This window comes from Aedes albopictus, chromosome 2 (assembly GCF_035046485.1).
Source record: "Aedes albopictus strain Foshan chromosome 2, AalbF5, whole genome shotgun sequence".
Classification (NCBI taxonomy): Eukaryota; Metazoa; Arthropoda; class Insecta; order Diptera; family Culicidae; genus Aedes; species Aedes albopictus.
In genome coordinates this window covers 10,044,966-10,189,144 of record NC_085137.1, presented here as the reverse complement: position 1 = coordinate 10,189,144, position 144,179 = coordinate 10,044,966, and the positions used below count along the sequence as shown (strand labels likewise).

Genomic DNA, 144,179 nt, shown 5'->3' with positions numbered 1-144,179 from the left:
TCAAACAGCATCAAATTAGCCAAGAAATCATATAACCCACGTTGTTTGCACCAATTCATTGCAAAAATGGAGAATTGAACATCTCACCATACAAAAATCCAGCTCACTACTTTCAATCTAGTACTTCACTGATTGCCTCCTATTGCTTCGACAGCGGCTTCCGGACTCACTGGCTTGGCACCTGGTAGTTTGGCAATGTCCCTCGGTCAAAAAATTGGATGGAACACGGTACACTCAAGCACTGGCAACTTATTTGACAACGATCGTCCCACGAGGTCGATTCCGCCGGGGTTTTCGCTTTACCACTTCGATTCCGAACCGATCGCGTTTCAGTATTTGTTTTGACTGACGAACGGGCAAGCAAATTAATTGCATTTGACAGATCTGATATTTGGACAGACAAGTGATGAACAGAATCGCTCCGACTTAGTAAAAATTGCATTCACTAATTACTGTGTAGCGTTATGACGATCGGTCCCAATGAAAAACAAAACGATCGAAATTTCAGCACTAAACATGAAAGTGCAGTTAGTACAGCGGTATGGGACCTGATTCTTGATCACGAGGTTTTAAGTCCGAGCCTGGCTGCACATTTTTTTTATTTTCATCTATAATGGTGGATCGTAGTATTGATCATAGAAAACCGAAAAAAATCGCCAGAAGTATCTATATGGCCTCCACTTTGGTGCGCATATAGCAGTTTCAAGCATCTTATACGAGTGAATTGGTTTTTATATTGCGATGTATATCGTAAATTATATGGCCCAAAATGTTTACTGGGTAGTTGTTTTTCAACCGGCCAACCTCCTCCTCCTCCTCAATCTCTTGGAGGTCAGGGGCCGGAAGTCTTTCGTCCAGCGCACATGCTCATAGATCCTAGGCGTTAACGCTGTTCTTGTGAATTTATGAATCGTATCCAATGCCAATACAAATCCAATTAAAATTCAATCTACAGAGTGGCAATGTGAACGTGACACACTAGTTTGGGAGCCACTCGTTGCAATTCATGCAATTGCATTGGAAACTACTGTACTTGTTTTGAAAGAATTGGTTGTTGTCAGTTTGTTGATGAACAGTAAACCGAGTTTATGTGCCTTATTTAACAAAAATTGAAATGGATTGATGGAGAGAACAAATCAGAATCATGCATCTTCAAGGCATTTGCGTTTGAGCAGATTATTTATGTATCGAACGATAAAAAAAATTGAAGGAGACCGGAACTGTTGTTCCATGAAAGAAATCCGGTAAAAAGCGCAGTATGTGGACTCATGAGGTGATTAAAGTCGTGAAGGAACGATTCCGAAGGAATCGTGTTCGGTCGGCAAGGAAAATGGCAGGCGAAAGGAATATGAGTCATACATCCATGCAAAACATGTACAGAAAAAACTTAAAAAAATGGCGTATTCAAGTGTTTGTTTAATGTTTGTTTGTTTGTTAATGTATTTATGACACTTTACACCTGAAGGGTGCATTCGTGTCGGGCCAAATTCCTTTTGCAACAGATTTTATCCTACTTCACATATTAGTTTACAAATTTTCGTATAGCCTGGCCATGTTTGTTTAATGAAGGCTCAAATGATAATCGCATATTATCCAAAACCGAAAAAGCACTTTTCTCCTGAATGACGAAAAATCGAACAAAACCAACGTGACTAAATAAACAATCGGACATTTTTATTTTCTACAACATTTACCACTCTCAATTGAGCCTTGAATATGTTGACATCACTTGCTTGAATGCCGAGGTATCAACAATTACGTCTTTCAAAGCCTACCAATATGTTCGAGAACTCATTCTGGCTGAAATAACATACATTTGAAGCCTTACAATGTATGAAATGGTACTCAAAGAATTACTCTAGAAGAGGTATTTTTAAATGAATCTTTGGAGAAACTACTACAGAAATTTCTAGGTAAAATTCCGAAGGAGATTTTTATAAATAGTTGAAGAAATAGGTACCTGGAGATATCCCTGGAGGTCTTCCCGAACATATCCAGGAAACAAATATTGATAAATCGCTGGACAAGAATTTCTGGTGGAATCACTGGAGGAATCCCGAAGAAATCCGAAGAAGAATTATAAATGAAATCTGCAGAGAAATTCTGGAAAATAAGCAACAGAATTATACGAACCGAGAAACCAACGGCAACGACCCCAGCGAACAAAAAAGACTTGCGATTGGAAACTCGATACGTGGAACTACCGATCTCTTAACTTCATTGGGAGCACCCGTATACGCCGATCTACTGAAGGACCGCGAGTTCGGCATCGTAGCGCTGCAGGAGGTGTGTTGCACAGGATCCATGGTGCGAATGTTGCGGCAACGCACGTGAGCTGGGAACAGCTTTTATCGTGATGGGCGACGTACAGAGGCGCGTGATCGGTTGGAATTGTTGGAATCAACAAAAGAATGTGCAATTTGAGGATCAATTCTCGATTCTTAACCTTCAGCATAATAAACGTGCACAGCCCTCACTCCGGAAGCACTGATGATGACAAAGACGCATTTTACGCGCAGCTCGAACGCGAATACGATCGCTGCCCAAGCCACGACGTTAAGATCATCATAGGAGACCGAAATTCTCAGTTAGGCCAGAAGGAGGAATTCAGACAGACAATTGGAAAGTTCAGCACCCACCAGCTGACGAACGAAAATGGCCTACGACTCATCGATTTCGCAGCCTCCAAAAACATGGCCATACGTAGCACCCCTTTCCAACACAGCAGACGGAATCGCAAATCGACCACGTTCTGATTGACGGACGGCAATTCTGTATCTATCGTGGCGCAAAAGTGTCAACCACGGTACAACCTTGAGCAATTGAAGCAACCGGATATCATAACCGGATCGTAGAATCTCGAGGTAGCGTTGCCAGACGAGGGCGTGGTCGATGTGGCTCCTCTACAGGACTGCTGAAGAACATTTAAAGCAGCCATCAACGACGCAGCCGAGAGCACCATCGGGTACAAGGAAAGGAGTCGACAAAACCAATGGTTCGACGAGGAGGGTAGGTTGAGCGATTTTGGAGGAAAAGAACGCAGCACGGGCGGTAATGCTGCAGAAAGTAACCCGGCAGAACGTGGAACGTTACAAAACATAGCCGGAAGTAGCAGACCCGCCTCTTTCGAAGGAAAAAGCGCCACCTGGCAGAAGCGGAGTGCGAGGAAATGGAACTGCTGTACCGTTCCTATGAAACACGGAAGCTCTACGAGAAGCTGAACGCATCCCGCAACGGCTTCGTACCGCGAGCTGAAATATGCAGGGATAAGGATGGAGGCCTCTTTACGGACGGACGTGAGGTGATCGAAAGGTGGAAGCAGCACTTTGACGAGCACCTGAATGGCGTGGAGGAAGTAGGCACGGAACTCCACGGCAACGGAGGGAACGACTACGCCAATGCTGCGGAGGACGGAAATGAGCCACCTGTCTACACTGATTGATAGTCAGCATCTGAGAAACCGAACAGTTACCGGAGGCATGGGAGGAAGGTGTAATCTGCCCCACCCTAAAGGCGACCATTTGGAATGTCAGAACTTCAGGGCGATCACTATTTTGAATGCTGCCAACAAAGTGCTATCCCAGATCATCTTCCGTCGTCTGTCACCTAAAACGAATGAGTTCGTGGAAAGTAACCAAGCCGACTTCATCGACGGCCGGTCGACAACGGACCAGATGTTCACCATACGGCAAATCCTGCCGTGAATACCAGGTCCCAACGCATCACCGGTTCATAGACTTCAAAGTGGCATACGACAGTATCGACTGCACAGAGCTATAAAAAATCATGGACGAAAACTGCTTTCCTGGAAAGCTGACTAGACTGATAAAAGCAACGATGAACAGTGTGCAAAATAGCGTAAGAGTTTTGGATGAACTATCCAGTCCATTCAAGAGCACCTTCAAGCACTCGGAGTTTTCGAGTGACGCGTGCTAAATAAGGGCGGTCTTCGGCGGTGTGCAGGAGAATGGTGTGGGCGAAGAAGGATGAACCACGAGCTGGCTGCACTTTACGGCGAACCCAGCATCCAGAAGGTGGCCAAATCCGGAAGGATACGATGGGCAAGACGTGTTGCTAGAATGCCAAGTAACAACCCTGAAAAGCTGGTGTTTGCGACTGATCCGGTTAGTACAAGAAGACGTGGGCACGATGGCCGGGCCAGGTGGAGCGTGACTTGGCGAACATTGGGCGTAACCAAGGATAGGAGAGGCAGCCACGAATCGTGTGTTATGGAGAAATATTGTTGATTCAGTTTTATCTTGAATTTGATGTACCTAATACCAAATAAATGAAATAAAATGTATAATATTATCGACTAGCTTAATTGGGAAACTACTTAGGTAAGCATATTAATCTATAAATGTATAAATCTAGTAACCCAGAAAGGTATTATATCGAATTATGACTTACTAGTGTACCAAATTGGCACAGTCTATATCAATCTTCGGAAAATCTAGTTTGCGTTGATTTTTATTGCTGCCATGACTTTTGCTATCGCACTAATATGCTTCGATAGCGCACCCCTTTAGCAATTTCCAGCAACATAGTAGGTAAACTGCCTCGAACAAATGAATGTGAATTCAACCAACGACTGCAACCTTTGCCGTCATAAATTCATGATCTCTTCGAGGAAACGGTGGAAATTTAAGAATAGGCAGGGATTTATCGTACCTTATCCGAGCCGGCGTCGTCGTAAAAGCCCCTTCTCGTCGATGGGTCGATGAAAAACTTCTTCCACCAAACAAAAAGGGTTGCGTCAGCGCCCCTTACCCGTCATGTCCCGTTTTCAACTTCTGCTCGGAACGTAAAAATGCGAGCGTATTTTTAATGATCAATAAATAACTTACTCTCTGTGTGTAGCCCCGCGTTTGAGCAGAATGTGCGTTAGGAAGGTTCCTGTCTCGCTTTTTTCCTCGCACGCTTCGAATCACCTCGCCCCATTACAAGAATCCCATAATACACACCCTCGTCTTCCTTCAATCTACCTAACTTTCGCACAAAAATGGTTCCGACTACGCGCCACCCGACACAATGATGGTGCGTTTTCCGATGGCATGGAAATCCTATAAAACACATTTCCTACGCATTGAACGTCTCAGCCTGCCATTACTGTAGCACGCACCAGCCAAGCAGGCGTTGGAATAAAGGGGGTGGTGTTCGCCGCATACGCACCATCATCAGTTTCGCGAAGGATCCTGCGTAGGCCTACTCCGTTTGAGGATAAGCAAGCAGTGTGTATTGGTTAGGGGGTTAGAGTAGATGTTCACCCAGCCTGCTGCCATGCCATCAGAAGTAATGGAAGCAAACATCGCTGTTTGAAGGTGGCAAGAGGATTGAAAGATTATTGACGTAGTTGCTCCTCATAATGCTGGTAACCTTGTCGTAATCGCTGGTAACTAACGCAAACACATTTCGTAGTGATTTGCTATAGCGAGAGATGTGGAGGTTCATAGCGAATTTTGCCTTCCCGCGCGTATACGATGGAATCGTTTCACATGAATCATTGCCTTAATGGTGCAAAATCAGAGCATTTTTGCTGCTGTAATTGAAATATTCCTCGCAGTGAGGCCAACCCGAAGGGCGCTCGTAAGAAATATTTCTCTGCACCGTACATTTTCCTATGAACCCCTTAGGAAAAAGATAACAGTAAAGGGTTTCCTTGTGGCGGAAAGGCGATCAGAGTCCGGTTTCGGAATCCCTTTTCACCCTTTTCCGTCTTATTAATGCACGGATTTTTTCCGCAACTGACCGATGGTCATTCGTTGTCCCATCAATAATACGAAAAATAACCTAAACGCGTTGGAACGTAGTCCTTCTTCGGGACGTCGAAAGAAGTGGTCAAACTAGTTCTTTCTTTGAATGGGACAGTTTAATTCCCCCGAGGGGCAGTTGCATGGGAATCCTATTTTTTATTTCGACAATGCCCGTTATTATTTATTTTTTTTTTTTCATCGAGCCAAATTCGTTGGTCAGTACGGTTGGAAATTGTGGGAAAAACTAGTTTTGTGAAACTAACTGCTTTTTGGGTATAGAACTAGCTACAGACTGCCATCTGCTCTAAGGTTACGAGGAAGTGACCTCTTGAACGAAATACGGAGTGGGAAAGTGTGGTCATGGAACATCTGTTCGGAGTGCTTGAATGGATTGCATTTTCTTCAAGGTTTACTAACGAAATATTGTCGATTGCGATAGAATACGAATATGATGTTGTTCTTATGTAAGCTGTTTGTAACTGCTCATTTTTCTTATGAAATCGTGTGAAAAGATTTCTTCTTCTCTTAACCCTTTGAAGTCGGAATTTTTTCAAGCGTTATTATAGAGTTATTTCTACGTATTTCTGTGTTTTTGATGCTCAACAACATAAAAAGGGTAGGATATGAAGCAAAATATGTTTCTATTCTTGAGTTTAGATCCTAAAGTCTACGAGTGTAATAGTAACTTCTTTCATTATGTAATGCGACGATTTGTATTCTATCATGTCCAGTACGTCTTCTGAAAGTTCAAAAGACAGTATTAGATCATTTGGTATATCCTAGGTCATCCAAACTGTTCTTGAGTTTAGATTCTACAGTCTACGGGTGTAAACAGTCACTTCTTTCATTATACAAAGCTACAATTTCTATTCTATTATGTCCAGTGAGTCTTTTGCAAGCTCAATTGGCAGTACATATCAGGTCAGTCAGGATATCTTAGGACGTCCAAACTGTTCTTGAGTTTCAATCCTAAAGTTCACGAGTGTAACAGTAACTTGTTTCATTATACAAAATTACGATTTGTAATCTATCATGTTCAGTAAGCCTTCTGAAAGTTCAATAGACAGAAACAGATTTATCGGTATATCATAGGTTATCCAATCTGTTCATGAAATTATATCCTAAAGTCTACGGGTGTAACAGTAACTTCTTCCATTATAGAAAGCCACGATTTGTATTCTATCAGGTCCAGTAAGTCTTCTGAAAGTTCAAAAGACAGGATCAGATCAGTCGGAATATCCTTGATCATTCAAACCAGTAAATCTACTGAATGTTCAATAGACTACATCAGATCCATAGGAGTCATCCAAACTATTATGATGTTCAAAATCTAGCATCTACAGCAATTGAAGTTTCTGTTTTGGCTATATAGAGTTATATTGTATAATCTATTATACTTACTGGAACTCACAGAATATAATCAGAGATTATGACATAGCTTCGGCAATTTCAGAATCGTACACTGCAGGGCAGTGTGGAGTCTGCAGCCGTAATAACATCTTTTTTGCTGTTTTGAGTTACACAACATTACCAACCGTAATGATTGTATCTATTTCATTTATTTAGCGTTTTTTACAATTATAATAAAACTGAATCAACAATTCTTTACCACAACACTTGGTTTATGACGATAACGAATATGGCTGTTGTTACGAGTGTAGACCTGAAGTTCTGAACTCTAAGGTAATTTGGCTGACTTGGAATGCACCTCTAGTATCTATAAATGGCATTGTAGATGTCAAAAGCTTCACGGATCCCGGTAGAATATGCAATGCTATTATATATGGCGAAAACACATAAAACTATTCTTGAACTAATTTGAAGGTCTTCACTCTAGGACAGTTTAGAACACCTAGAACATCCCAGAATATAAAACACCTTTTGCTATTCTTGACGAAGGTTAAATGAATACATTTGAACGAAACTCATATCCAAATTCAGCTTTTAGAACATCTGGTATGTCAATTAAGTCGTTTTTACAAATTTCATGATGTTCAGAATGTTCTAGGTTGGCAATAAAGTCAATAAAGACTCAATTTGCAACAACTTTGCCGAAGACAGTACTCTGTTTTATTGAATGGGTGAATTTATACAGCCGTTTCTAAGTTGGGGTCATATATGAGGGTCATATATGACCCCTCCGACTCCAAAGACATTCTAGACATTCTTACAGCGATTTGTTTCCAGAAAATCAAGCGTTCAAAATTCTTTTAGAAAGTTCTCTGAGGATTTTTTTTTTGAGTTGTCAGTTTCACGCAAAAATTGCCAACCCACTCCCTCCAATGGTGCACTTTTAGTACGGAATAATGCTGAAATTTGCTTATGGGTTGTCACACTTTGCATATTCTCCCTCTCTCCTCAAAGCGTAACGTAATTCATGGACGTTCCCTCTTCAGGAAAGACTCCAGGAATGAAAGAATTACATATTTTTGTCAAGAATTCTTCAAAAAAAAATCTTCAAGGCCCCATTCGAAACTCCAAGAATTTCTTCTGATTTTTTTTCTCAAGAATTTTTTTTTCATGAAATCTTGAAGGAACTCTGTTAGAGATTATTTCAGGAAATCTTATAGGATCTTTTAGAACACCCTCAAGGGGTTCCTTCAAAGATGTCTCCGGGGTTGTCTTCAGATATATCTTTAGGGGTTCCTCGAGTATTTCTCTCAGAAATATCTCCAGCGGTTTCTTCAAAAAAAAATTAAAGACATTCCTAGAGTGGTACGTACTCTCCTCCAGTGATTTCTTCAGGATTTTTTCCAGAACTTCCAGGTCATTGATATTTTTTCAATGATTCCAGCAGATATTTATTCAGAGATTTTCTGGAGAAGTTTCTCCAGGTATTCCTTCATGTATACCCTCAGAACTTCCTCCAGAATTTCTTCCAAGAGTACCTTATGGAGTTTCTACTCGGATTCGTTAGAGAAAGCAGAAATTTCTTCAAAAATATTTCTAGAGACTTCTAAGTGAAGAAATTTCTTTGGAAATTTTTCATGACATTTTTCTAGGAATCTTTACAGAATTTCAAGTGTTTCTTCAGATATTCTTCCAGGGATTCCTCTGAGAATACGATCACGACTCCTCCGGAAATTGCTTCAGAATATCGTCCATGAACTTTGGCAAGAGATTTATTCAGGAATTTTTCTAAATATCTATTAATCAATTTTTGTAGGAATTCCACTATGGGGTTCAGGTATTCTTGGAATTACTTCAGCAACTTCTCCTAGAACTCCTTTAGGAATTTTTCTGAGATTCTCTCAGACATTCATCCATGGATGTTTTTAAAGAGTGCCTCCAGGGATTTCAACAGGTATTAGAGAGAACTTCAGACTCTAGTTTAATTTAAAAAACACTTCACTAATACTTTACTTTTGCAAAAGAAAATAAAAAATGAATAACTCTTTTAAAGGAAAAAAAAACTAGAAAGGACGAGCAAATTCCTTTTAATTCTACTACTGTGCTTATCTTCGGACAGATAGGCCTATTTCGTCTGTGACTTACAGACTTCTTCAGTGTCAAGTGCTCGACTGAAGAAAACCTCGCATTCGTTGTGGTATTTATACTAGGAGTGTATGTGTAGGTACGTGTGTGGGTAAAAGTGTAGGTATAAAAATGTAGGTACAAAATTGTAGGTACATATTTGTAAAAAAAGGGGGGTGTATCTGCCTGTTAGAAAGAAATTAATTTATTTAGAAATATCCCGAAAACAGTTGTTAAACTTTGTGCACTTCTACCTGAAGGAATCCTTTAATCCTAAACCTAAAGTAAAATTCACATGAGGGTAGTTTTTATTGAAACCCCTAATTCCTTTACGTTCAAACCTTTCGCACAAGGTAGGTTAACATTGTACTTTGGGTATAAGAGAACAAAGTATTCTGTGTTAACGTTTTTAAGGCCTAGCAGTAGTAATTGGGTTCTTTAAGGTGAAACGGGACGCCGTGTTATTTTTCCTATCTTGCCTCTCTTTCTAACAATTTGCCTCGCGATTTTGAAGATGGTGATCTCGAGTTCTATCGCACTGAAGATGCTGAAAAACAATCAGCATATGCACTGCAAGTGAGCATACACAATGATAGGTTTTTGTTGCAAAATATGAAGTAGAATCTGAGATTACCATCTTAGTAGCAACAGAGCAATGGCGGATATTTCCCCGACCGTCCCGTCCGCCCTTAAGGGTATCCAAATCTTTTCATAATCGGAATCTGCGTCCAATAATAAGTCAAAATCCAAAATTTCATAATTTTTGGTGCCCGGGAGCTATTTTTGAAATACATTTAAAGTTTGTATGGAGAAATTTTTTTAGGGGCAAACTGTCATTTTATCGATTAACCTGTCATTTTATCTATGGAAATTAAAGATGTTTAGCGAAAATTGATTGATGATTGGCGAAACTAACCAAAACGCGTTAAGCAGCGGCTTTTGTTGCTCTGTTCTGTGAGCACTGAGACGAAATTTTGTCGCGATGAGCCTCATTAACGGAATATAACCTAGATATAGTTGGAACAAATGTTAAATTTATTAGAAACAAACAAATAATAATGTTAACGCTATTAGAAATAGATAATTTAAAATATATTTTTTGATAAGTGATGTTTTATGGTGATCATTTGCTAAACTACTGGATGCGGTTGTATGGTTTCGTATTGTAATATTATATAACAGGACTTTCATTGGCGTAACTAGAGGGGGGGCCAGGGGGGCCAGGCCCCCCCCCCCCCAGAATCCGCCAGGCCCCCCCAGAAATTTTTCATGAATTTATACATATATGGAAATTAGAAAAAATCTGAAAACCACTGTCGTGGTGACAAACATAGATCTATATTCTCAATTTAGTTGAAAATCGGAGTTTTCGACTAGCGAAGTTGGATTTTTCTCCAAATACGTGCGTCGGACCTAACTTCGGAAGTGGTGCGCTGTATAGCAAACAGCTATACAGCGCACCACTTCCGAAGTTAGGTCCGACGCACGGATTTGGAGAAAAACCCAACTTCGCTAATCGAAAATTCCGGGTTTCAACTGCACGTACAGTAATAGAAATTTATTTGGCATAATATGTGTTTAAATTGACAGTTATTGGAGACAAGCAATACTTTGTACATCTTCTTTTTTAAATCGCTGAGAAATTAAATCCCAACACTGCCTGTCAGCAATACATGGAATATTTCTTCTCTCAAAAATTCCTCCATTAAACTATGAACGAACGTGAGACTCACGAACCAACCAATCAAACAACTAGAGTTTTGGATTGTTCCACTCTCAATTTGCGCATGTAAAAATTATATTCAGTTTTCTCAAAATTTTATTATTACACAACAAACCGCAGAACGGCCACAGATTCCATTTAATCTTGTCTTGATGAAAACTCTACTCAAATATTTAGAATTATGTAGAATAATACCTGTTCTATGCTGAACCTTTTCTTTCTCATTTTCACGCCATAGCTTATGCATAAACATAATTACACTTCAGCAGTTCGCATGTGCTGGTGTGATTCACAGATTTTTTTTTCATTTACACTCAATTGTAATTCTACAACATACAGTTGCTTCCTATTTACACAGTTGCCATTGGCGTAACTAGAGGGGGGGCCAGGGGGGCCAGGCCCCCCCAGAATCCGCCAGGCCCCCCCCAGAAATTTGTCATGACTTTATACATGGAAATTAGAAAAAATCTAAAAACCACTGTCATGGTGACATAGATCTATAATAGACATTTATTTGGCATAATATGTGTTTAAATTGACAGTTATTGGAGACAATTCTCAACTGAGAAATTAAATCTAAATAATAATTTCCAGGAATTCCTGGATGGGTATCTTTAAGAATCTTTGAATTTTCTAGCAGCATTACTGCAAAATATGGTTAAGTGCTTCTTTATGGAAATCAAGTATCATGTGGGAAAAAACTCTGGTTGAATTTGCAATGGAATTCCAGCAAAAGTTTGTGAATTCCTAGTGAGAATAGATGTACGTAGCTGAAGCGGAAACGCGAGTGTATTCATTAAAACCATGCTGGGGGTGATTTCTAGTCGGACACTATTAATTTCTTTTATTTCGTGGGCCAGGGGTATTTTTGCGTCTATCAAACAACGCACAAATTCAAATGGTCATTGAAGAAGTTTTAATATATGTAAAAGCTGGTGCTGCAAGTTGTAATCGTAAGTTTGAAGGTATTCGTGATTGGACTTGTAGAAGACTTGGTTTTCATGAGATAATTGTGAAAGAATTCCTGGATGACTTCTTGAAGATTTTTTTGGCTTCTATGCCCTCTAAAATTATCTAAAAGAATTTCAATACAAATCGCTGGAGGAATTCCTCTAGAAATCCTCCAAATTATTCAAAAAATCTACAAGTAATCCTGAAAAAGCTCTGGGGTGAATCCCTAAAAAACATTATGAACGGAATACTGAATTTTTTAACTAACCGCTGAATATTTTTTTTTAAATCCCGTGAGAAATTTCGGAAGAAATCATTACAAGAATTCTCGAAGCAATACCTGCAAGAATCCCTGGAGTAATTTGTGAAAGTATACCTGGAGGAATCCCTGGATGAATTCCTGGGGGAATCCGAAAAGCAATTATGCTAGGAATTTCAGCAAAAAAAATCTGAAGAATCCGCATCAGAAATCCCTGTAGAAATTACTAGAAAATTTTTTAGATGAATCCTTGGAGGAATTTCTAGATGCATTCCTGGAGGAATCCTTAGAGGAATTCTTCAAGAAATCACAGGAGAAGTTCCTAGATTTATTTCTGGAGGATATCCGGGAGAACCTTCTGGAAAAATTCCATGTGGAATCTCTGGAAAAGTTCCTGGACTAATGCCTGGAGCATTAGGGGATTTTTTTTTATTACCGTACAAATTGGTATGAAGTTTCTGAAGGTTAATGAAATAAGGTAGGGATCATATATATTTGAAAAAATAAATTGAAAAAAAAAACAGGGTTGCCTAATTTTCCGGAAAACTCCAGTGAAAATCAAACATTTTCCACAGACACCACCTACTTTGAAAAATCATAGAACGAAGCATCATAGGCACATTTTTTTGTGAAATCATAAGCAAATTTTCTCAGCAATTCCAAGATGGATTTCTGGAGGAAATCCTAGAAAATTTTTTGGACAAATTCCTGGCGGATTCCCTGGAAAAGTTAATGGATTGATTGATTGATTTGTCTTTTTAAAAGAGACTTTCAGTCATTGACTCCAAAGTTAATGGATACATTTCTGAAGGAGGCATCCTTGGAGAAGCTCCTGGAGTAATGCCTGGACCATTAGAGAAATTTCTGATGAAATTCCAAGATAAACTTCTAGAAGAATTCCCAGAGGAATTTCTTAAGGAATTCCAGGAGGAATTCTTGGAGGAATCTCACGGAAGAATCGTTAGAGGAATTCCTGGTATATTCTTGGAGGAATTCCTGGTGGAATTTCTAGAAGAACCCGTGAAATAACTCCTGGACGGATTTCTAGAGGAATCCCTGGAGTTGAAATTCGTGGATTTATTCCTAGAGGAAACCTGAAAGAATTTCCGGAGGAATCCCTTGGAAAAAATCCTATAGAATTTCCTGAAGAATCTACTGAAAGGATATCGGAAGCAATCTCTAAAGGATTTCCTGCAGAAATTCCTGGATTCCTGGATCAATTTCTGAAGAAATTCCTGTAGGAATTTCTGAAGAAATACCTACGGTAAATCTTGGTGGAATTTCTTGAGGAGCCCCTGGAGACACTGCGGTAGTAATTTCTGAGGAATTCCCAGAGGAATTCCTGAAAGAATTCCTATATGAATTCCTGAAGGACTTTCTGAAGGAATTCCTGGAATATTTCTGAAGAAACCTCATAAGGAATTCCCGCAAAATTTCTTAGAGAAATTTCTACAACAATTCTTGAAAGAATCCCTGGAGATATTCTTAGAAAGAACCCTGGAGAAATCTCTGAAACTCTGAAGGAACCTTAGGAGGGATTCCTGGAGGAACTTCCGGACAAGTTTCAGGTGGAATTTCAGAAGGAGTTTCTGGACAAATCTTTATAGGAAATCTTGGGGAAATTCCATGGAACTATTCATGGATTAATTCCAGGAGGAATCCTTCAATCAATTCTTTGAGGAATCGTTCAATGAATTCCTGGAAGAATCTCTAGAGGAATTCTGGAAGGAATCTATGGAGAAATTTCTGAATATATTCATAGAGAAATTCCCAAAGAAATTCCTAGAGAAATTCCTAGAGGAATTCTGAGAGGAATTTCTAATGGAGTTCCAGGAGAAATTTCCAGAGGAATTTCTGGAGGACTTACAGGAGCAATTTCAGAAGGAAATTTTGGAAGAATTACTGAAGAAATTATCGGAGGAATTTCTGGAGGAATCCATGAAATAATTCCTGGAGGAATGTGTAGAGGAAACCTCGGAGACTAAATTCCTGGATTAATTCTTGGGGGAAACCCTGGAAGGTTTTCTGGAGGAATTCCCGGAACATTTCCTGAAGGAATTGCTGTACGAATTTCCGAAGAAATTCCTGGAGGAATTCCTGGATCCATTCCTGAATAAATTACCGAAAGTATTCCTGAAGAAATACCTGGGGTAATTTTTGGTGAAATTCGTGGTAGCACTCCTAGAGGAGTCCCTGGAAAAATGCCTGGATGAAATCCTGGAAGAATCCCAGGAGGAATACCTGGAATAATTCTTGAATAAATTCCAGAAAGAATTTGTGGGGAAATTTTTAAAAGAATCCCTTGAGGATTTCCTGGAGGATTCCTGAAAAAATATTTGAAGGAATTCCTAGAGATATCTCAGGAGGAAATCATTCAGGAATCCCAGGAAGAACTATTGAAATATTTCTTGGATAAACTCCGAGAGGAATTCTTGGGGTAATTTCTAAATGAATCCCTGGAGGATTTTCTAGATAAATTCTTGGCGAAATTGCGGTAATAATTTCTGAAGGAATCCTGGATTAATGCCTGAAGGAATCCCTATAGAAACCTCTGGAGGAACTTCTGGAGAAATGCCTGGAGTAACCCCTGGATAAATTCCTGGAGACATGCCTGTATCAATTCCTGGAGGAATCTCTCGAGAAATTCCTTAAGAAATCCCTAAAGGATACCCTGGGGAGTTGCCTTGAAAATTCCCTGAAGAAATTCCTGGACTAATGCCTGGAGTAATCTCTGGATAGAGTTTTTAGAAGAACTCCCGAAGCAATCTCTAGATGAATTGCTGGAGAAATCCTGAGATGAGTCCATGGAGAAACTCCCAGGAGAAATTTTTAAAGAAACCTCTCGAAAAATTCCTAGAGGAATCCTTAGAGAAATTTCTAGAGAAATTCTTGGAAGAATCCCTGGGAAAATTCTTTGAAAATCCCTGGAGGAATCCCTGAAGCAATTTCTGGAGAAACCTCAGGAGGAATGCCTGAAAAGTTCTGGACAAATTCCTGCAGGAAGTTCTGGATAAACTACTTGCGGAATCCCAGGAAGAATTCCTGGATTATTCTGTAAAGGAATTTTTTGTGGAAATTCCTTGGAACTATCCCTGGAAGAATTCTTGAATGAATTCCTGGAGGAATCTCGAGAGAAGTTCTGGACAGGGCTGGCATTTCCTCACTCACTGCGCGCAATGCGCAGTTTCTAAACGCAATGCGCAAAGAGCAGGTGGCTACGCAATGAGAAATAAAAAGAACACAGTGAGCAAACTCACACGCAGAGAGCAGTTTGCCATTACACACTGCGTTATTTGTTCTGCTCGCTGTGAAAGAGTGTGAAAGTAAATTGACAATGAGTGAGGCGAAACGAAGTGAAATCAGAGACAAACAGACGTAACACTGTCGAAATTTGCTTCCCATATTTGTCAAGATCCTGATTACTTTGAGATTTGATATTTTCAGTAAAGTTGTTAGGCTGATCAAGGGTCTAAAGGCTATGGATCGTTTGATTCAGTATTCCACCACTAGGTGGTGCTAGAGGTCAAACAAATTTTATATTTCATATATCTCAGGACTCTGATCACTTAGAAAGTTGGTGTCTTCGGCAATGTTGTTTGGTAAGTCAAGGGCTCAAAGTAAATGGACAATTTGTTTCGAAATTTTGACACTAGGCGGCGCTAGTTACACATTTGCAAGATCATGCAAATGATTGATTTTTTTCATTAAGTATTCAACATGCTGTAATTTTGTTTTATTTGAACATATTCAAGTCAAGTCAAATGTTTTACAAAGACCAATATGTTAGCCGTAAATGTGCAAAATTTTATTTCATTCGGTTCAATAAATTCTGAGATATAGCAGTTTAATGAAAAATACTCAAATATGAATCATTTAACCAAAATCGCTCTAACTTCATGTAAAATTATCCAATCAAGCCCAAATTTGTACCATTTATAGCTAACTAGTAGTGGAATAACCGATAAAAAAATTGAGAATTTTTGGTGCACTTAATAGAAAGTTACAGCTTGTTCAATATTTTTGAGCTAATTAATGAAAGTTGCATGCTTCTTCTAATTGATAACTAGCGCCACCTAGTGGCAGAATATTGAAACAATTTACCAATCAACTGAAAGGCCTTAACCAACCAAACAACATTGCCGAAGACTCCATCTTTCTAAGTGATCAGAATCCTGAAATATATATAATATAAATTTTGTTTGCTCTGTAGCGCCGCCTAGTGGAGGAATTTTTAATCAAACGAATCATGTTTGGTAAGTTCTTAACCAGCCAAATATTTTTTCCGAAGACATCAACTCTCGAAGTTATCACGATGATGAGATATTTGGTATAAAAAACTCGACAGTATTACGTCTGTTTGTCTCTGACATAACAGAAATCACAGACAACAAGATGTGACACTTGTGAAAATTTCATACCGTATATCTCAGCACCACGATTACTTAGATAGTTAGTGTGTTTGACAAAGTTGTTAGAATAGTCAAGGTCTTGCTAGTGATAGGCCGTTTGACTATAAATACCTCCACTAGGTGGCGATAGCGATCAAGCAAATTTTATATTCCATATATCTCAGGACTCTGATCACTTAGAAATATGGTGTCTTCGGCAATGTTGTTTGGAGGGTTAAGGCCTTTCCGTTGATTGGTAAATTGTTTCAATATTCTACCACTAGGTGGCGCTAGTTAAAAATGAGTAGAAGCATGCAACTTTAATTATTTATCGCAAAAATATTCAGCAAGCTGTAACTTTTTATTAAGAGCACCAAAAATTCTGAAATTTTTATCGGTTATTGCACAACTAGTTAGCTATAAATGGTACAAATTTGGACTTGATTGGATAATTTTACTTGAAGTTAGAGCGATTCTAGTTAAATTATTCATATTTGAGTATTTTTCATTAAACTGCTATATCTCAGAATTTATTGAACCGAATGAAATGAAATTTTGCACATTTACGGCTAACATATTGGTCTTTGTAAAACATTTGACTTGACTTGAATATGTTCAAAGAAAACAAAATTACAGCATGTTGAATACTTAATGAAAAAAATCATACATTTGCATGATCTTGCAAATGTGTAACTAGCGCCGCCTAGTGGCAAAATTTCGAAACAAATTGTCCATGAACTGTAAGCCCTTAACCTACCGAACAAGAATGCCGAAGACACCATCTTTCTAAGTGATCAGAGTCCTGAGATGTATGAAATATAAAATTTGTTCGATCACTAGCGCCGCCTAATGGAAGAATTCCGAATCAAACTACCCATTACCAATAGGTCCTTGACCAGCCTAATAATTATGTCGAAAACACCAACTCTGTAAGTTACCAGGATCCTGAGATATATAGGAAGAAATGTTCGTCTGTGTTACGTTCGTTTATCTGTGATTTCTGTCATACCAACTGCGCAATGAGCAGCGCAATGAGTATGCGTGCATCATGTGTCCTTTACTCTTTGCGTGAAACAGATACATTACGCACTGCGCCAAAACGCAGTGCGCCTCAAAGAGCAAAAGATCCGTGAGAATGAGCATCCGTACGCAGCACATTCGTTTGTATTGAATGCGCGCAGCCAGTGGCTCACTGCGTTTTTACACATTGATGAGAATTCCAGCCCTGGTTCTGGAAGCAGTTAATGGAGGAATTTCTAAAGAAATTCCAAGAGAAATTTCTGAAGAAACTCCAAGAGAAATTTCTGAAGAAAATCCAAGAGAAATTTCTAGAGGAATTCCCAGAGGAATTTTTGGAGGAATTCCAGGAGGAATTCCTGAAGGAATTGCGGTAGTAATTTCTAAAGGAATTCCTATGGGAGTTCCTGCATCAATTCCTGGAGGACTTTCTGAAGGGATTCTTGGGGTAATACTTAAGTAACCTCTTGAGGAATTCCTGGAGGCATCCTTAGAGGAATTTCTAGAGAATTACTTGGAAGAATTCCTGGGGGAATTCTTGCAAAAGAAAAACTGGAGGAATCCCTGAAACAATTTCTGGGAGAACCTCAGGAGGAATTCCTGGACAAATCTCTATAGGAAATCTAGAGGAAAATCCGTGGAACTATTCATGGAAGATCTGCAGGAGGAATCCCTAAATGAATATCTTGAGAATCCCTGAATGAATTCCTGGAAGAATCTCTAGAGGAATTCTGGAAGGAATCCATGGAGAAATTTCTGAAGCAATTCAAGGAGAAATTTTTAGAGGAATTCAGAAAGGAATTTCTGGTGGAGTTCCAGGAGGATTTTCTGGAGGAATTACTGCAGGAATCATCGGTGGAATTCCTGGAGGGATCCATGAAATAAATCCTGGAGGAATGTGCAGAGGAAACCTTAGAGAATAAATTCCTGGAAGAATTTTCGGAGGAATTCATGAAAGAATTCCTGGATCCAAACTTGAATAAATTCCTGGAGTAATTCCTGAGGAAATACCTGGGGTAATACCTGGAGAAATTCTTGGTAGAACTCTTGCAGAAGTCTCTGGAGAAATGCCTGAATGAAATGCTAGAGGCATGCCAGGAGGTATACCTGGAATAATTCTTGAAAAAAATCCGGGAGGAATTTCCGAAGGAGTTCCTGGAGGAATCTCAAGATTCATTCCTGATGAAATACAAAGTTCGATTTCTGAGGGAATTCCAGGAGGATTTTCTGAAGAATTCTCAGGGGAAATACTGAAGAAACCGCTGAAATTCCTGAGAAAATCCTGAAATCCTGGATTAATTCCTGCGGGAGTTTCTGATGGAATCCCAATAAGAGTTCTTCTAGAAATGTTTAAAATAATCTCGGAATTCGTTTTTGTAAGAATAACAGAAGAAATTTCCGGTGAATCCCTGGAGGAACTCTTGAAGTAATTTCTGAGGAATCCCGGAAGCAAGCCCCAATAGGAACTCTTTATGGAATCTCAGGAGAGCTTTCTTAGCGAATACCTGGAAGATTTTTTGTAGGAATATTCCTGGATAAAAAAATGAAGAAATCAATGTCTGCAGAAATTGTTGAAGGAATACTAGGATCCCTAGTGGAGCGGACCTGGTGGGATGGTTAGAACACTTGACTATCACGCCGAGGGATCGAATCTCACTCTCGACAAACTCGCAAAATGTGACTTCTTCATTCAGAAGGGAAATAAAGCGTGGGCCCCGAGATGAACTAGCCTAGGGCTAAAAATCTCGTTAATACACATAAAAAAAACTAGGATCCCTAAAGGTTTTTTGTATACATTTTTCAAGCAATTCTTGGAGTGTTTTTTTTTAAGAATCTCTAAGTAAAATTTTCTAAAAGAATTTCTGGAATACATTCCTGCAGAAATACTTCGAATCATTCCAGATATAATTATTGGAGCAATCTCTAGTGGAATTTTGGAAGGCATATATGGAGATATCCCTGTAGAAATCTTTGAATACCTGCAGAAATACCTTAAAAGATCTCTGGAGAAATTCCTGAAGGAAACTTCGAAAAAAGCACTGGAACAATTACTGGAGGAACCTCTATAGATATCCCAGGACAAATCCCCGAAAAAAAGTCTAGTGGAATCCCTAGATGAATTCTTGATTGAATTTCTGGAAGAAGCCAAGATGGAATCACTGAATTAAGCTATGAAAAAAAATCTTGGAGGAATTGTTCGTACTCATATAGTTTACAAAACTATGAACAAATCTGAAACAGTCATTTTGATTACTCAAAACTACAATACTGATTTGCATATTCACTTATCGGGCGCCCATCCCGCTTAAAATTCATCTCAAGTCAGGCCCCCCCTGGGTCCCCTCCAGGAAAAAATCCTAGTTACGCCAATGAGGACTTTGTAATAATGGTAATACACTAGAATGATAAAAAAAACTTCTTCAGAATTTTAGAATACATTAAAATAGTGTTGCCTTGCGTCATCCAACTTAGCCAGCGAACAGGGAGCCACATGGCGCTACTTTGCGAAACTTCATCAAACTTTCCACCCATCCACGGAATGTAATCGAAATTGGAAAAGAAAAACCGCGTGCAACCGCTTCTTGTGAGCTAATCAAAAATACAGCAGCTGCTGCCATCAGCAAATGATATAACAGCGTCCTACCGCGGCCGTATCCCCCCCCCCCTTCCCTTTTTCCATTATTCTGCTGTGCGGGGAAAGCTGATCATCTAGAGTCGCTAGAGTCTCTAGTCTAGATCCTGGTAGGTATAGCCGAAGCCACGATGCTGACGTGGCAATTTGGTTGGTTGGAACCGGCAGTACTACTTTCCCCGGGCAAGAAACTTTCATTTCGCGCTCGAGTGGGTGGAAAAACTGCCTGCCAACTGGGTCTCAGCCTCCTTGGGTTCCGACTCCGGCGGCAGTGGTTCCCAATCTTTACGAAGCACTGAATCAAATTTGCATTTGCTGTGGCAACCCAGCTAATTTAACATAAGCTTGTCTCAACTGGAACAGAATATGATGGAGAACGAACCTACATCGCGGATTTGGTGGTTTCTGAGTCTTGCATTGTGAGGATTAACTTCTAGATGGTACACATTGCATCACTGTTGAAGAATCACCGAAGTTATGATTTTGGGTTTTGATACTTTACCAGTTGAAAAGTTTGCAACAAATTCAGATTCTGTTTTGTCACAGGTTCGTGGAGTGGAGTTATCTCCATTACTTGAACCACTTTATATTTATTAGTGAGCTCGTTCCATACTGTTAAATAAGAATGCTTATTTTAGAGGGAAGACCGGGAACCCCTGCTCCGCCCCGTGGGGAAAGCGCCATAATGTAATGTAAAGAATAATGAATATAAGAGCAAACAGCCGGCTTTCTCTCGGTTCGGTTGGCTACGGAGACCATGATGATGACGGTGCCCGCCTTCGATACCACCCAACCCACCACTACTGCTGCCAGCTCCCCGTGGTTCTTATCAGCACGAAAATCTACCAAGAAAAACTTAAGAAACGATCCCGTGGAGGAGGATTCTGGGTGACGAAGACGCAGGAATGGAGCGACGGTGCGGGGAACACCAACCACAAACGGAGATAAACTTTTGCGCTGAGCGTAAAAATTAGAAAAGTTTTTTCCTCCGTTGCCGGGTTGGGTGAAAAGTTTTGTGTGAACTTAGCGCGTTTGAAACGGTGCCGCCCCGTGGTTGTGGGCGTGAGGATGGATGGCTGGTGATGATGATGATGGCGATATCCTTTTGGTGCCAGGAGAACGAAAACTATCCAGATGCCAAATGGCTGAAGCGGAGAAACGGAAGTTTGCTTGCTAGCTATACCAAATTGCGCAAGAAGTAGCAGCCGAGCCACAATTTTTCTTTCGCTGATATCATCAGCTTGATAGCTGAAAAGGCGTTTCATAGCTTTTGGAGATGGGAGTGCTGGAAATCTATAAGGCAGCATCCATTTATTACGTAACGCTAAAATCGACATTTTATTAAGATATTTTTCCAAGAATTCCTCCAGAGATTCCCTCAGAATATCTTCTGGGGAGTCACTTGGGTAATTTTTCCGGGAATCTTCCAGGAAAAACTCCAGGAATTATTTGAAAAGTTCCTCCAGGGATTCCTCCAGGAACTCTTCTTGGGATTCCTACTGAACTTCCTTGTGGAATTCATCCTCTTGAGATTGCTTCCGGGATTCATCCTGTGGTTTCTTCAGGATTTTTTTCAGGGATTCCTCCAGAAACTGCTGGGAGTGCCCACGAACTCTTCTTAGAACTCCTTCAGAATTTTTCCAAGATTTCCATCTGCGTTTTCTTCAGTACTTCCTCCTGGGTTTTCTTCAGAAAATCCTCCTGAGATACCTCCTAGAATTTCTTCAGGATTTCCTACGGGTATGTTTTCAGGAATTTCTCCAGATATTTTTTCCAGGAATTGCTCCAGGGCCTCCTCCAGGAATTCCTCCAGGCATTCTTCCAGGCATTCCATCAGAAATTCCTCCAGGAATTACTTTAGGGAATCCTCTTGGGATTTCTCTAGGGATTCCTCCAATGATTTCTGCTGGGATTTCTCCAGGGATTCCGCCAGGAATTCTTCCAGCAATTCCACCAGATATTCGTCCAGGAATTCCTCCAGGCATTGTTCCGGGAGTCCCTTTAGGATTTTAAGAATTCCTTCAGTGATTTCTTGAGTACTTGCTTCGGGAGTTTCGTAAGAAAACCCTCCTTGGATTCCTTCAGTAATCCGTACAGCAAATCCTCCATGGGTGCCTTTAAAAATTGTTCCAGGAATTCCTCTAAAGATACCATCAGGTTTCCTACATATTCCTACTGGAACTCCTCCAGCGATTCTTCCAGAAATTCATCCAAGAATGTCACCTCCAGGGATTCCTCTAGCGATTCCACCAAGGATTACTCGCATTTAATCAGGGATTATTCCAAGAATTCTTTCACGGATTGCTTCAGGAATTCATCCAGGTAGTTATCCAGAGATTCCTCCAGGAATTCCTTCAACAAAATTCAGGAAATCCTTTAGATATGTCTTCAGATATTCCTTCATGGATCCCTTCAGGAATTCCACTAGGCATTCCTTTAGGAATTTCTCCAGGTGTTCCTTCGAAGGATTCTCCAGCCGCTCCAGGGATTCCTGCAGTGGTTCCTCCAGGAATTCTTGCATGGATTCCATCAGGAATTGCTCCAAGGGTTTATCCATATGTTTATCCAGGGATTCCTCCAGGCATTCCGAGTGTAGAATTAGCAACTAGTTAAAACACACATAAATAAAAACAAAAAAAAAATCCAGGCGTTCCTTCAGGAATTCTTCGAGGAAGCCTTCCCGGAATTCATTCAGGGTTTTCTACAGAGATTTCTCCAGAAATTCCTTCAGCAATTGCTACAGAAAATCCTCCAGGAACTCCTCCAGGAATTCTCCCAGAAATTCATATAAGAACTTCTCTTCCAGGAATTCCTTCAGGGTTTCCTTTAAGAATTTCTCCAGGTATTCTTCTAGTTATCTCTCCAAGGATTCCTCTATGAGTTCCTCCAGGCAATCCTCATGGCATTTCTTCAGGCATTCCTCCAGGAATTCCTCCAGGCATTCCGTCTGAAATTCCACCAGTGATTCTTCCAGGAATTGTTTCAGGCATTCCAGGAAATTTATACAGTAATTCCTCCAGCAAGTCCCCCAAGAATTTCTCCAGGGAATCCTCCAGGATTTTTCTCAGGAATTGACCCAGGAATTCATCCAGGTATTTCTTCAGAGATTTCTCCAGGAAAATTCAATAAATCGTCCAGATATCGCTCCAGAACATCCTCCCGAGATTCCTTCAGGAATTAATCCAGGAAATCCTCCAGGAGTTCTTCCACAGATTCCTCCAAGGATTCTTCATGTGGTTCTTCCAGGAATTTCTCCAGGAGTTCATCCAGAGATTCCTCTTGTGGTTCCTTCAGTAAGTTCTGCAGAGATTCCGCCAGGAATTGTTCCAGAGATTTGTCAAGATATTTCTCAAGGGATTCCTCCAGGCATTGCTTCAGGCATTCCTCCAATGGTTCCTCCCGGAATTCTTCCAGGATTTCCTCCAAGAATTTCTCCAGGAATTCATCCAGAAATGCCTCAATTCCTGGAGGAATTTCTCTCAGGGATGTGTGTGACAGTAGATTCATGTCGACTTAGGGAACGTCCATTAATTACGTCACGCTTTTAGGGGGGAGGGGGGGTTCAGAAAAGTGTGACGACCCTTACAAAAATTTTAGAGGTCTCATACAAAAAGTGTGACATAGGGGGGAGGGGGGGTTGAAAATGGGCAATTTTTGCGTGACGTAATTTATGGACGTTCCCTTATTGAACAGTGGACAATGATAAACGGCACATCAGGTGATCCTAGTAGGCATGGTAAATCCCAGCCACCCTCGTCGTCGTCACTCGTCCAGGAACGTCACGGTGTAAAGTCAGATTGCATTCTGATAGCTCCCGCTTGCCAGCAATAAATTTAAAGCGCACATTTGGCGAACCTGCCGGATTAATTACAAGTGAACAAACTGGAAATTGTCGGCAAGCGGGGGCGTTTACAGAAAGAGTGACTGTGGCAGTGTGTGATTAGTTTTTAAGAAGTGCTTCTGCCGCTGGTGCGAGAATACTGTGTGAGTGCAATTTTTTTTCTCCGGAAGGAAGGAAAACCCTACGGTGGAGACTGCAGGCTTCTTGGGTAAGTTGCTGCTTGGATTTTTTTTTATTGCATATCGGTCGATCATTTTTTTCCCATAAGTGAATAACATGCATCGCCTGGCGATGGTTCGGAAGGAGTTTTGCATTGTTCGCAAGTTTTGGTTATTATAACAGAAAATTGAATGCAAAAAGCTGTATTATTTTTCCTGGTTCGCAAGCGTCGTGGTTAGAGGGTATTCTATTTTATTGCAACTATATAAAAATAACGCACAATTTTCGATATTTTTGAGCAGGTGCGTAGCAAGTTAATAATTGGTGTTGTTATGTGAAAGTTGTTTTGAATTGAGTACTAGCTATCAATTCAAAACATCGAACCAGTTGTGCCTCAAAAGCGTGGCCAACTAGATGACGATTTTTCAAAATAATGTAACAGAGGCGATGTGAGAGGAGTTGATATTTGACGTTACTCATTGATTTCCTCTTCACCAACCAATATGTGCCGATGCAAGTACAAACATATTTCCACGGTAATATACATCAGTCAAAGGACATGTCCGGTTGACTAGTGCGTTTATCGATGCAAGACAGAAGTATCAAAACTCTAAGAGACGTTTGAGATCTTAAAAAACGAATGGCGCTATTATAAATCAACCATCGTGAGATAGTTTTTTTTTCTCTGCTTCAAATGTGCAAATGGAGTAGATCATCGCCGTGTTTTAGTTGGACTATTGTGACAAAGTATGTAGAGTGAATATTTTGTTTTCATAACAAAAAGGTTTACGTTTCCTTTTTCGCTACTCTCGCTGATAGAATTACAGATTCTGTGGGAAAGGCTTCGTTGGTCGGGTGTCTTTAGTTGACCCACAAAGCTATTTTCCTGCGTTATCTTTCGGCTATCATAGGTGAAACTACAGGTACCGTCAGATGCACGCTTGTGCATAAAAGCGTTAACCAACTGGTTCACTAGTGATAAGAAATCAAACGAGTAGCAGTTTTCGTAACAAATATGACTCACAGTACTCGTAATCTAGAAAGGATCTAAATTGATCAAGTAAAACAGAAAACAATTGAAGCCGTGTGAATTTTGCGTGGGCGCAGATTTTGAAGTCAGATAAACGTTATAAAGAATCGTAAAATTGAAAAGAGTTCATGGAAAATCCGTCTGCTTTAATGCTATTGTTGTTTTCTGGGATGAACCTGCCTATGGCAGAAAATCCCTGAATAAAGAAAAAAAATGTTTTGTGCACATATAATAGATGAGAGCTGCTTACACAAAATATTCTTTTGTTGGGGTTATAATCCCCTGCGTTAAATTATTAAAAAGTAATGTTTTCATTTATAAGATGATTTATGATAAGTTTCGTGGATTTACTAAAATATCGAGGTACTCAGATATAGAACTTTTACTTTTATGAGTCATTTTTTCATAAGCTTTCATATTTTGCACCTTATTTCTTATCTAGATTATTTCAATGGGCTGAACAAACTGTCTTGTGTGAAATAAGCATAATGGATGGTTGAAATACTATGTAAATGTTGTAATCTGTAATCAGTTTCAAAGTAAAATTGAAATACTCACCAACCGAATCGTGGTCGTGAGTCTCGTTCTACCATGAAGTATAAAATGAATTTTCACTAGCGTGACTGAAGTTTCATTGCATCATAAAAAAAATAGTCCACAGCGTGTCCGGGTGACCGCACCCTTATAATTGTCTCTTGGCGGAAAAAAAAATAGTCCAAAGCGTGTCCGGATGACCGCACCCCAGTCCACAGCGTGTCCGGATGACCGCACCCTAATAATTGTCTCTTGGTGACAAAAAAAATAGTTCACAGCGCATCCGGATGACCGCATCTGTGTAATTGTCTCTTGGCGACAATAAAAAAAATAGTCCACAGCGCGTCCGGATGACCGCACCCTTGAAATTGTCTCTTGGTGACAAAAAAAAAGTCTACAGCGTGTCCGGATGACCGCATCTTTGTAATTGTCTCTTGGCGACAATCAAAAAAAATAGTCCACAGCGCGTCCGGATGACCGCACCCTTCAAATTGTCTCTTTGTGACAAAAAAAAGTCTACAGCGTGTCCGGATGACCGCACCCCAGTCCACAGCGTGTCCGGATGACCGCACCCTAATAATTGTCTCTTGGCGACAAAAAAAAAATAATGGTCCACAGCGCGTCCGGATGACCGCATCTTTGTAATTGTCTCTTGGCGACAATAAAAAAAAGTCTACAGCGTGTCCGGATGACCGCATCTTTGCAATTGTCTCTTGGCGACAATAAAACAAATAGTCCACAGCGCGTCCGGATGACCGCACCCTTGAAATTATCTTTTGGTGACAAAAAAAAAGTCTACAGCGTGTCCGGATGACCGCATCTTTGCAATTGTCTCTTGGCGACAATAAAACATATAGTTCACAGCGTGTCCGGATGACCGCACCCTAGTCCACAGCGCGTCCGGATGACCGCACCCTCATAACTTTCTCATGGCAACAAAAAGAATAGTCCACAGCGCGTCCGGATGACCGCAACCTTGAAATTGTCTTTTGACGACAAGAACAAAAATGTTTTAGCGACTTTACAGTCGCTACGTGCGTTCAGACCTCCGTGCGTTAGCACTTAATAGTGACAATAATAACAGTTTTCACTACATCTGGGAGTGCACAACTTTGATTCAACGAGAGTTTTGGAAACAGAGCAATTGTTGTGTTTTTTTTTTTTTTTTGTTTTGTGATCAGTTGCGGCGTGTAAGATACTGTCGCGTGTACTGTTCAACAGACTGAGAACCCTTGAGAAGTCCTTCGTCGGTTAATTCCAGGCTGGTTTGGTCGATCAACGACAAATCAAATGATTAACCAGCGTGTGATCTTAGATAAATTTCGGGAGTATAACTTGCATACTTACTACATGTTCATTGATTTGCACTACATCGGCTTTGCGGACGATATTAATCTTATCGGTATCGATCGCAGGACAGAATAGGAAGCCTATGCTCCCCTGAAGAGGTAGACAGTAAGGATAGCCTTGACGACTAATTCTACCAAGAGGACGTGCATGATTTCGGGTAGAGACAGAGGCAGGCCAAGTAGTGTTAGTACTGAGCTAGTGATTGATGGGAATATGTTTGAAGATATTGAAGAATTTGTTTATCTTGGAACACTTGTGACACGTGCGTGTTTTCCCGTGAAGTTAAAAGGCGTATGCAGTTGCGAATATGGCCTTTTACGGATTGCGTTACCAGGTTAGGTCCCATAACTTGCAAATGCAAACGAAATTCGCTGAAGTTCTACGTACTGCGGACACTTTTCGAAAAAAAAAAACAAGAAAATGTTGTGATGCACAGACTCAATAATCAAGTCTTTATGCAGCGAATATAATAAATCTTACAAAAAAAAAGCAGATTTCAGTGAGCGGACACGTAGTGCGACCAGCGGCGTCATGGTCGCGATTTTTTCCGCAGTCAAGTTCGCAGATTGTAAATAATCCTCAGTACCCACTTACGTAATTTATGTTTAGTCCCTTACTGTCCGAGCTGTCAGATCGGTGTCACACGCTAAATATAATTTACACAAAAGGCATTTTACACGAAAAAAATACACGGAAATGAATATTCATTGGGTACCGGACTGGACACAGGAAATTTAATGGTTTTCTTCAGGAATTTCAAAAATCCTCCCACCACCATGCAGGAATTTCTCCAGGGATGCCTCCAGGAATACCTGAAGACTTTTTTGAATTACTTCTAAGATTTCCAGAGGAATTTCTCCAGCGGTTTGTATGGGAGTTCCTTAAGCACACAGGAGCCTGGAATTCTTTCACAATTTTCTCAAAGAAATCCTTTAGAAGTTACATACAATGTTCAGAACCAATATACGTCATTACTTGGTCTTCAAATTCTCCGAAGCTCACATCTTCGAAAAATATCAAATAAAACAGTTATTGTGAAACAACCGTTTTTGAAGGGATCACCCTAAGCCAAAGCTTAAAATCGACCTACTACGTTCAAATTAAGAGCTAGATAAAAGGTGGCTTCGGCAAAATGTTCAAAATAGCATTGCCTACTGTAACAAGAAAAATACATTCAGAACACTACAAACACTACGTGCTAGGGGACGATTTGTCTTTTATTTAATCGTCGCCCGAAACGGTCTGAGCACTACAAATGCTAATTAAATACTAAGGACGGATTCACAAACCAGAGTATAATTTATAGCACAAACTAATAAAAGGTTCACAAATAAATACGAACGTAACACTACAACTTGGCTGAGGAACTCGATCGCATATGACTTAAAATTAAAAAGTTCTATTTCAGATTTGATTTGAGACGAGGACCACCGTAATCAAAAATGTTTGGAAAAGATGTAGCAAACATCTTCTCTGAAGCAGGGATGGAAAATATCACGGAATGTCATGAAAAAATATCATGACATTTTTCTATTTACACCACTTTCGCTGTAAATTTTTGCTCGTAAGCATCACTAATCCATAATGCTGATTAGGCATGAATAATCAATGATGTCGTCGATTTCAACCAAACCAAACGTCTAAAATTAACGATAACAAAAATAGATTTTTTTTTCCTGCTAAAATGTGAATTTGGACCATTGTGCATTGGAAGTGCCACGAGCGAAGTAGGTTTTCCCTAGGATAGGATGTGACAACAAAACCGCCTGGCTTGTTATTTTTTCGTTCGATTTCGTCGACAATGGAAATCCACTTTTCTTTATTCTCAATCTTTCAAACGATTTAAATTTAACGATTGATATTTGGATGCATATTTCGCACCGTAAATCATTAATTGCAATTGGAATAGCATAACTGGCTAGCAAAATTGATTTTAAACGAAAGGTTATTACATTTGTAGTGAAATATATCAAAAAATCAATAGATTTTGTACCACATCAATGGTATTTATCAATATTCAGACATAGGAGCCACTTTAGGTTGATTTACATTTGAACGGTGACATTTTTAAGATAGAACTTGAATAGAAAAATACATTTTTTTTTAAATATTGGTATCATATGCTAAACCTAAACCTACAAACTAGCAACATGGCCAAACCAATAACAAAGCAATCTGATCGCAGGAAACTGATATCTATTTCGACCAATCAGCGACTGGTCTCCGTTTGATAGCAAAATGGTCTCAAATCGGCTGATTACGTGACGCATCCTATTCTAGGGTTTTCCCAGCGAAGGGAAGAAATTTGTAAATTAAATGGGAAAACGAACATTTCCGTAGGGTCGACCTGACACAAATAATAAAAATGTTTACATTCATTCCTAACACAACCTGTCAAAAATGAATAAAAGATACAAGTTTATTTCGAACATGGATTGAATTTGCTTCAAGTCTGACGTTTGATTTGATTCAAACAGTTTTATTTTTGTGGCCTGAGCAAATGAACAATTTGTTTGAGTTTATCGCAATTATTTTTGATTTTACCATATTTTTATTCTGCGTACACCGAACTCTAGAGCTGTAAGTAAGTAAGACTAGGACTGAGAGTAAGTAGTATTTTTTGTTTTATGATGGCAATTTTATATGGAAGCCCTCGTAAAAAAAGTCCAATACATTTGGTTACTCAAATTGATGGACCCCTCGTTAGTTAGAGCCAGTGCTGAAAATGTCATTTCGACATATCGCAATTCAACCACGTCCTACTCATTATAGAAGCTTAACCTGAGAATATGGTGTATGATAAACTTGTGCGGCTAGTGGGCTTCGTGGCCGTGCGGTTAGCGGCGTCAGTCGTCCAGGCGTTTCGTAAGCCTCGGAGTGCGGGTTCGATTCCCGCTCCTGTCGGGGAAAACTTTTCTCCGGAAAATTCTCCATTGGGCCACTGGGTGTTAAGTGTGTTGTCCGTTGTCTCGTGTATGTAATGTTCAGTCTGTGCAGCCTCTGGCTGAAGACGGTGTAATGTCTTTAAAAAAAAAAGTGCCAATAGATATTCTGCCCCCACTCGTATAACAGTCCCATCTTTGCTGGGTTTCCTATTCATATGGGACTGTTATGTGGGGGCAGTATTCACCGTGAAAATAAAAAAAAATAACTATTTCAGCACTGGTTAGAGCAACAAAGTTTTTTGCGGACCCCTCGATTTTGGAGGACTGTGTTGGCTCATTTAAACTGTTATAACAAGAAAGTGTCTTCCAAAACTCCCTCAAAATGAAACGTTGTAGAAAAAAAGGAAAGATAGAGCTACTATTCACAGTTACAAAAAAATGGATAGGTCATCTGCCCATATTCGCATAGTTGACGTAAGCGCCATTGTTTGTGTTTGCCGGCTGTTCGGGCTCTAAAGAAGTTGATCATCAATATTAATTTCTATTCCCGATCAGCCTAGATAGCCGTGTAGTGGCGGTAGCAGTTTCCTCAACTGACTAAGAATATCACTACGGATTGCCTAATCCGGTGGTAAAAGTCCACCAAACAAGCGACCCCTAATTCATGGTGTTAAGCGTACCGTGCCTAGGAATGAATGGTTAGGGGGGTCTAATAAAAACTTAACCGTGAACGGAGCCTGTGGAGTACCAGGGCACCCTCCACAGTATGTTGCCCTTACTGTGTTAAACGGAGCAATGACGCAGTAGACCTTATTTGTCTCCGGGATAATCGGCCACTTTTCTTACGTCTCAATACCGAGGCTTAATAAAAGTGGGTAAATGAATTTTTTTTTATGGCAGGAATTAAGTTCGTACAGGTAAACCTTCATCACGCAAAAGGTGCTTCTGCTGTGTTGAGTCGAAGGTTTAAAAAAGAAGGACTGGAAGTGGCGCTTATTCAAGAGCCGTGGTCCAATAAACGAAAGATTCTTGGTGCTCTGACACAAAATAGTAAACTATTTTATGATGAACAACAAGATTCTCCCAGAACCGCTGTCTTAGTACGCAAATCGTTAAAATGCTATCCTATTACAGAGTTTATCAGAAAGGACATTGTTGCGGTCATGGTAGAGGTACCAACCACTAGAGGTAAAACTGAGATCGCTGTGGCTTCAGCTTACTTTCCTGGTGATGTTCCTGAGGTACCTCCTCCTGAGATCGCATCATTTGTTCAATTCTGTAAAGAAAACAACAAATCGTTTATCATTGGCTGTGACGCCAATGCGCATCACACGGTTTGGGGTAGTACGGATATTAACAGTCGAGGTGAGTCACTATTAGAGTATCTGTCTTCCAACAATATAGACATTTGCAATAATGGTGATAAACCTACTTTCTCAAATGTAATCAGACAAGAGGTCTTGGATCTAACACTGTGCAATGCTGCAATCTTTGACAAGATCACAAACTGGCACGTGTCAGATGAGATTTCTCTATCTGATCATAAACACATAATCTTAAATTGGAGTGGTGGAGATTACTCTAGAACCGCATTTAGAAATCCCAGGAGGACAAACTGGGATCAATATGTAGAATTGTTGAATACGCATTCATTTACAATGGGAGAAACTATTGATTCAACCCAAAAGTTGGAATCATTTTCTCAAAGGGTAAATGAAAGTATCATCAATTCCTTTAACGAAAGTTGTCCCACCATACAATCGTCTTCTACTAGAGACGTGCCATGGTGGAACTTTAAACTGGATCGCCTAAGAAAATTTTCTCGTAAAATGTTCAATAGAGCGAAACAAACGGGAGATTGGACTCAGTACAGGAAAGCCCTGACTGAGTACAACAACGAAATACGAAAATCTAAAAGAAAGTCTTGGATGCTGACATGTGAAAACATAAACAGCACTCCTGTAGTTGCAAGACTACAGAAAACGCTCGCAAAAGATCATTCAAATGAATTGGGAAACCTGAAGCGCGACGATGGAGCTTTTACCAAAACTCCTCGTGAAACTTTGGATTTAATGATGGAAACCCATTTTCCGGGTTCGGTTCTAAGTGTGGATTCCAATGATACTATATCTCTGGAAGGTGAAGGATGTCCTAGTATAAACTCTTCGGAGTCAACTAGTACAATAAACACCACCTCAGATTTAGCTGATGAAATCTTCACGAAGGCCAGAGTGGAAAATGCAATTAGATCTTTTCAGCCATTTAAATCTGCAGGAGTTGATGGAATATTTCCAGCACTGATTCAAAATGGAGAAGCGGTGTTGTTACCATCACTAATTGAGATGTTCAAGGCTAGTTTAAGATTGAATTACGTTCCATCAAAATGGAGACTTCTAAAAGTTGTCTTTATACCAAAAAAGGGGAAGCGAGACAAGACGCATCCCAAAACATACAGGCCAATTAGTCTTTTTTCAGTTTTTTTGAAGACTATGGAAAAGGTTTTGAAGGATTTTATCAATTCTTCTTACATAAAAGAGCATCCCCTATCTGACTTCCAGTTTGCTTATCAATCTGGTAAGTCAACGGTTACGGCACTTCATTCGCTAGTAACAAAAGTGGAAAAAACGTTTTCAGCAAAAGAAATAGCTCTATGCGCCTTTTTAGACATAGAAGGAGCATTTGATAATGCCTCCTATTCATCTATGAAGCGTGCCATGGAGAACAAAAACTTCGACCAATGTATCATACATTGGATTTATACTGTGCTTGCAAAAAGAGAAATCACCTCTGAGCTGGGAAGTTCTTCTATAACAGTAAGGGCAACGAAAGGTTGCCCTCAAGGAGGAGTCCTCTCACCACTATTGTGGTCCTTAGTTGTAGACGATCTTCTAAGAAGCTTGAAGGAAAAAGGTTTCGAAGTTGTGGGCTTTGCAGACGATATAGTCATAATAGTGAGAGGAAAGTATGACGAAACTGTTTCGGAGAGAATGCAAAGGGCCCTAAACTATACACATTCATGGTGCATTAAGGAGGGCCTTAGCATCAACCCGTCAAAAGTCGTAATTGTCCCTTTCACTAGGAGAAGGAAGATCAACCTAAAAGCTTTTCGGCTTGGAGGGATACAAATTCATCCTAGTGATCGAGTCAAATACTTAGGTTTGATACTGGATGCTAAACTGAACTGGAATGCTCAAATTGAATCCGTGATCGGTAAGGCAACAAGTGCGTTTTGGTTATGCTCGAAAACTATTGGCAGAAAGTGGGGCTTGAAACCAAAAATTATAATGTGGATTTATACTGCCATAATCCGCCCAAAAGTGACGTATGCTTCGTTTGTCTGGTGGCCAAAAACAAAAGAGGCTACCACGCAATCAAAGCTTGCAAAAATTCAACGTCTTGCGTCCATTGCTGTTACAGGAGCGATGCGAAGCACTCCATCAAAAGCTTTAGATGCGATTCTCAATCTGCTACCTTTGCACGAGTACGTGCAATTAGAAGCAGAAAAGGAATTGCTGAGACTTGAACGAGTTGAAAAGTTTCTGCCAGGTGATCTTGTAGGTCACCTGAGCATTTCACAATACTTCCAAAATAGGCCAGTAATGAAAATGATTAAAGACTGGATGAAACCTGTGGAGAACCATGATGTTCCTTACAAGTTGCACGAAACAACTCGTGCAGATTGGGAAGTCGGAGGTCCCACTGTTCGTCAAGGGTCAATCAAATTCTTCACAGATGGCTCAAAAGTTGGAATAAAAACGGGAGCGGGAATCTACGGCCCTGGAATACAAATTTCAGTGGCGATGGGGCACTATCCTACGGTGCACGGTGTGCTGAAACAGGATTATTATCGCACTTTCATGAACCTAAAACCTTTTTTCGTTATAAGTTAGCCTTAACCGTATAGAAAAAGATTTTGGAGGGTAGAAAATCTTTCATCGGGGAAAATTAAAATAAATTTGATTTTAGTATTCTACCATTTTTCTCATATAAACTACACACTTAGAATAAATTACAGTATTCGGTGAAAAAAATCACCGAAACTGGTCTGTAAACAATCAAACTACAGTATTACGGCAAAATCGATGAAATTACAGGAGAAAATCGGTGAATTCTAAGAAATCACCGAAGAACCGGTGAAATCAGACAAATTCACAGGAGATCTGTGAATATTTTACCGAACAAATCGGTGATGGGAGTATTTTACCGTACTACTGTAAAATGCGTTTGACAGCCACGCCGGCAGCTTTGAGCTTCAGTTCTATTAGAATATGCGCATCATCTCCAAGCAAGACTCTCTTGTACAGTGGCAGCAAGTGTGGTTTCTGATCAGAAGGCCGTGTATTCAATCCCATGATCGTCATTTTTTATGAAAATAGAGCTTTTTTATGCTCCCATAAAATCGCCGTAAATTTGTGAAAAACTACCGTTCGGTCGGTAATATTTACGGACCATTTGTAAAATTTACCGTACGTTCAGTGATATTCGTAAACAAACATACCGAACGTTCTGCGATTTTTACGGTAAATTTGTAAAAAGTACCGAACGTTCCGGTAATTTTGACAGATGCATTTTCCAGAGATTCACAGTACGTTCGGTGATTTGAAAAATCACCGAACTTTTTACCGCACGTTCAGCTGTTGAGATTACGATAAAATTTTACCGTTATCCGTCATTTTTTCTAAGTGTGTAGTGTTACGCAAAAACAGTAAAACTGAACTCGTCTTAAAAAGGACACTTTTCTAATCATAAATTTTTAAATCTTTGGAGTGAAAAAAAAAACGTGGAAGTTTTTATAACGAATAACAAGATGTTTTCGACGTTCGTTTCATGTGACCAGCCCACTATAGTCTGCCACAATTCATATATCAGCAATAGAGCGCTATAATGAAACTGCCTGACCTTTATGTGAAGGTTTTGCCTCTTATCTCTTGCGGATTTCACCCAAACTAATTTGATCTTAACTGTAAGGCCATCTTCAGTGTCAACAAACTTCAGGAGCCTTGTTCGGTTTATGTTGCTGCGCTTGCAGCAATCAACTTCGCTTTGGAGATGATTTTCAACATGACCGCAGACCATTTTTCAACTTCTCGGATAGTCTTAGTTCTATTGAGGCACTCCGGTCGATGAAACGCTTACAGGTTGTTGTAAAGGCATGCATCATACTTTTTTACAACAATAAGAGAGCAGATGGGTGCACTGATCGAAAGATCAGACAAGATTACCTGTGTACGGGACCCCTTACATCGCTCAATTTATGGCAATGAAAAGGTGGGCTCTCTCGCAAAGATGGGCGCACAGGAAGGCGAGATCTATAATAAAATAATTTGACACGATGAATTTTTCCATTTTGTTCCATTCTCTTCAAAGTTGGCAAAATGTGCACCCATTACAAGCTAAACGCGCATTTACACAGGATTGACTTCGCGTTGAGCAATGTTTGTACTAAGTGCAGTTCCGGTTATAATGACATCGACCACGTTTGGCAGTGCCCGGATAAAGAGCTCCAGAGCTCTACTTTTGGATATTCTTGAGTCCCTTTTTTGTGTTGTTCCTGACCTTCCGACAGAAGAATAATCCACTGCAATTTGGTATCCAATCGCTACAAAGACAACGAACATGCCATCAGATATGCCTCCCGGATGAGTTTCAGAGAATCCACAACCCCCAAACCTTTCCATGTCTATGATTAAACACTATTGTGACATACACGCATCGAATCAATCCAGAAAAAGTTCGTGCGTTTCGCGATAAGGAATCTTCCTTGGCAAAATGATCAACGCATGACTCCCTACCATGATCGCTGTCAACTACTGGGAATCGACACTGTGAAGAATAGACGCCGAACCGTAGCTCACCTTTTCGACTTTAACGCATATGTTTCCACACTCCAGCAACGATTTACGTCATAATTCCGTACTATGAGTTAGTTGTTTATGTTCATGACCAATGTTTTTAATCAATTGTACAATATGAGGCATTTTTTTTTTAATTTTTAAGCTTCATTAAGATATTTTGTCAGATGGTGGTAATTACAATAAATAAATAAATCCTAGGGAAATCATAGGGAATACTAACTTCGAGCTGCCACGAGTACCCAGGCTATGAGTCTTATATACCATAGCTAACTATGGTATATAAGAATGTTTTTGTACATAACATACATAAATTGAATTTAATTTCAATTTCAATTTTTGAATTCAACTCAAATAAATGAACTGGTTAAAAAAGAGAATAACATCAACGGTTTTATCTTCTTGTTACTACTGAAATAATATTCTTCGTGTGGTAGTTTCGTCACTTATATGAACAATTGAACAGCACATGGAACAGCATCAATGATATATCACCAAAATCGATGCTGTTCATGCAAATTAGGCATATTCACGTGGAAACTAGTGCAATTAGTCACAATTAGGATATTATTTCAGCAGTAACAAGAAGATGAACTCGTCAATGTTTATTCTCTTGTAATCATGTTCTGGCTAAAACTCGCATCCTATAAATAAACTTTTTAGGGTTTTGTCTGAATGAAATCTGCAAGCACAGAATCAAATTTAATCCATCGCGCAACAATAATGACAATGTCGCTACCTGCATTTGTTGCGACAAACCACCCAACGCGACATTGGTTTGTCCCAATCTGAACAGAACACCCTTAAACGAAAGTACACAGCGAATGAGTAACTTGCGAAAAAACAAAGGATTTTTCACTCATATTTGCGTACGACTGCATCAGCACAAAAAATGTGCTGATCCGGTGTTACACAAATTTGCGTAAAATTTCACACAAGCTTGCATAAAATCTTTTGTCTTTTCGATCGCTGCGTGAAAGTTATTCCTTGCTCTGTTTACATCGATCTTTCCGTGAATAAGGTGAAGATGCTCTCCATGAGTTTTGAGAGATTTTTGAGCCTTGAACTGCGATTCTCCAGAGGTAACTTCGAGTCGGTAAACACTGTAACGCTGTTGAAGGTCTATCAATAAACATTTTGGGTTAGCAATAATCGATTATTCATGAGTTGAAACGTACGCAACAAATTTAGCTTCTGTTTTATCACCAACAAAAAAATTCGAGATTATGTTAGTATCAGTTGCCGGTTGGGATAAAGAGAAATCGCTGCGCCTGTTTTGTAGTTTGTTTGTGCGTCTTTTGTTTGAAAATTCTTTTAGCTGTCCGCAAGAGAAAAAAAGTAAAACACATATTGCTGATATATGAATTTTGGCAGACTATAGTGGGCTGGTCACATAAAACGAACGTCGAAAACATTTTGTTATTCGTTGTAAAAATTTCTACGCTTATTTCACTCTAAAGGTTTAAAAACTTATGATTAGAAAAGTGTCCTTTTTAAGACGAGTTCAGTTTTACTATTTTTGCGTAACACTACCCAAGTAACAATCAGCATGCCTTGAAGGTTCATTCATGTTTTATCCTGGTTTTATACGAGCATGTCAAAAAGCTAGTTGTTCTAAATTAGTTTTATGTGGTAGTTGTTTACTTTGAACATTTGGCGTTCCATAAAACTATCATATAAGTTCTGCTATAAACATCTTCAATTAAAGACTTGCAAGTAGACATGAATTGGTTTTATCACTTATCATATACCATTTCAATAAAACTTGCCTTTGCGGTTGTTGTCGGAGAGATTTTTTTTGTAAACAAATACACAAAACTGTGAGGCAATGCATAAAACCAACAAAAGATTTCGTGGCCGTAACATAAACCAAAAACATGCTGTGATAAAACCGCTAGTTCTATCATGAGCTCAGTTATGACTACCTCAGGAGGGTTAGCCCTATTGGAGGAATCATCAGGAACACAGAGTTTTATCAGAAAAATATCCCAAGTAACAATCAGCATGCCTTGAAGGTTTATTCATGTTTTATCCTGGTTTTATACGAGCATGTCAAAAAGCTAGTTTTTCTAAATTAGTTTTATGTGGTAGTTGTTTACTTTGAACATTTGGCGTTCCATAAAACTATCATATAAGTTCTGCTATAAACATCTTCAATTAAAGACTTGCAAGTAGACATGAATTGGTTTTATCACTTATCATATACCATTTCAATAAAACTTGCCTTTGCGGTTGTTGTCGGAGAGATTTTTTTTGTAAACAAATACACAAAACTGTGAGGCAATGCATAAAACCAACAAAAGATTTCGTGGCCGTAACATAAACCAAAAACATGCTGTGATAAAACCGCTAGTTCTATCATGAGCTCAGTTATGACTACCTCAGGAGGGTTAGCCCTATTGGAGGAATCATCAGGAACACAGAGTTTTATCAGAAAAATATGTCGCCTAGCCGGGATAATTCATGTAAATACAGAAAAAATATTACTCAGTTTTATGATTTCACGTACAGCTTAAGATCAAATTAAACCATACAACACGTTTCCATCATTTTGCTTTGTCAGAAAAATTACATAATGTCTTTTAAACTCCGCTGTGTTGAAAAAACCTTTTTTGCACCCAATTCCGCCGAGTAAATTAAATACATTTAACTTCCAAATTATGCATAGTTTGCGTGGCACACTTAGTTTTTGTCATTGTTACAGTCACATTCACCACAAATTTTCCGTGGCATGTCTCCTGACACGTATTAAAAAGGAAAACAAATCTGAATTCCATATCTGCATCTTTTCAATTGATGGCTGGATAAACAACCAAGCTTAATTTATTCTGACGATCGAACATTGAGAGTGAAAAATAATCAAAACAAATATTTGACAAGTCAAGATGGTTTTATTTAGAAGATTGATAAAACTATGATACAACCCGAAATCCTAAGCCGGTTTGCATACGAAGTCCTGTAGACCCTAATAAGACTGGGCCAACTAGCCAGAACGTGGGCTTATTGAGGCATACAAGAACTCGAGAGCATTTTCAAGTCGGCATCAATGGTTTTATGTTTAGGATTTATGAATCGCTAAAAAACTTTGATAAAATTAAAATTGTTACTTGGGTAGTTTATATGAGAAAAATGGTAAAATACTAAAATCAAATTTATTTTAATTTTCCCCGATGAAAGATTTTCTACCCTCCAAAATCTTTTTCTATACGGTTAAGGCTAACTTATAACGAAAAAAGATTTTAGGTTCATGAAAGTGCGATAATAAACCTGTTTCAGCACACCGTGCGGTGTTTCAAGCAGAGATTCTTGCTATTTTGAAATGCGCAAATATCTGCCTTGAGAGAAAATACAGATACGCAAATATTTGTATATTCTCAGATAGTCAAGCTGCACTAAAAGCATTGTGCGCTTACAAATGTACTTCAAAGCTTGTCTGGGAATGCATTCTTTCACTGCGCAGGCTGTGCCAAGGGAATTCAGTAAACTTATACTGGGTTCCAGGTCACTGTGGCATTGAAGGAAATGAAATGGCAGACGAGCTTGCTAAAAGTGGTTCCAATTTACAGTTTGCTGGCCCAGAACCATTCTGTACAATTAAAATGGACCTGAAACGCTGGGCTGAGCAGAGGGTGATATCCAATTGGATGGATGTCAAAAATTGCAATCAGTCAAAACGATTTATAACACCAAATGCTTATAAAACCAAAAAGCTCTTAGAGCTCAACAAGAGAGCTTGTTTCGTCTAGGGTTGTGTTGGATGGAGGGGGGGGGGGGGGACTCCAGGCGGCGACGAAGAACAACTTTTACCGAATTCAACTATTTATTTGCCATCGAGACAGACGGCGTGTCTGCTCGATGGGGAAACGATGAAACTTATACCTAGTACAGAAATGCTGTCGCCTTTTATAGGCGACACAGTACGGTGAAACAAAACAACTTCCATAAAATCTATTATCGCACGCACCGCAGTGCGCTGTACGCTGTATGTACGGAGCCTACCGTGTCGTCGGGCTGACGATGGATTCAAGCACACAATGCGCAGTGTGAATGAATAGAACGCACGCTTGCTTGGATGAGGCAGAGCCTACGTTTGCGCCGCTGCTGCCGGTGCGAGATACAACAGAGCTCTATGTACATACACTGGCCTAGTAACTGGACACTGCCCGAGCAGGTATCACTTGAAAAATATTGGCCATATTCAGAGTGATATCTGTCGTTTCTGTAATACGGAACGTGAAACCTCGGAACATCTGCTTTGCAGTTGTGGTGCTTTATACACGCGCAGGCAAAGATTTCTAAATAGTGGTTGCTTGCAACCCAATGAGATCTGGTCTGCAGAACCTGGGAAGGTCTTGGGGTTTATTAATTCCATTGCACCTGACTGGGAGACGACGCGTCGTGGCAGTAGCTGATTACTTGACACATGGTAATTAGCTGGCTAGATGCGAATATCAAAACGGGACATGCCACAAAAGTTCAGCCTATTGGACGCAGTGGCTTAATTTCCCCAACAGGGGAGGAAAAAAAAAAGCGCCATTGTAGTTTTCAACTGTTACGTCGACTATGCGATTATGGGCAGTCATATTGATTTCGATCGTCCTGTTGAATTTTTTTAGCAATGTTTTTTTCACCGTGTTGGCAACCACCGATTTTTTTTTTTAAATTTCGCACCAATTGAAAGCTGGGACATTTATACATAGCATATCAAAAAATTAGAGATGTACTTGTTTTTCCTATCAAAAGTTATCTGCAGTTTTGTAAATCAACGAACCAACACTGCTCAACTCTTAAGTTTTTATGATTACCATCCTGTTTTTGTAACTTGATTTCTTAAGCAATTATAAATCCTCCAGCAGAAAAACCTCTTAGTTTACCCAAAAGATTCAACCATTCTGCACGGTCTGCTTTTTCTCGCCATCGCAGCTGGTTCGGATTTCAAAAGGAGTTTCGTCGGTTTTGGGGGTGGAATATTAAACGAGTTTTTTTTTTTCGCTCAGCATCCCTGCCACCCCGATCCATGGGGATAAGAAGGATAAGAGGGCCTTCGGCTTCAAGTGGGGTTATGTGTGTGGCAGGAGGGGCAGAGCGGGTTGAGAAAACGACTGACGAACGGAATAAAATTCACTCTAGGTGGGATTTAGAAATTAAATAAATTTTTACTACGTGCGGAATGGGAAATGGCAACTGCGAACGACAACGACGACGACATACGGAAACGTTATTCTTCATTACCATGGAAATTAATGAAATTCAGCCGAGGGTTTTACGGATCTGGCAAGAAAAATAATTTCTCATTTGACTGGCTTTCAAGGTTTTATTGAAATGGGGCCTGATTTGGAATTGTTGCGAGCATTTATTTTATCAAATAAAAATATGGATGTACCCATAACTTTGGATGGAAAATAAAAACTTATGAACGTATTTAAAGTTTTAATCTCCTCAACATAAAACTCTGTGGATCGTAAATTTTATCATTAGAAAACGCCATCCCACCAGCGCCCTCTGCAAAGACATCACTCATCGTTATCTCGGGTCATAAATCAACCCTTAAAATGACCTCCCCGCCGCCTGGTCCCTCGTTCCTCTCCCCGACCATGTTTTTTCACTTCTCAGAAATCTTTTTGTCTGCCTCCCAGTCAGTGCCATAAAGAGCAAGAAAAATCATCATCATTACCGTCATCTCTTGGAGGGTCCTTCGTCGTCGTCGTCGTCGTCGGGTGCCACCGAGTGAACCCAGAAGGAAGCAGCAGCAGAAGAGAATATCGATTTTTCTTAACCCTTTCCTTCCATTCGGTGCCGTTGGTTGGGATGGTTGGGATGCTGACTCTGCTTCTGCTGCTGACGACGACGACGACGCCGGGCTCGGAAAAAGAAAGGATCCGTCGACTTTTTCATGCTGAAAAATTTCTTGTAAGCGTCGGATCCCCACTCAAGCAGTGAAGCGTATTTTGAGAACGATGTGGCGCGCGGGTCGGTGGGTGAGAGTTGGAGAGGTGGAGTGGGTGGAATGCTAAATCCCACCTTCATCCCTCATCATGTGGTGCTCGACTCGAAGCTTGAACACATCTTGCTACATGAGCTGCTGGGTGAGCGTTTTCTTTTGAAAATGTAAATTACTCCCATTCCAGCACGCTGCCTTTCTCGTGCCACTCGGTGCTTGTGGCCTTTTTTCGCTGTGCAGGTCGTCGTTTTGTCTTGAACAGGAACCCCATACACATTTCATGGCTGTGTTATATACTAAAAATGGAACACTGTGAAGCTTAATAGTTATATTAAACAAAATAAGGAAACATTAAATAATTTAAAAAATAGAAAAAAAAATTCAAAATGGGCAAAAGGCAATTTATATAGGTGGGAAATTGGCTAGGAAATTTGAAGGGGGGTCAAACGGAGTTTCAGAGGGCTTTCAAGGGAGGTTCAGGGGAAGGGATGGCGGTTTCTGTTGAGCAGATACGTGATAACACAGGAAATCAAACTGTGTCGTACGGAGATTCGAAGCGGAATAAATATATCTTTCTCTCTACCTGTTGTCTACCTCTACCTCTCTACCACAGTTGGACGATACATTATGTTGTGCAAGATCAAGTTAGCCTTGGATTATATTGTTTGCAATATAATCCAAGGCTAACTTGATCTTGCACAACATAATGTATTGTCCAACTGTACTCCAACACTCCTCCTCAAGATAAAGTTAATGGCCTCTAATCTTTCTTCTGCCAGATCTAATTGTTCCCATATCACTGAACACTACATATTTAAACGGCACAAACTTCTGTGCTACAACTACAACCTCACCATCCTCTAATATCTTACAATTATCTGAGTATTAGAATAATATTGCATACCCTTGACTAGTTATTACTTCTACTGAAACTAAATTTGTGGAGAGTCTGGGCACAACCACGACGATATTCAGCTTGACATCAACTGATCCTTCACTAGGACCAACAGCGGGTAGAATTACTCCTCTTACAGTAGTAGAATGCAGCACATCCCCATTTGCCAGAATCACTCGTTGCTTCTTCGTCTTGCGATGCCAATCCAAACTATTTGTGTTTCCTGTCATGTGGGTTGACGCATCAGAATCAAGATACCAATGCTCATCAGTCTTCTCCTGAAGCGCAGCAAAGCAGATGTGACGATCCGAATAAACATCACTTTGAGCTGATCGTGCTGTTTGCGTTCTGTTACCTGCAGTAGTGCTCCTTGAAATCTTCTCGCGCATACTTTCCAGCTTGTCACAGTCGTGAATCAAATGCTCTGGGCTTCCACATGCGTAGCACAATCGCTTGTTCTCTTTCTTCCGGACTGCCTTCACCACCATCGCTTTGGAATCTTCGAATTTGCCCCTTTGAGTACGCCGATCATATTCTTCCAGTAACTTCGTCTTGACAAAATTCATCGTGAAAACTTCCATTCTTTCCTGTATCGCAGCAACCATGTTTTCGTATGATTCCGGAAGACTAGCAAGTATTACAGCCGCCTTCATATCCTCATCCATGCGACACCCCGCGTTCTCTATCTTCTCGAAAAGCTGTTCCAAATCCATCAGATGTTGACGCAAATCACCTACCTCGGAAAGTTCTGTTTTCGATCATTTCTTGATCAGAGCAACTTTGCCCACCGATGAGTCCTTGATGTAATAACACCGCAGCCTACTCCAAGCATCCTTGGCAGTTACCGCGTCCTGAATCAACCGCAACTGAGCGTCTTCAACTAGAAAACCAATGGTCTGCAGAGCCAATTCATTCTTCGTTTTCCATTCCGAAGACCTAACCTCCATGCCAGGCAAGTCGTCCTCCACGTACTTCCAAAGCCCTTCACGCGTCAAAACTTGCCGTGCACGCAACTTCCACGTTTCGTAGTTGTCGTAGCCGAGCCTGTGGAAACCCATTTTCGTGAACTCCATGCTTCTGGGGATGGTATACCAAATCGCAGATACTACACTGAACGAAAACGCCCGCCGTACAAAGAATGATTTTTCATTCATTCCGATACAAAACCGCAAAATCTCAATTTTGAATGATTTCACAGCAGAATGATTTTACTGCCATCGATTGAAACAAAATCATCCTGTTGTGAAACTAAAAATGACACAATTCATGGATGTTTTTTCGCTCGGGGTTTGTTGTGAATGATTATCATCACAAAACCATCGGAAAGCATTTTCCTCTATGCCTCATACCGAAAATCATTCAATCACTGAACGAAAATCCCCACCGCTCAAAAAATGAATCCTCACTCAATCGTGTGCTCAATCGGTGATTCCTAAAACTGAATGACAATCACGATCGAATGATTTTCTGAACAATAATAAAGGGATTCTTGCTTACTTGTTGTATCCTAATTGTCTGCATGCTGTCTACTTCTTCAAATTTGGAAAGATGAAATTTGCATGCATTGTTTTTCATTTTGCTGTTGGCCAGTTTAAGCCAGTACCAGTTTAAAATGGCAAAATCAACGTTGAAGTCTTTAAAAGTGATAGATTTTAGTGAAAATGAATGTGTATGTAAAATGTGATTTCCTCGGTGATTTCTTATAAAAAAATATTCTAATAAAGGTTAATTCATATAAACCAAACTTTGTTCTATTATTATTTTCCAAATATCTAATATTACAACCATTTAAACGAGTTCGCACGGAATTGACTTCAGTTGAAATCAGTTTCCTTCTAACTTGTTGTGATGGTTGTAGTATTAGTTGTTTAATTAAGAATTTTAATAAATTTTAAATGAAGATTGCAATGAACAATGTCTATATAATTTCGTAAAGATTTTCATTCACATTTCAACCGGTAAACTGATTGGGTTTTGAATGAAAATCATCCATACACAGATTTGTTTTGATTCTGAATTGTATGATTATAGTGGCCGCTTTGGATGATTTTCATACCGTCTGTTTTGATTCTGTCAGATCTGCTTTTGAATGACAAAAATTCAAAAATCATCTGATTCTAGGCATGGGGCTCGGATAAGGCAATTTTCATTCAATTTATGGCGGGGATTTTCGTTCAGTGTACTACTCAAAACTTTCACTAACAAGATTCAACACTCCAGCACTATTTTCGATTTCCTGCTACTTTGGGCACCATAACCTGTTGAGCAGATACGTGATAACACAGGAAATCAAACTGTCTTGTACGGAGATTCGAAAACAGAATAAATATATTTTTCTCTCTACCTGTCAAACTGTATAATCCAAGGCTAACTTGATCTTGCATAACATAATGTATCGTCCGACTGTGGTCCAACAATTTCAAAGCGTGCCAGGGTGTATCAGAAGGTTTCAGAGGGGCTTTAGGGGCTTCACCCGGTCTCAGAGGGTTTTCAGGGATGCTTGGTAGACGTTTCAAGGTGTTTCAATGCGTTTCATGAGTTTTCCTAGGGGTCTTAGCGTCTTAGAGGGCTTCATATGCTGTCAAGTGAGCTTCACGGTGATTGCAGAGGATTTCATAGGCGTATCAATGCAAGAAGGTTTCAGTGGGGTTTTCGGGGGCTTCACAGGCTCTCATGTGTGTTTCGAAGGGGATTTCAAGTGGATTGCACAGGCGTTTCACGTCTTTTCAAAGCATTTCATAGCGTTTATGAATGAAGATGACCACTGTAGTGGGTAGGATTAGAATATTAATTCATTTTGTTGAATTTAGTTCTGTGTGTATCGAAAAAGATAAATACGCACTATTTGTGACATCCCTGAGCGAATCAGCGTGGAAACGGCATAAAACAGCAAAACTTAACGAAGGTTTGCTGCAACTGTCTGAAGCGAGACCATGAGCGGGACAGCACATTGAGCCGATGTGCTTTGAATCCTCGTGCTCGGTGCTCGCATTGAACCCAATGCGAGAACGGCGACGGTAGTTCGGTGGCTTGGACAAGAAAGCTCCGATTTTAACCGAGTCGATGGAAGAAAAATAGCAGCGGAGCTCGGATGAAAACGATCAGGTGATTCTGGTTACCATTGCAGTAGCGACAAGATGTGATTTCTAATATCATCTTTCGTTACGACAATGGCGCAGCCGGTAGTATTTTTTGTGAAACTTTTGAGAGCATAATTCTATTTTCGTAAATGTTATCGCGTTTAGAAATGTAATTTTGTTGTTGGTGCATGGAGTTGTGAAGGGGTTGAGAATTTTGAAAGGGAATTCGTTGTGGGCGTGTGATGGGAATGCATTGACGGAGGCGTGGATTAGTAACCGCAAGGGAAGGGCGCTTTAGAAGAGGGCGCAATTGTGTCGCGAAGGAGAGCATGAAAGATGGGTGGAAGTGTAGCGGAAATAAATTAGATAACTTAGTAACAAGAAGTGCGACGTCGTGAAATGGGAGCAAATGTGTCGCGAGGTAATAAATAGATGAAGTGAGAGAAAGAGCGAGAAAGATGGGAGATTTTGGAAAATTAATTGTGACGCAGCGAAAATGGCAAATGAAAAAAATGATGAAGCGAGGGAAAAAGCAACGAATTGAGATAAATGAAGCAAGATAAAAACTAAAAAAAGAGATGTCAGTTAAAAAAAATCGAGAGAAAAACGGAGATGTCTTTGAAAAAAAAAATAAAGCGAGAGAGAAAAAAGCAAAAAAAAAGGATGGCTTGGAAAAAAAATGAAGTGAGAGAAAAAGCAAAAAAAAAAGATGGCTTGGAGAAAAAAAAATGAAAGGAGAGTAAAAGCAAAAAAAAAGATGGCTTGGAGAAAAAAAAATATAGGGAGATAAAAAGCAAAAAAAAGATGGCTTGGAAAAAAATGAAGCGAGAGAAAAAGCAAAAAAAAAAAGATGGCTTGGAGAAAAAAAAATAAAGCGAGAGAGAAAAAGCAAAAAAAAAGATGGCGTGGAAAAAAAAATAAGGCGATAGAAAAAGCAAAAAAAAGGTGGCTTGGGGAAAAAAATGAAGAGAGAGAAAAAGCAAAAAAAAAGATGGCTTGGAGAAAAAAAATGAAGCGTGTGAAAAAGCAAAAAAAAAAATGAGGTGGAAAAAGAGAAAGGAAAAGCAATGCTTTGACTTGGAAAAAAATGCGACATCTTAAAAAAAATGAGTTGAACAAGGAAATGAAAATAAGAGAGATTAGTATACCTTGAGAAAAAGGTTGAGAAAAGAGCGAACAAAGGAATAGCGAAACACACGGGGAAGTTGATTCGGATAGCAACTGGACTAAATTTGGATTGAATTTGGATTGGAATAATATTGAAATTGGATTGGATTTTAATTGGGTATTTTTGTCGGATTTGCGTTGGTTTAGGATTGGACATAAATTTGATTTGGATTAAAACTGAATTGGATTTGAATTGGATTAGTCTCAGTTTAGATTATTGGATTGTATTGGATTTGGATTTCAATTGGAATCGGATTTAATTTGCTTTGGCATTCCATTGAAATTAGATTGGATTCGAATATGAATCGGATTTGAATTGGATTGAATTTGGATTTGAACTAGATGTTGATTGGATTTGGATTGAATTATTGGATCTGGATTGAATTGGAATTCCAATAGAATACAGGTTGAAATTTTATAGGAATAGTATTGAAATTGGATTCGACTTGGGTTGGATATGAATTGGATTTGGATTGGATTTGGATTAGGATTGGATTTGGATTGGAATGGATTTGGATATGATTTCGATTGAATTTGGATTGGATTTTAATCGGATTTGGATTAGATTTGGATTGGATTCAGATAGAATTGTATTTGGATTGGGTTTGAATTGGATTTGGGTTGGATTTGGATTGGGTTTGGATTGGATTTGAATTGGATTTGGATTTGGATTGGATCTGGATTAGATTTGGAATTCAATGGGATACATGTTGAATTTTTATTGGAATAGAATTTAAATTGAATTAGATTTGGGTTGGATATGGATTGGATTTAGATTAGATTTTGATTGAATTTGGATTGGATTTGAATTGGATTTGAATCAGATTTGATTGGATTTGAATTTTGTTTGGATTGAATTTAGATTGGGATTGAATTTGAACTAGATGTGGATTGGATTTGGATTGTATTTGAGTTGGATATGGATTGGATTTGGATTGGATTTGGATTGGATTTAAATTGGGTTTGGATTGGGTTTGGATTGGGTTTGGATTGAATTTGTATTGGATTTGGATTGTTTTTGAATTGGATATGAATTGGATTTGAATTGGATTTGGATTTGAAATGGATTTGGATTAGATTTGGATTGGAATTGACTTGGATAGGATTTGGATTGGATTCGGGTTGGATATCTATTGAATTTGGATTGGATTTGAATTGTATTTGTATTAGATTGGATTTGGATTGGATTTGAATTGGATCTGGATTAAATTTGGATTGGATTTGGATTGGATTTGACTTGGATTGGATTTGGATTGGATTCGGATTGGATATCTATTGAATTTGGATTGGATTTGAATTGTATTTGGATTGGATATGGATTAGATTTGAATTGGGTTTGTATTGGATTAAAATTGGATTTGAATTAGATTTGGATTGGATTTGGATTGGATTTAAATTGGATTTGGATTAGGTTTCGATTGGAATTGGATTGGATTTGAATTGGATTTGGATTAGATTTCGATTGGATTTCGATAGAACTTGGTTTGGGTTTGGATTGCATTGGATTAGAATTGGATTTGAACTAGATGTGGATTGGATTTGGATTGGATTGGTCTTAAATTGGATTTGATTTGGGTTTGGATTAGAGTTGGAATTTGGATTGTATTCGGATTGGATATGGATTGAATTTAAATGGGATTTGGATTGGATTTGAATTGGATTTGTATTGGATTAAAATTGGATTTGAATTGGATTTGAATTAGATTTGGATTGGATTTGGATTGGATTTAAATTGAATTTGGATTAGGTTTGGATTGGATTTGAATTGGATTTGGATTAGATTTCGATTGGATTTCGATAGAACTTGGTTTGGATTTGAATTGGATTGGATTAGAATTAGGTTTGGATAAGATTTGGATTGAATTTGGATTTGATTGGATTTGAATTTGGTTTGGATTGAATTTGGATTGGATTTGGATTAGAATTGGATTTGAACTAGATGTGGATTGGATTTGGATTGGATTGGTTTTAAATTGGATTTGATTTGGGTTTGGATTAGAGTTGGGATTTGGATTGGATTCGGATTGGATATGGATTGAATTTAAATTGGATTTGGATTGGATTTAAATTGGATTTGGATTTGAATTGTATTCGGGTTGGATTTGGATTGGACTTCGATTGAATTTGGAATGGATATGGATTGTATTTGGGTTCGATATGGATTGGATTTGGGTTGGATTTGAATTGGATTTGGATTAGGTTTGGATTGGATTAGGATTGGATTTGGATTTGAATTGAACTTGGATTGGATTTCGATTGAATTTTGATTGAATTTGGAATGGATTTGGATTGGATTTGAATTGGATTTGGATTGGGTTCAGATTGGATTGCATATGGATTGGATTTGAATTTGAATCGAACTTATATTAGGTTTTATCAGGATTTAGATTTGCATTGGAATAAGATGTGCATAGGATTGGACTTGCATGGGATTTGGATTGAATTTAATTAAATGGTAGTTCAAGAGTAGAGGAGAGGAATATTGTAGTGGGTAGGATTAGAATATTAATTCATTTTGTTGAATTTAGTTCTGTGTGTATCGAAAATGATAAATACGCACTATTTGTGACATCCCTGAGCGAATCAGCGTGGAAACGGCATAAAACAGCAAAACTTAACGAAGGTTTGCTGCAACTGTCTGAAGCGAGACCATGAGCGGGACAGCACATTGAGCCGAACCCAATGCGAGAACGGCGACGGTAGTTCGGTGGCTTGGACAAGAAAGCTCCGATTTTAACCGAGTCGATGGAAGAAAAATAGCAGCGGAGCTCGGATGAAAACGATCAGGTGATTCTGGTTACCATTACAGTAGCGACAAGGGGCTGTCCATAAACCACGTGGTCATGAGGGGGGGTTGGCCAATGACCATTTTGTATGGGGGGGGACCACGTGGTTTATGGACAGCCCCCAAGATGTGATTTCTAATATCATCTTTCGTTACGACAACCACCACCCTATAACACCAGGTCTCTTTGGCCTGGTGAACACGAAGACGATTGACTGTATTCTCTTCATCTCGGACGAGTACAAACAGGTACTAACAACCTACGATATTTCGACGTAGCCAGTTGGACATCGTCTCGGGGATGCGTAACATCACACCCAAAACCGGTCGACAACAAAGGGGGCTTCATAGGCTCTAAGATAGGCCTCATGGGGGATGGGCCTTTTCATTTGACGTCTTAAATCAGCTGATTGTTCGGGCGTTTGACAGTTCTTCTATGAAGATGACACGTTCGTGTTAGCAGCTGTTGTTCAAGCTTTGTAAACAAATGCATGCACGGATCTGTCACATGAAAAGGCCTATTCAGAGACGTTATAATAAGAGGTTCTAGAGGCGTTTAAAAGCGTTTCAGGGTGTTTCAGGGGCTTTCAGAGGAGTTTTAGGGGTCTTCATAGAGAGTCTCAGGTAAGCTTCACGGGGATTTCAGGGGGTTTCTAGGCGTTACAAGGCGTTTCAATGCGGACCTTTGGGGGGCTTCACAGGCTCTTAGGTGAGTCGTAAGCCGCGCAATTGAAGTCTGTCTTGTCAGGATTTTGAATTTAGGGATTTGGTCGGAACATAAGGATTCTGCGGAGATTTTAAACTTGAGTATGCTTACTAACCTTGTATCGACTTTTCGAACCCTCTAAGGGGCTGTCCATAAACCACGTGGTCATGAGGGGGGGTTGGCCAATGACCATTTTGTATGGACGAAAAAAAAATTTTGTATGGACTAATGACCACGCGGGGGGGGGGGGGGTTTGAAAAGTCCCAAAAAAATGACCACGTGGTTTATGGACAGCCCCTAAGCAGAATATTCTCTTTACATGAATGTAATCAGTTTGTACCTTTCAATTCCGCCCTATTTTGCTTATCCTTTGACAGATACGCGTATTTCGACGATCACTTGTAATCTTCCTCAGTGTCAGTTATCCACTGGATCTAAAACTAACAGAACAATGCTGAGAAGCATTCCTTGTCCCAGTGAGGACGTTATGCCAAGAAGAAAAAGAAGTCCACTATCATTCTCGATTCAATACTAATTCTAAAAAAAAAGTCATATAAATACATGTACTTGATTCCTCTCTCCCTCCCATTTCTCAAATTTTTAAATTATATACGTTCTTTACTTTCCACCACGATCCCACAAAGCAGTTCTCCGTCGAGGAAAAAAAGTTTTCGCGCTCGTGGATTGGAGAAAAAGTTTTTCCCACTTCCGTCTCGCTCTTCTTCTGCATCCGTTGCTAAATATACGAACGGAACCAGCCAGTACATACCACCAACACAGGATCACCAACGATTCGTCGTCATCGCCATCGTTATCGCCCAGTTCAAACCAAGATATATCCCGTTTCTGTGTTGCTTATTGCATACATATAGTTAGCTACATACCTTATACTTTCTCCGCTATCATTGTGAGTGAGCTACGTTGAGGTGTGAGAAGCGGGTGATATTTCAGAGACGAAAAAAGGTGATTCGCTGAATGAGAACCGTTCTTCCCTCCACTTTTACCAGATTTTTTTATTTTCCATCATCTTATCAGAGTAGCACTCACCGTAGAGAAAAAGCACGTTTTTACATATGTGTTTTGATGATTAACCTGGGCTTGTTAGGGGAATATCTGTAAATAAAAAGAAAATCGCGTTAAGTACTGTTCCTTTGAATTCCACTAAGAATTTGCATCTTTTGACAGATACGTATTTCGACCTCAACTGTAAGGTCGTCTTCAGTGTCTTGTACTTGACTCGACAAGTACAAGACACTGAAGACGACCTTACACTAAGGTCTTTTTTTACACGGGTAGTTTTTCTGCTTTAACTCGGTCAATTTTGAACCAACCTATCTGATTTTCCGTACACAGGTAGTACTAACCGTGTCTACCTGTGTACAAATTTTCATGTGAATTGGCTAAAAATTGACCGAGTTAAAGCAGAAAAACTACCCGTGTAAAAAAAGACCTTAGTGTACAGTTGAGGTCGAAATACGTACAGTAGACGTTCGATAACTGCAACATGTTTACGTTTCACTTAGCGAACGAAAATTCGATAACTGCAACGCCTGACAGTGTCAACAAGCCATCAATTGACGTAAAATGAACGAAAAATTCACTCGACTGTTCATTAGGGCTAACATGGCGCACCATTTTGACGTTTGGCGGTGCGATAACTGCAAATTTGTTGCACTTACCGGACTTGCAGTTAAAAAGCATTGCAGTTAAATCGTTTGCACCGACCGAACGTCTACTGTATCTGTCAAAAGATGCAAATTCTTAGTGGAATTCAAAGGAACAGTACTTAACGCGATTTTCTTTTTATTTATATGTGTTTTGTTCTTGGTCTTGGCTGGAGGTAATTCACCTTTTCCCTTTCGTTACACTTGGAGATCACGACAGTAGACGAAATCGCAAATGGACCACTTTGGACCAATGGATCAAACCCAAGTAACCAAAAGTTCAGATTAAAGGGTACTTTATAAGCTAAACAGCTTGCTCGAGGTTGCTCATTATTAGAAGGCTAATGAGCAAGCTTCATTTTTAAGTAATTTTGGAACTTGAAAGTTTACATAAGCACGATGGATAGCTTCTGACAGAACTTTGACAAAATTCATGCAAAAATAATAATGTATTTTTCAGAATCACAACCCCATCCAGTTCATGGGTTTGTGCTTCATTCTGAAAATTGCTTCTGATAATTATATTTTAACACATGTTGCTGCTATGTAGATTTCAACTGGATCCTCCTGCGTGATAGCCTGCCGACTTACCGCTGTGCTGCTGAAGACACATGACAAAGTCAAGCTAACTTCACTACTGTAGAAATGTGCAAAACTAGCTGCCGACAGAAAATTGATTCAAATTAGACTTTTCCTGCTGTTCACTCATTCGCAACTGTAGTACTATGGTAGAGCGTAGGGTTCTCACGCAGCGACTATCGGTTCGAATCCGTTGGGTGGCATTTTTTTATGGTGAAGCCTAGTACAGTGGACGTTCGATAAGTGCAACATGTTTACGTTTCAGTTACCGAATGAAATTCGCTAACTTCAACAACTGACAGCCGTCAAACAGCTGTCAAGTGATGTTGGACGCAGCCAGAATCACTCAAAAACATCGCAATGCAGCTGTAGTGCATCTGGAAAACATCACAAACCTGTTGACGTTTCGTTTTTGACAAATAGCGGTGCGATTACTGCAAAATTGTTGCACTTAGCGGACTTGCAGTTAAAAAGCATTGCAGTTAAACCGTTTGAACCGAGCGAACGTTTACTGTATTCATTAATTTGATAAATTCATATTTGTCTTTTATTCGTGTATGCTTAAACAGTTGTTTTCTGTAAACGAAATAAATTTTATCTTCATCGAAACACAATACTACTGAACTGAACTTCTATGAACTTGAAAGTTCTGTCAAAGTTCCGAGTAGCATCTTAAGCAGCTTTAAAGTTCCGCGAAGTTCAGATAAAGTTCCGAATGGAACTTTCTGGCTGCTTAAGAGGCTAACAATGAGCCTTACCGGAACTTGTGATCGAAGTTCCAGCAAGGCTCATCGTTAGCCTCTTATTCCTTGTTGGGTATCTAAGTCACTACGACCAGTTGTTAGATCTATTGTGACATATGCCCCAGTTTGTTTTAGCTATTTCAAGTTGACGTATTACTACTGCTAGCAATAATCAAACCTTGACTGTGCGTTTGATCCCAACATGGTGACACAGCTCGGATAAACTGTACAACTGTGTTAGCCTCTTAACCCTCTAATACCCAAATTTTTGATTTTGATCTAAATATCTTTTTTCGTCATCTAAAATCGATTTAAACATGTTTTGGAAGATGATTCTTTTGAATTCTCGATTTCATGAATTTCAGTTTTCGATTTTTCTAATTTTTATTTTTGAACATCCCCACAGTTTTATATTTTTCCTGGAGGCCTATTTGGGGTACGAATTTTTTGAGATGAAAACATTTTGAAATTTCATGATTATTGTTCAAATATTTTTATTTTTATTTTTTTTCATAGAAAATTGTATTTTCCGTGTAATTTTAAGGAAAATAATATTAGAGTGTATTCGATTCCCTTAAACTATAAAACTAAGATAGAATGATTTGGGAAAAATTAAAAATATGTTATTTGTAGCGATTCAATACGAAATAAACAATGACTTCTAGAAAGTGACTAAAACATCAATTTTTCAATGATTTTTAAAAATTGTAAATACGCTTTAAAATACACCAAAAACTATTTTGAGATATACAAAATATCAGCCAAAAATATAAAAAATTGGGTTTCCACGAAACAAAAATTACAAAAATGCTCAAACTATACCCCGTCTAAAGGCAGGGTTGGGTATTAGAGGGTTAAGCAGCCAGAAAGTTCCATTTGGAACTTTATCTGAACTTCGCGAAACTTGAAAGTGCATTTTGTCATGGGAAGCGGAACTTTTGGCTACTTGGGAATATACGACACTTCTCCGACATTATCGACGTCAGGACTTATTGTGTCGCTAACATCGATTCTGACCACTACCTGGTCATGATTAAACTGCAGCCAAATCTTTCCGTCATCAACCAAGTATGATATCCGCGGCCGCCACGAAGCAACCGAATTCGCCTCAGCATACACGCAGAATCTCGAGGCAGCGTTGTCAGACAAGAGCGATATGCATGTGGCCACACGCAGAGGACTGCTGGAATACAGTAAAAGCAGCCATCAACGATACAGCCGAGAGCACCATGAGATACGTGGAAAGAAGTAGTACAAAAGGTTCAACGAGGGCAGCAGAGCGATTTAGGAAGAGAAAAACGCAGCGCGGGCAGTAATGCTGCAGCAAGAAACCCGGCAGAACGTGAAACGTTACAACCAGAAGCGGAAACAATAGACCCACCTCTTTCGGGGGAAAAAACGCCATTGGTTCTACCTTCATTTCAACACATCCCGCAGTGGCATCGTGCCGCGAGCCGAACACTGCAGGGATGAAGATGGGAGTCCTTTGAAGGACGGATGTGAGGTGATTGAAAGGTGGAAGTAGCACTTCGAAGACAACCTGAATGGCATGGAAAATGTAGCCACGGGAGAACAAGGCAACGGAAAAACAAACCATGGGTTGTCGAAAAATCGCATAATTATCTTTTGCAATAAATGGGTAGTCTCTACCAGACCACTCTAAAAGAGAAGTCATCCCAATCAACCCAAAAATTAAAGACCTATCAAGTCCAGCAGATCATGTCTTCATTACCATGCAAACACGTACCCAAAGAGTGTTGATTTGCTCTTTTGACGTGCTGTGCTGCTTTAGTACAACCGGCCTCTGGGTCAACAAACCCAATCGACGACGACTTTTCCGCAACTAAAAAAAACCTCCGTTCCCACACCAGGCGACGACACGACGACCGACGACGAGAAGAAGCAACCCTCCGAGCATCCCATTTATCTTCATTTACTTCTATTTAAAATCAAATAAAACCATAAATCTGATACTTTTGGTTTTGCTCGGTAACGAACATACGGTCGGTCGGTTGGTTGGTTGGTCGCATCTTCCCGCCGCCGCCGACAACGACCGTGTAATCAGCCTTGTTGGGGTACCCCCACGGGTTGCGGTCAAGCGACACCATCCCCCTGTGTTGTGGTCGGTCACTCCGGCGCAAAAGTCTCCCCCTGAGAGTTTTTCTCTACTGACTGCCAAGAAGCACGTTTGTATCTACCACCATCGTCGTCCTTTCGCGCGCACTTGCAGCAGATGTGGGGACCTGTGGTGTTTTTCGTCGATGTTTCTATTTTTCCGCTTATTTTCCCATTTGGCTTTCCCCGCTTGGGCAAAGGGTTTCAACCACCAACCACCACTACCATTCACGATTTGTGCGCATTGTGAGCAACACGCTCGGAGAAGGATAAAAGAATATAACAAGGAATTCAATCTAACACAGCATGTTACAAAAAAAAATCAACACCGTATAATCAATTCATTAGCGTAGTTAGTTACTGAAGGTGCTTCTGTAAGTGTCCCCAAAACATATTTAGAACCGAGTAGAATTATCCAATGACTGAGGGCTCAAAATTTTAAAAACAATAGAAATACAAACGAAAACGAGAAAACATAAGTATCAGCATTTTTTTCTTCGCCAAGCAATGGGGGAAGTCTGCTTATCAGACACCTGAGCGGGACATCCTTGACTCATCAAACCGTACCCATTGCCGTCAAGCCCTACGTCTCTTCGGGACCACTCAAGAGAGGGACTAATGCCCATCGCACGCTCAAGGTTAGCTGTGTAGCCCTGCAGCAAGCAACATAATGACACGACCAGAATTACACCAAGGTATGGTACTGGCGCACTGACGACTTCCCGGATGACCTTATTACTCCCTTTGTCCTCTGGGACAGGGTCAACACTACGGCAGCTGCCCACTGCACAGCAAGTATCAGTTCAGGGCTGATACCGCGTACACCGCAAGTTGATCTCCAAAAGGGCCGATCGGCTGACATACAGCAGGACTTACCGACATGGGGACTCCACCAGCCCCGAAACATGCCGGGGACTTCAGGCGTGCTCAGATCAAGACCAGACCGACGCCACAACAGCGTCCACTTGTGCGGTAGAAGGGCCGAGTTTGATCGCAGGGCAACAAACTGCGTAACCTGTTCTGAACCCTTGGACCACCACTTGATGTGCGCGAACTAAACACTCCTCAAGTCCACGCGCCATGTCCTCTGTATCTTCGAGACTTAGTCGATGGATTGGTATTCCATCCAGGCTCGTATTGACACATCTTCTGACACAAGATTGACCGGGGTCGTGCCTCCACCACACCAAGGACCTCTTCCGTCAGACACTCGTAGACGGCTCCCTTACACGTTTTGTCTCGCTTGACTTACCTTACCGATCAGGCTAAGGCCGGGGTGGCCTCTGCTGTACATAGTAGCCTCCTCCATTCCACTCGGTCCATGGATGTTTGTCTCCAGTTCCGCACTCTGCGTAGGGTCCGCAGATCGTCCTCCACTTGGTCGACCCACCTAGCTCGCTGCACTCCACGTCTTCTTGTACCGGTCAGATGGCTCTCGAGAACCATTTTAGTCGGGTTGCTATCCGACATCCTGATGAAGTGACCCGCCCACCGTAGCCTTCCGATTTTCACGGTATGGGCGATGGTTGGTTTTCTCAGCAGCTGATGCAGCTCGTGGTTCATTCGCCTTCTCCAAGTCCCGTCTTCCATCTGCACTCCGCCGTAGATGGTACGCAACACCTTCCGTTCGAAAACTCCAAGGGCGCGTTGGTCCTATGCACGTAGGGTCCATGTTTCGTGCCCATAGAGAACGACCGGTCTAATCAGCGTTTTGTAGATAGTCAACTTCGTGTTACGGCGAACTTTATTCGATCGTAGAGTTCTGCGCAGTCCAAAGTAAGCACGATTTGCTGCCACAATGCGCCTCTGAATTTCTCTGCTGGTGTCGTTGTCGGCGGTCACCAGTGAGCCCAAGTACACGAATTCTTCAACCGCCTCGATTTCATCACCGTCGATATAAATTCGGGGCGGCGGGCGCGGTGATCCCTCCTTGGAGCCCTTTGCCATCATGTACTTTGTCTTCGACACATTAATGACTTAATCCGATTCTTCTGGCTTCACTCTTTAGTCGGATGTACGTTTCCGCCATCGTCTCAAATTTACGAGCAATATCAATATCATCGGCGAAACCAAGCAGCTGAACGGACTTCGTGAAAATCGTCCCACTCGTGTTTATCCCCGCTCTCCTTATTACACCCTCTAACGCAATGTTAAACAGCAAGCACGAAAGACCATCACCTTGCCGTAACCCTCTGCGAGATTCGAAGGGACTCGAGAGTGTCCCTGATACTCGAACTACGCACATCACTTGATCCATCGTCGCCTTGATCAATCGTATCAGTTTATCCGGGAATCCGTATTCGTGCATAATCTGCCATAGCTGTTCTCGATCGATTGCATCATACGCCGATTTGAAATCGATGAACAAGTGATGTGTGGGCACGTTGTATTCGCGGCATTTCTGCAACACCTGGCGGAGGCGAACATCTGGTCCGTTGTAGCGCGTTCACCCATAAATCCAGCCTGATATTGCCCCACGAACTCTCTTGCAATCGGTGATAGACGGCGGCATAAAATTTGAGAGAGTATCTTGTAGGCAGCGCTCAGTAGTGTGATCGCGCGATAGTTCCCGCAATCCAACTTGTTGTCCTTTTTGTAGATGGGACACACGATACCTTCCATCCATTCCTCCGGTAATACTTCCTCCTCCCAAATCTTGGTAATGACCCAGTGTAGTGCTCTCACCAGTGCTTCTCCACCGCATTTTAGAAGCTCGCTAGGTAGTTGATCTGCTCCAGCGGCTTTGTTGTTTTTCAACCGGCCAACCTCCTCCTCAATCTCTTGGAGGTCAGGGGCCGGAAGTCTTTCGTCCTGTGCACATACTCCAAGATCTGTAACCACGCCCTCTCGGTACTTGAAACGTCGCCATTGAGGTGCTCATCGTAATGCTGCCGCCACCTCTCGACCACCTCACGCTCGCTCGTGAGAATATTCCCGTGATTATCTCGGCACATGTCGGCTTGTGGCACGAAGCCTCTGCGCGAGCGGTTCAGCTTCTCGTAGAACTTTCGTGTGTCCTTAGCGCGGTACAGCTCTTCCATCGCTTCGCGATCTCGTTCTTCCTGCTGGCGCTTCTTCATCCGGAAGACTGAGTTCTGCCTGTTCCGCGCCTGTTTGTAACGTGCCTCATTCGCTCTCGTACGGTGTTGCAGCATTCTCGCCCATGCTGCATTCTTCTCGTTTTTCAACTGTTCACATTCGCCGTCGTACTGTGATTCGTTTCTGTGATTCGGAATCGCGAAGCCTAGTGCTGTAGCCGAGGTACTACCTATGGCGGATCGGATGTCCCTCCAGCCATCTTCAAGTGTAGCCGCGCCAAGCTGCTCTTCCGTTGGTAGGGCCACTGCTAACTGCTGCGCGTAGTCTTGAGCCACTTCTACGTTACGCAGCTGCTCGATGTTGAGCCGCGGCGTTCGACTTCGACGCGTGGTGATAACTGTCGAAAGTTTTAAGCGCATGCATACAGCGACTAAGTAGTGATCCGAATCTATATTCGCACTGCGGTATGTGCGGACATTGGTTATATCCGAGAAGAATTTACCGTCGATTAGAACGTGGTCGATTTGATTTTCTGTTTGTTGGTCGGGTGATCTCCAGGTGGCTTTGTGGATATCTTTGCGGGGGAAGAAGGTGCTTCGGACTACCATACCACGGGAGGCTGCAAAGTTTACGCATCGCTGGCCGTTATCATTCGATACGGCGTGCAGGCTGTTTCACCCGATTACCGGTCTGTACATTTCCTCCTTTCCTACCTGCGCGTTCATGTCGCCGACAACGATTTTCACGTCACGCGGCGAGCAACCATCGTATGTTTGCTCTAACTGCGCGTAGAACGCTTCTTTCTCGTCATCGGGTCTCCCTTCGTGTGGGCAGTGGACGTTGATGATGCTGTAGTTGAAGAAACGGCGTTTAACTCTCAACATGCACATCCTTGCGTTGATCGGCTGCCACCCGATAACACGTTGTCGCATCTTGCCCAACACTATAAATCCTGTTCCCAGTTCATTGGTGGTGTCACAGCTTTGGTAGAAGGTAGTCGCTCGATGCCCGCTTTTCCACACTTTCTGTCCAGTCCAACAAAGTTCCTGCAACGCCACGATGTCGAAGTTGCGGGGATGTAGTTCGTCGTAGATTATCCTGTCACATCCTGCGAAACCTAGTGACTTGCAATTCCATGTTCCAAGTTTCCAATCGTAGTCCTTATTTCGTCGCGTGGGTCTTTGCCGATTGTATCGAGTCGTATTTTCTCCTATGTTATTCGCAATGGGGATTTTTACGGGTGGCTTATTGGGCCTACGCCAACACTCCTGTCTCGCCGGAGGGCCATCGTGCCAGTTCTGTTTAACGTCCCAACCAACACTAGGACGACCACGCTGATGGGGCTACCACCTTGGATCTAGCTGGGCGTGGTGCAGCGTTTCTTACTCAGCCGCTGGATGCCAGAACAGACGCTGTTTGAGCCGCACCTCCTTGGTGAACAAACGCTCGAATCGTACCTCCTCAATCTAGCTGAAGTCAGAAAGACAACAGTGCCCAGGCTGCACTACCGCTAAGCACACAACTCTTAGCTGGCGGTCTTTGTCATCGTTTGACCCGTGGAAGCATGAGGTAGGAACTTGTGAGGAACAGAACTATGTTGGACGCTCTCCTTATCGACTCACCGTTTTGCAGCCCAAAACGTGTCTCGCTTGATTTTGATGATTATTTCGCCGGTATGAGTGCGTGGAATACTGCATACATAGCCTCCAAGAAAACCTCTGAGTGCTTAAACTCGTCTGTCTGGATGATGAGGGCATTGCCCTTTTCACGCAACACCAGCTATGCAGGGTTGATATCTGGCATTTTCACAACATGCTCTTCCCATCGTATCCTTCCAACTTTTGCGACCTTCCGGATGCTGGGTTCGCCGTAGGGTGCAGTAAGTTCGTGGCTCATTTTTCGCCGCCACTTTATAACTTCCCACAAACTTTAGGTGAAAGACGACGGAAGATGATCTGGGATAGCACTTTGTAGGCGGCATCTAAAATTGTGATCGCTCGGAAGTTCTCACCCTCCAACTGGTCACCTTACTTGTAAATGGGGCATATGACCCCTTCCTTCCACTCCTCCGGTAGCAGTTCGATTTCGCAGATCCAAACTATTAGCCAGTGCAGGCAGGTGGCCTACTTTTCAGGGCTCAACTTGATGAGTTCAGCTCCAATACTATCCTGCTGAATTATTGTTCTTGAGCTCCTTAACTTCCATCAACATGGGAGTTGGTTCGTTGTTACTCCTTGCCTTAAAGACGTATTCATTTCTCCCGCTGCGATGGTCCTCTGTGTCTGCGCTCCCCGCCAGGGTGTCTACTCATAAGAATAAAATAAAATTCCCTGAGTTTTTCAGGCTTTTTCAGGCCAGGGGGAAATTTTAAATGTAGATGAATCAAAAATAAACCCAATTTTTTCTAAAATATCTATATAACTTCTCAAAAATGGTGTCCGGCCATTAGTCCGAATGTCGTTTGGCCGAACGCCATTTGGCCGAATGCCATCTGGCCGAATGCCATCTGGCTGAATGGGTTGTTTGGTATAATGCCGTTTGGCCGAATTATGATCTAAAGAATTCAGAGGAAGTATTCGACATTCTAACTATCAAATGATTATCAGAAATTGTTCTTTCTTTTAATCATAGGCTATTCTTTCTAGTTTTCACATTCAGGCAACTAATCCCGTTGAAACTGTCAATATTTTATCAAGGATTATTCCTTCTTTGAATCATAGGATGTTCTTTAGAGTTATTCTGATGCGGGGAGCGTTGGCATATTCACTTAAGTCTATCATTCATTTTCGGCCAAATAGCATTCGGCCAAATGACCCTTTCGGCCAAATGACCCGGAACTCTCAAAAACTATACAGAAATATCCTCAAAACTTAAGTTAAGTATTTTAAGGAGAAATGCGCAAGATTTATTATCCAAGAGATTTACCAAATCACTGAATTCTTTCAAGAACTCTTTAACAACTCTTTTGAATATACAGGGGATGGCCATAATGTTTGGAATAGGAAACTTTTTTTCTCTCACAAAAAAAGTTCACCAAGCTATAACTTTTCATAGATGTTATCGAAAAATCTCAAATTTTGACTGTTTGTCAACCTGTTATGTGTGCATCATTGGAACAAATTTGGGCTCGATTGATTAATATTTCGCAAAGTTAGAACCGTTCGGGTAAAACACTATTTTTCAGACAACTCATTTTTGAGGTGTCATATCTCGGAAACCAGTGAACCGAATTGAATGAAATTTTGAACGTACACTAACAATATGTAAATGCTTCACAAATTATTAAAACATAGGTACTTTTTAAACGTTGAAAAAAGTAATCATGGATTGACACTTTTTGGATTTTTCTCGAAAAAATGTATTTTTTTTTACATCAATGTCAATAAGTTTTAGTGTTGATATCCAAAGATTTTCCACTTCTGTTCTCAAGTTATCTGTAATTAGATATATTAGAGCCTATTTAGATTGAAGTAAGAACACATTTTGTAATTTTTGTGTGGTATTGTAAATTTGACTTATTTTCCTCTATATGGGTAAAAATTTCAATCTGGTATAACTTAATTCGCCGTGAGAAAATATTACATTTTATAACGTCGTATTAAGTATCAACATATTGTTGATAAACGTTAAAAAATTCATTCAATTCGGTTCACTGGTTTCCGACATATGACAGTTCAAAAATTAGTTGTCTAAATAATAGTGTTTTACCCGAACGGTTCTCACTTTGCGAAAAATTATTCAATCGTACCCAAATTTGTACCAATGATGCACATATAATAGGTTGACGAACAGTCAAAATTTGAGGTTTTTTTGATGCACTCTATGAAAAGTTACAGCATGTGTAGTAATATTGAGATTTCGACATTCTACCCATGATTCTACCTTTTTTTTTCCTCCCCTGTTGGGGAAATTAAGCCACTGCGTCCAATAGGCTGAACTTTTGTGGCATGATTCTACCTTCAAATCCTTCCAGAATTCCTCCTTTAAATTCATTTCCCGTTTCTCGCAGAGGTTTTCCTTGAGTTTATCGAAGATTTTTGTTTTCAGGCTTTCTCTAACTTTCTCAAGAATATCCAGTGGTTTCAACGTATTTGCTTGCATAAAAGACTCTTTCCGAGATTTTCCAGGATTTCAGTTTTTTTAGGTTTTTTTGAGGTTTTTTTCACAGGGTCTCTGCCAGAATATGTACCATCCGAACATTCTTCCTGAGTTTCTCGCTGGATTCCTCCCGGAGATCTTTCAATAATTTTTCCTTTAGTGGTTTCGAGATAATATTCCAAAAGTTTCTCTAGGGGTTTTTGCAGAAGTTCTTCCAGGGAATTTTTCCAGAGACAGTTTTCAGATCTTTCTCGTGGATTTTCATGAGTGATTTCGAACGTAGTTTTTCCTGGGATCACTTTTAGATGTTTTCAGAGTTCCTACTTAAATTTCCTTAATATTTCCTCCCGGGATTAGTTCCAGTACTTTTTTTGCTGAGATGTCTCAGTTTCTATCAGGATTTCTTTCGTAGTTTAAAAGACATGGACACGTTCAATGCTTCCAGTGAGCTATCCGCTCTTTGAAGGAAGCACGGCACTGTCTATAGACAACGGACTAGCATGCAACGCCCAGTGGCACAGCCGAAAACTTTTCCTGACAGAATCAACATCTTTCTCTCAGAAGCTCCGAGAGAAATCTCAAAAGAAATCCCGTGAGAACATTTGGGAAATATACCAGCTGAAACTTCTGTAGAAATCCAAGGAGAAACTCTAGAAGAAAGCTAGATTGTGTGAAGAAATCACAGGAGAGACTTCGGAAGAAATTCCGGAAGGAATTCATGAAGAAAGTTAAAGAAAAACTCCTGAAAACCGTTGCAGGAGCATCAGTAGAAATCCCAGGAACAACTCCTTCAAAAAGAATCCCGAGAGAAACACTAACAGATATTCCGCGACAACATCTGCGGTATATCCTGGAGAGAAGCTCTTGTGGAGATCTCGGGATAAATCCTGGTAGAAACCCACGGGAACTGGGAAAATCTCTAGAGAAATTCTGTATGATCTGTATGACATGAACCCCTCGAGATTCTGCACGTATGCAATGGCGAAATCCGGTTGTTTCAGTCACTCCAGATTATATCGAGATGGTCGTCGGTATCGTACGTTGTTGATCACAGGCGAATTTTTACCATCATCAGGAGGTAGTGATTAGGGTCGATGTTAGCACCACGATAAGTTCTGACGTCGATAATGTCAGAGAAGTGCCGTCCGTCAATCAAGACAAGACGTGGTTGATTTGGGATGCCGTCTGTTGTGGTGATCTCCATGCGTAACGATAAGGAAGGCTGTGCTGGAAGTAGGTGCTACGTATGGCCAGCGTCCTTAATCTCCTGATCTTCTTTCTTCTTCCACCACTAGGTTCTTCTTCTATCCACTAGGGTCCAGGGGCGTTCTCCCCCTGATCCGACCTAATCTATGATGGCAGAGGACCAACTCCAGGTCGCAACCCCATGCTTCCTTTAAGGCTTATTGGTTGATGCATCGATCATTGGCTCTGAAGAGAGTTAGTGTTAGCCGCTTTCGGGGGAAAGAGACACTGACGAAAAATTACAAGTGCCAGGGCTGAGTTTCAAACCCATGACCATTCCCTTAAGCAGCGAACGTATCACCAACTGCACCTTACATCTAATTGGGTGTAAAAAGAAACGGATACCGTCTACAACCAGCAGCGGTTGCACACAGACTGAACAAAACCTTGCTCTAGACAACTGATACGCATGTCGCTCATAAACCACATAGACTTTTAAGGGGGAGAAGGGAGTCTGCCCAGGCAACCAATTTACACGTATAATGAAGTTTATGTTCATGTTATACGTACTTTTATGCGGTAAAGTTACATCGCATAAGATGCAGTAAAAGTGCCTTATGCGTACAAAAGTGGAGGCGCTATACGTGCATTAACGGAAAAATAATAACGCTATATGACTTCAGGCGATATCTTATGCGATGCACGGTGTGCACTATTGCGACGTAATATATCATCTTATGCGACTTAATTATATTCGAAAAATAAACAATTCTTGTCACCTCAGTATCGAACTAAGAACCTTTGGATTTTCGAGCCACACTTCACACTAAACACCAAACACTACTTATGAATCACACTGATTGAATGTCATGACCTTCTAACTCACCTCAGTGTTGGAATGCACTTGGTTTCCGTGCGCTATCTAGAGCTCAAAACGACGAAACGTGATTTCCCGCACAGTTATCACTGCCCCTCTCTTGCTAGCACCACCCATTATAAATTATCAGGTCATTAAAACAAAAATGATGACTTTATAACTTATTTTGTAACCATAATTATGACTGTTAATTTTCTTGTAGCTTTTTGGCACTCCAACAGCACCTCTTTCATTGTTAGCACATATCACATCCCAATATACCCACGTTAACGATTCTAGCTTATAAGAGTTTGTATGCACATTTTAACGAGTTTATTTTTACTTTTATGCGATTTAGTTTGTACACCACTGCGAGTTTCACTGACATAATAAGAAAAGTACCAAGCGAAGTCGTATAATCATCGCAGTGCGCAATTATGCGAATTCAATTGACACTATGCGAGTCCGCTTGAACTTTTTTGCGAATAAGTAAAGTTCGTCGCAATAAAACATCAGAATATCGTCTACGATGTAGCTATACATTACTAAAGTTAATTTGCACTCTTATATGATTTTATTAGATACATCGCAATAAGTTCAAAAAATAACATCATATGCGATGAAAATTGTCATTCAGCCGTATATATATGCGATAGTGAGTTAAATAATACTTTATATTATGTACAGCGTACATCCTTATGCGATTTCTGGTTGTCTGGGTCTACGCTCCATACAAATGTTCAAATTTGTGAATAAAAAAGTCTACGAGGGGGATGGAGTGGGGGGGGGGGATTTTTTTTCGAAAAGTTTCATCGCCCAGCGCGGGAATCAAACCGTTATCGCATATCATGATGCGAAGCTCGTATAGCGTGTGACGGCTCAAAGATACTCTATGCCCAAGGAAATCAGAGAAATTTTTATTACGACAAGTTCCAGGACCGACCCTCAACGTGGTTATGCTGAATAAACGTGCAGAACTCACATTTACCTTCAATCTACCAGACGCCACTGAAATCGCAGTTACCTTTTGGAAAAAAACAATCGTCCTACGATTCAGCCTGCTTTATTTCCCGCAGTAGCCATACGGAAGCTTGCATCTGTTGCCTACTAGGACCGAACGCCGGTAACCCTTTCCCATGGTAATCCCACGTGAGTACCCACCTACAGAACGATTTGTTGCGCTCGTCGCTACAGTTTTTTTTTTTCGTCCAGACCACATCATGGTAGCAAAAAAACGCGAAACCACGGAAAAAACCTCTAATTCAGTTAATGTAAACCACTTTTCCAAGACTGACGACCAGCCAGCCAGGATGGGCGTAGATCTTTCTGATGGAAGTTTGCGTGTCCTAAAAGAGTGGGTGTCGAAAGATTTTTTGTTGCGTTGTTTCGTTATTTTTTTACGGTTTGTGGTTGAAGCCCGAACCGCGACCCAGATGAAACGTTATTAGACGGCTGCCCCATTAACGGTCCATCACATGGACATGGGAAAATGATTTTTAGATCGTTTTTTGTCAACCTTAATAATCAGCTGTTGACTGTCTTTTTTGGATTATGTATAATAATCTTTTGGTGAAAACGAGTTGATAACGAGGATGATAGGATGCCAACCTTTACGTTCTTTTCATATACCGTCTATCCCCGTTGGTTTGAACGACACCTCATGCAAACCAACGGGGTTCTTTTTAATTTGAACTTCTAGTTACCCTGTGGGCATCGAAAAACACACTGCGTTCCGTTTCACCCCGTTCCATGAGCAGAATGACGTTTGAACCATTTTTAGTTTGAACGATGTGCAGATTAGAGGGGGTCAAATTAAAAAGTGTTCAGATTAGATGCGGTCAAACCAACGGGGATAGACGGTAGTCTGCATTCTTCAGGTTTGGAAGGTTCAATAACGGCATCGGTAATGTTCTTATTGTTATCTGAATAGTATACCTCTGTGTCTCCACAGTATTCTTGGGAAAAAGTTTTTGTTGGAAGGGTAGAGAAAGTCGTGATGCATTGAATATTCAATGATAAGCATTTGGATTCGGCATTAGGGTAAGAAATCAAACTTTGAACTAGTCAAATTGTAATCTTAATTTGAACCATTTAAAAATTCATTAAAACGACGTACTTTTCAGTCTCGAAAAAGATGTTAAACAGCTTTCCGTAATATAACCTGATAACATGGACTTTAAAAGCATTGAAAAAAGCGTTTTTGTCATGGAAAACAGGCAATTGAAAAATCAATGTGATTTCACCCATTTCCCCCAAGAGAAAGCACATTTTCGGTGCACTCGTACAGCTCATGCATTGTATCACACGCAATATGTGAACACGTCAAATGAAAGCTTATTTATCGTAAAATCGACCAACCGAATAATATTCCGCATTATTTGTCATAAAATTATCAAATTTAAGTGATTCTTACATGGAGAATGTTATCTTAAGGTGAAACGGGACGCCGTGTTATTTTTCCTATCTTGCCTCTCTTTCTAACAATTTGCCTCGCGATTTTGAAGATGGTAATCTCGAGTTCTATCGCACTGAAGATGCTGAAAAACAATCAGCATATGCACTGCAAGTGAGCATACACAGTGATAGGTTTTTGTTGCAAAATATGAAGTAGAATCTGAGATTACCATCTTAGTAGCAACAGAGCAATGGCGGATATTTCCCCGACCGTCCCGTCCGCCCTTAAGTTGAACCATTTGTAATCTAAATTTGAACTAGTAAACGGTGGTGAGCTTCTAGTGTTGGCCTGTAGATTGCGCTAGTGGTTGCTTTGTTTACTCTTGGGGGATGAAAAAATCCAAATTTAGTTTCCAAATTCCTAAAGAATTCCGAACATTCTGAGTTGAAATTCCACTGCCTTATGAAAAATAGGTATGAGAATTAGCAGATTCATGTGATTTTTCATTGTTTAGCATGGAATTGGCTGTTTTGGGAGTTGCTCGAGCTGCTTCCGCCAGTAGTTCAAATTAAGATTAAAATTGGTTCAAATTATGATTACGATGGTTCAAATTAAGATTAAAATCATTGTTGATGAAAAATCAAATATTTCAATGAAATTCGGTGCAAATACAAAGTTTTTACTATTTAACAGAAAGCTTATACCCGTGGCTTTCATGTGCATACAATTTTGCCGTAGTAAATTATTCCCATGTGGGAGAAAAAATCACTTAAAATTTGCACTGCTTCAGAAAGCCGCAATTTGGTTCAAATTTTGATTACCTACCCTATAAGATACTGCGTTTCACAATTTGTAAATATGTGACAAGTAGGAAAAGCATATCCTGTATTTGTACTGTCGCATACAATTTGACAAAGTATCAATTCGTCAAAAAATAATCTTATTCCACAGCCCAAAATCCTTCCAAAAAGCCATTGCGATTCATCCTGCCACTCCAGTTCAATTTTTCACTACTAAGAATATGCTAATTAATCTGCCTAATTCTTAAACAGGGACTTTTATGGATACACCTCCTTCCTCCAAACTTGTATCGTTCGCAAGCTCCCACTTCCACCACTTTCCAAACATCTCATCCTTTGCATGAGCGTCTTCTGAGAAGAAAAGGCGCAATACACTACACACCACACACCCACACCGACCGACTCGTTGAAAGAAAAATTTCTCCGCAAAACAAAGACTCCATCCCCCAAAAAGTACTGGGGGTGGGGGTGTGCTGATTTACATAATTTGATAAAAGACGAAATTCCATCGCTATTCTTTAGTCATCTCGTCGTCGGCCTGAACCCGCTAACCACTCTTGCTGCTCGGTTGAGCAAGCATTGAGGAGGAGCAAACTGTAAAAGAGCCAAAATGAAGGATCCTATTTCTTCGCCGATAGGCTCCACTTGAGCAAAAGGCGCCGGAAAGAATTGGTGGTTTCTAACCGCGTTCGAGATGTTTAGAATAGGAAGGGTGGGGAAGAGGGGAAATGGATTTTTACTTTACAGAAGAAATAATGTATTTAAATTTCAATATAAATTTCGGGCACAAACTGAAGAGGTGACACGTGCTGAATTTTAATTTTAACATTGTTGTTTTGTGAACATGTTTTCCCTGGCTGAGCTTATCAGGTTGATGCGTCCATTTGTTCCCGAGCAGAAGGGCATACCTTACAACAACATGTGCTCTAATACCTAAAATTGTTATTGATGCGTTATTCCACGAAATGTTATGAGAACATCACAATAACAGTCTGAAGTATTTGAGCAGAGTTTGGTATTGGTGTAGTATTTGTTGGTTTAGCAGTCAAATTAACCGAAGAACAAGATTTGCTGTTACATCATGAAGTCACCGAACAAATGAAACATTTAATAACAAGAAATGTTATTAGTTTGTTATTCAATAACTTTGGAATAACAAATACAGCACTTGAAATCTCAGGTATGCATTCATTATTGAAATAACAAGATTTGTTATTTTCTAGGTGTTATTTATACAAAATATTGGTATTCGTTTTTGTTATTTTGCCTCTTATTACAGCCTAATGAAGGGCATATCAAGGTGTGGTAGTATTTAAGATTAATACCTTGATATGTTATTCATTTGTTATTTTCTTCTGCTCGGGTTATGCACCCAAACCTCCATACCATGTAATAGGTTGAATGCTTTGATAGCTTATCGTGTTTCGTGGGTTCCGATGTTGTATTGATATTGTATGTAATGAAATATGATCTGATGATATATTGTTGATTTTGTTATGTATGTATTAGGATTAGATATTCATTAAGACTGTAAAGTCAGATGAATGAAACAATAATAAATAAAGCAATAATAAATCCATAGTCCTCGGTCACGCCCAATGCTCGCTAGATCACGTTCCACTTGGTCCGCCCATCGTGCATCAGTCCCTTCTTGTGCCAACCGGATAAATAGCGAAAACCAACTTTGCAGGGTTGTTCTCCGGCATTCTTGCAACACGCCCTACCCACCGTATTCTTCCGGCTTTGGCCACCTTTTGGAGGATGCTGGGTTCGCCGTAGAGTGCAGCGACCTCGTGGTTCATCCTTCTCCGCCACACACCATTATCCTGCACACCGCCGAAAATCGTCCTTACTTAACACGCGTCGCTCGAAAACTCTACCCAGACGGTCCCGGTCGTGTACGGCTCCATATAAGGTACACCGGGTGCAACGGGTGGGACAAGATGAAACGCGAAGTTTTGTAATAGATTTCAATATAAATTTAAAATTGTTCTTTCGCTAAAAGATTGTTTGAATCAAAAACTATGGTATTCAAGCTGTTTCCCATCATTGGATAACATCATGTTAACCCGCTGTTTCATCTTGCCCCACCCGTTTCAAAATTGCACCGGTGTACCTTACTTTGTTTTTGACGCATTCAGCAGCTTCGCGTTTCAAGCAGGTGTACAAAACTATTCTGGAATCGAGACTTTTAAGTTCCACAAGCTCTACTCTTATAAGATATCGGTGTGATGCCTCCATAAAATCCTCCAGGAATTTCTACAAAACTTTCGCCAAGAATTCCTCAAAGAATCTTTCCAGATATTCCTCCAATAATTTAGGCAAACAATTCCTGAAAGAATTTCTCCAGGGATTTTTCGAGAAATTCCTCGAAAATTCTTCCAGGAGTTCCTCCGAGATTGCTACCAGAAATTCGTACAAGAATCGCTCCAGGAATTTCTTTAGGAACTTATCCAGATATTCTAAAAAATCTGCCAAGAATTCCTTAAAGAAATCTCTAGGTATTTCTCCAAGAATTTCTTCAGTAATCCCTCATAGCCTTCTGCCAAGAAATTCTTCAAGCACTCCTCCAGGAATTCCTTCAAGAGTTTCTCCAGGAATTCCTCAGAGAATTTCTCCAGAAACCCGCAGGAAATCGTCCAGACATTCTTCCAACAATTACTCCAGAGATTCATCCGAGATTACCTTCAGGCATTTCTCTAGAAATTCCTCCAGGAATTCGTCCAGAAATTTTTCAAGGAACTCCAACAGAAATTAGTTCAGAAAATCCTCTAGGAACTATTCAGGAATTCGTCGAAGAATTCTTCCAGGAATTCCTTCAGGGATTTTTTATGATTCTTTTTTTCAAGAATTCCTCCAGAAATTCCTTTATGTCTACCTCCATGATCTTTCAGGAAACCTTTAGTAATTTCTCAAGAAAATACTTCCAGGATTACTCTAAGGATTCGTTCGAGAATTCCTTCAGGGATTTTCTCAGAAATTCCTCCAAAAAATCTTAAGGAATTACGCAAAAAAATCCCCCCAAAATTGCTCCAGGAACTCCTTCCGGAATTATTCCAGGAATTCCTCCAGGAACTCTTTCAGGAGTTCCTTAATAAATTCTTCTTGGAATTCCACCAGGAAGTCCTTAAGAAATTCCACCAAGAATTCTCCCCCCAAGGAATTTCCCCAAGAATTCATCCAGGAATTCCTCCAAGACATATGCCTAGAATTCTTCCAAGAATCTTTCCAGGAATTCCTCCAAAAAAATCCTACAGGAAAATCCTTAAGAAATTTCCTCTATAACTTCTGCCAACAATCCCTTCAGGAATTTCTCCAGAAATTCGTTTATGAATACCTCCAATTCTTCAGGAAACTTCTGGAAATTCCTCAAGAAAATACTCCTGGGACAACTTCAGGAATTCCTCCGAGAATTCCTTCAGGTAATTCTCCAGGAACTGCTCCGAGACTTCTTCCCAGTATTTATCCAAGAATTCCATCAGGAATTACTCCAAGAATTCTGTTAAAAATTCCTCGAAGAGTCCCATCAGGATTGTTTCCAAGAATTTCTCCAGTTATTCCTCCAAAACTTCTGCTAAGAATTTCTCCAAGAATCCGTTCAGGAACTTTTACAGGAATACTTTCAAGAATTACCTTCAGGAATTCTTCAGAAATCCCTCCAAAAATGCCTACAGGAATCCCCCAGAAATTCCTTCAAGAATTCCTTCAGGAAATAATCCAAGAATTCCACCATGAATTCCTCCTAGACTTCGCACAAGAATTTCTCCAACAATTCAGAATTCCTCCCGGAGTTTCTTCTAGAATTTCCTTCTATGAATTACTTCAGGAATACCTTCAAAACATTTATGTATAAAGATTTCCACCAAGAATCCAGAAATTTCTCCAAGAATTCGTTGAAAATTTCTTTCAGGAATTTCTCCAAGAATTCCTATAAGAATTCTTCCAGTAATTTCTTCAAGAATTTCTTGAAGAAATTTCTGGAAAAAAAATCCTGGAGGAACTCCTAGAGTACTTTCTGGAAGAATTCATGTAAATATGTAGCAATTTGTGAAGGAATTTTTAAAGAATATCCTTGGGAATTCGTTAAGGAATTCCTGAAGGATTTCCTTGAGGGAATCCTGGAGGAATTTTCGAAGTTATTATCTTAATTTTCAGTTTCTGGACTAATTCCTGGAGTAGTTAACTGAGAAATTCTTTAAAAAAAATTGCTGGAGGATTTTTTGGAGAAATTCTTGGAGAAATTCCTGACGGGTTTCTTAGAGGAATTTCTTAACAGAATTATTTGAGTATTTTCTGGAGGAATTCATGGAGGAATTCTGGGAAGAAGTCTCGGAGAATTACCTGAAGGAATTCTTGGAGGAATCCCTGAGGTTGTCCAAGGATTATTTTCTTGCGGAATTACCAGAAGTTTCCTGAAGAATCTTGAAGGTATTCATGAAGGATTTTTTGAAAGATTTTTTGGATGAATTCTTGAAGGAATTTCATGAAAAAAATAACTTTGGAGATATTCCTGGCGAAATTCCTGAAGAGATTCTTGTCAGCACTATTTGAGGGCCCCCTGCATGGAGAAATTCTTGGGGAAGGTAGTGTAGGATTTTTTGGTGGAATTCCTGGAGGGATTCTTGGAAAAATTCTAGGCATATGTCTTGGAGGAATTCCTGGATGAATTCTTGGAAAAAATCCTTGAGGAATTTGTCAAGGGCTTCCTGGTGGAATTCCAAGAAGAATTTATCAAGGAACTCCTGAAAGAGTTCCTGGAAGAATTCCTGAAGGAGTTCCTGGAGGAATTTCGTGAGGAATTTTTGGTGTAATTCCGTAATAATTTTCGGAGAAATTTCTGAGGAAATCCCTGAAGGACCTTTCGGACGAATTCTTAGAGTAATCCCAGGAGTATTTTCTTGAGGAATTACTAAAGGTTTCCTGAGAGACCCTGGGGGTTATCGTGGAAGAATTTCTGGAGGGATTCTTGAAAAAAAAAAATCTGAAAAATCCCCGGAGGAATTTCTGGAAGAAATCTGCGATGAAATCCTGAAGAATTTCTGGAGAAATGCCTGAAAGTAATCTTGGATGAACCTCTGTAATAATTTTTGGAAAAAATTCTGGACGATTTCCTGCAGGAATTCTTGGAGGAATTTCTGGAGCAACGCTTGGAGGAATTCCTGGAGGAATGCTTGGAGAATTTCTTGCCAGAAGTCTCTATGAGGAATTCCTGAAGAAATACCTAGAGGGATTATTTGAGGAATTTTTGGCAGAATTTTTAGAGTTATATCTGGAGCGATTCTTGATGAAATTTCTGGTGAAATTCTTGAAAAAAAATTCTGGAGAGACTCTTATACAAATTTCTGATAGAATTCTTGGAGGAACTCTTGGATGAATTTTCGAGGAATTTCTTGAAAAATTCCAGGATTAATTCTTCCAGGAATTATTGCCAGAAATTCTTGGAGAAATACCTAGAAAGATTCTTCGAGGAGTTGTTGGCGAAAGTCTTGGAGGAATTCCTGAAGGATTTTTTGGAGGAGCTACACCGATGAAGTAAAGAGATTCAAGAGTAGAGCCTTTGGGACTTCAAGGTCTGAATTCCAGAATAGTTTGGATGACCTAGATCACCAAGTGAATGTTGCAAAGTTATCAGAATTGCACTCTGAGGCTCTAAGAGTGGCGTAGATTATATTCCGCGAGGATTTGCTACAATAAAATATCCTTAGATTTACAGATATTGCGACATTGCGACCCATACTTCAAAATACAAATTGGGTCTATTCCCGAGCAGAGGAGAATATCAAATTCATAACAACAGAATCATATAGCCTGTTTTTATATCATAAGGCTAACACAAATTTCGATTTTCTCTTATGTCACCGCCCTCTCGGAAAATTTTGGTCGAAATTCAAAATTTTGAGGGGGGACACCAATAAATTATTCACGAAATTTTGAAATTTTAAGGTGAAATTAGAGTTGCACAGAAAATTTCTTAACAAATCAGATGAGTTTATAGATTTTGCCGAATTTTTTGGGTTTTTTTTTTCATCAAATACATTTATTATTTATTGTCCTCCCCCTTAGCGAGCCAACGAGTATTGTGACAAAAGAAGAAAATGAGATTTGTTCCGGCCTAATTTGTTATTATTAACTTATCAAAGTATTACTTTTATTTCAATAAAATACTTTGTTGTAGATCAAGTCTTGTTATTATTCTACATACTATTGAAAATGTACAAATATATGTTGAACTATAACACAACAATAACAAGTTTGCAAATTCACTGCAAGAATCATTGTTATTAAGTTGTTATTGAACCTAACAAAACATGTTATTAAATTGGTCTTCCAGGAACATTTTTTTGTTATGATTTTTGTCATTTTGCCGCTTATGACAGACAAGTTTATAACAAAATAAGATGTGTTAATAACATAAAAATTACTGATTCCATTATACAGTTATTATGCCAAAATAACACTTTTTATTATGCTGTTGATAATCTCCTCTGCTCGGGTTTGCATAGTGGACACCCAAATAGCAACACATAGAGATACGCGTAAGAATTATGCCGATAGAGTGAAAAGAAACAAGAGTATTGCTTGTAAACCTTGAAGGTCTTAATTCCAGAATAGCATGTCCTGTATTAGATATTTCAGGCCAAACATGTCTAAAGGTCCTATCTGCAGAAGAGAGGCTCTCTTTGGTTTCCCTCTCTTTATTGTCTCCTTGCATTGAACGATGGTCAAAACAATCGTCTTTTGATTTGTACTGCAAAAAATAGTTGAAAAGTGTACCATTACAATGCAATAATTGAAAGAGAAAGTAAACAAAAAGAGCCTCTCAAATGCAGATAGGATCTATTGAAATGTTTGGCCTGATTTTAACCCAAATTTCAAAAGGGGGATTCACTTAGGGGTGATACACAAATTATGCCACGCAAAAATCGAACTTTTCCAACCCCCCTTCCCCCTATGTCACACTTTTTGTATGGAACTTCAATACTTTTTGTAAAGGTCGTCACGGTCAGAAATTTGGAAAATGTTTAGTATTTTTGAAAATATGGTTCTATGAGTATACACCGCACAAAATAACAACCTGTACAAAATGCATTTTTTTAAATTATTTTTAAAGTTTGTACATAGTTTGTAGCAAAAAATGTATGGGGAAAAATCTGGAAAATAATGATTATTACTAGCAGTTATGTACACATAACATATCACTCAATACCGACTTTTAAAATTCTTATTTTTTATAGAAAAACCTCCAAAATTTGTAAATGGTCTATCGATAGAGCTATCGCAAAAAACACCTACTTTTTGGTCAAACTTTGACGCTCTGTTATAAATATCTTCAGAGTTTTTAAAATCCCGTTTTCTGGTAAAACTACCACTTCAATAAATTTAAAAACGCCCAATTGAAAAAAATGCGAATTTTCAACTTCATGTATTTTTATTTTCGTAATCGTTCTTTGAAGTCGCATTAAAAAGAGTTCCTCAAAATTGGCAATTTTTTCATTTTTAAGAAACCACGGAGGAAATTTTTCTTGATAAAAATAATTTTCCTATATCATGAGTATTCTGCAAAAGAATATGTTTGCGCAAAAATAAGAAAAAAAAAATTGAATATTTTCCCACAGTTTTCGCCATTACAAATTTTTAGGAGGTGTCCAAAATTTTAAAAACATATGTCCAATCTTTGAGATAAAAGTCCAAGTTAAATGAATATTTTTTTGAAAATCAGAACTGCCATTCTTTATTTAAAAGATTTATACAGTATCTCCAAAAATAAAGTTATGTTTATTTCGAATAGATCATTTTTTATGTAGTTGTGAACGTTTATAGTTACTTTCCTTAGTGCTCTGAATGTCAACGTGAACAAGTTCAAGCAATCATCTTATAATAATGGATGGACTAATGAGATTCCATCTACTTCAGAAATACCTGTTTAATTATTTTTTTGAGAACAGCCGTTACAGGCAACCAAACTGTTATTAGGGCACCAACGACGCCGCTACAGAACACTTCAAGATTTACAACAATCTGAACCAGCCTACCCCAATACACAGCTGATTGTTCAGTTTTATTTTGATCTGTCCTTTCGCTTTCGGAAACGAAAGCATGCAGCCACAAACGTAAACTTTATTTGGCATGTTTGCTTCGTTTGTTTTGTAAACTCCAAGTGAAAACAGTAAGCAGTTTGTAGTTTTGCAAATTTTGTCAGAAAAACTCAGTTTTTACATTATTTGCGATGTGAAAAGGTGTCTAGGACGCTACAGTGCTTTGATTAGAAATGTCTGATTCTGAAAAAGAACTGGCTATCGATGTTGGCTTAAAGGCAAAGTCAAAGGTAAAATTACAGTAAAATTACGAAGGAGTTGGAAATCACAGGTAACGAACTGAAGTCCCAGCTTTCGATAACATCTTGAATATAGAACTTCATGCTCACAAATCAGCACGTCTATGAGAACCCGATGCAAACGTTCTCAATCAACATCACCGGTATTTTCCCTTGTCGTTAAAATCAATTCAATCAAAATACCTGGGATCATACAACAACCATGCAACATCTTCAGTTTATCGCTCACTGGGCGCTTACTTTATCTTTCTTCAACCCAACAAACCAATTTCGTTTTATTTTTCGATGCGGAGAGTCCACATTTGGCTAAAAAGTTCAAATAAAGCAAAGCAGAGAATAACACTATAAAAGTGTACCGTGATTTCGGGTGAAATTAATCGACGTGAGATCTATTCGTATTTTTAAAAATAACGCTTTCAACTTTAAACAAGTTGTGAAAAATGACCATCATCTGACTGAAAGGATATTGAATGATGGGTTAACAAGTTCAACAGTTCATTCATTACATATTTCGACACTGATTCTTAATTAGGGCCTAACTGACATTTTCGAATTCTCTTCATCGATCCTCTCTTTGTGTTATTACCAAGGTTGCGACCATTCATTTGCAAAGATTTACATTCATTTGCTATTATCTCGGTTCAGAAGCATGCTATCGAAAAACAATGTACGGATGAATTTAAGTTTTATCTGAAAGTTTGCCGAATAACATTGGGGTCGCAAACGTATACCAAAGTCGTGAGCGAGCTGTGAAGGCAACTCTCCACGCGGTGAATATAAATTTCATTCATGCTGTGGAAAGTTGCCTTCACAGCTCGCTCACGACTTTGGAATGCGTGTGCGACCCCAATGTTATTCGGCAAACTTTCAGATAAAACTACAAGGTTAAATTCATCCATACATTGTTTTTCGATAGCATGCTTCTGAACTGAGATACTAGCAAATGAATGTAAATCTTTGCAAATGAATGGTTGCAACCTTGGTTATTACATAATGTATACTGAGTTTTCTATAAATTTTGTGGTTGAAATGCGAAGAAGACGACTACATCTTGCTATAGAAACAAAAAGAATAATGATTTTGTTTGTTTTGATCAAGTTATTAGCGAAAGAGAGAGTCGATGAAGAATAATCGATCAATTCAGTTAGGCCCTTATGAAAAATCATTGTCGATTTCTTCTCGAACAGTGCGTTCAACGATGAAAGACACCTTCAAACTGTTGTTGCCATAGCAATACTGCACATGTAATGTACCTTCATGCATAAAAGTTACGTTTTTTGGAAGTAGTCGCACATTGCATATCTTAAGGCGTGTTTGTAGAGTTAAATGAACCTCAAATTTAATAAAATATTTAGTAAACTTGTAAAAGTTTTGCAAATATGTATTTCACAATGATCAATTTCACTTCGAAAGCAGAATAATTCTGCTGAATAATTATTATTCATTTATTTATTTTATTTTATTCCAGAGTTGGAAAAGACCTCGTTTATAAACATAAATTATAAAGAAATATAAACTAAAATAAATTCATGCACCTATCCATTCTATTCTAGTTAAAATTTGGAAAACGAAACCATCAATGCAAATTATGCAACGTTTCCTTCACGCGTATGCATCTCCTTCGGAATCATTTGAACAACGAACATCAACAGGGTCAGAACCCCGACACCTCCCAGCCCATTGACCAAGATCAACAAGACTCCAACCATGAGTGCAAGATCTGTTCGGCTGTGTTCAAATTGGAAAGTGCTCTTAAGAAGCACCTTAACAAGCATGCCAACCCCGGCAAGAAGTCACATCCCTGCACCATGTGCGAGACCACTTTTACCAGTCGCGAAGGTCGGAGGGTACACATGATCCTGAAGCACAACGCCGGCAAGACCTACAAGTGCGAGCAGTGCCCTATGATTTTTGCCCGGATGGGGAATCTTCGGCTTCACATGACTACTCACGGTGTTCGTCCGCACGTCTGTAGCATCTGTGGGCAATCGTTCGCACGAATCGACAGTTTGAAGAACCACGAAGAAGCGTGCGCCGAAGGAAAGCGAGGTCTGTTCTGCGAAGTGTGCGGGCAACGCTTCCGGAAGCAAGACCTGCTGGACAAACATTTGGAACAGGGTCATCCGGATAAGGAGTTCCAGTGCAGCCATTGTGGGCAGGGATTCGAAACCAAACGGGCACTGAGTCACCACGTGCGGGTTCACGAGGGAACGTTTCGATGCGAGCACTGTCCGAGGCAGTTTGTGACGGAGAGAGCGCTGAACAATCACAAGAAGAGCCGGCATTGGGATATTTTAGGCATTGAACGTGTGGTTGGGAAGCAAGGTCGGCGCAAGGATGCCCAGCCTAGGCAACCGAAGGAACGAGTGAGGAGGAACAAGTACTGTCCGTTTCTGGGACTGGAACATTTGGCTGAGATGGCGGCGAAAAAAGCGGACGGCGAGAAACGGGGTGAAGGAGCTGGGAGTGAAGATGCTGCAGGAGCGGATAGCGAAGATTCGCTTGATGTAAAAAGTAAGAGGGGAGATTCTACCAGTGGTGCTGAAATTGAGAATGGCAGCGTGTTAGGCGCTGTAGAAGAAACTGAACACGTCGTTGAAGAGGTAGCCTTTCACTACTATGCATGGTTGCTTATGGTTTTCAAATAATCTGTTTTAAATTTTAGGTATTTCCAAACATTGAAGAAGATGCTATGAGCAGGGCACAAAATTTAGAGTCTGAAGTATTTTTTAAAAAGGTGAGAACAATAATTGAAAGGCCAATAAGAAACTGTGGTGGAATTACATCTTCTGTAATAATATTTCTTGGTGTTACATTCGTTGATTGGAATGTACAAAAACTGGCTTGTCATTCGAAAACGAAGGACTCCTTCAACGCTCAATCTGTTCGTTTCACGATTTTCCCACCAATGCGTGAGTAAACCCCTATTTTAATGTAAAATCGTTGTAAACCCCATCAATCGTTGCTAAATTGGTTTGGAAATGACAACCTACCTTCCTGATGAACAGTGGATTCATATATTTGGCAACCAAATGCTATCACCTTCATTTTGTTTTGGATTTTATAAGGGATTCATCCTGAAATTTCTTCAAGTTTTTCTCCAAGATTTCTTCAGGAAATGATCTCAGATTTTTTTTCAGAAATCCCTCCACAATTTTTTTCAGAGATTTATCTAGGAGTTCCTTCAGGGTTTCCTCCAGTAATTTTTGTAACGATTCCTCTAGGAATTTTATCAGGAACTGCTCCGTCAGTTCCTTCAAGGATTCGTCTAGCATTTTTCTAGAAATTTTACAAGAGATTTCTCTCACTTGAAGTTCCTTTGGCAATTTCTCCTGGAATTCTTTGAGGGATTTCTCCAAAAAATCTTTCAGTGAATGCTCCAGGAACTCCTTCTGGGGTACCTCCAAGAATTTCTTGATGGATTTCTCAGGAATCTTTCTTGGGATTCCTCCAGGAGCTCTTTTAGAGATTTCTCCAGAGACTCCTCCAGGATTTTCTCCAGGAGCTCTAGAGATTCATGAAAAAAAATCTCCTACAAGTAGTTGTGGGATTGTTTGATCTCGCACTGTCGCCGGCGTCGTCGTTGGCTGCTTCTAGCATGCAGAGCGTGTGCAGAAGCAGCCCATTGAAGAGCCACCGCTTTGACACCGCAGCAGCCCGATTTCATGTAGAATTAGTTGTAAGCAAAGTATCACCACAGAGCAGGAGCACTGCCTCTCTGTGGTGCGCAATAAAACGTAGTAGAAGTAGTTCGTCGTCTTTCTATCCCCGGGGGAAAAGTACACAACGTAGGAGCCTAACAAACCGCTGGACGAAACAGGGATCTTTTCCGGAATTTCTTAGGGAATTAATTCATAAACTCCTTCAGTGATTTCTCCAGAAATTCTTCAAGGATTTCCTTAAGAATTGCTTCTTGAATTGCTTCAGAAATTGCTGCAGGGGTTTTCCTGGAAACCTTTAAGGAATTTCTCTTTGAATTTCTGGAGAGATTTTTCCAGGATTTTCTTCTTAATCTCCAGGAATTACACCAGGGAATTCTCCAGGAACGCCTTTATGGATTTCTCTAGGACTCCTGCTGGAATTTCTTTTATAATTCTTTGTGGGATTTTTCCTGGAAGTCCTTGAGTGATTTCTTCTTAAACTTCTTCAGGGACTCCTTCAGGAACTATTTCAGTGTTTTCCACAGGGATTACTTCAGGATTTTTTCAGATTTTCCTGGAAATCTTTGAGGGACTTCTCCTGGAATTGTTGGAGATATTTCTCCAAGAACACCATCAGGAAATTCTTCCTAAATTCCTCCAGTGATTTGTACAGAAACTTCTTCAGGGAATTCTCCAGGAACTCCTTCATGGATTTCGCCAGGAACTCCTCCAGCAATTTCTTCCGAAATTCCTTCTGGGATTTCTCCTTGAATCTTATGTGGGACTTTTCCTGGAATTCCTTAAGAAATTCCTTCATAAACGCCTTCAGTGATACCTCCAAGAACTCCTTCAGTCATTTATCCAGGAATTGTTTCAGGGATTCTTCTAGAAATTTATTATTGAGTTTCTCTAGAAGTTTCTTCAGGGATTTTACTTCACTTGGAAGGATTTCTCCATCAAGAATTGCTCCAGTAACTTATTCAGGGATTTATTCTCAAATTCTTTTAGAGATTTCTCCAAGAATTCCAATTCTTAGAGGCCTCGAGTTCCTTGAAGGATTTTTTTCTGGAATTTCTTGATGGATTATTCCAAGAACTCCTTTATGGCCATTCCTCCTGGAAATCTTAGAGGGATATCTGAAATTTCTTGATGAACTCTTCCTGGAGATTCTTTAAGGATTGGTCAGGAAGTGCTTCAGGAATTTCTCCAAGGTTTTCTTCTGGGGGTTTCTTCCTGGAATGCTTCAGAGATGTTTCCTGGGCTTCTTTGAAAGATTACTCCTGAAGTTGCTGGAGAACTTTTTCCTGTAATTGCTGAAGAGATTTTTTCAGGACCTCCATCAGCTCCGGGGATGAACCAGCCTCGGGACTGAATTTCCCCACAATAATAAAACTCCTTCAAAGATTTCTTTCGGGATTTTCCTTTCAGAATTTCTACGCGAATTCTTTCTTCTACTTCGTCAGGGATTTCTCCTGAAATTGCTGGAGAGATTTCTGATTTTCCCAGGAATTCCTTCTACAGAAACTAATCCAAGAATATCTCCTGGAAAGCCTTTAGGGCTTTCTCCAGCAATTCCTTCAAGACTTCTACAAGACTTCTTCAGGGACTCCTCCAGAAATGCGTTAAGGGATTCCTCCAGAAATACCTTCAAGGATCCCTACTGGAATTCTTTGAGGGATTTCTCCTGATGTTCCTTGAGCAATTTCTCCAATAATTCGCTGACGGATTCCTCCTTGAACTTCTTCAAGAATATCTCCAGTAGTTTCTTCATCGATTGTTCCGGGAAATTTTTCATGGACTTTTCAGGAATTACTTCAGTGAATTTTCCATTAATTTGTCCTTGAAATTTTTCAGAAATTTCTTCAGGATTCCCTTTAGAAAATCCGTCGAGGGTTTCTCTAGCAATTTATTTAAGGATTTCTGTAGATGTTTTTTCAGGGATTCCTCTTTGAATACCTTCAGTAATTTTTCTTTTTTTAAACTCGGACACGTTTAATGCTATTCTCTTTTTGAAGGAAGCACGACACTAGACAACGGACTAGCATGCAACGCCCAGTGGCACAGCCGAGAACTTTTTCTGGCAGATGCGGTCGGAATCGACCCCTCCCGCAGTCCTCAGCACGATGCGACTAAGTGCTTGGTGACACTATCCGCACGAACACGAAGCCTTGGTTTTTTTTTTAAGAAATTTCTACTGGAATTGATGAGGGAACTTTTCCAAAAACTCCTTCAGCAGCTCTTCAGAGATTCTTCCAAAAACGCCTTCTGAAATTCACATAGAAATTCTTTCAGCACTTTTCTTTTCAACAGTAATTTCCTCAAGAATTCATTTCGGTCTTCCTTCAGGGATTGCTTTAGAAAATCCGCCAGAGGTTTCTCCGGGAGTTCCTTCAAAGATTTCTCTAGAAGGGATTCCTACGGGATTACCTTCAGAGAAATATATTTTTCGAATTGCTGAAAAGATTTCTCCTGTAGAAACTCCTTCAGGGATTCCTCAAGGAACTCATTCCAGGAATTCCTTCAGGAATTCTTCAGGGTTCCTCGTGAAGTTCAATCAGCGATTCCACCTGAAATTTCTTTTGTGATTTATCTAGGAGTTCTATCTGGGATTCCTCCAGGAATTCCTTCATGAGTTCCCTATGTGGTTTCTCCTGATGTTCCTTCAGTGATTCTTCCAGGAGTTTTTCCAGGGATTCCATCAGGAACTTCTTCTGGGATTCTCCCAGGAGCATTCTACGATTTACTACGATATTATTTTCGGGATTTCTCTAGGTTGACTCAGTTTGTTTGTAGCTCAAGAACTCTTTCAGTCATTTATCCAGAAATTATTTCATGGATTATTCTAGAAATTTCTTCTAGAATTACTCTAAGAATTTCTTCAGGCGTTTTTCTTGGAATTATTTGAAGGGTAGTGCTCTAGTAACGCTCTAGTAAAGGATAGTAGTGCTCTAGTAAAGGATAGTGCTCTAGTAACGCATTCAGGAAATTGTTCTCAAATTCTTTTAGGAATTTCTCCAAGAATTCCTTCAGGAATTTCTCTTGAAATTCTTAGTATCAATCAATGTAAAACATTGTAGTATCAATCAATGTAAAACATGAGTTCCTTTGTCAGAGGTTTCTCCGAAAGTTCATTCAAAGATTTTTCTAGAAGGGATTCCTACGGAAATATATTTTTCAAATTGCTGAAAAGATTTCTCCTGTTATTGCTTTAGAGATTTTTGCAGGAACTCCTTCAGGGATTCCTCAAGGAACTCATTCCAGGAACTTCTTCAGGAATTCTTCAGGGGTTCCTCGTGAAGTTCTTCCAGCGATTCCGCCTAAAATTTCTTCTGTGATTTATCTAGGAGTTCCATCTGGGATTCCTCCAGGAACTCCTTCAGGAGTTCTTTATGTGGTTTCTCCTGATGTTCCTACAGTGATTCTTCCAGGAGTTTTTCCAGGGATTCCATCAGGAACTTCTTCTGGGATTCTCCCAGAAGCATTCTACGATGTACTACGATATTATTTTCGGGATTTCTCTAGGTTGACTCAGTTTGTCTGTAGCATTCGGCCTTTGAACGATTAGTATTTTTTTAATGCGCAGGAACAAACTCCGACGCATACGGAGGATTTCAGATTCTTCCAAAAACTCCTTCCGGAATTCTCATAGAAATTCTTCCAGAATTTTTCTCTTCTTCATCAGTAATTTCCTTAAGAATTCATTTTGGTCTTCCACAGGATTGCTTTCCTAAATTCCTCCAAGGAACTTCTCCAGCAATTTCTCCCAAAATTCCTTCTGGGATTTCTCTTTTGAATCTTTTGTAGGATTTTCCCTGGAATTCCTTAAGAAATTCCTTCATAAACTCCTTCAGGGATACCCCCAAGAACTCCTTCAGTCATTTATCCAGACATTATTTCATGGATTATTCTAGAAATTTCTTCTAGAATTACTCTAGGAATTTCTTCAGGCGTTTTTCTTGGAATTATTTGAAGGGTTTCTCCTTCAAGGGTTGCTCTAGTAACGCATTCAGGAATTTGTTCTCAAATTCTTTTAGGGATTTCTCCAAGAATTCCTTCAGGAATTTCTCTTGAAATTCTTAGAGGTGTTTTACCTTGAGTTCCTCTGTCAGAGGTTTCTCCGGAAGTTCATTGAAAGATTTCTCTAGAAGGGATTCCTACGGAATTACCTTCAGAGAAATATATATTTCGAATTGCTGAAAAGACTTCTCTTGTTATTGCTTTAGAGATTTTTGCAGGAACTCCTTCAGGGATTCCTGAAGGAACTCATTCCAGGAACTCCTTCAGGAATTCTTCAGGGGTTCCACGTGAAGTTCATCCAGCGGTTCAACCTGGAATTTCTTCTGTGACTTATCTAGAAGATCCATCTGGGATTCCTCCAGGAATTCCTTCATGAGTTCCCTAAGTGGTTTCTCCTGATGTACCTTCAGTGATTTTTCCATGAGTTTTTTTCCAGGGATTCCATCAGGAACTACTTCAGGGATTCTCCCAGGAACATTCTACCATTTACTACAATATTAACTTCGGGATTTCTCTTGGCTAGCTCAGTTTGTCTGTAGCACTCGGCCTTTGAACGATTCATATTCTTTTCAATGCGCAGGACCAAATTCCGACGCATACGGAAACACCTTTCGAACTGCATTTTCTGCAAAATGCCATCGTACAACTTCCTCTTCAAGTGTTCCTCGTGAAGGCAATGTTAAGCAATTCCACCCGAAGTACCCTCCTGAAACTCCTTCAGTGATCACTCCAGAAGTTTTTTTCAGGGATTTCTCCAGGAACTTCTAATAGGATTCTTCCAGAAGTTCTTTGGGGATTCTTACAGGAGATCTTTCAGAGATATCTCCTGGAGTACACTCAGGGATTTCTCCAGCAGTTTATTCGGGGATTTCTCTAGGCAGGCCCAGCTTGCCTGTAGCATTCGGCTTTTGAACGATAAATTCGTCCCGCTCCATCCTTTTTGCAATACGCAGAAACAAACTCCAACGCATACGTAAACCCTTTTCTACCTAAATATCCGTGTATACAGAGCATTTTCTGTACAATGTCTTCGTACAGCTTCATCTTCCGTAAATTGCATTGGTTCCAAATTTTCCGGAGCATGTGCCAGTACTTACTTGATACTTGATCGGCTACAACTCGTAGCGGTGAGTCTACGCCGAATGAAATATCCGCCTCCACTAGTCTCAGTCCTGGTCAAAACGCTTCCAGTCGCCCTGAACGTTTAGAGTCCTCAGGCCCTCCTCAACTGCAAAAAGCCAACGTGTGCGCGTCCTTCCACGAAGCCGACGACCCCTTCCTGGTTATCTGCTGAATATGATTTTAGCTTGTCGTTCCTCCGGCATACGAGCATGTCCCAGAACCTGTTCGCAAATTGCATTTCGTCGCCACTAGAATCAAAAAAACAAACGAACAGGACACTTGAGAAACCTCGCACGTGGTCTACGACGGGAGCGGGACATTTGGCATAAAGTCATTTGGCATAAGGTCGTTTGGCATAAGGTCACTTGGCATAAAGACATTTGGCATAACGGTCATTTGGCATAATGGACGTTTGGCATAATCGAAATGCACCCTTCTTTATTATGCCAAGTGTCCATTATGCCAAATGACCGTTATGCCAAATGTCTTTATGCCACGTGACCTTATGCCAAATGACCTTATGCCAAATGACTATGCCAAATGACACAGACCCGTCTACGACCATATTCTGTAAACAAAAAGTGATTGGAATCAGGTGATGTCATGGTAGTTCTACATATTTGAATAAGAAGAATTTATAGGTATTGCTGACTGCACCCCAAATTGGACTGACACAACAGTGTGCACACACCTTCAAAGTGTGATTACAGCGCAGGGATACGTCGGATCGAATTCAGGTCTTCGGTGCACTTATTCCTTGTAAATGGAGGAATAAGTGCCCCGAAGACGTCGAGACGATCCGAGGCAAATGTGCACTTTTATCACACTTTTTAGGCGTACCATAAAAAGTGTGATATTCCAATTTGGAATGTAGTCTGCAATATCTTAAAATTCTAGTCATAATGCGTCACTTGAATTGATCTATTGTTCACAGACTGAACTAGCTAAGTCGACTTGCAACTCTTATACAAAGGAGCGTGTGACACCACAAGAAGCCGAACTCTCCGATGTCGACGATGCTGGCCCTCTCAACGAAGAAAATGACACTAGCGAAAATCACTCTAATGCAAGCGATGAGCAAATCCATTCCTACCATGACCGAAACCAAACTAGCTCTTCTGAATCGGACGAATTGGAAACCCCAAAACATCGAACAAAGCGTAAGTCTCGTCGGAAACGGGACTCAGTCGAAGATAAATCAACCGCCAAGACGCCCTATCCGAAGAAGTACAAATGTGACGACTGCGGGAAAAGCTTCGCCCATCGAACCTGGTGGGGTGCTCATCGGGCCAAGGCGCACGGAGCGCACGAAGACTTCAAACCGTCCAAGTCCAATCGGATACACTTCTGCGACGAGTGTCCGAAAAGTTTCTGCGATTGGCGCAACTTGATCTACCACCTGGAGCACATCCATCGCAAGAAGATCGATGCGATACAAACCGTCCGTTGCCAGTCGTGCAAGAAGAATCTACTGAGTGAGAAAGACTTGAAGCTGCACACGTGTTTCGTTCGTCGGGGTTTCCTGAATCGACCTCCGGAGTTCAAATGCGATCGGTGTAATAAGGCATATGTCAGTAAGAATGCCTTGGAGAGTCATCGGACCGTCCATGAGGAATATCACAACATAAGCTGCGAGCTATGTCAGAAACCTTTCGCCGACGAAAAGGATTTGAGCTATCATAAGAAGCGGGTGCACGTGGACGCTAGCTTTGTGTGCGAGGTTTGTGGCAAGGCGTTCAAGGTGCAAAATCAGTTGAAGACCCACATCAACATTCACCGCGAGACCAAGGCGTACCAGTGTGAGTATTGTGGCCGGGCGTTCGCTCAACGGAACGGAATGACCGCTCATCTGAGGATAGCACATGCCGAGCAGCTGGGCGAGCAAGCCATGGCCGAACGGGAAATTACCTGTCCCATCTGCGAGAAGAAATTGAAAGGTAAGATGATCAAAACGATTCTCGTTACATGTTACATTTACCAAGCCTTTTCATTGCCAACTTCACAGGAAAAATATGCTACCGACTTCACATGAAGACGCACACCAACGAACGGATGTACGGTTGCTCCCACTGCGATAAGCGATTCGTCACCAATCAGGACAAACTTCGTCACGAGCAGACCCACACCAAGGAGTACAAATTCAAGTGCCGTTTCTGCGACAAAGGCTCGACCAGGCGCAAGCTAATTCTCCTGCACGAAGCCAAGGAGCACAACGAGGTCAGCGGAGAACCAATTGGGCCGCAGCACAAGTGTTCCTTTTGCGGACGGTGTTTCAGTTCGCCCTCGGCGGTGGCCATTCACGAGTCGTTGCACAGCGATGCGCTTCCGGTGGGGTGTGAGCTCTGTGACCGCCGATTCAAGAATGTGAAATACATGAAGTATCACCTGAAAGCTCACCATAAGCAGGCAACAACGAAACAAAAAGAAACGACAGGATCAGAGTCTGCAGTTGACGCTGTGAAGGTGTCTGAAGGACAAGGGGCTCCCCAAGTAGTTGCAACGGAAGTAGATGCAAATAGTAATGCGTGCAATTATACTCTGGTTTATGCTGTGGAACAGACGGTAAGCTGAAAATTGATGCTCTATTGCTTGCATTTTATTATAAGAATAAATTTTGATAAATCCCTGGCCAAGTTCGCAGGGTTTGACGGTATTAAAGTGAAGGTTATTGTAATGTAGTATTCTTTAGTGAATCATATCACCTTTTTAACACTTTAATGCGCCTCCAACGGTTCATCACGAACCGGCTGCTGCAGATGGAGTATGGCTGATCATATGTTTTTGCATATTCATCAGACATGCTCGATAAACACGGAGGGACCGCCGGGGCTCAATAGATTCTATACCCAAGCAATAGTTCCAAGTTGGTTGGATTTGAGAAGGTTTTGAGGATCGTTACAAATCCTACTAGAAATATTATAGGTTTTGTAACAGGTTTTGAAAACTTTTTATTGCCAGTAGACTTGAAAATGCTGTTTGGGCTTTCTTTCCCACGTTTTTTGGTTGATTTTGATTTACTACTAAATTTACAATAATTTGAGTAATTTACAATAATCAAATATATTTAAATTAGTAATTTTATCCACGGCGTATGGGAAAAGTTTATAACAAAAAAATGGGCATCGCCAAATTTTTCGCTATACAAAATTAGAGGCTTCCAGCTTTCATTTGCACGGTCCTTCAAAAAAATCCACCGAGGGATCTCGAACAACTTTTTCAGAATACTGTTTTTCTCCATACAAAATGAACGGTTCCAAATTAATCCCTATTTCCACTTAACAAACATACCCAATTTTTGTATGAAAAAGTTCCCCCGATGGAATATTTCGATGTTGGGCTTGAATGAAAGCTAGTAGCGTCAACTTTCTCGTGACGTAAAATTAGCGATGCTTATTTTTTTGTAATAAATTTCTTCTACCAGACACACCGTGTATCAAGACAAATTTGTTTTTTTTTTAATATTACAATAATATCCAGTAATATTCTCTTTATATAAATCTGGTAAAATCAACCGAATAGTAGGAAGGAAAGTTGCAGCATATAATAGTGCTGATAGATTCGAAGCTAACGTGCGAACAATGGATTACTGCACGATACTACTGGCCTGCTTGCTCTCACACATGGTTTGAAGTTTGAGCGGTGACGACACCGCTCAAACGCCAAATTATCTTTGGGAGTGAGCGGGCCGGCCCAAGTTCGTGCAGTGGACCATACTTTAACACTTTATTGACGTCAATGCGTTCGACGTGACATTTTGGACAAACACTGATTGTTTCTAAGCTGAAGGACGTTACTTGTGTATGACTAGGCTGACATTTCTAGGTTACGGGGAGAAAATGACTTGGTTTGTCTAGGTAGGACCGATAGGACAAATGAACGGATTGGCTCTGTTTTAATAGATAGGTTGTTTTCGTTTCTCGTATCATTGGAAGCCCATGCATGACATGTTCAAAACTAGTGTCTATCATTGGGGATGGCGCCAGTGCTGTAGGTGGCTACCAACATAGGTGTTATCGCAGTAAAGGTTGTTGTCTTCAATTGGTATTTGACTATAATTAATTCAACTATACATTTTACATAATATTTCTTGGAGATAGCATAGGCACAGTTGTCAACATAGACAGCATTTTGTGTTATGTTATTTCCAAGAAGTAATAGCAAGGATATAAACATTCCTATATCCTTATATTATTCTGATATATTCTGATAGCTTCATATACTTTACATGACTGAGGGTAGACAGACATGACTAATACATCTACGGGAGGGAAAATGCAAAATTTTGATTAAAACTACTTAGGCACAATGTAAAAACTAGTGTTAAATTGGGCAACATAGCCTATTCCGTCTAAACATTGGTCTTGGTAGAGGTGAAATTTGAATAACGGGTTCAGCCTTGACAATCAAGCTGTCACGCAGCTCCAACTGAAAACCCATAAAAAAAAAAAAAAAAAAAAAAAAAAAAAAAAAGAATAAATTTTGATAAATAGATTGTAGTACTTGTATGTTTGCTATAGAATGTAAAGAACATTTTCTGTACCTAAACTGTTAATCTTCAAACAAGATAAGGCCAAGAGTTCTATGGAAGATGTTGGCTTTGGATTACAAAATTTGCAATTCTTGTATGTCTATCAAAAATCTATCGCTCCTCATAAAAGTGAAAAAGCAGACTCTGCTTATATTGGCAACGGATCTGGCACTGGGAATTAAGATTTCAGGGTGTCCGAGGCGATCTCCAAGAGCAGATCCCATTAGCAAAACTTTCATTTAACCCTCGAGCAATCGCGCTGTTGTATTTTATACAACACGTTGAAAAAAGCTCGCTTTTTGTACTTTGCTTTATGCTACGTTCAGACTACGCTCTATATCACGTAATATAGCGAGATGATATCCTATATCAAGAAAGGCGTTCACACTACGCCGACATGATATAGGTTGACGTTTATGTTGGCGAGCTAAAAAACAATAACATTGCGCGTAAACTTACAGAAAATATTTATTTTTTATCAATGTGGCGAAGGTTGCGGTGAAATTTCGGGGCAAATTAATGATTTTAAGGATTCTGATTGCTCTCCAAAGGATTGCGGAGATAATCTGGTTCGCAGATACGGAACTTAAAGTGAAGTACGGGCAGAATGTTGAAGATAATTTCGAAGAAACTAGCGGTATTCCAAATTGTGAACAATCCGGCGGCATTGTGAACATTACATAATCTGATTGCATTCGTGTGATTATCTCTGTTGGGAATATCTCAAGATGCTTCCCCAGATTTCTTTACCAGTTCACCGGGAAGCCCCCCTGGGGCTCCCTGGGAATTAGTCTAGGAGCCCTCCAGGGGTTCCCCGAGAATTAATTCAATAGTTCTCGAGCAATTTCTCCAAAAGTGGCCGAGAATTTCTCCTGGAGTTCCCAGAGAGTTTCTCCAGGATTTCCCACGGGAATTCCTCCAGAAATTTTCCAGAAATTCATCCGTTACTTCCCCGTGAATAAAACGGGATATTTTTTAGAATCTCGCCAAGAATTCCAGTATCATTTGTGGCAGAATTACTCCGAGATTTCCTTAGAAATTACTACATAATTTATCCGGAGATTCGCTCCAGGATTTGCATGAAATTAATTGCAAGAGTTCACCAAGGAGCCCGTCAGCAATAATGTATAATTCTTTCCAGGATTTCCCAGGAAAGTTCCAGTATTTTCCTAGAAATTCCGAAAGAATTTCATCGGGAATATTTTCACGAGTTCCACAGGAAATCACCGGAAATTTCTCCAGAGACCAGATGCACCTCAAGAATTCCACCAGGAATTCTTCGGAAATTACTACAGGAGTTCCCCAACAGTTCCTGCAGGTGTTTCACGTGAATTTACCGGAAGTCCCTCCAGCGAAGCTTCACGGGAGTTTTCTCATGAGTTCCTCGACAATTTCTTAAGAATTTCTTCAAGAATTCCCGGTAATTAATCAAGCATTTTAATAGGAATTCTTTAATTATAATTTCCCGAAAATTCCTTCAGAAGAGCTTTGGGAATTTCTCCAGAAGTACTACGGAAATCTCTCCAGGAGTCCCCAGAAAATTCCTACAAGAGTTCCTCGGGAATCCCTCTAGGAGTTCTTTGGAAAATCCTCTAGGAGTTCCACAGAAATTGCTCTACAATTCCTCCAGGAGTTAATTCAAGAGCTTCTTCCATTAGTTCCTCTAGTTCCTGGAATTCAGTCTAGGAGATACCCGGAAATTCCTATAGAAGTTCCTAGGAATTCCTCCAGGAGTTTTTCGTAAATTCCCTATAAATTTTCCGGGAACTCCAGAAGATTTTTGAGGATTTCTCCAGGAGCTCTTCAGAAATTCTTTCAGGAGTTCTTCGGAAATCCTTCCAGGAGTTCCCCGGAAATCTTTGCAGGAGTTCCTCGGGAAATCCTCCAGGAATTCCCCGGAAATCCTTCCAGAAGTTCCCAGGAAATCCTTCCAGCAGTTCCTCGGAAATCCTTCCTGCAGTTCCCCGGAAATCCTTCTAGCAGTTCCCCGGAAATACTTCCAAGAGTTCTCCGGATATCCTTCCAGAAGTTCCCCGGAAATTCTTCTAGCAGTTATCCGGAAATCCTTCCAGCAATTCCCCGGAAATCCTTCCAGCAGTTCCCAGGAAATCCTTCCAGCAGTTCCTCGGAAATCCTTCTAGCAGTTCCCTGGAAATACTTCCAAGAGTTCCCCGAATATACTTCCAGAAGTTCCCTGGAAATTCTTCCAGCAGTTATCCGGAAATCCTTCCAGCAATTCCCCGGAAATCCTTCCAGCAGTTCCCCTGAAATCCTTCCAGCAGTTCTCCGGAAATCCTTCCAGCAGTTCCCCGGAAATCCTTCCAACAGTTCCACTGAAATCCTTCCAGCAGTTCCTCGGAAATCCTACCAGCAGTTTCCAGGAAATCCTTCCAGCAGTTCTCAGGAAATCCTTCCAGCAGCTCCCAGGATATCCCTCCTATAAATCCCCGGAAATCCTGCCAGCAGTTCCCCGGATATCCTTCCAGTATTTCCCCAGAAATTCTTTCAGTAGCTTTCCGGAAATCCTTCTTTCAGTTCTCCAGAAAACATTCCTGCAGTTCCCCGGAAATCCTTCCTGAAGTTCCCGCGGGATTCCTTCCAGTAGTTCCCCGGAAATCTTTCCAGCAGTTCCCTGAAATCCTTCCAGCAGATACCCGGAAATCCTTCCAGCAGTTCCCTGGAAATCCTTCCAGCAGTTTCCCAGGAATCCCTTTAAGAGTTCCTCGGGAATTTCTCCAGGATTTTCTCAGGAATTTCTCTAAGCATTCCTTGGGAATTTCTCTCCAATTCCCGGAAAAATTCCCGAGTATCTCCTGGAGGAATACCCGGTGAACTACAGGAAAAAATCCCAGAGAACTCCTGGAGAAATTCCCGGGGAACTTCTGGAGGATTTCTCGAGGAACTCCTGAAAGGATTCAAGGAGAACTCCAGAACGGATTCCCGAGGAACTCCTAGAGCAATTCCTGGAACGATTCCTGGGGAAGTCCTGGAAAATTTCCGGGGAACTCCTGAAGGGAACGCCTGGAGGATTTTCCGATCCTTCCAGGACTTTCCTAGGAATCCCTCCAGGAGTTCTTCTGGGAATCCCTCTAGGAGTTCCTCGGGAATCCATTTCGGAGTTTTCCGTGAATGGCTTTAGTAGTTCCTCTTGAAATCCTCCAGGAATTCTTCATGGATTCATTCAAGGGTTCCTCGGGAGTTACTTCAGGAGTAACTTGAGAATTCTTTCACGTGTTCCTCGAGAATTCTATCAATAGTTCCTCGAAAATTCCTCCATAAGATGTCCTGGAGGAATTCCCAAGGAACTCTTAGAGAAATTCCCGAAGAATTCTTGAAGAAAAATACTCCTGGAGGATTTCCCGAGGAACTCCTGGAGGATTTCCCGAGGAACTCCTGGAGGATTTCCCGAGGAACTCCTGGAGGATTTCCCGAGGAACTCCTGGAGGATTTCCCGAGAAACTCCTGGAGGATTTCCCGAGGAACTCCTGGAGGATTTCCCGAGGAACTCCTGGAGGATTTCCCGAGGAACTCCTGGAGGATTTCCCGAGGAACTCCTGGAGGATTTCCCGAGGAACTCCTGGAGGATTTCCCGAGGAACTCCTGGAGGATTTCCCGAGGAACTCCTGGAGGATTTCCCGAGGAACTCCTGGAGGATTTCCCGAGGAACTCCTGGAGGATTTCCCGAGGAACTCCTGGAGGATTTCCCGAGGAACTCCTGGAGGATTTCCCGAGGAACTCCTGGAGGATTTCCCGAGGAACTCCTGGAGGATTTCCCGAGGAACTCCTGGAGGATTTCCCGGGGAACTCCTGGAGGATTTCCCGGGGAACTCCTGGAGGATTTCCCGAGGAACTCCTGGAGGATTTCCCGAAGAACTCCTGGAGGATTTCCCGAGGAACTCCTGGAGGATTTCCCGAGGAACTCCTGGAGGATTTCCCGAGGAACTCCTGGAGGATTTCCCGAGGAACTCCTGGAGGATTTCCTGAGGAACTCCTGGAGGATTTCCCGAGGAACTCCTGGAGGATTTCTCGAGGAACTCCTGGAGGATTTCCCGAGGAACTACTGGAGGATTTCCCGAGGAACTCCTGGAGGATTTCCCGAGGAACTCCTGGAGGATTTCCCGAGGAACTCCTGGAGGATTTCCCGAGGAACTCCTGGAGGATTTCCCGAGGAACTGTTGGAGGATTTCCCGAGGAACTCCTGGAGGATTTCCCGAGGAACTCCTGGAGGATTTCCCGGGGAACTCGTGGAGAATTTCCCGAGGAACTCGTGGAGGATTTCCCGAGGAACTCCTGAAGGATTTCCCGATGAACTCCTGGAGGATTTCCCGAGGAACTCCTGGAGGATTTCCCGAGGAACTCCTGGAGGATTTCCCGAGGAACTCCTGGAGGATTTCCCGAGAAACTCCTGGAGGATTTCCCGAGGAACTCCTGGAGGATTTCCCGAGGAACTCCTGGAGGATTTCCCGAGGAACTCCTGGAGGATTTCCCGAGGAACTCCTGGAGGATTTCCCGAGGAACTCCTGGAGGATTTCCCGAGGAACTCCTGGAGGATTTCCCGAGGAACTCCTGGAGGATTTCCCGAGGAACTCCTGGAGGATTTCCCGAGGAACTCCTGGAGGATTTCCCGAGGAACTCCTGGAGGATTTCCCGAGGAACTCCTGGAGGATTTCCCGAGGAACTCCTGGAGGATTTCCCGAGGAACTCCTGGAGGATTTCCCGAGGAACTCCTGGAGGATTTCCCGAGGAACTCCTGGAGGATTTCCCGAGGAACTCCTGGAGGATTTCCCGAGGAACTCCTGGAGGATTTCCCGAGGAGCTCCTGGAGGATTTCCCGAGGAACTCCTGGAGGATTTCCCGAGGAACTCCTGGAGGATTTCCCTAGGAACTCCTGGAGGATTTCCCGAGGAACTCCTGGAGGATTTCCCGAGGAACTCCTGGAGGATTTCCCGAGGAACTCCTGGAGGATTTCCCGAGGAACTCCTGGAGGATTTCCCGAGGAACTCCTGGAGGATTTCCCGAGGAACTCCTGGAGGATTTCCCGAGGAACTCCTGGAGGATTTCCCGAGGAACTCCTGGAGGATTTTCCGAGGAACTCCTGGAGGATTTCCCGAGGAACTCCTGGAGGATTTCCCGAGGAACTCCTGGAGGATTTCCCGAGGAACTCCTGGAGGATTTCCCGAGGAACTCCTGGAGGATTTCCCGAGGAACTCCTGGAGGATTTCCCGAGGAACTCCTGGAGGATTTCCCGAGGAACTCCTGGAGGATTTCCCGAGGAACTCCTGGAGGATTTCCCGAGAAACTCCTGGAGGATTTCCCGAGGAACTCCTGGAGGATTTCCCGAGGAACTCCTGGAGGATTTCCCGAGGAACTCCTGGAGGATTTCCCGAGGAACTCCTGGAGGATTTCCCGAGGAACTCCTGGAGGATTTCCCGAGGAACTCCTGGAGGATTTCCCGAGGAACTCCTGGAGGATTTCCCGAGGAACTCCTGGAGGATTTCCCGAGGAACTCCTGGAGGATTTCCCGAGGAACTCCTGGAGGATTTCCCGAGGAACTCCTGGAGGATTTCCCGAGGAACTCCTGGAGGATTTCCCGAGGAACTCCTGGAGGATTTCCCGAGGAACTCCTGGAGGATTTCCCGAGGAACTCCTGGAGGATTTCCCGAGGAACTCCTGGAGGATTTCCCGAGGAACTCCTGGAGGATTTCCCGAGGAACTCCTGGAGGATTTCCCGAGGAACTCCTGGAGGATTTCCCGAGGAACTCCTGGAGGATTTCCCGAGGAACTCCTGGAGGATTTCCCGAGGAACTCCTGGAGGATTTCCCGAGGAACTCCTGGAGGATTTCCCGAGGAACTCCTGGAGGATTTCCCGAGGAACTCCTGGAGGATTTCCCGAGGAACTCCTGGAGGATTTCCCGAGGAGCTCCTGGAGGATTTCCCGAGGAACTCCTGGAGGATTTCCCGAGGAACTCCTGGAGGATTTCCCTAGGAACTCCTGGAGGATTTCCCGAGGAACTCCTGGAGGATTTCCCGAGGAACTCCTGGAGGATTTCCCGAGGAACTCCTGGAGGATTTCCCGAGGAACTCCTGGAGGATTTCCCGAGGAACTCCTGGAGGATTTTCCGAGGAACTCCTGGAGGATTTCCCGAGGAACTCCTGGAGGATTTCCCGAGGAACTCCTGGAGGATTTCCCGAGGAACTCCTGGAGGATTTCCCGAGGAACTCCTGGAGGATTTCCCGAAGAACTCCTGGAGGATTTCCCGAGGAACTCCTGGAGGATTTCCCGAGGAACTCCTGGAGGATTTCCCGAGGAACTCCTGGAGGATTTCCCGAGGAACTCCTGGAGGATTTCTCGAGGAACTCCTGGAGGATTTCCCGAGGAACTCCTGGAGGATTTCCTGAGGAACTCCTGGAGGATTTCCCGAGGAACTCCTGGAGGATTTCCCGAGGAACTCCTGGAGGATTTCTCGAGGAACTCCTGGAGGATTTCCCGAGGAACTACTGGAGGATTTCCCGAGGAACTCCTGGAGGATTTCCCGAGGAACTCCTGGAGGATTTCCCGAGGAACTGTTGGAGGATTTCCCGAGGAACTCCTGGAGGATTTCCCGGGGAACTCGTGGAGAATTTCCCGAGGAACTCGTGGAGGATTTCCCGAGGAACTCCTGAAGGATTTCCCGATGAACTCCTGGAGGATTTCCCGATGAACTCCTGGAGGATTTCCCGAAGATCTCCTGGAAGGATTTCCGGGGAACTCCTGGAAGGATTTCCGGGGAACTCCTGGAAGGATTTCCGGGGAACTCCTGGAAGGATTTCCGGGGAACTCCTGGAAGGATTTCCGGGGAACTCCTGGAAGGATTTCCGGGGAACTCCTGGAAGGATTTCCGGGGAACTCCTGGAAGGATTTTCGGGGAACTCCTGGAAGGATTTTCGGGGAACTCCTGGAAGGATTTTCGGGGAACTCCTGGAAGGATTTCCGGGGAACTCCTGGAAGGATTTCCGGGGAACTCCTGGAATGATTTCCGGGGAACTCCTGGAAGGATTTCCGGGGAACTCCTGGAAGAATTTCCGGGGAACTCCTGGAAGGATTTTCTCGGAAGTTCCTTAGAAAATCCTACAGAGGTTCCTCGGGAAATCCTCCAGGAGTTCCTTGGGAAATCCTCCAGGAGTTCCTCGGGAAATCCTCCAGGAGTTCCTCGGGCATTTTTCCAGAAGTTCCTCGGGAATTATTCTAGAAGTTCCTCAGGAATTCTTCCAGAAGTTTATCTGGAATTCTTCCAGAAGTTCATCCAGAAGGAACTTCTGGAAGAATTCCCGAAGAACTTGTGGAAGAATTTCCGAGGAACTCCTGGCCGAATTGCCGAGGAACTTCTGGAAGAATTCCCGAGGAACTACAGGAAGAATTCCCGAGGAACTTCTGGAAGAATTTCCGAGGAACTTCTGGAAGAATTCCCGAGGAACTTCTGGAAGAATTTCCGAGGAACTTCTGGAAGAATTTCCGAGGAACTTCTGGAAGAATTTCCGAGGAACTTCTGGAAGAATTTCCGAGGAACTTCTGGAAGAATTTCCGAAGAACTTCTGGAAGAATTTCCGAGGAACTTCTGGAAGAATTCCCGAGGAACTTCTGGAAGAATTCCCGAGGAACTTCTGGAAGAATTCCCGAGGAACTTCTGGAAGAATTCCCGAGGAACTTCTGGAAGAATTCCCGAGGAACTTCTGGAAGAATTCCCGAGGAACTTCTGGAAGAATTCCCGAGGAACTTCTGGAAGAATTCCCGAGGAACTTCTGGAAGAATTCCCGAGGAACTTCTGGAAGAATTCCCGAGGAACTTCTGGAAGAATTCCCGAGGAACTTCTGGAAGAATTCCCGAGGAACTTCTGCAAGAATTCCCGAGGAACTTCTGCAAGAATTCCCGAGGAACTTCTGGAAGAATTCCCGAGGAACTTCTGGAAGAATTCCCGAGGAACTTCTGGAAGAATTCCCGAGGAACTTCTGGAAGAATTCCCGAGGAACTTCTGGAAGAATTCCCGAGGAACTTCTGGAAGAATTCCCGAGGAACTTCTGGAAGAATTCCCGAGGAACTTCTGGTAGAATTCCCGAGGAACTTCTGGAAGAATTCCCGAGGAACTTCTGGAAGAATTCCCGAGGAACTTCTGGAAGAATTCCCGAGGAACTTCTGGAAGAATTCCCGAGGAACTTCTGGAAGAATTCCCGAGGAACTTCTGGAAGAATTCCCGAGGAACTTCTGGAAGAATTCCCGAGGAACTTCTGGAAGAATTCCCGAGGAACTTCTGGAAGAATTCCCGAGGAACTTCTGGAAGAATTCCCGAGGAACTTCTGGAAGAATTCCCGAGGAACTTCTGGAAGAATTCCCGAGGAACTTCTGGAAGAATTCCCGAGGAACTTCTGGAAGAATTCCCGAGGAACTTCTGGAAGAATTCCCGAGGAACTTCTGGAAGAATTCCCGAGGAACTTCTGGAAGAATTCCCGAGGAACTTCTGGAAGAATTCCCGAGGAACTTCTGGAAGAATTCCCGAGGAACTTCTGGAAGAATTCCCGAGGAACTTCTGGAAGAATTCCCGAGGAACTTCTGGAAGAATTCCCGAGGAACTTCTGGAAGAATTCCCGAGGAACTTCTGGAAGAATTCCCGAGGAACTTCTGCAAGAATTCCCGAGGAACTTCTGCAAGAATTCCCGAGGAACTTCTGCAAGAATTCCCGAGGAACTTCTGCAAGAATTCCCGAGGAACTTCTGCAAGAATTCCCGAGGAACTTCTGCAAGAATTCCCGAGGAACTTCTGGAAGAATTCCCGAGGAACTTCTGGAAGAATTCCCGAGGAACTTCTGGATGAAATTCCTGAGGTACTTCTGGATGAAATTCCTGAGGAACTCCCAGAGCAACTCCTGGAGCATTTCCCGGGGAACTCCTGGAGCATTTTCAGGGCAACTCTTGTAGGATTTCCCGAGGAAATCCTCCAGGAGTTGCCCTGGGTGTTCCTCAGAAATTTCATCCAGAAGTTCCTCGAGAATTTCTCCAGGAATTCCATGGGGACTTACTCCAGGAGTTCCTTCGGGGGATTCCTCCAGCAGTTCATCAGGAATCCATCAAGGAGTTCCTCGAGAATTCCTCCAGGAGTTCCTCCAGCAGTACTTCTGGAATTCCTTCAAGTGATTCTTGGGAGTTCCTCCAGCATTTTCTTGGGAATTCCTCCAGAGAGTCCTTGGGAATTTGTCCAGGCATTCCTCAGGAGTACATCCAAAAGTTCTTCGGGAATTCCTCAAGAAGTTCACCTGGAATTTCTACCGATGCTCCCTGGAAATTCCTCCCCGGATTTCCACTAGAAGTTCATCGGGAATACTTCCAGAAGTTCTCCAGGAATTCCTTTCGGAAACCCCTTTTGGAGTTCCAAGGGAATTCCTCAATGATCCCTCCTGGACGTCCTCAAGAATTTGTCCAGGAGTTTGTCGGAATCTTGCCAGAAGTTTCTCGGTAATTCCTGAACGAGTTCCCCGGGAGTTCCTCTAGCATTCCCGATAAAGTTTCGGAGGAATTTCTGGGAAACTTCTGGAGAATTTCCTGAAGAATTTCTGAATAAATTTCCGAAAAAGGAAGCCTCAAAGAACTCGTAGAGAAATTCCCGAGGAACTGCTAGAGGAATTCTTGAGAACTCCCGAGGAAGTCATTGAGGTATTCCCTAGGAATTCCTAGAGGAATTTTCGAAGAACTTCTGGAGGAATTCCCGAGGATTTCCTGGAGGAACTTCCGAAGAACTCCCGAAGGAGTTCCCGACGAATTCTTGGAGGAACTTACGGGGAACTTCTAGAGAAGGAACATCTGGAGATATTACCGGGTTCTTCGGTAATATCTGGAGAAATTCCCGAGGAACTGCTGGAGCAATTCTTGAGGAACTCCTGCAGGAATTGCCGAGGAACAACTGCTGTATCCCGGAGGAAATCACGGTGGAATTCCTGAGGAACTTTTGGTAGAATTTCCAGTGAACTTCTGGAGAAATTCCAGACAAAGTTCTAGAGGTATTTCCTAAAAACTCTTGTAGAAATTCCCGAGGACATCCTAGATGGATTCATAAAGAAAATCGCAAAAAAAAATCCCGAGGAACATCTGGAAGAATTCTCAAGAAACTCTCGAAAGAACTCTGGAGGAACATCTGGAAGAAACTCTCGTAGGACCCAAGAAACAAAACTAGCTTAATCACAGTTTCTTAAGCTAAAGTGTGCTTAAAAATGGTTAGTTCCACTCTTGTACAGCAAAAATGTTTGTTGAGGAATTCCCGGAAGAATTCCCGAGGAACTCCACGAAGCATTCCTGAGAAACTCCCGGAGGGATTCCCGAGGAACTCTCGGCGGAATTCCCGAGGAACTCTCGAGGGGCCCTTGGCGGAGTTTCTGTGAAACTTCTAGAAGATTTCTTGAGGAACTCCTGGAGGATTTTCCAAAAATTTCTGGACGAATTTAAGGGGAACTCTTGGATGGGAAATCCTGAAAAAATGGTCAAGGAATTCCTGGAGGAACTTTTAAAGAACTCCTGACCAACTTCCGCAGAAACTCCCGAGGAACTCTTGACGGAATCCCCGAGAAACTCTTGGTGGAATTTCCGGGCAACACATGGGGGAATTCTTGAACAACTCCTCGAGGAATTCACGATAATTCCTGAAGGAGGTCCTGAAGGGATTCCCGGGGATATCTTGGAGGAACTCTTGCAGGAATTTGCGGGGATCTTCTGGGGGGCTGGAACGCCTGGAAGAATTGCTGGAAGAATTCCCGAGGAACTTCTGGAGGGATTCTCGTGGTTGAGGTGGAGACATTTCCGAGGAACTGCTGAAGAGATTTCCGAAGAACTTCTGGACGATATCTCGAAGAACTGCAGGAGGAATTCTCGAGGTATTGCTGGATAAATTTCCGATGTACTGCTGAAGGAAGTCCCAAAGAACTTCTGGAGGAACTCACGAAGAACTACCTGAGAAATTCCTGAGGAACTCCCAAAAAATCCAGAAGGCAATCTTCGGATTAATGATGGAATAACTTTCAGAGAAATCACAGATAATTTAAAAGGAAAATCCTGAATGGATTCTACCACAAAATCTGAAGGAATTCTTGGTGATCTTCTAAAGGAATTCTCATGTCACTCCTGGAAGTATTTTGTTGGCACTGCTGGAGGTGTTCCTGAAGAACTGGTGGAGGAATGCCCCGGTAAGTCCTGGAAGTATTCCTGAGGAACCTCAGGTGGGTTTTCCGGAGAATGCTCAAAGTTAATTTGCGGCGACCTCACGGAGGGGATTTCTAAAGGAATGGTCGAGCTAATCTTGTGTGTATTCCTGGAAGAATTTCCAGGTAAATATTTGAAGAATTTCTGTGGAACTCCTCGGAGAATTCGAAGCGAAATCCCGGAGGAAAATCCATGAAAATGCGGCTTGAATTTCAGAGGAATTCCTGGGGGAATTTCCAGTAAACTGCTGGTGAGAATTTCCGGTGAAATTATGGAGAAATTTTCGATAAATTCAAATCAAAATCCTGGAGGGAGTCTCACAATGCTGGAGTGATTCTTGTGGAACTCGTGGAGAGATTCCCGTAATATTTCTGGACTATCCCTGGAGGGTTTCCCGAGGAACTTCTCCGGAAAATTTGCGAGGAAAGTCTGAAAGAATTCTCGTGGAATAGCAGGAGCGGTCTCTGAAGAACTGGAAGAATTCCCGGGGAACTCTTAGATGAACTTCCGGGCAACTATAAGGAAATTTTCCCGGGGAACTCCCGAAAGATCCCCAGGGAACACTTGCAAAAATTTCATGGGAAATATTAAATTTCCAGTTAAATCCTGAAAGATTTCACATAAAAGTGCTTATGAACTTAATGCAGCCTGCTAATGTTGTGCCGATGTTTAAAAATCCTGTAGGGATTGTCGAGGAAATCCTGAAATAAAATCCTTGTTGATCTTGTAGAGAATTGTCGGAGAAATTCCCTAAAATATCCTGGAGATTCTCTCATATACATGCCGGAGGAATTCCCGTAGCTCCTGGAGGGAATCATGTGGATAACTGCTGGAATGATTCCCGGGAAAATCCAGCTGATGCGATTGTTTCCAATCCTTCCAATCCAACCCGGTTCGGTGCTGGAACTTCTCAGCGAAACTGCACTATATGCAAAGAAACTGCTGCGATCGTTAATATCACGCATCCGGAAAAACGCCTGTGGATCCCGTGGAGCTGCTAGAGGAGTTTCTGATTGATGGATGGATTCTCGGGGAAATCTTCAAAGAACTCCAGCAGATCTGCTGCAGCGGTTGTTTCCAGCTTCAAAGTTATCCCTGGTTTTTTTCGATGCCTCCAGTGCGTTGCCACCCTGGAATTCTCGCTGTAATTAATGAAGTTTCTCAAAGGAAACTGCGGAAGGAACTCCACAAGAAACATTTTTGTTTTCACGGTTTTCACTACCGGTGGAATCCACCGAGTCCGAGTTTTTTTTTTTGCTTTTTTTCTAAAGATTTTGTTTTGGTTGCGTGCGACTTGACGTTTCACAACATAAAATATCGCCCAGCGCTATGTTGGCCGGGTTGCCAACCACAACTTTTCGGGTTTATATTACGAAACGAACTTGATATACGCTATATCACGTTCCGATCTTAATATAGGATGACAACTGATTTGTATGGTATATCAAGTAATATAGAACTTGATATAGCCTCTATATCAAGAATCGCTCTATATTACTTGATATAGAGCGCAGTGTGAACATAGACGGAAGGTTAATACTGAGGATTTCTTTCTGAAGTGACTACTAATGAAATTTTGATCCATACCGTTATGTTTTGTATTAGGTATGACCATTAACAGCTACACAACGGTGCAGTGATCGATGTCGATTAACTTCAGAAATCTGCACACATTTGGCAAGTTGCCCCATATGCACTTCAAGCTCATTGATCGCCCTCTTAGTCTTAATCGATTTCGTATAGGCCACCTCAGTGTCGATTAAAATTTTCTTATCAGTATACCATACAATGTCTAAGAAAAAAAAACAAATTATGATTTTTCCTCTAATTATTAAATATGTTTAATTCAACATCAATTCCTTAAATCAGTACAAACATAAGTTAAAACATCTACTCCAAAACCTCTTCTCCTTCTTTGATCTCCTTCAAGTTCAGCACTTCCAACACCCCGGCTCCCTTAGTATCCGTCCTGACAATCTCGTCCATCTCCCGGAAGTGTCCCGGATTGATCAAGCACGTCAACACCAGCTTGTCCCCTTCCCAGTCCTCGCCTTCCACCGGCGAACACAACTTGGTGACCTTTTCCTTCAAACGCTTCGCATCCTTCCCCGGCAGGGTCACCTTCAGCCGCATCTTGGCCCTCTCCAACGGGATTGTCTCCTGCAGCAGTTTGATCACTTCCAGCGCTTGCTGCTTGGCGTTGCGATTCGGTTTGATCGAGTAGTGGATGTCCTTCATTGATTTTTCGATAATCGACACCGGATAGGGTCGCTTCGTCTCCGGATTGACGCACCGATCGGCCACGTTCGTGGCGATTTCCTTGAACATCGATTCCAGCTGGTCGTGTCGTTCCTTCTCGGAAATCTGCAGCTCACCTTTGGCCAGAATCTCTTTGCATATCTCGGTGACGTCGTCCTTGCCAAATGCCTTCATCAGATCTTCCTTCTTGGCCACCTCACCCTTTGAGACGTTCGTGAACACCGATCCGGTTTGCAGCACTTCGTCCAGGTCCTTCTCCGCTCCGGTTCGCCACGAAACCACCTTGTTCTTGTAGCAGGCGATTTCGAACCGCTTGCCACCCTTCTTGATCCGGACCACGGCCACATTTGTGAGCCGGATTTGGTTTGTGGGAGTGAAAATTTTCGGCATCCTGAATATTCACGTTTTCACTGTGCGATTTCACCATGCACGTCGCGTCTTTAGCACGCGTTGTGTTTATTATTTTGCGATGCAATTTTTTCCGCTTTTGTTTTGATTCTGTTTCTGGCAGCTAGCTAAGCTCCGCCCACTCCACCCACGCTTCTCCAGTCCTCTTGACAGACAAGCGCTAAACAACATATCAGAATGCAGCCAAATACAGTAATCCCTCCACATAAACGGTGAGTCGATGGGTCGAGTGATGTGCGAATGTGCGATTACATCTGAACTGCTGCAACCTCGGCTGCAACCCGATCAATACGTCGGACGATGTACACATAATAAAAAAATATTTTATATCAAAACGATGTAATCGTACACAGGAATCGTGATTACATTATTTAGTAGGTACATCGGAATGAATTACATACATCGGGCGGGTTGCATTTATTTTTTGCTGTGTACCGTCTTACCCCGCTCGTTCGACACGTTTTAATACGACAGTTTTTAATTCGTACCCCGCTTATTCGACACATGTCGAATTAAAAGATGTTCAAATGTCACAGCGATGTACACTGTAAATGCAAAACAATTCGATATTGCGCTTATACTCGCACCCGCATCAGCTCCTCTTGCAGAAGTTAATTCCGGAAGTTCTGAGTTGTTGCAATTCGACACCCAAACCGCCTGTAGACCAACCGGAATGAACTGAGGATGGTAACAATCGTAGAAAGAACGAGCTTTTCATTCGCACCACCACGATATCTGTTGAAATTATGTTCCATAACAAATCCGGAAATCAAAACAAAAACAAAAATAGAGTTGCCGAATTTCAATGAGCATGGTCGTGTAGGGTGACCAGTTTGTCGAATTAAAAGTTTACCCCGTTTATTCGACAACAGTCGGTGTCGTATTAGCGGGGTAATACGGTAGTTATATTTAGTAATCGAGTTCTTTCGAATCTCACAGAGGGTTACGGCAAGATGATGGTCTTTCGTGCTTGCTGTTTAACATAGACTAGAGGAACTGTTTGGCACGGTAAAGGCTGGGTATGCTGCGCAATTCAGATCCCATTATAATCCACTAGCCTCTGCCCAGCAACTCCTATCCCTACCTCCTCGCGGTACCGGCCGGAAACTATGAGCAACCTTAGGGAAGATCGGGTAACCAACCCCGGTGGGAACTTTGGTCATAAGCTGACAGGGTAGGGGGGGGGGTTTGCTTCGGCAAACCTGAGCGACTGTTCTCCAGGAGGAGCGGCTCACAACAGCGTCTGATCCTCATGTTAGGGGCGGCTGATCTACGTCCGAGTGCCAGAGAAGGACTCTAAGCTCAACTGTGCACTATGGTCCTTCGGAAGGGGGTTGGTGTCAGGCCCTACGAGCCAGCAGTAAAAAAACTATTGTAACGGAAAATCAGCAACAGAATAATACGAACCGAGACCAACGGCAACGACCCCAGCGAACAAAAAGGACTTGCGATTGGAAACTCGGTACGTGGAACTGCCGATCTCTCAACTTCATTGGGAGCACCCGCATACTCGCCCATCTACTGAAGGACCGCGGGTTCGGCATCGTAGCGCTGCAGGAGGTGTGTTGGACAGGATCCATGGTGCGAACGTTTAGCGGTTATCATACCATCTATCAGAGCTGCGACAACACACGCGAGCAGGGAACAGCTTTCATCGTGATGGGTGATATGCAGAGGCGCGTGATCGGTTGGTGGCCAGGGGGATGACGAAGGGCCCGAATCATCTACCCAGCATTCAATTCAACATGGCGTCCAATGTTTTTGTTTTGATTGCTTAATTCATGGAAAACATGCGCTGGAAACATCGACACTGCTTCGCTGCTACATATAATATCGTGCAAAGTGATAAGGAAAGAGAAACAATCATCAAAAACAACAATTTCGTTTGAAATGTGTAATTTCTGAAATAAGCACTAGCAACACACGAGCCACACACCCGAAAATCAGGAGCAAGTTAGGGTAAACCGACCAGAAAGTGGGTACCAAAACGCGCCGTACCAAAAATGATGTTGGGTGGAGCGGCGATGTACCGAGTTTGACAGCCGTGTCACCAGCGGCGTCATGGTCACGATTTTTTCCGCAGTCAAGTTCGCAGATTGTGAACAATCCTCGGTACTCACTTTACGTAATTTATGTTTAGTCCCTTACTGTCAGAGCTGTCAGATCAGTGTAACACGCTAAATAAAATTTACCCAAAAGGCAATTTACACGGAAAAAAATACACGGTTATGAATATTTATTGGGTACCGGACTGGTCACCGAAAATTTGATCGTTTTCTTTGGTACATCGAGGTCTTGAAATTAGTCTATGGTGTCACCCCACTGTTGGTGGCCGATCGACGGAAGAAAGTGCAGGTTGAGGATCAAAGGTCGATTCTTCAACTTCAGCATAATAAACGTGCACAGCCCACACTCCGGAACCACTGATGATGACAAGGACGCATTTTACGCGCAGCTCGAACGTGAGTACGATCGCTGCTTAAGCCACGACGTGAAGATCATCATAGGAGATTTAAACGCTCAGGTGGGCCAGGAGGAGGAATTCAGACCGACGATTGGTAAGTTCAGCGCCCACCAGCAGACGAACGAAAACGGCCTACGACTCATTGATTTCGCCGCCTCCAAAAATATGGCCATACGTAGCACCTTTTTCCAACACAGCCTTATCGTTACACCTGGAGATCACTACAGCAGACAGAATTTCAAATTGACCACGTTCTGATTGACGGACGACACTTCTCCGACATTATCGACGTCAGGACCTATCGTGGCCATCTTGGCGCCAACATCGACTCCGACCACTATCTGGTGATGGTCAAACTGCGCCCAAAACTCTCCGTCATCAACAATGTACGGTACCGGCGACCGCCACGGTACAATCTAGAGCGACTGAAACAACCGGATGTCGCCTCAGCATACGCGCAGAATCTCGAGGCCGCGTTGCCAGACGAGGGCGAGCTCGATGAGGCCCCTCTAGAGGACTGCTGGAGTACAGTGAAAGCAGCCATCAACGACGCAGCCGAGAGCACCATCGGGTACGTGGAACGTAATCGACGGAACGAATGGTTCGACGAAGAGTGCAGAACGGTTTTGGAGGAGAAGAACGCAGCGAGGGTGGTAATGCTGCAGCAAGGGACTCGACAGAACGTGGAACGTTATAAACAGAAGCGGAAACAGCAGACTCACCTCTTTCGGGAGAAAAAGCGCCGCCTGGAAGAAGCGGAGGATGAAGAAACGGAACTGCTGTGCCGTTCCCAAGAAGCACGGAAGTTCTATCAGAAGCTCAACGCATCCCGCAACGGCCTCGTGCCGCGAGCCGAAATATGCAGGGATAAAGACGGAGGCCTCTTGACGGACGGACGTGAGGTGATCGAAAGGTGGAAGCAGCAATTCGATCAGCACCTGAACGGCGTGGAGAACGTGGACACGGGAGCCCACGGCAACGGAGGAAACGACGACGCCAATGCAGCGGAGGACCGAAATGAACCAACTCCCACGCTGAGGGAAGTTAAGGATGCCATTCATCAGCTCAACCCGGATAAAAATTAACCATAGGGTGTATGGTGAAAACCATTCCTGCACCATACAGTGTACCAGCTACAATAAAGTGTATTGTAATGAAATGGTTCGCTATACTATACATTTACATTGGATTTTTATGTAACAATATATTATACTGTTTTTCTTACGTTTGAACCATTCACTTTTCCGAAACATTATTTTTCCGTGAATTTTTAATTATTTCTGGTGTTCGATTTGAATAGATCGTATGTTTGCTGGATTCCTATGCAGATTCGACCTATTCAAATCGAACACCAGATTTATTCAGTTTAAGATTTTTTCCGTGCTTTGTTTTGTTGATGTTTGTGACTTTATTGATGCAAAGGAAAGAAAAAAAAAGTGAATAAGTTGAAACATCAATTTAACCTTTCGGAATCGATTTTTTTCGCCGCTGTTGACGCAACCTCGCTGGTGTCGAACGCGTTTGTTATGCTCGGTTTCATCGCCGGGGTCATATATGACCCCTCCGGCTCCAAAGGGTTAATGTCAATAACATGTTTAAATCAGTGGTAAACCAGATGTCCTAAGAACTGCAGGTCCAATCAGGGGTCCAAGAGATATGGCGGGCTCGAGGGCGGGCTTGGTGTGTAGAGTGCGATGAGAGAAATACGAATGCAATGTAGGCCAACCCGGAAAGATGCAGGTCAGATTACCGTAAGTCAGTAGATGAGTTCAACACTTCAACACTATTCTTTCTGTATTTGCATTTAGGGGAGTTTTCTCCTCTTCTCTCATGTGAACTTGCCTTCGACCACAATCGAATCAAATGCGGTTGACAAACTTTATCTTTGACGTAGAGCCATCTTTAACATATGGACTGGACTGAACAATGAAATGACTTTTAATATAGGTTCATCTGCGGGTTCGCTTTTTAACCTAACTTATATTTGAATCGAACTTGACAGTTATCTCATGAGTTGTTATGTATTTCAAACTTTAGTCAAACTGGTGCCTCAATATTGCAATAACGGTTAAGCACGCTGTAATGATACTTATGTACCTCGTCACCCACTTCATGCAACTACATTAGTGGTCTAATAACACTTAGCGCGCTCGGCATAGTTCCATCATGCCGCTCAAAGTGTTGCCACAAATAATGCTCAGTTTGCGAAACCCGGTTATCTGGCTGGTGGGAAATGGGAGCCTAAGCTTCAACTGTTAATGCAATCAGAGACTACTCAGACTTAGACGTGGGCGATCCTATATATGAAGGATTATCCAAAACGCTCTGGGAATTCCCAAAGCGCATTCTAATAAATCTAATAAGCCTAAGATGCCATTAACAGGAGGAAAATGGCAAGATAATATAACAATATATGGTTTATGTAATGTAAAACAATTCAACATAACAAAAGAGAACCATTCCAAAACCATTTGATTAAATGTATAACCAGTAGTGAAATTACAATTAAAAACAATTTATTTACGGTACATTTTATTGTTTGAAACCATTCATGTACCATACAGTGTACGGTATATTTAAACCCACGTATCAGTATTTTGAACAATTCATTAACAATAAAATGTATGGTTTTGCAAAAAAATATATATGGAGAAAAATATTTTTTTATATTGTTACGATACTTAACAACCTGTATAATATATTGTAAAAATCTTATTTACAATTCACGGTATGGTATCCAACATTACATCTTATTGTTTTTGTATTTTTATTTTTACAGTGGTGTCTATTGTAAAAATATGGTTCTAAATAGTACTGTTACAATATAACGTTCGGTTTTTCTACTGTATTTTTTATTCGGGAAAACCAATAAAGCAGCTGGTAAGGATGGTATCGCAGCTGAATTCATCAAGATGGGCCCAGAAAAGTTGGCCACCTGTAGAACTATCCAGTTCATTCGAATCTCGCCGGGGGCTGAGACAAAGTAACGGACTCTCATGCCTACTCTTCAACATCGCTCTGGAAGGTGTGATGCGACGAGCCGGGCTCAACAGCCGGGGAACGATTTTTACAAAATCCGGTCAATTTGTGTGCTTTGCGGACGACATGGACATTATTGCCAAAACATTTGGAACGGTGGCAGAGCTGTACACCCGCCTGAAACTCGAAACGCGGTGGTGAATGCCTCAAAAACAAAGTACATGCTGGTAGGCGGAACCGAACACGACCGGATCCGTCTGGGTAGTAATGTTACGATAGACGGGGATACTTTCGAGGTGGTGGAGGAATTCATCTACCTCGGATCCTTACTAACGGCTGACAACAACGTGAGCCGTGAAATCCGGAGGCGCATCATCAGCGGAAGTCGGGCCTACTACGGGCTCCAGAAGAAACTGCGGTCGAAAAATGATTCACCCACGCACCAAATGCACCATGTACAAAACGCTAATAAGACCGGTGCTCCTCTACGGGCACGAGACTTGGACTATGCTCGAGGAGGACCTGCAAGCACTCGGAGTTTCCGAGCGACGCGTGCTAATGACGATCTTCGGCGGTGTGCAGGAGAACGGTGTGTGGCGAAGAAGGATGAACCACGAGCTCGCTGCACTTTACGGCGAACCCAGCATCCAGAAGGTGGGCAGGGCATGTTGCAAGAATGCCGGACAACAACCCTGCAAAGCTGGTGTTTGCAACTGATCCGGTTGGCACAAGAAGGCGTGGAGCGCAGAGAGCACGATGGATGGACCAGGTGGAGCGTGACCTGGCGAGCATTGGACGCGACCGAGGATGGAGAGCGGCAGCCACAAACCGAGTATTGTGGCGCACTATTGTTGATTATGTCTTGTCTTAAATGTGATGTTGAACAAATAAATGTATGTAGAGGAACTGGATGAATATACAGTAGACGTTCGCTCGGTGCAAACGGTTTAACTGCAATGCTTTTTAACTGCAAGTCCGCTAAGTGCAACAATTTTGCAGTTATCGCACCGCTATCTGTCAAAAACGAAACGTCAACAGAGTTGCGATGTTTTTCAGATGCACTACAGCTGCATTGCGATGTTTTCGAGTGCGTTCTGGCTGCGTCCAACAGCAATTGACAACTGTTTGACGGCTGTCAGTCGTTGCAGTTAGCGAATTTCATTCGATAACTGAAACGTAAACATGTTGCACTTATCGAACGTCTACTGTAGATGAATTAAACCAAAGAAAAAAGTAGATCGTTGTAGTGAATATGGCGATAATAATAAATTGAATAATATGCTGCATTGGAAAATGGTAAATATTCGGTGTACAGCAAGATAGAAAAGTAAATCGACTGCTTTCAGTGTAAAGTATTTGTATATTTATGTGCCCGGCAGAAAAGAATATTATTGATTGGAACATGTTGAGCGTGTTTATGGCAGTACTAGAATGACTGTGACAAGCATTGATGATTATGATGATTAGGCTGTATGCGTGCGCTTGCTTTGTTATTGATGGCCGCGTGATTCATCATGAGGAAGATGAATGAAAGAGGAATAAACGATAGAGGCCAGAAAAGAAAAGGCGATGGTTAACTGTTGGGAAGCTGAGGCTGGGAGTGTGTATGCATGTTTGGAATGAAGAGAGACAGAGTATGAAAAACGATGAACAGCATAAAGAGGTTGGTTGGCTTTGTGTGTGAGAGAAAAGCGGAGACAGATTTGGGAACGGGTGTGAGATTTCTGATTCATTCTGTTGGCGATTTTCCTGGCGAACGGACGCGTGTTGTTTTTCAAGGTTTTCTTTCAAAATTTGTAAACGGACGCGTGTTGTGATCCAAAGTGTTATTTCGGGGTTCGTAAATCAGTAGGTATACTACATGGCGCGGCTCGGTAGTGAATCATTTGAACATTGGATTATCGCGGGAAGTTTCAGAAAAGTGTTTTCTCGATAGCAATGGTACAAGTTCCATACTATCAATAGGTGATAGCGACATTGAAATGAGAATAGGAACGATCAATTTTGAAGAAGCAAATATGGCTGGCAGAACGTGTGGGTATCTGCTGCAAAAGATTAAAATTAATAATGAAAATTGAGTTAAAGGCAGGACGAGTGGGTACCTCGCCTAAAAGCGCAGAACGAGTGGGTATCTGCCGCTAAAAATAAATATAAAAAAAATAAGGCAGGACGTGTGGGTACCTAGCCAAAAAAACATGCAGAACGAGTGGGTATCTGCAGCTGTAAGAAAACATTAAAAAAAAAAGAAAGGCAGGACGAGTGGGTACCTCGCCTTAAAGCGCAGAACGAGTGGGTATCTGTCGCTAAATTCTATATGAAAAGAAAACAAAACAAGACAGGACGCGTGGATACCTAGCCATAACACGTGCAGAACGAGTGGCTATCTGCAACTATAATACAATGCATGGAAAAAAAAATGGTGAACTAGTTGGAAAATGGGTTTAGTAATTTAGCTGTAAACGCTGTAAACTGTAAACACACAGATAATTGGACGCTGATCACATCCATTATTGTGTGTAAAAAAATCATAGAATAAAAGATTTAAAAGACAGCAATGATACTTATGAAACAAATAGTACAAAATATAAAATTGAATTTCACTGGACTGGATTTGCTTATGGATTGAACTTGCACTGAATGTGGATCAATATTAAGATTGGATATATATTTGGCTTGGATTGCATTTGGATTGGATAAGAATTGGATTTTGAATTGAAGTTTGGAATTTGGATAGGATTTTGATTGCATTTGGATTGAATTTGTACTTGATTTAGATTGGATTTGGATTGAATTTGGATTGATTTTGGAATATATTTGGATTGGTGTTGGAATGGATTGGATTTGGATTGAATTTGGATTGGATTTGGATGAATTGTATAGGATTTCAATTGAGTTGGATTTGGATTGGATTTAGGTTTGGATTCAGATTTGAATTATGATTGCATTGGGATTGGAGGTGAATTGGATTTGAGATTGGATTGGATTTGGACTGGATTGAATTGGGATTGGATTTGGATTGGATTGGGATTAGATTAGAATTTGATAACATTTGGATTGGGATTGGATTTCAATTAAATTGAAGTTGGGTTTGGATAAAGATTTGGATTTGGATTAGATTTGGATTGAATTTGAGTTCAATTTGAATTGAATTTGGATTTGATTTGAATTGGATTTGGATTGAATTTATACTGGATTTAGAACGGATTTGAATTGGATATAGTTTAGATTTGGATCTGGATTTAATTTGGATTTGATTTGGATTGATTTTTGATTGGATTTGGATTGGGTTTGAATCGGATTGAATTTGGATGAATTGTATTGGATTTGGATTGAATTTGAAATGAATTTGGATTTGATTTGAATTGAATTTGGATTGAATTTGTACTGGATTTGGATTTGTTTTGGATATAGATTAGATTTGGATCTAAATTTGGTTCGGATTGGATTTGGATTGAATTTGTTCTGAATTTAGATTGAATTTGGATTGGATATAGATTAGATTTGGATCTGAATTTGATTTGGATTGGTTTTGAATTGCATTCGGATTGGATTTGGACTGGATTGTATTTGGATGAATTGAATTGGATTTTGATTATACTGGAATTACATTTGTACTGGATTTGGATTGGATATATACAAGATTTGGATCTGGATTTGATTTGGTTTGGATTTGGATTGAATTTTGATTGAATTTGCATTGGATTTGGATTGGGTTTTAATTGGATTGAATTGTATTTGGATTGAATTTGGATGAATTTGGGTTTTCGATTGAATTGGATTTGGATTGCATTGGATCTGGATTGGAATTGAATTGGATTTGGATTGGATTTGGATTGAATTGTATAGGATTTCAATTGAGTTGGATTTGGATTGGATTTAGGTTTGGATTCAGATTTAAATTATGATTGCATTTGGACTGGAGGTAATTGGATTTGAGATTGGATTGGATTTGGACTGGATTGGATTGAATTGGGATTGGATTTGGATTAGATTAGAATTAGATTACATTTGGTTTTAGATTGAATCTGGATTGGATTTCAATTAAATTGAAGTTGGGTTTGGATAAAGATTTATTTTGGATTGGATTTGGATTGGATTTGGATTGAATTTGGATTGGATTTGGATTGGATTTGGATTGGAATTGGATTGGATTTGGATTGGATTTGGATTGGATTTGGATTGGATTTGGATTGGATTTGGATTGGATTTGGATTGGATTTGGATTGGATTTGGATTGGATTTGGATTGGATTTGGATTGGATTTGGATTGGATTTGGATTGATTTGGATTAGATTTGGATTTGGATTGGATTTGGATTGGATTTGGATTGGATTTGGATTGGATTTGGATTTGGATTGGATTTGGATTGGATTTGGATTGGATTTGGATTGGATTTGGATTGGATTTGGATTGGATTTGGATTGGATTTGGATTGGATTTGGATTGGATTTGGATTGGATTTGGATTGGATTTGGATTGGATTTGGATTGGATTTGGATTTGGATTTGGATTGGATTTGGATTGGATTTGGATTGGATTTGGATTGGATTTGGATTGGATTTGGATTGGATTTGGATTGGATTTGGATTGGATTTGGATTGAATTTGGATTGGATTTGGATTGGATTTGGATTGGATTTGGATTGGATTTCGATTGGATTTCGATTGGATTTGGATTGGATTTGGATTGGATTTGGATTGGATTTGGATTGGATTTGGAATGGGATTTGGATTGAGATTTGGATTGGACTTGAATTGAAATCTTATTGGATTTGGAGTGGATTTGGATTAGATTTGGATTGAATTCGGATTGTATTTGGATTACATTTGGATCTTGATTTGGATTGGATTTTGATTGAATTTGCAAGAATTGGATTTTATTTGGATTGGATTTTGGGTTGATTTTGATTGGGTTTGAATTGAATTTGAATTAGATTAAAGATTGGATTGGATTTGAGTTGATTTGGTTTTGGATTGGAATGGGATTGATTAGATTGGAATAAGATTAGAATGGATTTGGATTTCAAATGAATTGATTCTGGGTTTGGATTAAGATTTTATTTTGGATTGAATTTAGATTGCATTAAAATTTTGATTACATTTGGATTGAATTTGGATGGGCTGAAAGTCTCTCTAATAAAGACAAATCAATCAATCAATTGAATTTGGATTGTATATGGATTGGATTTGGATTCGATTTGGATTGAATTTTTATTGGATTTGGATTAGATTTGGATTTGATTCGGATTGGATTGAGATTGCATTTGGATCTTGATTTGGATTGGAACTGGAATTGGAATTTGGATTGGATTGGAATTGGATTGGATTTGGATTGAAATGGATTAAATTTGCATGATTTGGATTGAAATTGGATTGAATTAGATTGGATTTGGAATGGATTTTGATGGGGTTTGAAATGGAATCAAATTAGGTTTTTATTGGATATGGATTCATTGTATTTGAATTGAATTTAGAATAGTTTTGATTAAATTTTGATTGGTTTCGAAGTATATTCGGACTCGATTTAAATTAAAAATGGATTAAAAAAAATAAAATTACACCGTCTTCGACCTAGCGGCCTCTACAGAAATTGAAGAAAAGCTTTCCCCGACTAGAGCGGAAATCGAACCCACACTCCGAGGCTTACGAGACACCTAAACGACTGATGCCACGAAGCCCATGAATTTTAATTGTATTTGGATTGGATTTGGATTGATTTTTGATTGGATTCTTGATTTGGACTGGATTTAGATTAGACTTGGATTAATCGCTCAAAGGGGTTTTTCCCTCTTCCAAATTTTTAGTTAAAAAAAATAAATAAATAAATAAATAGATTAGACTTGGATTGAATTAAGATTGGATTGAGCTTTGATATGGATTGAATTTAGATTGGGATTAAATTTTATGTTATATTGCTTGCGAGATTGGATTTGCACAAAATTGTGTTTGGTTTTATGAGATTGGGTAAAGATTTTATTTGGATTGGCATTGACATTGATGGATGAGTTTTCGGGGGTTTCAGAATTAATGTGGAATTGATTTGAGTAAAAGTAGTATAAGATTTGGATTTGGAATAGATTTGGACCTGGATTGTTTTTGGATTTGGTTTGGATTTTGGATTCCGCTTGAATTTTGTTCGATTTGGATTAAGATTGAATTGAGATAATGAATAAATTATATCTGGCTGTATTTTTTAATTTCAAACTAGGATTAATGGAATAAAGAAAGTATTCTGATGTTATTCTTCCGGGAGAGTGCATTTGCATGGAAAAAAAAAATGATTAGATCTTGATAGAGTTTGAATTGGCCTCGGTTTGATGTTGGAATTGGGTTGCGCCTGAATTAAAGTGATTTCTTATTCGATATTTCATCAAGTTTCGATTTGTTTGGATTCTGTTTCACGAGTTGTTTCAATATTATTGGATTATTGAAATTAAGTTATTTGAATTTTTTTTAACAAATAATAGGATTTTTTTTGTTTTACAATTCTGCTGAAAAATAAGCTAAATGAAATTGGAAAATAATTATATAGAAATCAAATAACACTAGAGCATGTCATAAATATATCAAAAAGTGTAGAGAAGGGGGCGAATGTAGTGAATATGGCGATAATAATAAATTGAATAATATGCTGCATTGGAAAATGGTAAATATTCGGTGTACAGCAAGATAGAAAAGTAAATCGACTGCTTTCAGTGTAAAGTATTTGTATATTTATGTGCCCGGCAGAAAAGAATATTATTGATTGGAACATGTTGAGCGTGTTTATGGCAGTACTAGAATGACTGTGACAAGCATTGATGATTATGATGATTAGGCTGTATGCGTGCGCTTGCTTTGTTATTGATGGCCGCGTGATTCATCATGAGGAAGATGAATGAAAGAGGAATAAACGATAGAGGCCAGAAAAGAAAAGGCGATGGTTAACTGTTGGGAAGCTGAGGCTGGGAGTGTGTATGCATGTTTGGAATGAAGAGAGACAGAGTATGAAAAACGATGAACAGCATAAAGAGGTTGGTTGGCTTTGTGTGTGAGAGAAAAGCGGAGACAGATTTGGGAACGGGTGTGAGATTTCTGATTCATTCTGTTGGCGATTTTCCTGGCGAACGGACGCGTGTTGTTTTTCAAGGTTTTCTTTCAAAATTTGTAAACGGACGCGTGTTGTGATCCAAAGTGTTATTTCGGGGTTCGTAAATCAGTAGGTATACTACAATCGTCATATAAAAAAATGCTAAATTTGAACCGGTTCCTCTAGCCTAGCCTAATGCTTTAAGGGGTGTAATAAGGAGAGCAGGAATAAACCAGTGGACTGTTATGGTCTTCTTGTTTTCTTACCCTGCATTAAAATTATGCTGCTGTGTTGAAAGATAGGTTGTCAGCTTGAGCCCTACGCTTGAGCCGCTGTTATGCTGGCTACGAAAACATTGCATTGGTGGGATAGGGATGCCAATTCCTTGGAATAAACACGAGTGAAACGATTTTCACGAAGTTCGTTCAGCTGCTGGGTTTCGCTGATGATATTGATATTTATAGATCGCCAATTTTAGACGATCGCGAAAACGTACATCTGACTTAAGAATGAAGCCAGGCGAATCGGATTAGTCATCAATGTGTCGAAGACAAAGTACATGATGGCAAAGGGCTCTAGGGAGGATTGAACGCGTCCACCACCCCTAATTTCTATCGACGGTGATGAAATTGAGGCGGTTGAAGAATTCGTGTGCATAAATACTTGGGCTCACTGGTGATCGCCGACAACGACACCAGCAGAGATACTCAGAGACGCATCGAGCTTACTTTGGATTCCGCAGAACTCTACGATCGAACAAAGTTTGCCATTACACGAAGTTCTACAAAACGTTGATTAGACCGGTGGTCCTCTATGGACACGAAGCATGGACTCTACGTGTAGAGGACCAACGCGCCCTCGGAATTTTCGAACGGAATGTGTTGCGTATCATCTACGGCGGAGTGCAAATGGTAGACGAAACTTGGAGAAGGCGAATGAACCACGAATTGCATCAGCTACTGAGAGAAACTGAGAGAACATCACGAAAATCGAGAGGCTACGGTGGTCGAGTCATGTCATCAGGATGTCGGATAGTAACCCGATTAAAAGGGTTCTCGAAAGTCATCTGACCGGTACAAGAAGACGTGGTGTGCAGCGAGCTAGGGACCGTCCATTAATTACGTAAGGGTTTATGGAGCGAGGGGGGGAGGGGGGGTTTGAGAAATCTTACGCGCCATACAAAAATATTTGGACTTTCATACAAAAAATCTTACAAGGGGGGTGGGGGTGTCGAAAAATCGTAAAAAATGCCTTACGTAATAAATGGACAGCCCCCTAGGTGGGTCGATCAAGTGGAGGAGGATTTGCGGACCCTTCGCAGAGTATGGAACTCTAGATTGAGTTTAAATAAGGGCGAAAGTAACATGAGAGAGTTCTCTTCATCGACTCTCTCTTCTGCAAATTAAAGACCGGTCCAGAAAGTATGGACGCAGAAAGAAAATAGTGGCATTTAAAAATTATTGATGACTTGTCCCCTTTAAAGGCTGCATCTTGTTGATCAACCTATTCTCTCAGCATTTGTGTAGCGGTTTATTCGATTCCAACAATTTGTTTCAAAATACATAAACTTTCAGTTGAACATCGTCGAAAAATTGTGCACAAATGATGTACAGAGCTTAAATTTTCACTAAGAAAATGAGCAAACTATAGAGGGAGTAAGTGAGAAAATCGTTTAAACAACAATCAAGAAGCACGGTGAAAAGAATACGTTTGAGCATAAGGGAAAAAATGGATCAAAATAAGGTCATACAAATCCTCGTTTGGGTAGAAGTATAATGAAGGCATTTGAGCACAAGAAAAATCCATCTAAGTTACACATAGTGGAATATGACCAAAAAGGTTACCATTTCGAATTCCAATGTTCATTGTGGCAATGAACGTTTGAATTTTTGATCCTATAGTAAGCAGAAACAGCGAAAAAGAACCCCGAAATAAGAACCATGGATCAGGCCCAGACATCTGAAGACTAAGTGCGTCCATACTTTCTGGGGCAGTCTTTAAAGTGACAAGATGCAAATTCAATCGAACTTTTTTAAACTTAGGGGTAGGCGGGGCATAATGAGCAGGGGGACATAATGAGCACCTTGTATTTTGACTGTAAATCTTCAAATCAGTCTTCCCATGAACATGACTGAAGTTCAACTTGTGTATCTTTTTCGCAACTTGTGTTGAACAGTAAACACACTGTGCCTGAATACTCGTGTACCGCAGTAAACTGTGTACCCGAGTACTTCTGTTGCAACACGAGTACAAAACTTGAGTACGAACGCCACCGGTACGGAGAGGAGGATCTTTAGAGAGAAATCAAAAACTAAGCACGCTTAGATTTGAGTACACATCATTATGGACCAATTATGGACTCATTCAATTTTTTTGTATATTTCTCCTGACCCAATTGAAAGGAGCATCAATAGCATATGTAAATTTAATAATTGTGTAGCGTTCAAAAATTACGCAACGGTTCATGAAGGGCGATTCAGGTAAGTTGGTGGTCATTTTAATCAAGGCCGATCTATACGAAAAGTGTGACTATGAGACGACGGCGGCATGTGATGTGCCAATGAAGTTATTACTAAGCGTATCATTATTCCGACGCGAGGGAATGTCCAAATATTACGCCACGCAAAATTATTAATACATAGTAAACCCTCGCCACTCCTCTGACGAATAAGCTTTGAAATATATGTCTACGGGTCATCACACTCTGCTGAAATCTTAGAACACCATCAGAACCCCATCAATCACTCCCCCCCCCCATTCCTTGAATTTCAAGTTGAAATGTACGAAATTCGAAAGACATTAAAAATAACTCATAAAAATGCAAGGTTTATGTGAAAAGAAGTAAGCGTGTGTAAATCAATGAGAGTGAGAAAGCTAAAATGCACACTAATAAATTCCAATTGGTAATCTCAGTTACTTGCACGAAAAAATGCACGAATCTTCCGAATTTTTCCAAGTTTTATAAGGATAAGCAAATTTTACTATATATTAAACATACTGCCAAAGCAAACAGTTCAGAAAGCGTTTAGAAACAATTGCGTAAAAGTAATGATGAGTCGATTTAAATAAGCGTGAATGAATAAACCAAAAGAAGCCCAGGTGATAGTCAAAACATAAAATTAGTGCTCTGAACCAATGCTGTTTTTTGGAAAAAAATATTTGGAAGAATTTTGAAGTTCAAATTTACAAAACAAATTGCTTAATTGTAGCTTAATTATCTAAAATCCAATGAACTGATGACGAAACATTAGTCAAAAAAAGCAGTTTACCTTGAAAAATTATTCAAAATGCGTAAAGTGGTCATGTACCGGGAAAATATTACAGTAGACGTTCGCTCGGTGCAAACGGTTTAACTGCAATGCTTTTTAACTGCAAGTCCGCTAAGTGCAACAATTTTGCAGTTATCGCACCGCTATCTGTCAAAAACAAAACGTCAACAGAGCTGCGATGTTTTTCGGATGCACTACAGCTGCATTGCGATGTTTTTGAGTGCATTCTGGCTGCGTCCAACAGCAATTGACAACTGTTTGACGGCTGTCAGTCGTTGCAGTTAGCGAATTTCATTCGGTAACTGAAACGTAAACATGTTGCACTTATCGAACGTCTACTGTATAAGAAACAGGTGACCTAAAATAAGGTTTTGGGAATCGAAATAACAATTTTGTGGGTATCTATCAAGTTTCTTGATATTCCCTGAGCCAATGAAATTTATTCGTAACACTTTTCAACTAATTGTAAAATTATTTCGTTGAAAAAATATGCTTCAAAGAGTTGGTAGTAGGGTGGGGCAAAATGAGCAACTGGTCAAAAAATGATGAAAATGGTAAACATCTTCAACCAACGAATTCTTATTTTGGTTTTCTTTGTTTTGATGCATATAGGGTAAAAAATATAATTTGGACATGTATGTAATTTGGACATGCACGGCGGTATATGTCTTGTTTCGGAGAGCTAATAAAAGTGGATACTTCTCAATATCGATTATTGGATCAAACAGACCCTATTCTGATGACTTACTTTGAAAATACGCTTAACAAATAAGAATTTACAGTAGACGTTCGCTCGGTGCAAACGGTTTAACTGCAATGCTTTTTAACTGCAAGTCCGCTAAGTGCAACAATTTTGCAGTTATCGCACCGCTATCTGTCAAAAACAAAACGTCAACAGAGTTGCGATGTTTTTCGGATGCACTACAGCTGCATTTCGATGTTTTTGAGTGCATTCTGGCTGCGTCCAACAGCAATTGACAGCAGTTTGACGGCTGTCAGTCGTTGCAGTTAGCGGATTCCATTCGGTAACTGAAACGTAAACATGTTGCACTTATCGAACGTCTACTGTACTTCAAAATTATCGAAAATGTAAATTATTTCATTAAAACCCCTCAAATGCACAGGTATGCAAGACGACATACACTTCACAGTCAAATACAATATTCACCTCAAAATTGTCAAATTAATTATTGTAAAAAAATTGAAAGCCTTATTGCAATGAAAAATGTTCAATTAAGAAGCATTAGGCAGCCAAACTCTTAACATTCATCTAGAAAGCTAAAAATAGGTGGTGTCCAAAATACATTACAAGTTTTCTACTGTAAATATATTTTGGTCATCTGACGAACTACATGGGGATGCATCGCGATTGCATACTTGGAGGCGTATTCTGTGGGTCTGGCGATATTTTCTCAATTTTACCAAAAACTGTAAAAGTTATCAAAATAGATGTCTGTTAAGCGGAGACATTTGATTATTTGCATGAAAATAATTGTTAATTTATGCTACTTTCATGATTTAGCAGTATTCATGGCTTAACATTAAGATAATTGCCCTGTCCAAATTATATATACCTGAGGGTGTCCAAAACATATATTCGGTGTCCAAAATGCAATTCTACCAGACGAATGGAAATTGTGATTTTCTCAGCTCAAAATGATTTCGTTAAGGTTTTTGTCACCAGGAACGCAAAGTACAATCATATTATAAGCGTATAAGTAACTTTGCAAAATAATCAATCGCTTTCTAAGGAAGCTAGGGGACGATTTTTCCAACGTTGTCTTCAGGCTGTCCAAAATACATGATTTACCCTAGTAAGGTTTTGCCATTAGCTTTCAATTTATGAGCTTGAAAATGTCGGTATCTGTATACCTATTATCACCGTTTAAAAATTCCTCAATAGTAGATTCTTTGGAACCCCACAGTTCCCTGCAAATTAAACCCCGTAATCCCTTCAAATTATCATTGATTGTTGCCGGTATGCTTTATCATTGACAAGAATAGTTCATTAGCATTTGATTGTGTCCAAAACTGGGATTGATCATCCTGCCCCTGGGTGCTCATTATGCCCCACCCCCAAAACGGAACTCGCAATTTTATACGTTTTTAAAAACATAATATTTTACAACATTTATAACTTTATTCGGAATTTCAACGATTAGCTTTTGTCAGTTAAGGTTCAAATGAGGATTGAACGTTAAAATTACATATTGATTGCACTCAATTTACTGGATTTGGTGGTAAAATGCAGTAGAATAACTAGCCACAGAAGTCCAATGTCGCGACTATTCGTGTGACTAACATCTAGTTTGCCACGCCCTTACAGCGTCAGCAGCGGTACTAGAAGTGTCAAGTTAATTTTGTTTACCATAACAAAAGGTCCTCTACAAGATGGATACTTTTAAATAGTAAATTATTGTAATTAAAGTTGTTAAAATAATTAAATAAGAAAACTGACTACAGCGCCATTGGAGTTCTAGTGTATTTCTATTTAAAATGCTTAAGCTGCTCATTATGCCCCGCCTACCCCTAAACGCTAGATTGCATTGCAACCTAGCGATTTATGACCTAAAAGTGCAACCAAACTTGCATCTTGTCACTTTAATTTGAAGAAGAGAGAGTCGATGAAGAGGACTCTCTCATGTTACTTTCGCCCTTATTTAAACTCAATCTAGAACTGTAGACACGCAGCCATAGGGCTCTTCACGGAATTCGCTCCCTCTCCTTCACTCTTATTGAGATTTTGCAAACAACAAGGCCAGGAAATGTCAAAATCCCATACAAAATCAAAACAGTGCAGTGCCCTTGGACCGAGTAGAATGGAGACCACCAAAGAAACCATTATCCAACTATAACTCATATCGTGAAATGATCCCACAAAATGTTAAAGAGAATTTTTAACGCAGCCAACGCAAATTGTCATCAATTCTGTTTTGATTCTCCACATTTATGCATTTTATTCACGAATCAATTGTGCATCTCTCTATGTAGTTCCCAAAATAAATGTAACTTTTTTATTTATTCACATTTCAGTGCCGGTAAATAACAATCGGTGAACAGTGCGTGAAACTATAACCAGGCCGGTTACGGTTATCTTGATCTATCTTGATAAACGCCATGCCGCGAGGGCGACCGCGCAAAGCGAAGCCCGAAGAAGTAACACTGGTTCAACAAGCGAACCATCAGGAGGGCGAAGTGAGGTCAAGCGATCAAGTTCTTATCAAGAAAAGCAAACAACGGGGCAGACCACGACAACCACGTCCACAGGTTCTACCACCGGAGGAGAAATCGGACGAGAAAAACATAAAGGAGGGAAATGAGCAATATGATGAGGAAGTATTGGATGAATCTTCTCTTAAGGTATTTTAGTATAGGGTGCTGAACCACTTGGGCAATGGCTCAGTCAATTTCAAACCAATTGATTTAAATACTAATATCTTGAAAAAACTAAAAGCTATCATACTTGTTCTAGGGCAAAGGCCGGAAGGATGGACAGAAATCCAGAATCTCGTGTGAGTTCTGTGGGAAGGTTTTCAAGTTTCGCGCCACCCTGAAGCAGCACGAACAGATTCACTACGGGATCAAGGAGTTCGAGTGCGAAGTGTGTCAACGGCGGTTTCTCCACAAGGGAACGCTGAAGGTGCACCTTCGGATGCATACCGGTGAAATGCCGTACAAGTGTCCCCACTGTTCGAAACAGTTCCGTGGTCAGACGGCACTGGATTGTCACGTTTTTAGACATACCAAGCAGGGGACCAAGTGTCCTCAGTGCTCGGCGATTTTTGCAACGCCTTCGATTGTGAAGCAGCACATCCGGGAGGTTCACACGACGGAACGGGTCAATACCTGCCAAATATGTGGCATCACCTACAAACATCTGAAAAGCCTGAGGTTGCACCTTCGGAATCACCAGAAACGGGTCTGTCCGGATTGTGGGAAAATTTTCCACAGTGTCTATGCCATGATGACGCATCGGAAGATCCACGCCCAGGATCACTTTCAGTTTAAGTGCTCCTACTGTGACCGGAAGTTCGAGAAGGAAGAAGAGTTGGTTGCTCATGGGAAACTTCGAGGACGGACCTATCAGTGCGAGATGTGCTGTCATAGTTTTAACAAGGCGACCTACTTGCAGAACCACAGTCGGCGGAATCACTGGAAGGAACTGGGATTGGAACAGCTGAAAATTGCGCCGCCGAAGAACGGCTGGAACCGGAAGGGGGTGCCAAAACCGAAAAAGAAGGATACGGAGGAAGATGGATGCGAGGTGGCCTTGGAATTGGGACCAGTGGATGTGGCATACATTGTGGATGTGCCACCTGTTCCAGAAGTGGGCCACAGTTACGATGAACCCCAGTTGGATGATGCCTATACAGTGTACAGTGTACCTCAGGAAGTACCACTTGTTATTGTACCGTTCTATCAAACGACAGAAGGGCAATTAAATAATGTAGTCGAAGCCGATTCACAACTAATGGGGCCGACACAGCCTAATGATGAAACGGTTCAATACGTTCGGTATGAACCAGCTCAACAGGAGCATCGTCTGGAGTCCGATCACGATTACGCTGGGGACGACTTCCACTATGGGGACGAATGCGTGAAAGACGACGATGTACCTGTTGAAGGGGACACCGACGAACACGAGGAACTGAAAACGGAAATAAAGAACGAACCGGAAGTGCTGCAGGACAATCCAGTTGTTGAAGCAGTGCCAACCAAAGTGCCTCCAGAACCCGATAAAGACCGTGAAGCTGATGTTACCCTTCCTAAAATGGAGGAAACTGAGCAGAAGGAAGAAATCCAAGAGGTCAGTGTAAGCGCTGATCTGGGTTCGGATTCCGATGAAGATGATAAACCATTGTCGGTGAGTATGTTTCAACGGGGCAACGGGGAGCGGGACATTTGGCAAAAAGTCATTTGGCATAAGTTCGTAAGGCCACTTGGCATAAAGAAATTTGGCATAACGGACATTTGGCATAACTGAAATGCACCCTTCTTCATTATGCCAAGTGTCCATTATGCCAAATGACTTCATGCCAAGTGACCTTATGCCAAACGGCCTTATGCCAAATGACACAGACCCGAATACCTTTCAGAATTCAATAGGGAATCTCTGAATTCTAGGGGAATTCATTTCAGAATTTTGAGGTATTCCCTACCAGGACTTCCTACCAAGGGTAAAATCCCTTTCAGGATTCTAAGAAATTTCTGGATCAGGGCTGATTCCTCTAAGGATTCTGCAAGATCCTCACTTAGAATCCCACTCAGAATTCTGAGAAAATCTTTCTCAGCATTCTCAAGAATTCCTCTCAGACTTCTTGAGAATCATACTCAACATTCTCAGAATTGTGGCGAAATTCCTTTCAGTTTTCTGGGGGAATATTTCTTAGAATTCTGGGGGAACCCCACACAGGATCACTACAATCCTTCTCAGAATTCTGCGTAAGATCCTTTTAAGATTTTGGGGGAATATCATTAATTATTCTGCGGGTACTCTTCCCCAGATTCTCTGAAAATTCGGCTTTCTGGGATAATCCCTCCCTTCTATCATGGTTCTGGAGAAATCCTTGGGCTATATTTTTCAAGATTCTATGGCACTTTCTTTCAGAATGATTAATTATTGAAGAAAATCTCACGAGATTCTGGGCAGAATTCTCTAGAGAAATTTGGATTTTGGATCTATGCGAGGGAATAGATTTTGTGATTTCTCTTAGGGTTCGGAAGAAATCTTTCTCAATAATTTTCGGGATTCTGGCAGAATTATTCTCAGTATTCTAGTGGATTCCACCCAGGATATTTTGGGAATTCTGGGAGAAAACTTAAAAAGAATTCTGGAGGAATTGTTCTAAAGATTCTGGGGTCCTATCTCCCAGAATTCTGTGAGAGTATATCTCAGGCTTCTTTGCCAATCCCGCCCAGTATTTTGAGGGAACCTTTCTCAGGATTCTGGAGTAATCGTTCTTAGGGTTCTAAGCTACCCTTTTCAGGGTTCAGGGTCACTTCTTTTAAGTTTCTTGGGGAATTATCGTAGGAATCCGAATATCTTTTTTGTGAGAATCTCTCAGTATTCTAGATGAATTGGTCTCAAGAATGTGGAAGAACCACTCTTGGAATTCCTCTCAGGATTCTGGGAGAGGGATCTTAGGATTCTGGTATAATCCTATTCAGGGTTCTGGGATAATCCCTTCTAGGATGCTGGAACATTTTGGGAGAATCCCAGGGGAAAGATTCTCTTAGGATTTTGAGACAATCTATCACAGGATTCTGGGATTCACAAAAATCGATGTCTCAGCCAGATTTGCCCAATACTACTACTATGCAATCAGAAAAGTAGGTAAAAATCCGTTACAAAAGGTCCTGGACCATACCGGGAATCGATGCCAGGCATCGTCAACCATACGCACCAAATCAAATCCATGTTTAGTGGAGCCTTGTGTAAAATTGGTAATTGGAAAGACAGAATAGAGCTAAGCTTTACAATGGTCAATGTGTTGACAGAATACATGGTCTTGTTTTTAACGATTATAATTTTTCAACAGACATGGCTGCGCAGAACTCCCGAAAAAGCGTTTACCATCGGTGATGAACATACAACCTTAACCCAAGAGCCAAATGTAAGAAATAATGGTGCAAAAGATGCAGCCCATCATCTCAATAACAAACCGAAAAAACCCGTGATCGACGCCAAGAAGCCCGTGAAACAAAAACGGAAGTCCAAGATGGACGGTGATCTTCTCAAAATTCGCGAAATTCGAGAACTATTTTGCCCATTTTGCGGAGAATCCTTCAAAAGTCGGTTTGCCCTCGGTAATCACAAGAAGACTATCCATTCGGATCTTGAACAACACAAGGGGGTATGTTCTCTTCCACTCTACATCGAAGATACTGTTTCTCACAACACATTCAATTTCTATTCCCAGCCCTTCATCTGCGAGATATGCGGCAAGTCCTACGCCAACATTGCTTCCCTGGTGTGCCATCGAAATCGACACGAGGAATACCAGCGCTTCAAGTGCGACAAGTGCCCGAAAGCGTTCGCCTTCCGGTGCTACTTGGAGACACACAAGCGGGCTGAGCATTTGCATGAACGCCTCATATGTCCTCTCTGTGGTAAGCAGTTCAAGTACAGTCAGGATCTGAAAGTTCACACCCGACAGCACGAGGACGATAGACCGTTCAAGTGCGACCAGTGCCCATCCGTGTTCCGGTATCCGAGTGCCCTCCGGTCGCACAAGGCCTGGCACGAACAAACCGTCTTCACGTGTGACATTTGCCAGAAAACCTTCAAGTACGCCAACAGTCTGCGGGTGCACAAGCGTCTCCACAGCGGAATCAAGCAATTCCGGTGCAAGATATGCGACCGGGAGTTCAACACCAAAGCGCCGCTGGTTCGACACCTGGCTACCCATTCTGTGGAGCGGGAAGTCCGATGCGTGGTGTGCGACAAAATCTTCTACAAGAAAGTCGATTTGGTGATCCACCAGTCGAAGGAACACCCGAACGATCCGACGATTGGCAAAACGGTCAAGATCCACCGGTGCGAAGTGTGCGGTCAGGAGTTTGCCAAAAAGAGCAACCTGAAAGCTCATTCCTACATCCATGGAGATGTGTACAAGTTCAAGTGTAAGCTCTGCGAGGATCAGCAGTTCAAGCAGCATGCCGGATTGAGGCACCACTTGATACACTTCCACAAGATGGATCTGTCGAAGAAGAAACCGGAAGGTGAAAGCGGAACGAAGGAGGTGGAGGAGAAGAAAGGGCCGCAAGTCGACCGACAGAGTTCCATGGTAAATGCAACACTGACGCCGGCCATCAGCATAATCCACAATGGGTTACAGTTTACGTTACAGCAGGTTCAATGTGAGTAAATGACTGAGCTTTGTTATATGATAAAACTATTTTTTTTTTTAATGGAAAGCAGCTGGAGTAACAGGAATTATTTGTCCGAATTCCATGGTTTCATACTTACTTACTTTCAGTCCTGAGCACCCATGGTGGTGCAAAGGGCCGAATTGAAAGATCTCCATCCTGGGCGATTGCCGGCCATCGCCTTAATCTGTGGCCAGGTCAAATTACTGTCGCCTTCCTTTATTTCCTTGTTGGGGCTGTGCCGCCATTAGTCCCTGGGTATGCCTCTGCTGCGATGTGCTGTTGGGTTCCAATCTAACGCTTTCTTGCAGGTTTCGTTTCTTTCCCTGCGTAGAGTGTGGCCGACCCACCTCCACTTTCGCTCCCGAATTTCTGTCGCTATCGGCTTTTGATGACATCGAGGATGGAGTTGCATGTTAGAGATCCAATTGTGAGGCCACCATGTACGAGTTATATACAGCAGACATCTATTGATGAAGACCTGCAGCCGTTGAGTGATCTCTACTGATACACAACAGGTTTCACTGGCAGCACAGATTTCACGCTCGAGTTGAAAATTCGGATTTTAATGCGTCGACCATCGGCGGCCATTTGACTACCAAGATATTGGAAGCTTTCAGCATTCTCCACTGATTGGACAGCTACCGTAAAGCTGGAATAGTTGACCGTGTTTAGATTCAACGATTTGGTCTTATTGACGTTGATGGTAAAACCTGCCGCCGAGGAGCGATCGGTAAGATCATCGATCTTTTTCTGGATATCAGATCGCCGTTGAGCTAGGAAAGTAACGTCATCAGCCAATTCGAAGTCATGTACCTAGGTGCTCCATGGTAATGGGCTGCCACAGCAACCCACGATTTGGTTCACGATCAATTGCACCTACCAGGAGCTCATCGATTACAATGAGAAACAGTAGCGGTGATGGGATACATCCTTGCCTCACTCCAGCAACGGCCCGGCTGCATCGGACAAAACATAGTTGTGTAGGGTAGAAGCTTCAGTTTTGGCCAGCCCGGAGTTTTGGCCATAGTGCGATATTCAGCCTGTTACGATCTAAATAGGCAAAAATTTATTTTTTACTAGTACCTAGATTCTAATATAATATGATGATTACAGCTGTAAAAACCATACATTTAGATTAAAAACTGAAAGAAAAATTTTTTTTCTTAAAAAATCAGTTCCTATAGGGGAGACTGGGGAGACTTGATCCCTTTTTCTTAATTTACCTGTAACTTTAAAAAAAAAACACAAAACTAGATCCATTTTTCGTACAGAATCAGGTAAACATCTATTGCAAGTTGATACACAACAAAGGGACTTTAAATTATTATTAAAGTTTTCAAAACTGTGTTTTAATGGAGGCATGTCTTATTAATGTATTTTTCAAAACTGGGTGACACTTGATCCCCCTTTGAGCACATGGTTTATTTAAAAGGAAATGAATTCCAGAATCTTCCTATTCATTTTCTTTTCGAGTTTTCTTGTATTTTCGAAGAATATGGAGTGTTTGAAATTGTAACATTTCCTTAAATTTTAAGGATATGCCGTATTTTCAAAATGGGGAGACTTGATCCCCCTTTAATTGGTTTGTACTAAAGTTATAATTATCTGACACATTTTATCGTTGAACTAGAATTCCAAGTAAATAGAGGCTTCCGAATAGAATTTTATTTTCCACATGTATAATGTGTAACCCTTGAGGGATCAAGTCTCCCCATGTCACTGTTGTGTATACTAAGCTGAATTAATTAAAATATGTTAACAACAGCCTTATTTGGATAAATAAGTTTGAAAGTATTTTATTTAAACTGTGTGCTGTGAAATTTTGACACGATTTGGTTCAATTTTCACAAAGTTATTGAGATTTTTCGGAATCGTCTAAAAGATTTCTGAAGGACTGAAAACAAACCATCAGCCGTTAAACAATAATGCAATGTACAATCGAAATCACTTGTAGCCAAAACATAGTCGTCTGTCCAGGAGTAGTTTCGAAAAAAATATGCTAGAAGAAAAATGTTTTTGACTCCGAGCAAATATGGTGGGAACAAGTCTCCCCAGGGATCAAGTCTCCTCAGTCTCCCCTATATCTATTTTGGCCAGGGTGCTTCTAATTTGGCCACTCCCATAAGAAATACACGTGATTGGCCAAAAAAGAAACCAAAGCTTAGAATATGGCCAAAACTGCGGAAATGCTTCTATTTTGGCCAGTGCCACTTTTAATACGAAAATCAAGTATTAGCTTGATTTCTGCATTTTTCTAATAAAATATAGATTGAAACCTTTCATTTAACACATTGGTAGTTTTCATTGGATTATTGGTTATTTTTAAAAAAATATTTTCCTTAGACTGGCCAAAACCGGTGCCCGCACCCTAGTACTCTGCACAAAACTGTCCTGTACTGTGCTTCAATGAGGTCGATTTTCTCAAGGACACCCTTGCGTCTGAAGGCTTCTCACATGTTTTCGTGATTCGAAAACTTTTTCGCAATCAATGAACACCAGGTAGAGAGACTCTTTCTCCAGAATGATACATAGCGTGACAATATGAACCACACAGGATTGTCCGGCACGGAATCCTGCTTGCTGCAGCCGGAGAGTTGCGTCAATCTTCTCCTGTATCCGGTTAAGGATCACTTTGCTGCCCCGCCAATTGTCGCATACAGTTTGGTCACCCTTTTTGAGTACCTTTACTAAGACGCCTTGCATCCAGTCGGAAATGCAGCGGTTTCCCATATTTTGCAGAATAGTTGATGCAGCAGTTGTGCGAATACTACGGGGTCAGTTTTGAGCATCTCAGCTGATATGCGATCGCCCCCCGAGGCCCTATTCGATATCATGCTATGGATAGCTATTTCTATCCCCTGCAATGATTGAGCTTTGGTGTTGACACGGGTAATGCGTTGAACCTTTGGCGGATCGTACTGAGGTGTTGGTGGCGTGGCCGACACTTGAAAAAGGTTTCTAAAGTGCTCGAACCAGTGTTTCAACTGGTCAGCCGGGTCGATCAGTAACTGTCCAGACGTTTATTTCACGGGAATCGTAGCATACATCTTAGTCCCACTAAGACGACGAGGCTTTCTCGCCTTCATCGACTAGGGAGTCTGCCCACGCTCTTTTGTCCCGTCTGCATGAGCGTTTCACTTCCTTCTCGAGTAACGGTGAGGGGCTACGGCTTTGGCTCCTCGTGTTTTCGCTTGCTTTATCACGGCTTTGGCGTTCCTTCGCTCCTCTATCTTCCTCCAGGTGTCATTTGTGATCCACTGCTTTCTCCGGGTGCGTAGCTCACCCAAATGACGGTGAAGGCCTTCTTTAAAGCGCTCCATTGATCTTCTACGCGTGTACCGTCTCGAATATTTGCAGCACGGTTCTCTATAGCTATAGCTATAGCTCCTCGAAGAAGGAGCTTTTCACCGCAGCGTCTTCCAGTCGGCGTGTGTTGAACCGACGCCCGATTTTTTCCTCCTGTAGATGGATCCTAGCAATGTGCAGCCGGATCTCGCCGATTAATTAAGAGATGATGGTCGCGATGTCGACGCTACGTTTGTTCCGCACATCAAGACAGCTCCGTCTCCATTTTCGGCTATGCAGATGTGTTCGATTTGATTTTCCGTGACACCATCACGGGAAATCCATGTCACTGTGTGCACTGGTCGATGAGGAAAGAGCTATCCCACAATCACCAAGTCATTATTGCCACAAAACTCTGCAAACGTCTCTCAATTTTCGCTCATTTCTCCGAGACCATGGCGTCTCATGACGTGCTCATAGTCCGAGTTGTCGGAACCAACCTTCGCGTTGAAGTCGCCCATGAGGATCTTGATATCACCTTTCGGAGTCTTGTCCACGACAGCATTCAGTTGGCTGTAAAAGTTCTCTTTGTCTTGTAATTCGGCAGCATCGGTTGGCGCGTAACATTGAATCATGGTAAGGTTTCGAACCCGTGTTCTAAATCTGGCTACAATTATCCTCCCATTGATAGGTTCCCACTTCATGAGCGCAACCAAATTTGACCGGACATCAATCCATGTTCTACAAAGTTCAACTAACAGTCCTAGGATCTCAGGCTTCATACGGCATGTCTCATTGGCTAGTTGTGCCAGTTTACTCTTCTTCTTTCATGACACAACTTTCTCAAATGGAGGAGAACGTGCCTCTGGAGCCTACTGACCTACTGATACCCTGCTGGGCTAGGGTTAATACATTCCAAATTCCAATTCGTGTCCGTTGTTGCGCGCTAAAAGTCGTTGCCGTTGAATCAGTTCGTATTCTTTTATTTTCGGTTTCTCTAACGGTTTTTGGGTTTCGGAAACAGTAGGTTGTTGGCCTAAGGTCCCCTACCCACCGTTGGTGAGCTGCCTTAGGTATAGCTTCCGGTGCAGGAGCATTTCATACTCAGCCGTTGGATGCCAGAACAGACGCTGTTTAAGCCTTGGTGAACAGACAACAGGACAACAGTGCCCAGGCTGCACTACCAGCTAAGCACACAACCCTTAGCTGGCGGCCTTGGTCAAATCCTGAACACTTTCGGCCAAATATTGAATAGGCGTCTATCACGACAAAGTAAAAGTTACCATTCACCGGGCCTGCGTAATGGATATGGATCTATCCCATGTTTCGCGGTCTTGCGAAGCAATTTTGCAGCAACAGCATAGGAACGACACTGGCACACAAATGATTCAACGTCCTTCTCGATGTTCGACCAGAACACGAAACTTCTTGCGTTGCGAGTGATTTCATTCGATCGACTCCGGGGTGTCGAGGAGGAAGTTGCCTGATGATGCACAACCGTTCAGGAACCATACCTCGATCACCGAACATGATGCAGTCCGGGGTAATTGGTCTTCACGAGTAAATTTGTCGAAGAGCTGAAGTGTGGAGCTCGCTTACCTTTTGAAGGAATAGGTCTTCTGGCGTTCAATATTGGCGATCATTTCTGCTGTGACACGCAAATGGGAAGTCTGGAGAGCAGCGATAGCGTATTCCTCGTCCGATTTGCTGCGACAGCTCATCAAGCATGACAGCAAGTCAGCGTGTCTCAAACTAATCGTTGGAACAAAGTGGATCCGAAGGCTTCTCCAGCCAAGATGATTTCCTTACTATGATCGTAGTGCGTCAGCAAGAAATTGGAGACGAAGATGGACTTGGAACGGTCGAACGACTTTGCCCATCTTTCTTTAATAGACGGCCGAGGTGTGCTAGGAGTTGTTTCATGTGACCAACAAACCGTCCGTAGTAGTTGATCGCACCGAGGTACGATCGTAGTTGCAATACATTCGTTAGATGTGCAACTTCGGTGATAGCGCTTGTTTTGGATGGATCTGGGCGGTGACCATTCTTGTGGTCCAGACATTTGATCTGCGGTAGAGTGAAAGGATACTTTCCGATGCGCAGATGAAAACCACACTCACGAATTTCCTGCAGTACTGCGTGAAGCCTGTCAGTGGTCGTGCTATTCCTGAGTCCTTCCAGCGAGTAGGATATTGTCCAAGTAAGGCTGGACACCAGCAATGCCGGCAACCATGCTCTCCTCGATGATCCTCTAGAACGCTCCAGGAACTGAATCTACACCAGGTGGCAAACGGTTGTTCTTGATCAAACAACCTGTAGAGTACGAGTGCGAAGCAGCTCATGATGCCTTCAGTTCAGGGAAAGTCACGCCTGATGAAATGGGGTTCGATGGTGTGCGTGTGGATTTGTAGATTCCTTTAGTTACTGAACCCGCAGTGTGTGTGTGTGGGAGAAACTAAAAATTTGGATAGCCGAACGGACTACTGAAAGTCTATCCCGGTAGCGTAAATAAATTGAGAACAATTTTCGGTAAAGAGCATCGGTTTAGGTTCCCGGCGAATGGGACACATTGAGAGATCATTATGTTGGCTAGTGTTAGCACGATCGGACGTAATTTCTGTGCAGTGCGAGAAACGAGAATAGACCGAAAACAGGGAATTTTCGAAGCAAATCACATGTCATCAAGATTGTTTCGACACGATTGTTTATGCATAATTAAATTCTCTTGACGTAGGTAATACAGGGCTGAAATGAATCGAAGAAGTTGGTTCGTTACATTTGTGCTGCCTACATGCATTTTTGTCGGCAATACTAGCAGCAATGTAGCGTATCATCTATCGCGATTATAAAAACAATAGGAAACGTTGGTGTGGAATCATGGTTCGCTCAGGGATCGGTGATCGCTTGTTTGTATTAAGTATCAAGGAAAAAAACTTACCTTTATTGCATCTGCATCCAGCCATTTGCTACACGTTTTTCTAGCCTTAGTACAACCAAGGCGAAGTAGATTCGAAATGTTTTCGATGATCGAATCAAATGCCTATTGTGCTTTCGGAACAGTCAACTCACATGCCGAAGTTTGCATCATGAACTCCAAGTCGGTATCGAAAGGCGGTGATCTCGATTCGCCATAAGTCGCAGCGGGAACAGGCTTTTCGACTTTCTTCTCCGCCTTTTTAGCGCCAATATTCCGTTTGGGAGGTTCAATCCCGTGGAAATGGTGCCAGTGATACCTTAGGCCGGCCATCTGTTTGAACTTCTTATCTTCGCACATGTCGCACTTGAACTTGAACTCGGTTCCGTGGATGTCGGAATGTTGCCTCAGAAGGCCCTCCTTGACGAAATGCATACCGCAAACGTCACAAGTGTGAAGCTTTACGGTTCTCCCGATCAAAGGGTGGTTGGGATGTTCCTTCGCGTGATGGATGGTCATTTCGACCTTTTTGTAGTAGATCTGATCACAAACAACGCACTTGAGCTGTCGATCTGCTGTGTGGATCTTCAAGTGTTTCACCAGCGTCAACCGTTGAATGAACTCCCGAGGGCAAAACTCACAGCGGTAGCGTTTCTCATCACTGTGCACTTGCTTGTGCACTCGCAGACCGTAGGCCGTGGAGAACTCCTTGCCGCAAATAGTACACGGAAACACCTCCGCACTGTGCTTGGCTTTGTTGTGATAACTCAAAGTGCTCGGGTGTCGGAACTCGGCCGGGCATTTGTCACATTTGAACGATTTCTCCTCCTTGTGCTGATAGCTATGGCGTTTCAGATATGCCAGATACTTGAACTGCCTGCCGCAGATGGAGCAAATGTGCCGCTCTCCCTGATGTTCCACACGCTTGTGATTCTCCAACAGTCCCTTGAAGACGAACGCTTTCGGGCATTCGTCACATTTGTACCGTAGATACTCCTTGTGTTGGCCACGGTGCACCGCTAGGGCCGATGCCGAGGCACTGACTTTGCCGCACAACTCGCAGACCAATGGCTAGAAGAAATTGAATATGATTTAGGTATTTTACTGATGAAAAAAGTGAAGGGGCTATGTTTGAAATCTCTATAGTTTCATGAATTCAAACTGAATTCTGTTTTCTATGTCAAAATCTATCAAGAATATTACCACCGGTTTATCCTTCGATGCTGGATGTGCCGTTTTCCTGTGCTCTATGAGGCTTGCCAATCCCTTGCAGACCTCTCCACATCTCTTGCAGGTTTTATCTTCGTGCCTCAGCAGATGTTTCCTCAAACTTCGCCTGTATTTGAAGCTTACGTCGCACACCTGGCACTTGTGTCGCTTTTCCTTCAGATGAACAATATCCATGTGCTGCTTGGCGGTGGCCGGGATCGCAAATACCATTGGACACAGATCACACTTGATGCCCTCCTTGGTGTGCTTGACCATGTGGTACTTCAGCAGGCATTTATATCGGAAACTTTCCGAACAGTGCACACACTTGAAGGGTCTCTTGGGATTTTCTCCGGTGTGCTTCGCGAGATGATCGTTGAGGACTCTTTTAGCCGAGAAGTGTTTATGGCAGTATTTGCATTCGAACTTTTTGGGTGTATCACGTACTTTGTTGGTGCTTTCTGTCTCTGAAACAAGTACTTCCGTCTTTGAGCGACGTTTCTTTATGGGCTTGTCTTCGTCGCTACTTTCGTCCGATGATTTCGCTCGATCGACGTCTACCTTTTTCTTTCGGCGGGGTGGTACTATCAGTGCCTGAAACAGTTGAAATGTTTAGTATCAAAAGACAAGCTCAGTCTCACAATCTAGGTACTTACCGCCAGCGGAACATCGTCTTCTTCACTGTCGGACGAGTCTTCCTTTTTCACTTCCAACTCGTTTGTTAGTTTGTTATCCAGCTGAATCGTCCCAGTTTCATCTTCCTCCAATTTGACCAAGACTTCCACCGAAACTGGTTCCATCTCAACTTCCACCTTGATTTCCACTTCCATTGGTTTGGAATCTATGCTTTCGGCCACTTTTTCATCTTCATGCTTAATATCCTTCTCACTGGAATCGTCTGAATCGTCGTCGTTGGCCGGAAGGTCGACGTCCTCTGGATAGTCAGTATCGGAATCCGACTGATCATGGTGTTCAGCGATTTCTGTTTTGGACTCCTCAATTATAGTTTTGTCTATTGCTACTGGAAGAGATTCTGTATTTTTGTTCGATGTCGAGGCAGGCAAAGTGATAGTTGCAACGGGCATTTCCTTCGGTACCGGTTGCGTTGGAGCTGGTCGAAGCACCTCAAGAGTAGGGACGTCAATCATGGAAGCCTGAGATGAATTAAGAACGCTATTCAATAACCGCTTCTAACAATAATAAACTACATTACTCACCTTTTCAGCGAACAAATCCGGTTTCTCTTTCTTCGGTGGCTTGGGTTTCTTCGGCCGCGGCGGGAAGTTCCACACTAACTGTTCCAGCCCAAGCACCTTCCAATGATTCCGTCGGTGATGATTGCTCAGGAATTCGGCCTTATTGAAGCTATAGCAACACAGCTCACATTGGTAGGCTCTCCCTCGCAGTTTACTGTGGGCCTGCAGCTCTTCTTCCGATTTGAACGACCGATTGCAAAACGAACACCTATTGCCAGCGTGGACGTGCATATGGCTTTTCAACGCGTACATCGTGTCAAACACCTTTCCACAAACCGAGCAAATACGTCTGTCGTGCCCTTCGATATGCTTATTCAGATCTCTTCGCTTTTTGTAGCTTTTGCCGCAAAGCTGACACACGTTGGACCTCTCCTCTGTGTGCACCTGCCTAACATGCTGCTTAGCATACGCCGGATTCGCCAATATCGACGGACAGAGCGGGCATTTGACTCCCGCCCGGGTGTGCTTGAAGACATGGTTGTCCAGCGACACCTTTTGCGCGAAAGCTACCGGACAGTGCGGACACTTGTACGGTTTCTCACCGGTGTGTGTCCTCACGTGTATCTTAAGTCCACCCTTTTGCACGAAGCGCATATGACAGTACTCGCACTCAAAGTCCTTGATACCAAAGTGAACCTTCTGGTGCAACCTCAGGTCTCGTATGTTCTTGGAGACCTTCCCACACATATCGCACGTAAACCTGCTTTTTGATGATTCGTCTTTCGGGCGGCCCATTTTCTAAAATAGGAATTTAAAAATAAACCTTCACACCAGGTATTCCAATAAACTCACCTTCTTTTCCAATGGAGGCGGCTTCTCCGGCTTCGTTCGAGGCCGTCCCCTTTTACGACCGGGAGCTGCATTCTTCGTTTTCTCGACGTTACTATCGTCGGAGTGCTCGGGCTCCGCCGAAGATTTTTTGAGGGGGCCTTCCCCGGCCAGCTGACTGTTATTTGACGATCCTTCATTTGGATGGCCATCAATGCTTGGTTCCTGGATTGACGGTGAAGTTGTGGACATAATTTTACACTTATTTCACAAACAAATTCTAAAATTAATTTATGAAGAAAAATTTTCGGGTTGTATCAAAACATTTCACTTTCTGAAGTATGGCTGCGTTCTTTATAAAGACAACAACTAGCAGTGCTCCTAGTCAAACTGAAAACACATTGACACTGATTTTTCAGACTGTGAACCATTTTGCACGTTCGTTAAACTTTAAGTTAAAATTTCAGGCCAAACATGTCTAAAGGTCCAATCTGCAGAAGAGAGGCTCTCTTTGGTTTCTCTCTCTTTCGTTAATATCTCAGCTGTTTATTTGTATTATGATTGTCTCCTTGCATTGAACGATGGTCAAAACAATAGTCTTTTGATTTGTTCTGCAAAAATAGTTGAAAAGTGTACCATTACATTGCAATAATTGAAAGAGAAAGTAAACAAAGAGAGCCGCTCAAATGCAGATAGGACCTATTGAAATGTTTGGCCTGATTTGACAATTCAATACAGTAGACGTTCGCTCGGTGCAAACGGTTTAACTGCAATGCTTTTTAACTGAAAGTCCGTTAAGTGCAACAATTTTGCAGTTATCGCACACGCTCGTTCAAAACTACTCTAAAGTGAGTCGTTTTCGACTCACTTTGGTAGAAAGTGGAACAGCTCAAAAGAGAGTAATTCGGCTTTACTCACTTTAGAGTAAACTTGGATTTATCAAAACTGAGTAGAAACTGAGTAACTTTAAAATCGCGATTTTGTAAAGTGAGTAGAAATAGTTTTTCATTTTTTTTTACTATAATACAATAAAATGAGGACAAAATTAAAGAAAACAAAAATGAATATTTATTCAAAATAATTGTAAATACAGAGTTCGACACATTCTATTTGCAACGATGATGCGGGATTATTCTCTAGCTGGTTCCATCAACGGTAATCTGGCGTTCCGATGGGATACTCCGGCCTCGACTTCGGCACTTTGATGCATTCTGGTCTCGATTCTGCATAATTTAAGATATTTTCATTACTTTTGACTTACTTACATTATTTGACTTACTTACTTGTCTGCTTGTTTAATTGTTTGCTATTAAAAGCACGGCACCTGTATGGCGAACTTTGTATTTACTTTTAAAGAAGAGCCGTCTACCTTACCGCCTCTTTGTACGAATTCCTGAAAAAAATAATTGCTAGTTGTGGAGAATAAAAGAACAAACAAAGAAAAACTTACCAGCTAAGCAACAGAGGATATTTATTCTTCATAATTGAAAAAAGTTACTCCGCGATTCCTAAATTTGAGCAGACCCAGGATTTAACTTAGCAATAAAAGATGACGGTTAGCGGCCCGTAATTTGAATGTTGCTACTCAAAAAACGATTCTGTCCTAATTTCAAGCCGCTGAGTGAAAAACAACTCACTTTGGAAACAAAATAAAGCCACTCAGAAGAGAGTAAAGTCCTAATTTTAAAAGTGTGAGTGAAAAATTACTCTGTTTAGAAAAATACTGTCACTCAGTTTCGGCAATTTTCAATGAAGTTCAAAAGTGAGTCAAAAACGACTCACTTTAGAGTAGTTTTGAACGAGCGTGCACCGCTATCTGTCAAAAACAAAACGTCAACAGAGTTGCGATGATTTTCGGATGCACTACAGCTGCATTGCGATGTTTTTGAGTGCATTTTGGCTGCGTCCAACAACAATTGACAACCGTTTGACGTCTGTCAGTCGTTGCAGTTAGCGAATTTCATTCGGTAACTGAAACGTAAACATGTTGCACTTATCGAACGTCTACTGTATCATTAAAAGCCATCGAAATATCATCCATACTGCTACTATTGCTAAAATAAACTGATCGAATTTTATATCGACGAAAGCACATACGACCTATTCAAATCGAGCTCCAGAAATGTGTTTATGATGATTTCTAAAGCTTGTGTCGTACCTTCAAAAATGAATAAAACAGGGGGATGAAGAAGGGCCAGAATCGTCTACCCAGCATTCAATTCAACATGGCGTCCAATGTTTTTGTTTTGATTGCTTAATTCACGGAAAAAAGCGCTGGAAGCATCGACACTGCTTCGCTGCTACATATAATATCGTGCAAAGTGATAAGGAAAGAGAAACAATCATCAAAAACAACGATTTCGTTTGAAATGTGTAATTTCTGAAATAAGCACTAGCAACACATGAGCCACGCACCCGAAAATCAGGAGCAAGTTAGGGTAAACCGACCAGAAAGTGGGTACCAAAACGCGCCATACCAAAAATGATGTTGGGTGGAGCGGCGATGTACCGAGTTTGACAGCCGTGTCACCCCACTGGAATAAAATTCAAACTCATCTCAAAAAGTTTCTAGGGGTGCTCCAACAGATTTGAAAATGACATTTTTCTACATTTTCCATGCGCTTTTATGCCCTACTAATGGGGTCTCTGATCACGGCAAAAGTTTTTTTTTTGTCGAACAGTGTACAGTAGACGTTCGATAAGTGCAACATGTTTACGTTTCAGTTACCGAATGTAATTCGCTAACTGCAACGACTGACAGCCGTCAAACAGTTGTCAAATGCTGTTGGACGCAGCCAGAATGCACTCAAAAACATCGCAATGCAGCTGTAGTGCATCCGAAAAACATCGCAACTCTGTTGACGTTTTGTTTTTGACAGATAGCGGTGCGATAACTGCAAAATTGTTGCACTTAGCGGACTTGCAGTTAAAAAGCATTGCAGTTAAACCGTTTGCACCGAGCGAACGTCTACTGTATTTATAAATGATACCGTGAATATGTATACACTTGTAGTACTTTTCTGTTCGGGATTAGTTCCGCCAAGTGATTTTCGGTGATTTCGGCGAAACCCCATTACAAAATGTCAAATCCAAGTCATAACAATGAACGCAGCCATTTAGACGCGTAAACAAATCTTTCCAATGTTTTTTGCAGGGCATAATGATTTTTCATTACTTTTTGTGCAAAAATCAAGTGAAAATTGATTAGGATAGCACTAAAATTATGTCCATGTCGGAAGCAGCGGAACCGGAACCTCCCACTAACGGTGACTCACACGAAAAATCAACAGAAGCTTCGGTAGCGGCAAGTTTACTTTCTGTACAGGAGGAATGCCACAACAAACAGGAGCTCCATCCAAAGCAGGATGCATTCAACAAAGGCGGTAAGAAAGCAGGACGTCCACGCAAACCCCGGCCAGAGATTCTATCACTGGAGGAGTACGATCGAGATGAGGATTTCGGTAAAATTGCAGAAAAGGAGAACACGGCGGGCCGTAAAAGAGGTCGACCTCGGACCAAGCCAGTGGATGAAGATTTGTCACAGCAGGAAAAGAAGGTTTGTCCTGTTGGTGAAATATGACCATTGAAAACCCGATCCCAAAATTAGATAACTATTGTTGGTTTTATTAAATTTTAGAAACGGGGACGTCCGAAAGATGAAACAAAATCCAATGTGACCTGTGATCTTTGTGGGAAGTTCTTCAAGTACCGGGTCCTGCTGAAACGTCACGAGCAAACCCACTATGGTATCAAGGAATTTCAATGTGAAATATGTCACAAGCGGTTTCTGCAGAAAGGTGGCCTCACCGTACATCTTAGGCAGCACACTGGAGAACGGCCGTATAAGTGTCCGTACTGTCCGGCAAGTTTTCGAGGACAATCCTCGCTGGACTGCCACGTGTTTCGGCACACCCAGCAGGGAACCAAGTGTCCCCAGTGTCCATCGGTGTTCGCAACGCCGGCCATTGTCAAGCAACATATCAGAGAGGTTCACACAACGGAGAAGCCCCATACGTGTCAAATTTGCGGCGAAAGCTACAAACACCGGAAGAGCCTGACTACTCACCTGGAGGATCATGACAAGCGAATCTGCACGGTTTGCGGGAAGGTTTTCAACACGATGTTCGCCTTGATGACACACAGGCATATTCACGAACAAAACCCAAAGTGCAGCCTTTGCAATAGGACGTTCAAATCGGAGGAAGAACTACAAGCACACAGTAAGCTCCGAGGGAGGGCCTATCAATGCGAGCTGTGCTGTTACAGTTTCAACAAGGCCGAGTTCTTGAACAATCATCACCGAAGGGATCACTGGAAGGAGCTGGGGTTGGAGCGACTAGCACGAAAAATTGTGCCGCGCCCTAGGAAACCGAAACCGGAAGGACCCAAGGTTAAGAAACGTAGGATCCCTCTGCCCATGGTTACAACTGAAAGTGATCCGAGGGAAGAAGTCGTGGAGGAATCAGCAAATACTGCGCTTCCAAATTTGCCGGCCGTAGAAGCGAAACCGATCGTAGAGACCCCCATTTCAGACGTCCAAGCAGTTTTACAACCGACAGAACAGGAATCTGCAAACGGCGAACTGAAACAGGAACACCACGACGATCAGGATCATTCGGACCACGATGGTAACGACTTCACCGTGGACGATGTTCAAGGCATCGAATCGGACGAGAGCGAAGTGAAATTCTTCAACGAAACGATGGATTGTCTTCCTAAATGTGAAATCAAACAAGAAGTCGAGTCACAGGTCGAAGAATCGGTGACTAGTGTACTGCCCTCGTGGGAACCGGGAGATTTGGTCAAGGTTGAACTCGAGAAGGCCGAGAATCAAGAGGAAGAAACGGTTGTACTTGGGGAAGATCCTATCGACGAGGAGAAAATCGAAGAAGAGCCAAAGGAGGAGAAGGAAGAACCATCAGATAGTGAGGACGACATTCCTCTGGCGGTAAGTAATCCTCATCATGGCTTCAAATAACAAGCCATCAATTTTAATATTCACGGGGACTAGAGACCAAACAATAATTAAAAGTAACACATAATACAAATGTCATTGCAATGTTTTTCATGTTTCAGGTTCTCAGTTCGACTTTCCGAGCTAAAACGCCTCTTGAGAAGAAAAAACTTTCCGTTACCTCCGACGAGAACTCCGTTCCTAAACCAAGCGAAGACTCTTCGGATGACGGTAAACTGTACTCAATCGGAGATCCATCCGACAACGAGCAATCAAGCGTATTTCGATCTAGCGAAACGGAAGAAGATGACATAGAAATTGAGAAACCTAAGCCGAAACGTAAACGAAGGCGAAAACAACAAAACGGTGAACGGACTGCTAAAAGATCTAAAAAGAAACAGAACGTGACGTGCTCGCTTTGTGGAGAAGCCTTCGAGGGTAGAGTTCTACTCAGGGAGCACAGAAAGGCCGCCCATCCGGATGGAAAAGTCAATACTGGGGTAAGTGAAGTTGAGCCGTCTCCAATACATATGTAAGTCAAAAGTACAAATTCTCTACCTCCTTACAGCCTCTCATTTGCGAGTTATGTGGTAAGAAATATGCCACCATATCGTCCCTGACGGTTCATCGGAGTCAGCACAAGGAATATCAACGGTTCAAGTGCGATGAGTGTCCAAAGGCCTTCACCTTCCAGTGCTACCTGGAGAACCACAAGCGAATAGAGCACCGCAACGAAAGGTTAATCTGTCCTCTGTGCGGCAAGTTGTTCAAATATGGACCGGATTTGAAGCGTCACTCGCTTCAGCACGAAGAGGACAAGCCCTTCAAGTGCGAGGAATGCCCGGCGGCGTTCCGACATCCCAGTGCCTTGCACAGTCACAAGGCCATTCACGAGAAACTGGTGTTCACGTGTTCCATCTGTAATAAGAACTTCCGGTATGCTAACAGTTTGCGGGTGCACAAGCGTATACACAGTGGAGTCAAACGATTCCGGTGCGAAATCTGCGACCGAGAGTTTAGCCAGAAAGCGCCGTTGATGAAGCACATGGACATTCACTCGGTAGACCGGCAGGTCAAGTGCGTTGTCTGCGATAAGGTGTATTATAAGAAGGTTGAGCTGACAATCCACCAGGCCCAGGAACATCCTAATCATCCGCTAATTGGAAGGACAGTCAAGCTTCACGAGTGTAAAATCTGCGGAGTGGTGTTCACAAAGCCGGGTCACCTAAAGATACATTCCGACATCCACGGGGACGAGTACCGATTCAAGTGCGACATGTGCGAAGACCAGAAGTTCAAACAGAAAGCCGGGCTCCGGCATCACTGGAAGCACTTCCATCACATAGAACCTCCGAAACGGAACCTGGGCAAAAAGCCGGCAGTGAAGAAGGTCGAAAAGGTGGTGGTCCGCACGGTGACGGGTGCCGATTTGGGGCCACCACCAACACTGCCACAGATGGTCGGGATGAGCAACGACTTGGATTTCGTGATGCAACGAATAGAATGTGAGATAGCGGGATCGAATTGAGAGGCAAGATTTGATTAATTCTTTTAAAAGCTGTGATCAAGAAGCTCGAGTATATTTTACTCTCCGTGAAAGTCCTTGTATTATCACGGGTACAAGGTAAGATCTCTTCGAATTTTACTACGTTTGTGCATGCCTTAGTGTTCAAACAAACACTAAATTAGTCACTTTATTGAATGTGCGGATGAGGCGGTTCCATGATAAATTTTAAATCCTTGTCAAGATCCTTGTATTTTGAGATTTCGTTCAACCGAAGCGGTAACACGCAATTCGGAAATACCAAGCTGAGGGTAATGGGTTCCTCTACCACCAGTTAGGACGCAACGCCAAGAAGAAAAAGTTTGAAGCGGAAAATTCATTTTTGATGTTTTGTTCTTTCGAACATGTTTCCCTACGAACATTTCCTATAGCTGAGCTGAACTACGCAAAGTTCGAAGCGAATAGACTGTCCATGGAATAAAATAAAACCAATAAACCATGGAAGTCCGAATCTTTTTGTGTAGTACTTAAATTATGATTCTTGACTTCATACTAAGCAAGTTTATTGTTCAAACAATGAATATAACGGTAAAATAAAGATATTCTCACATAGGTACTTAAAATGATTGCAAAAAGTAACTAATGGGAAAGAATAAAACTACTGCAAAACAATTTGATAGAATGGAGTTAATAATCTTAAACTACCGAAAGGTTCTTTGACTTTTTCAATCGTCTTCGCCGACAAGCGTTCAAAAACGAAGATAAGAAAACTAGTTGAGAGTTAAGGGCCGATTATTCAACTACAGCATCCTCAACGTCCACTGCCCACACGAAGGGAGACCCGATGACGAGAAAGAAGCGTTCTACGCGCAGTTAGAGCAAACATACGATGGTTGCTCGCCGCGTGACGTGAAAATCGTTGTCGGCGACATGAACGCGCAGGTAGGAAGGGAGGAAATGTACAGACCAGTAATCGGGCGAAACAGCCTGCACGCCGTATCGAATGATAACGGCCAGCGATGCGTAAACTTTGCAGCCTCCCGTGGTATGGTAGTCCGAAGCACCTTCTTCCCCCGCAAAGATATCCACAAAGCCACCTGGAGATCACCCGACCATCAAACAGAAAACCAAATCGACCACGTTCTAATCGACGGTAAATTCTTCTCAGATATAACCAACGTCCGCACATACCGCAGTGCGAATATAGATTCGGA

The 144,179-nt window shown here is 41.5% G+C and overlaps 4 protein-coding genes across 4 annotated transcripts; 2 read left to right on the top strand and 2 right to left on the bottom strand.

Moving 5' to 3' along the window:
• The first annotated feature begins 77,729 nt into the window (after window positions 1-77,729).
• On the top strand, window positions 77,730-127,108 carry LOC109398266 (zinc finger protein 236-like). The gene is made up of 10 exons (XM_062847530.1): window positions 77,730-78,834; window positions 78,897-78,968; window positions 85,946-86,948; window positions 87,017-87,573; window positions 102,687-102,966; window positions 122,237-122,241; window positions 122,315-122,563; window positions 122,676-124,067; window positions 125,743-126,057; window positions 126,124-127,108. Exons 1-10 carry the CDS (start codon window positions 77,842-77,844, stop codon window positions 127,069-127,071), a joined length of 5,814 nt encoding a protein of 1,937 aa, XP_062703514.1. The 5' UTR covers window positions 77,730-77,841; the 3' UTR covers window positions 127,072-127,108.
• On the bottom strand, window positions 102,608-103,499 carry LOC109429814 (ribosome maturation protein SBDS). Its single transcript, XM_019705798.3, has one exon. It carries the CDS (start codon window positions 103,403-103,405, stop codon window positions 102,647-102,649), a length of 759 nt encoding a protein of 252 aa, XP_019561343.1. The 5' UTR covers window positions 103,406-103,499; the 3' UTR covers window positions 102,608-102,646.
• A 6,153-nt stretch (window positions 127,109-133,261) lies between the features above and the next one.
• On the bottom strand, window positions 133,262-136,862 carry LOC109429812 (zinc finger protein 37). The gene is made up of 5 exons (XM_029860426.2): window positions 136,532-136,862; window positions 135,701-136,477; window positions 135,140-135,637; window positions 134,478-135,077; window positions 133,262-134,345 (listed from the first exon to the last, which is right to left on the bottom strand). Exons 1-5 carry the CDS (start codon window positions 136,757-136,759, stop codon window positions 133,401-133,403), a joined length of 3,048 nt encoding a protein of 1,015 aa, XP_029716286.2. The 5' UTR covers window positions 136,760-136,862; the 3' UTR covers window positions 133,262-133,400.
• A 2,776-nt stretch (window positions 136,863-139,638) lies between these two features.
• Window positions 139,639-143,714, top strand: LOC115262147 (zinc finger protein 888). Its single transcript, XM_029864297.2, has 4 exons — window positions 139,639-140,063; window positions 140,145-141,455; window positions 141,584-141,961; window positions 142,030-143,714. The coding sequence occupies exons 1-4, from the start codon at window positions 139,731-139,733 to the stop codon at window positions 142,987-142,989; spliced, it is 2,982 nt and encodes a 993-aa protein (XP_029720157.2). The 5' UTR covers window positions 139,639-139,730; the 3' UTR covers window positions 142,990-143,714.
• Window positions 143,715-144,179: the final 465 nt, after the last annotated feature.

Excerpts from the sequence above, each read along its gene's own strand:
- LOC109398266 (XM_062847530.1), top strand. The coding sequence starts at position 77,842 with ATGCATCTCCTTCGGAATCATTTGAACAACGAACATCAACAGGGTCAG. Across the intron at positions 78,969-85,945 it reads CTGAAGTATTTTTTAAAAAG|ACTGAACTAGCTAAGTCGAC; the intron begins GTGAGAACAATA and ends TATTGTTCACAG. Across the intron at positions 122,564-122,675 it reads TGGATGAATCTTCTCTTAAG|GGCAAAGGCCGGAAGGATGG; the intron begins GTATTTTAGTAT and ends TACTTGTTCTAG.
- LOC109429814 (XM_019705798.3), bottom strand. The coding sequence starts at position 103,405 with ATGCCGAAAATTTTCACTCCCACAAACCAAATCCGGCTCACAAATGTG.
- LOC109429812 (XM_029860426.2), bottom strand. The coding sequence starts at position 136,759 with ATGTCCACAACTTCACCGTCAATCCAGGAACCAAGCATTGATGGCCAT. Across the intron at positions 136,478-136,531 it reads CGCCTCCATTGGAAAAGAAG|AAAATGGGCCGCCCGAAAGA; the intron begins GTGAGTTTATTG and ends TTCCTATTTTAG. Across the intron at positions 135,078-135,139 it reads AAGACGATGTTCCGCTGGCG|GCACTGATAGTACCACCCCG; the intron begins GTAAGTACCTAG and ends CAACTGTTTCAG.
- LOC115262147 (XM_029864297.2), top strand. The coding sequence starts at position 139,731 with ATGTCCATGTCGGAAGCAGCGGAACCGGAACCTCCCACTAACGGTGAC. Across the intron at positions 140,064-140,144 it reads TGTCACAGCAGGAAAAGAAG|AAACGGGGACGTCCGAAAGA; the intron begins GTTTGTCCTGTT and ends ATTAAATTTTAG. Across the intron at positions 141,456-141,583 it reads AGGACGACATTCCTCTGGCG|GTTCTCAGTTCGACTTTCCG; the intron begins GTAAGTAATCCT and ends TTCATGTTTCAG.